The sequence below is a fragment of the Cajanus cajan genome, chromosome 9 (genome assembly GCF_000230855.2).
Source record: "Cajanus cajan strain Asha chromosome 9, NIPB_CcT2T_4, whole genome shotgun sequence".
Lineage (NCBI taxonomy): Eukaryota > Viridiplantae > Streptophyta > Magnoliopsida > Fabales > Fabaceae > Cajanus > Cajanus cajan.
Window position 1 is genome coordinate 3,530,179 of NC_138525.1, and position 144,179 is coordinate 3,674,357.

The 144,179-nt window shown below is 31.3% G+C and overlaps 10 protein-coding genes and 2 non-coding genes across 26 annotated transcripts; 7 read left to right on the forward strand and 5 right to left on the reverse strand.

Annotated features, from left to right (window-relative positions):
• Nucleotides 1–14,150: 14,150 nt before the first annotated feature.
• On the forward strand, nt 14,151–20,342 carry LOC109790519 (uncharacterized). The gene is made up of 2 exons (XM_020349700.3): nt 14,151–18,487; nt 19,575–20,342. Exons 1-2 carry the CDS (start codon nt 15,841–15,843, stop codon nt 19,910–19,912), a joined length of 2,985 nt encoding a protein of 994 aa, XP_020205289.1. The 5' UTR covers nt 14,151–15,840; the 3' UTR covers nt 19,913–20,342.
• Nucleotides 20,343–32,319: 11,977 nt separating this feature from the next.
• LOC109816228 (protein CHROMATIN REMODELING 5) lies at nt 32,320–52,461 on the forward strand. Its single transcript, XM_020381151.3, has 31 exons — nt 32,320–32,736; nt 33,643–34,510; nt 34,649–34,707; nt 34,897–35,337; nt 36,953–37,177; nt 37,364–37,447; nt 38,079–38,138; nt 38,227–38,330; nt 38,600–38,651; nt 39,929–39,992; nt 41,092–41,185; nt 41,264–41,351; nt 41,436–41,570; nt 42,937–43,128; nt 43,221–43,288; nt 43,801–43,894; nt 44,000–44,124; nt 44,222–44,285; nt 44,800–45,012; nt 45,584–45,826; nt 45,901–46,011; nt 46,458–46,547; nt 46,770–46,952; nt 47,112–47,192; nt 47,328–47,564; nt 48,601–48,756; nt 48,853–49,030; nt 49,114–49,295; nt 50,652–50,996; nt 51,074–51,167; nt 51,328–52,461. The coding sequence occupies exons 2-31, from the start codon at nt 33,772–33,774 to the stop codon at nt 51,798–51,800; spliced, it is 5,274 nt and encodes a 1,757-aa protein (XP_020236740.1). The 5' UTR covers nt 32,320–32,736; nt 33,643–33,771; the 3' UTR covers nt 51,801–52,461.
• A 3,953-nt stretch (nt 52,462–56,414) lies between these two features.
• LOC109816084 (putative magnesium transporter NIPA6) lies at nt 56,415–61,247 on the forward strand. Of its 2 annotated transcripts, none has more exons than XM_020380957.3 (9): nt 56,415–56,679; nt 56,773–56,829; nt 57,269–57,359; nt 57,439–57,599; nt 57,676–57,803; nt 58,169–58,306; nt 60,125–60,217; nt 60,313–60,433; nt 60,538–61,247. In XM_020380957.3, the coding sequence occupies exons 1-9, from the start codon at nt 56,550–56,552 to the stop codon at nt 60,669–60,671; spliced, it is 1,053 nt and encodes a 350-aa protein (XP_020236546.1). In that variant the 5' UTR covers nt 56,415–56,549; the 3' UTR covers nt 60,672–61,247. The 2 variants fall into 2 exon arrangements, with proteins under 2 accessions (XP_020236546.1, XP_029131024.1); XM_029275191.2 differs by having other exon boundaries at nt 56,616–56,679; nt 57,240–57,359.
• Nucleotides 61,248–62,888: 1,641 nt separating this feature from the next.
• LOC109788267 (mitochondrial fission 1 protein A) lies at nt 62,889–64,923 on the forward strand. The gene is made up of 5 exons (XM_020346957.3): nt 62,889–63,102; nt 63,199–63,337; nt 63,450–63,571; nt 64,398–64,461; nt 64,593–64,923. Exons 1-5 carry the CDS (start codon nt 63,001–63,003, stop codon nt 64,676–64,678), a joined length of 513 nt encoding a protein of 170 aa, XP_020202546.1. The 5' UTR covers nt 62,889–63,000; the 3' UTR covers nt 64,679–64,923.
• Nucleotides 64,924–66,878: 1,955 nt separating this feature from the next.
• LOC109813785 (protein PATRONUS 2) lies at nt 66,879–69,239 on the reverse strand. The gene is made up of 5 exons (XM_020378043.3): nt 69,098–69,239; nt 68,387–68,500; nt 67,948–68,199; nt 67,459–67,487; nt 66,879–67,150 (listed from the first exon to the last, which is right to left on the reverse strand). The coding sequence occupies exons 2-5, from the start codon at nt 68,451–68,453 to the stop codon at nt 66,956–66,958; spliced, it is 543 nt and encodes a 180-aa protein (XP_020233632.1). The 5' UTR covers nt 68,454–68,500; nt 69,098–69,239; the 3' UTR covers nt 66,879–66,955.
• Nucleotides 69,240–69,315: 76 nt separating this feature from the next.
• LOC109813774 (GTP-binding protein, HflX) lies at nt 69,316–73,337 on the forward strand. 2 transcript variants are annotated; one of them, XM_083063443.1, is made up of 12 exons: nt 69,316–69,651; nt 69,719–69,781; nt 69,855–69,944; nt 70,067–70,179; nt 70,386–70,454; nt 70,995–71,139; nt 71,218–71,273; nt 71,386–71,436; nt 71,561–71,615; nt 71,744–71,800; nt 72,264–72,383; nt 72,476–73,337. In XM_083063443.1, exons 1-12 carry the CDS (start codon nt 69,316–69,318, stop codon nt 72,941–72,943), a joined length of 1,623 nt encoding a protein of 540 aa, XP_082919569.1. In that variant the 3' UTR covers nt 72,944–73,337. The 2 variants fall into 2 exon arrangements, with proteins under 2 accessions (XP_082919569.1, XP_020233622.1); XM_020378033.3 differs by having other exon boundaries at nt 69,316–69,648.
• A 2,531-nt stretch (nt 73,338–75,868) lies between these two features.
• Nucleotides 75,869–75,940, reverse strand: TRNAE-UUC (transfer RNA glutamic acid (anticodon UUC)). Its single transcript has one exon. It is a non-coding gene; the product is annotated as a tRNA-Glu (tRNA).
• Nucleotides 75,941–76,671: 731 nt separating this feature from the next.
• LOC114915762 (U1 spliceosomal RNA) lies at nt 76,672–76,832 on the reverse strand. The gene has a single exon (XR_003803847.2). It is a non-coding gene; the product is annotated as a U1 spliceosomal RNA (small nuclear RNA).
• Nucleotides 76,672–89,500, reverse strand: LOC109813756 (PH, RCC1 and FYVE domains-containing protein 1). Of its 3 annotated transcripts, none has more exons than XM_020378012.3 (10): nt 89,391–89,500; nt 85,089–85,611; nt 84,105–84,191; nt 83,076–83,165; nt 82,561–82,641; nt 82,216–82,410; nt 79,985–82,117; nt 79,438–79,584; nt 78,673–79,058; nt 76,672–78,477 (listed from the first exon to the last, which is right to left on the reverse strand). In XM_020378012.3, the coding sequence occupies exons 2-10, from the start codon at nt 85,155–85,157 to the stop codon at nt 78,345–78,347; spliced, it is 3,321 nt and encodes a 1,106-aa protein (XP_020233601.1). In that variant the 5' UTR covers nt 85,158–85,611; nt 89,391–89,500; the 3' UTR covers nt 76,672–78,344. The 3 variants fall into 3 exon arrangements, with proteins under 3 accessions (XP_020233601.1, XP_020233612.1, XP_082919568.1); XM_020378023.3 differs by lacking the exon at nt 89,391–89,500 and having other exon boundaries at nt 85,089–85,140; nt 85,271–85,772; XM_083063442.1 differs by lacking the exon at nt 89,391–89,500 and having other exon boundaries at nt 85,089–85,772.
• Nucleotides 89,501–95,765: 6,265 nt separating this feature from the next.
• Nucleotides 95,766–102,740, reverse strand: LOC109818245 (Homeodomain-like superfamily protein). 3 transcript variants are annotated; one of them, XM_020383697.3, is made up of 8 exons: nt 102,437–102,739; nt 100,539–100,646; nt 99,786–100,445; nt 98,797–98,876; nt 97,781–98,176; nt 97,593–97,676; nt 97,387–97,475; nt 95,766–96,152 (listed from the first exon to the last, which is right to left on the reverse strand). In XM_020383697.3, the coding sequence occupies exons 1-8, from the start codon at nt 102,441–102,443 to the stop codon at nt 96,080–96,082; spliced, it is 1,497 nt and encodes a 498-aa protein (XP_020239286.1). In that variant the 5' UTR covers nt 102,444–102,739; the 3' UTR covers nt 95,766–96,079. The 3 variants fall into 3 exon arrangements, with proteins under 3 accessions (XP_020239286.1, XP_020239272.1, XP_020239279.1); XM_020383683.3 differs by having other exon boundaries at nt 97,781–98,266; XM_020383690.3 differs by lacking the exon at nt 95,766–96,152 and adding an exon at nt 96,161–97,021 and having other exon boundaries at nt 97,781–98,266; nt 102,437–102,740.
• Nucleotides 102,741–114,091: 11,351 nt separating this feature from the next.
• On the forward strand, nt 114,092–118,846 carry LOC109814227 (Tetratricopeptide repeat (TPR)-like superfamily protein). 6 transcript variants are annotated; one of them, XR_014429494.1, is made up of 4 exons: nt 114,092–116,092; nt 116,205–116,320; nt 116,385–116,436; nt 116,578–118,846. XR_014429494.1 is itself a non-coding variant. In XM_020378596.3 (2 exons), exon 1 carries the CDS (start codon nt 114,123–114,125, stop codon nt 116,067–116,069), a length of 1,947 nt encoding a protein of 648 aa, XP_020234185.1. In that variant the 5' UTR covers nt 114,092–114,122; the 3' UTR covers nt 116,070–116,092; nt 116,205–118,846. The 6 variants fall into 6 exon arrangements, 2 of the variants coding, with proteins under 2 accessions (XP_020234185.1, XP_020234195.1); XR_002241060.3 differs by having other exon boundaries at nt 116,205–116,436; XR_014429493.1 differs by having other exon boundaries at nt 116,385–118,846.
• Nucleotides 118,847–137,995: 19,149 nt separating this feature from the next.
• On the forward strand, nt 137,996–140,998 carry LOC109804912 (uncharacterized). Of its 4 annotated transcripts, none has more exons than XR_003804720.2 (3): nt 137,996–138,683; nt 139,374–139,516; nt 140,551–140,998. XR_003804720.2 is itself a non-coding variant. In XM_083063781.1 (2 exons), exons 1-2 carry the CDS (start codon nt 138,037–138,039, stop codon nt 140,657–140,659), a joined length of 756 nt encoding a protein of 251 aa, XP_082919907.1. In that variant the 5' UTR covers nt 137,996–138,036; the 3' UTR covers nt 140,660–140,998. The 4 variants fall into 4 exon arrangements, 2 of the variants coding, with proteins under 2 accessions (XP_082919907.1, XP_082919908.1); XR_014429693.1 differs by lacking the exon at nt 140,551–140,998 and adding an exon at nt 140,252–140,524; XM_083063781.1 differs by lacking the exon at nt 139,374–139,516.
• The last annotated feature ends 3,181 nt before the right edge of the window (nt 140,999–144,179 follow it).

Below are 144,179 nucleotides of genomic sequence, written 5' to 3' on the forward strand. Positions count from 1 at the left end.
GATCGAGAGGGTTGCAAATGGTAGCTTCAGAAATGGAACCCATAGCATGGTACACCATGACGGTGACATCTTGGTTATGAGTGGCATCGATGATGGCATTGACAATGTCCATGCCAGCGGGAACAGTCAAGAGCATGGGTTGGTGACGGTTCATGGCTGGCTTGGGCTTATTTTTTGACCCAGGTGGCCTCCCTCTGGGCTTCCCAGCAGGTTGTGGTTGCATTTGCTCGTCTGGTTCATGGAAAAGCACATCTAGCTCACTAGGGGTAACAAGGGAAGGTGATGAAGGTGTTGGTGATGGTGATGTTGGTGGCAGTAACGCTGAAGGCTTATCACTGTTGTTGGTGTTAGGAAAGAAGCCAACAATAGGGGTAGAGCCATTGGAAAGGGTGGCAAAGCTAGTGATTTTGTCATCCTCAGAGTAGGGTGGTGAAAAGGGGGGTGAATGCATATTATGTGCCATTGAGGATGGTGGGAGGTATCACAGAGTAAAAGAGATATTTGAAAAACAAAGAAAAGGCCACAATATGTAGGATACAATGTCTTTGTGTCATTAGCTCAATTTATAGAACAAACTCAAAGGTTGGATGGCAGGTTCGTGGCAGACTTTCTCATGAGTGGAGTGGGTGACGGGCATGTCTCCCTCCCATTTTTTTTTCTTTTAAAAAGAATATATATATTTTTTATATACTATACTATAAATAATTTGAAATATATGTGTTTTGATCTACTACATTTAATATATCGTCTATTTTGATGTTAATTGGACTATTACGATTTTATTTTAAAAAAGGGTTTTAATAAATTAAAGGAATAGAATATTTATAAACTAAACTTGTTATAAGTTATTAGACATATATCAAAACAAGCCCCAATCAAAATTAAGAAGTAAAAGTGACTTAAATTTTTTTTTTCTAGTGTTAATATTCTGACTTAAAGTTTGTTAGTATTGTTAGAGTCTTAAGATATCGTCTACTTTTTTACTTGTTAAACTATTACAGTTTTAAAGTGCTTTTAGGATTTTTCTTGGACGAGAGAGTTTGTATAATTTTTTTTAACTTTTTTCTAATTTATTTTTATTTATCATAATTATCTATGAATAAAATATTTATATTTTAAACTAAATTACTAATAAATAAAAATAATTTTTTTATTACAATAAAAATTATTTATCATAAATTTAAAATATATTTTATATGTTTAAAAATATTTATGCATACTAACTTTAAATATAATTTATATATTTAAACGTAATACTTATATATATATATAACATTATAAATTTTAATTATATTATAAATAATAAAATATTTATGCTTTGTATAGACTAAAATATTAATTTATAATAAATTATATAAAAATAAAAATTTTATTTAAATATATAATTTACATTTAAATTTTGTATAAATAAATATTTTTAAACATATAAATTTTATTTTAAATTTATGATAAATAATTTTTATTGCAGCAAAATTATATTTTTATTTATTGCTAACTTATTTTGAAATATTAAAATTTAAAATTTAAATAATTATTATAAATAAAAAATCATATAAGATAAAAAAATTAAAAAAATTTATAAAAAATCTCTCGAAGAAAAATCTCTAAAAATACTTTCAGAAAAGATAAATGTTCATATTTAACTAACATGTACTATACATAAGTTAAATATTTATTTTATATAATAACTAAAATTTATAATATATTATGTATACGAATAAATATTATATTTAAATTTTATATGAGTAAATATTTTTAAACATATAAACTATATATTCTTTGATATAAATTATATTTTATTGTAGCATAATATAATTTTTATTTATTGATTGTTTATTTTAAAATATTTAAATTTAATTCATAAATAATTATGATAACTAAAAACTAAATTAAATAAGAAGTTAAAAAAATTATTAAAAAAATTTTCGTCGAATTTTTTTTCTAAAAATACTATTATGCAAAATAGATATTTTTATTTAATACACAATGATTAGTTTATATAGAGAGTTAAAAATTATTTTAAAATAATATTAACTCCAATTTTAAAATTGAAAATGATATATATATATATATTAAAAGATTATGAAAACAAAATCTTAAAAAATGTTCTCATCAGAGAAAAATAGTTAAGAAATTATGGTTGAAGAAAAATAGTTAAAAATATCATGATTTAAGATAATGGAACTTTGAGAAATTAAATATTTTTATTTTAAAATAGAGAGACTAAAATTGTATATTAAAAAATAATTGAAGACAAAAAGTGTAACTTAATGAAATAATTATATTTTATTATTATTATTAAACTATTAAATATAGGTAACTGAGTTTATATTAATTTTTTATTTTTCTAATAACGTAAAAATCGAATCATTCCATCGGTTTCCTTATCTCTTCCGCCATTTCGTACTTATTTTATTCTATCTAATTAATGCAAAACATTAAATGTAACGTAATAGTAAATGAGTAATAAATGAAAAACTTAAATTGTATTTTTTTTAGTTAATCACCTCTACATTGCCAGTGTAAAGTTTTTTTAAGATGTGATTGGTTGTTAGTGTAAAAAACTTTAGAGCATGTCCAATGGGAGTTGCTTATAAGCAATCTCTATGCCACATCACTGCCAAATCAGTTCTGCTAAAATTTAAGCAACCCATAAAGTGAGTCAGAGCTAATTTGGCAGTGATGTGGCACACCCATTGCAGATGTTCTTACATTGACAGTGTATGAATGATTCTTTTTTTTTACTCTTTCAAATTTTGTATGATATTAAAATGAAAAAAATAACTTTTAGTGAATATGAGATTTAAAATTAGGAATTTCACATTTAGTGAAAATATGAGTGAATCTGCATGTCATAATGAGTTTTTGTTTTTTTCAAATTGGTAAAGATAATGAAAGAGTTCCAATACATGAATATCGTTACTCGATATTTTTAAAATATTTTGTTTGAATAAGTCAATTTAAATTTCTCAAATTTTAAATTGTTAGGTTGGATATAATAATTTGATTTCATCATGATAAAATTGATTTAAAAAATATATTTATATGTTGATATTTTTAAATTAAATTTTATAAAAATAAATATTAGCTAATTTTTAAATATTTAATAATTTTAAAAATTAATATTAGATAATATTTTAAAATTTTAAATATATTTTTGAATATTCAATAATTAAAAACATGAAGAGATAAGAAATAAGATAAAATATATAAGTGAAATAAGAAAAAAAAAATGAGGAATTTCAAATTCTTACTTTTTTGGAAGAATTTAAAATTCTATTATTTTAAGGAATTTCACAAATGCTTGAATTTCAAATTCCATATAAATTCTTCATCCAAACAAGGTATTTCACCTCAAAGAATTTGAAATTCTTCAAATAAATGAATTACTCCATTTACCTACAAGTCTACAACAACAACTTTCACTCGAGGATTGGCATGACATCTTTTGAGGCTTTATATGGCAGGAGATGTAGGACTCTATTGTGTTGGTTTCAAGAGGGTGAGTTAGTAGTGGTTGGTCCAAACTGAGATGGTGAGGCAGATTCAGGAGAGGTTGAGAGCTACCTAGAGTTGTCATAAGATCTATGTCGATAGGAGGAGAAGACCTCTAGAGTTTGAGGAGGGAGAACACGTGTTTCTCAGGGTGACACCCACTACTGTAGTGGGAAAGGCTGTAAGGGCCAAGAAGCTTACACCGAGATTCATTGGTCCTTACCAGATCCTTCATCGTATAGGTCCAGTGGCTTATCAGTTGGCATTACCTCCGGTTCTGTCTAACCTACACGATGTGTTTCATGTTTCACAGTTGAGGAATTACATTAGAGACCCGATCACGTGATGGAGATGGATGAGGTTCAAGTCAGAGAGAACTTGACCTTGAGAAGAGACCGGTAGCTGTGATTGATCACAAGTTGAAGGAGCTTAGGGGCAAGTCCATCAGCTTGGTGAAAGTTCTTTGGGATACTATTACTGGTGAGGCGACCTGGAAGGTGGAGAGTCAGTTTAAGGAACGATATGCATTCCTCTTTACAGGTAAGCTTATTTGCGGGGACGAAAATTCTGTTTGTTGGGGGGTATTGTAATGTAGTGAGTAGATTTCAGAGTTTAGTTGACTCTAGGGAGAAGAATATATAAGGGTTTCTCTGAGAAGGGAACTTCATAAGTTCATTCTCAAAGAAACTTATAAAGAAGTTTTAGAGATAAGGACTTTAAGTTTGTGAGCTCCTTTCTCTCCCAAATTTATTTGTATGATTCTTCTTTTCCTCTAGATCACTAATGTCTTCTGTCTTCTCTTGAATTTCAAACTAGAAAGCTTGTTTTTGGAGGATTGAAGTCCAGGAGTCGAACTTTGGAGGATACTTATTCTTCTTCTCAATTCTTGGCTATTCTGAGCCAATTTTCAGGTGAAGGAAGCTAGAATGTATGTTGTTTGGTTGCATGTGAGTTTAGGAACTCAATTGATGCATGAAATTAGAGAATCATGGTTGGATCAGAGGAAATTCTCATTTTTCGGGGTTCGGGAAAAATGGAGTTTTTGGTGATTTTGATGCATCGGGTGGGTGCATGTTGAATCTAAGGTTATTTTTGAGTTGTATGGAGTCTATACATTGTGTTTCTTGGCTTGCATGTGGTTGGATTTGCTGTTTTTCAAGTTTTGGACAAAATTTTCAAAGTTTTGGGGCTGCTGTATGAATTTGCGCTGGGCTCATATTATTTGCGCCGGGCTTGTATTCATAAGAAGCAGTTTCGAGATGAATTTACACCGGGCGCGAGCTGTATGCGCCAGGCTTGAGTGTGCTTTCAGAATTTGATTTTATGGTCTTCATGAAAGTTGTAGCCTTGAATCTTAGCTTTCCAATGGCGTTGGAATCACATAAAAAAGATGTCTAGAACTCTAGATATGATTGTTTTAGTGAACAGGGGCCAAGTTATTTGCATTAGTCATAGCTGTTGCGGTTTTTGTAAGTTTTGACAAAGTAAATGATGGAATTAGAACTCGTTGTCTTAATAAGAGTTGTAGGAAATCCCCTTATCTTTATTTTGAGATAGGTTTAGACTTATTTGGATGAGTATAACTCTTTGGATGTTTTCTTTGACAGTTGTCAAAGGGAAATACATGTTGTTTTGATGTGTTAAGTTGTTATCATGTCGATTAAAAAGTTGTTTGATACTATAATGTATAGTTGGTTCATATATGTATGATATATAACGTATGGTGGTGAATGGTTCATATGTATGCTTGGTAATATGTATGAATGTTTGAATATGATATGACATGTGTATATGTTTATATGAGGATGATATTGATCATGATGGTGGATAAAACATGTATGATGTTTGATGTATTATTGCATGTGATGCCTTATGGCATGTGTCTAGCCTAGGACTTGAGGAGAGGAAAAATGCTTTCAAACTAGAAGAACTCACATAGAGTCTCTTGAGAGTGGTGCTTGGATAAGCCACTGATTATGAGAGTGGTGCTCAGGTAGGCCACTGATTTTGGGTGAGAGTGGTGCTTGGATAGGTCACTGATTATGAGAGTGGTGCTCAGGTAGGCCACTAATTTTGGGTGAGAGTGGTGCTCAGGTGGGTCACTGGTTTGGGTGAGTCTCCCCTAAGTCCTTAGCTAGTATTGGAGCGGAGTATGAGGTCTATTCCCTTAACCAAGTATTGGGGAAGGTGCGTGGTTCCTTGCGGATAGTCGGTGGGCGAACTCACAAGTGACTTAGTAATGCATGTCAAGGTTGTGGTAAGCCTGTACCCAGCTATGTTATACCTGACGGTAGAACCGGACTTCCAATTGTGTAAGTGACATCATCCGAGTAAACCCAAGTGAGGATTTATATCATATTTAGCTGTGATCAAGCGGGCGCATTGGGCGTGAAAACGGTTGGGTGATTTCGGTAGGATTGGAATGTCACTTATATTGTTCTGCTATTAGGGAGATCTCCTAGGTGTATGCGTGATGACGCATTTAGATGATTGATATACATTGATATCTTTCATGAGTTGAATGTATTGCATGACTGCTATGATGATGAAGTGTATGATGTTTGACTTCATGTTTGATGAATTGATGATTGATTGAGATGGAAGTTCCTTTGGGACTTGATTTGGATGCATATGTAGTATAGATTTTATTTTGCACTTGTATGATTGCTCTTTGAACTCTACCTTTTGTTTCCATGTGGATGGACTGCGATGATCATACCTTGTATGAGAGCAGGTCAGGGCTAGCTTGGAATTGAGGTGATCGTTGCGAGAGGAGAAGTTTTGTCCTAGTGTTAGAGTTACCTTCTTGGGTAACTGTTGTGTGTGCTTGACTGACACTAGGAGGTTATGATTTTGGGATGACTGTATATATATGGTGCTATATTTTGTACATAGAAACATAGTTATTATATTTATATTTACATACCTATATGTATGAGTCATTCAATTCTATATTCTCTTAGTTCATTATTAGTAGTACGATTTCACTAAATGTAGGGACCATGTGATGGGAGGTGGCTTCGTTCCATGCACGCCCTTGATCTTGGTTCAACAAGGAGACTCCAAAGAAGATGGAAAGATGGTGGTGATGTTGGTGGAAGCACAAAGTGAGGATGGTTTGCTCAAGGTTGTTTCATCCAAGTGTAGGATGAAACCTATTTAGGGTTTTGCTCTCTTAGGGTGGAGATGGGAGGAGGTTAGCCAAAGGCAACCTAGAAACTAAGGGAGAGTTGGTGTTTAGGGTGGTGGTGGTCACGCTCAAAGGGGAGGAAGGTGTTTGGTGGGGTGTTGCTCCTTTTGGCTAGCTCACTTCACTAAGGTAGGTGAAGGCCAACCAAGGAAGGCCAAGCTCAACTCACTCATGGTGGTTTAGGGAGGAGGAGAAGGGAGGGGCCGTGGAGTACCTAGAGACTATGGAAGAGAAGTTGAGGCAAAAAAAATGCACACTCAAATTCAATATATCCAAAGTATGTACAAGGTGATAGGCTAGGGTATAAATAGGAGTGCTAGCATCTAGGGTTTCATTTGGTGTTGCATTGGCCGAAATTCATCAAGCCAAATGCATACTAAATGAGATGCAAATTAACCCTAGATGCTACTTGGTGGCCAAGTTTGGCATCTAAGGGTTTAGGTTGGCTACTGATCGAGGCCGTACCCGGTCAAATAAAAAAAACAATTAATGTAGTACTAGGAAGTGACTCCTAGGTCGTCTCCCAAGGACCAATTGTCTCAGTCAAAGGTTCCAACACACAGTGGGGGGGGTTGGTTCAGATTATCGAGTTAAATAAAACGAGCAGAAGTATGGATTACTTGCAGTAATTAAAATAGGTCAGACCCCTGAACATAATGCACCTCTGATTTCCTTGGTTCACAACAAATAATCTGTCCAACATAATCCTGTTCAGTCCATGATTAATCAACTAAGCGAAGACTAACATGAGACCTCACTACACGAATTAAGCAAACGTGAACCTTGCAAGACCTCCTTCCCCAGGATTAAGCAACCTGAGATACTGAACGTGAACAACCCAGAGTCATTAAGCATGGCTCAGATGTTGAACGCCTCAGAACAGAGATCCCACAAGGGAGGATCAAGCGGAGCAGAAATGCAACGCATAGAGAACCTCTTTCAGAGGATTGCATTCTGTCCAAGGGCCCAAACCCTGGGATTTAGCCCTCCATTAAAACAGCAACAGAAACGAAAATAGAAGAAAACATGAAAGTGGCAACAGCGATGCAAGCAAAACGTAACAGAGAAGAGGAAGAAGAAAACGAAAATGGAAGCAGGAACAGAATACAAAATGTGAATAATAATAGCAAAACGTGAATGTTCAGATACAAGAGGAAGATCAACCAGAAAACAACCAGAAAACGTGAAGAACAAAGAGCCACCAGCAGAAAACGAAAAAAAACAAAGTTCCCAGAGAGACAGCAACGTGGTCACATCAAGTCTGCATGTGGGTGCTGCTCTTTTCCCTAGAAAAACCCTAATAGAGTGTAAAAATGGGCCCCCAACTGGTCTGACCCGAAAATACAATAAAAATAAACGAAAAATAAAATAAAATGTTGATATGGCATAAGTGGTGCAATGGTGACATGGCATGTGATGTGGCAGATGACGTGGCAGCTCTTCTTGAAGTCCAAAAATTTATTCCAAGCCCAAATAATTATTAAATTGCCCTGAAAATAAAAATTGGGATAATAAGATCTAGAAAATTCAATTTAGTTAAAATATGAATTACCGGTCCAATTAAAGCCCAAATAGAAAACAGTGCAGAATATAAACAATTAAGCACAAATCAGAGATTAAGATAAGCACAGAAAGGTAAGAAAATAAGGGAAAATAATGACTCATCAGCTACAACAAGGTGCATGATAAGTCTATGCACCTTGGCCCTCCAATTGGGCCTAAGCCTACCTAACACCAAAAATGTCCAAACAATTCCACTAAGTGTGCGTCACCCTCCTAATGGACACGCCTAGCCCAAATTGAAATTAACCTAAGCATCTAAACACCCCAAAATACAAGGGCAAAATGGGAAATACAAAGAAATAAACCCTAGGACTAAAATACCCCAAAATACAAGGGTAAAATTGGAATAAACCAAATAAATCCTACACTACTCAAAATTAGTCATAGCATTGGACCATGTGATGGGTTTCACATGAAGTACCATGGATGGTCCTCCATCATACCCTCCTTCTTGAGAAGGATTTGACCACAAATCTTCAAGTTCTTCCATTCCATTGATCCTTCAAAAGAAGTGAAACCACAATTAGGGGAGTAAAATATTAAAACTTAACTATGCAATCCTTAAGTACATAATTTGTTGAATGAAGGTGCTTAGGGCAAAAGGGAAGAGCCAAAGAGGCATCACCATTTAAAATTTATTGACCCATGCAATTCATTCACCAAATCATCTAACTTAGGATTGGGTGCCTTTTATTCAATGATGGCTTTTTAAAAAGGTGCTCATCCTCCATTGCCATCTTTCTTTGGCACCAAAGAAAAGAGGATGGCACAAGGGTTAAGGTTCACTTGAACCTAGCCCTTTTTCTTCAAAGGAAAAATTCTTTTTATCTTTTCTTTTCTTTTTGTTTTTGTTTTTGCTTTTCTCTTCATCATCTTTCTTAGCCTTTAGTTTGAGTTGGTCCTCATTCACTTGAGAGGGTGATAGAGGACACCACACAAACTTCTTACCTAAGTGTTGGAAACTTATTTTATTGGTGAGGCCATCATGGATTATGTGCTTGTCAAATTGCCATGGCCTCCCAAGCAAGACATGACTAACCTCTAATGGCACTATGTCACACAAAACATTTTCTTTATAGTTGCCAATAGAGATTGGGATGCTTGCTTGTTGGTTAACTACAACACCTTTATCCTCATTGATCCATTGCATTTTGTAAGGTTTAGGATGAGGTTTTGTAGTCAAGGCTAACTTATCAACCAATCTAGTACTACAACAATTTGAAGTAGACCCACTATCGACAATGAGAGAACAAGTACTTTCTAAGACATTGCATTTTGTTTGAAACAAGTTCTCTCTTTGTGATTGGTCAATTTCACTAGATTGATTGTTAAGGAGCCTTCTAACCAACAATAGGTCTCCTTCACAAGGTAAGATTTCTTCCTCGGAATCTATGGCTTCTCCTTCACTACTAGAGGAAGAAGAAGTAGCTTCATCAAGGCTACTATAGTGGTCTTGGGCTTTTAAAACCATAGTTTTCTTTGTAGGACATTGGGAAGCAATATGTCCTCTTCCAAGACACTTGAAGCACTTGATTTCACTTGACTTAGACTCTTTGGAAGGTGCTTTAAAAGATGATTTTTCTTTTTCTTTTTCTTCCACATGAAGTACCATGGATGGTCCTCCATCACCATGGCAGGTCATTACAAGATACATATTTGAAAGAAGTGAAAATTAAATCTTATTGGGTTCGTGTAACAATAACCAAATGTCCTTGCCAAGAAGTGCAACATTGACTTTCCTAGCTATATGAATGGATAAACCTCCTATATTTCTTGGTCTCACAATGGTATTCCAATTGACCTAGTGCCTCAAGGATAAGCCCAAAAAAAAAAAGATCTTGTAACTCTATCAATCTCCTTGCACACGCCAGTATAGGAAACACAAATTTTGCATTGGGTAGATAGGGATGAAATTAAGAACTGACTTAACCAAAGTAATCCTCCCTACATGACTGAGAATTTTAGATTTCTAGCCAGCAAGTAGACTATTGATGCGTTCCACCACAAAGGCAAAATCATTTTTCTTAACTCTTATTGTGAGGAGTGGAAAACCTAGATATTTGTCCAAATTCACATGGTGAGAAAAGCCAATGATGCTCATGAAATTATCTACTTTAACCCTTGAAATATTATTAGAAATCAAAAACTTGGATTTTTGAATATTCATATTGAGACCAAAGACTTTACAAAAATCACCGAGAACTTGTTGCACCAAATGAACTTGAGAAGTTTTTACACCAGTGAAAAGCAAACAATCATACGCAAAGAATAAATGTGATACTTGTGGCCTTTGCCTGAAAAATCTTAATAGGCTACCAAGTATTATCATTCACCTTTTGTTGAATCATCAAAACCAATTTTTTCATACAAAGGATGAACAAATATGACAAAAAGGATCTTTCTGTCGTAACCCTCTATTTGGATGAAAGCTCTAAAGAATTTCATTATTCCACATGATGGACAAAGTAGATGATGTAAGTTTCATGATAATTTTAATAATTGGTAGAGAAAACCCAAACTCATACAAAGTAAGCTCTAGAAATTCCCAACTAACACAATCATATGCTTTTTCAAAATCATCTTTAAACAAAATATGACCCGATTTTCCTATTTTTTCATTATATATATATATATATATATAACATAAATTGATTAGTTTACATCCATCTTTAATATGTTATAGGTCATTTTTTTTGTCAACTCAATATTTTTTTGTAGATAAATAAATTTTTATGTGAATATGTTGATGCAAAGGAGCATTTAAATCTTCAGTAATAAGGATTTAGTGTTGCAAGAAACAATTAAAGAAGACTATAAATTTATTTTTGTTTGACTTTTATGAATTAAACACTTTCACAAAGTGATTGTTAAGCAACAAACTCATATGTTAAGTCAATGATTTTACATAATGGAAAGATTTACATAAATTTTATGACGTGCAACAATTTTTTTAATGTTAAACTTTCAAAATTGGTTGATTATATTTTTGTAAATTTGACAATCGAATTCATAAATTATCCATGCCTTAAAAACTCATTTTCCAACAAACTTAACTAAATCTTAATAGGTATTTGGGACATATAATTCATAAGATCAATTGAATATAAACATTTTTACACCATTTTACTCTTTAGTAATTCATAATGAAAATATTTAATTAAACAAAAAAACAACAATAAACATAACTTAAATTTTTTTTTTTTCATTTTTATATTATATATATATAAATTTAATTTCTAACATAATAATAAGTTTTTACCATGCATCACATGGGTCAAAATCTAGTTAAATATAAAGATAAAAGTGTGATATATAATTAATTAATTAATTTTTTTTCTTAATGCAAACTTTCATAAGTGTTAATGTAAAATTATAAATAGAGATTATTTTTATTTTTTTCCCCCTTATCTCAAACTTATTTAATTATCTTTTTCATTTTTTAAATTTGAAATAAAATCATTAACTTTTCCTTCTCTATTGCAACTCTACAAGTTTGTTTGTGATGTGTTAGTATTATTGACCTATCTTTAAATAGTGCTATTCAGGAATAACTCATATTTTCATAACACTATACTATATGTTTAGTCATTTTCTTTTAGCAATTATATGTTTAATTAATTGTGTATTTTATACTTTTTAGATCTAAGAATCAAGACATAAGTGATATTTAAATAATTATAACCACATTATTTTTTCGCTTTGTATAAAGCATAAAAAAAAAATTCAAACCAGTATTTTACCATCTATTTTACAGTATTATCCCTGACTTAGTGAGTAGTGACTACTTTCCAAACTATTGTATATTAATTATCCGTATTATTGTATCTCATGCAGTCATTCATCCATCATAAGATTTATTTCTCCCTACAATATTTAATTTAACTTGTTATCTTGTTAGTTATTTATTGCACGATACTTACATTGTGTTTTCGTAGAAAGTGAAATGACATGGAAAAAATGAGTCAAAGAGATGAAATACGTGTTTCTATGTACAGGTACTGATTTATCTTTTGTATGTGTTTTCTTTGCATTAAAAGAAACACTAAATTTTAAGCTGATACATCTCTATATATAATATATCATATCATATCTATATAAAGAAGGCTCGTATAAACGAGGAATCTTGGAAGGGACAAATATGATTTCTCTGCATATCTATATCACTGCTATTATTTAGCTTCTGCTGCCATAGTGGACAGTGCCACGATCCCTTTGCTCAGTGGATGATATCAGATAAGCATGAGGCGTATGAAAGGAAGCTTTATATTATGATTTTTCAATTTAGACCTGTACCCAGTGCTGTTTTTGGCACTTTTATATATATATGTACACTGGAATATATCAAATTTTTTAAGTAAAATTTTGTGTTTGAGTTTCTGAAATAAAAGAATTTAGTCAATCAAATTTATTGTAAATATCGATGGTTAACAAAATTGATAAATATTTAAGATAATTATATATATTATCTGATTGCACACTTTGGAAAGATTAGGACATCCATGTTCGAAATCTAGAAGTGAAGCAGAAAAGTAGTTGGCTTAATGGTAGAAATGGGTCCTAAGTAGTGAGTCCACTACCCAAAACAAAGGAAGGAATTCCCAGAAATGGGACCACCATGTCTTCCAATTCTACCATAGACCCTGCCAATATTAGCTTCCTGCCATCCACCAATTTCGATTGGTCACAAAATACAATTTTAGGTAAATATAAAAAAGATTCAAACTGGTCCACATTTGGAGAGAGAGACATCGAAGAGATCAATATGATGGATCCCAACATAACATGGTCTCAAAAGAAGAATCCATGGCTTTGCCTTTTCCTTTTCACGTTACGGTGTAAAGTGATACTAAGGGTTAAAAGAAGCACTGAGGTCAGATGAGCCTCCTTGTAGAACACTGTGCCTTTTTTAAAGTTTAATAAACATGTATAGTATAGCTAAAATCAAATTAAAAAAAAATAGTATGATTTTCAGGATACATATAAGTTATCCACATACAGAAAGTTTTTAATTTTTTGAAAATCAGACGCTGGAAATATTAATTTCCATGTTTAATTTATTTTTTTTAAACTGAGAAATAATGTTTTGTCCTTCATAATAATTTTTATATAGATTTTCACGAAACTATTTTCATTGATGGAAAAGCTAACATTTTCAAATTATAAATATTTATCACAAATCAAACATATTTTCTATTATTATTATTATGAATTATGATTCTTAAATATGAAAGAATTTATGATATAATAAATGTTGCTTATAGTAAATATATTAAGAGCAACTTTAATGGAAGTTTTTTGTCATTGGAAGGTTCTGACGTGGCAATATGAGTTGTTTGAAGAAGAGAGAGAGTTGCTTCCTGAAGCAACCGTTCCTTATTAGATTTTGGGAACGTTTCTGAAATAATAATGATGAAAATTAATTTCATATAACATTTATGTATTTACTATTACTTTATTTTATTTTTAATATCTATTTATTGTATATTTTTTCTCGTAATTTATTATCTTTCATTATAGTGCAATTATCCTTTTTAATAATAATTTAAATTTGGTTTATAAATGATTAGGAAAAAATTTTTAAAAATTTAATTTATTAAAGTTTCTTACCATTGAAGTAAATTTGTGTTTAAGTTACTTAATACTAACATGACACACTAGAGACCACTTTTTCTATTTTTCAACGTGTGAAGCAACTCAATGAGTTGCTTTAATAAGATGCCCTAAAAATATGATAATAATAATTTTATTAATTAATAGTGTAAAACTATCTTACACTCACTATTTATAATCATTAAACCCAAAAAATTTATACTATGATTTGTAGATGATAATATAGTATTGTACTTTTATTTTTATGAAATGAAGCTAACTAGAAAGAAAGAAAGAAAGGGGTCCAGGGGACCAATGGTATCCACCTAAAAAGAAATTAAACTGTTGGAGTTTATGAGCTGACCTAGGTTACTTTCCTTCATCCTCATTATTCGATCATGAAGATTGTCTCGTTCATTACATCTATGCATAGTCTGAGTTGGCTGCCACTCAATTCATATATTGTATATTATTTTTCTTTCTTCGAATTTTCATTTTCATTTTCATTTTTATTTTTGGGAAGACGGGCTGACTAGGATTGGGAACTAAGATTTACTTTCTCAAAACCCCAGAAAAGGAAAATTGAACATATGTTTCTTAGATTTACTTTCTCAATTCAGCTTGTTGGGATCTAGATGTATTGATTGGGCTGGTGATGACCTGATGGGTACAACATCATCTAACCATGTTCTTTAAAATTTAGAGTTCAATACTTTTAATTTCATCCCCTTTTCCTTTTTCATCTATATGCATTTTTTTAAAATCATTCGTGACGTAATTTGCGGAGAAGGACGTTAATCGATCTAAAAGATGATTCCTAGCTTCATCTTCTGATTGAGAGTATCAAACTTGAAAACAACTTTTTTCTTTATGATTCCTTGATTTAAATGAATGATGCGCTCAACTTTAGGACATGCCAAAGTGAACTACTTTAATGTGTTTTGATCACTAGCATGAATTGATAATAGTTTTCTCTTTTCATCGCGTGAACCGAGTTATCAAACATCAAAGGTTCGAATTGTCTGAATGATATGAACAGGGTATCAAAAGTAGACCTCTTTCAAGTTGCTCAGAAGTTTCTTTCTCCATAATTATGCATAAAGTTATTCATATCTGATATTCATATCTGATATTCATACATGCGTTGTTACACAATAATGTTTTCACCCCATCAACTATTTTATCACACCATTCTCTTCATTGCAACACAAACATTATATAAATAAAATTTCTGTTAGACTCTTGGAGATATGCCTTTTTTCTACAAAATCATTCAGGTGTCCTTATTCAATAATTTTAGCCTATGTAATAAATGGCTTATGACATAGTACGGGAGCTTCTATGACATATATATACAGAGAGTTTAATATTCTTTTATTATTTGTTATATTTTAAAATATAAATTAAGTTTCAGTGATGACACCCCACCACATTCTCTTTTTCAAAAACCAGAAATAAAAAAATAAAGGTACACTCAGCATGCACATTGTATCAATTTATTCTTGCCCATGATTGGTATCTATAATATGGTCTAAGATTATATCCTTTCATCCAAATCTGATTCATCAGCTTCCCTGGTGGACTCGGTTTGTTAATAAACAAAAAAAAAACAAAGGAAAAGCTAAAGGCAGTGGTGCTACTAGGCTCAAAAACCGACAGAACACAAATAAAAGAAAATTTAACTGGGTTATGAAACGGTCCATGGTTAAACATTTCTATCCAAACACTGCTTTTGCTTTTGCTTTTTAAAAGCTAAAGATGACACCAAAGTAGTGTGTATGTGTGTGTGTTTGTGTGGGAGAAAAGAAGAGAGGGAAAAGAGAAGAGGACATAGGATGCTGCAACACTGTTACCTCTGAGCTCCTTAACATTACATACACTCACACAACACTCTCTCTCTATCTCACTATCGCCTACTTCATATTCATATTCACTTATTCCGTAGAATAACTCTATGATATTCCATCTGCACAACCTTAACCTCTAAGCTAGTTATCCCACAAATGGGAACTCCAACTCCAACTCCAACAACAACAACAACTCTTAGCCTTGTACTTATTCTCCTCCTTTTGTGCTTAGTATGGCCTTGTTCTTCTGCTTCTTCTCTTCCCATGTCTCTTAGAAGGCAAGCCTCTATCTTGGTTTCCCTTAAGCAAGATTTTGAGGCCAACACTGAATCCTTGAGCACATGGGACATGTCTAACTACATGTCCGTTTGCACTTGGAAGGGCATTGAGTGTGACCAAAAGAACAGGTCAGTGGTGTCATTGGACATATCCAACCTCAACCTTTCTGGCACACTTTCACCAGCCATCACAGGACTCAGGAGCCTTGTGAGTCTTTCACTTGAAGGGAATGGCTTCTCGGGAGGGTTTCCTAGTGATGTTCACAGGCTAGAAGGGTTGAGATTCCTCAACATATCTGTCAACATGTTCAGTGGGGGCATGAGTTGGGAATTCTCTCATTTGAGAGAGCTTGAGGTGCTTGATGCTTATGACAATGAGTTCAATTGCTCACTCCCTCTTGGTGTGATTGAGCTACCTAAGCTTAATTCCTTGAATTTTGGCGGGAATTATTTTTATGGTGAAATCCCTCCAAGTTATGGAGACATGGTGCAGCTCAACTTTCTGTCTCTTGCAGGGAATGATTTGAGGGGGGTCATACCAGCTGAGCTTGGAAACCTCACTAACCTGACACAGCTTTTCTTGGGATACTATAATCAGTTTGATGGTGGAATCCCTCCTCAGTTTGGTAAGTTGGTTAATTTGGTTCATCTTGACCTTGCAAACTGTGGCTTGACAGGTACAATTCCACCTGAGTTGGGAAACCTCAAGAAATTGGACACTCTCTTTTTGCAAACTAACCAGCTCAGTGGCTCAATCCCTCCCCAAATTGGCAACATGAGTGGCCTCAAGTGTCTTGATCTATCAAACAATGAGCTAACAGGAGACATTCCAAATGAGTTCTCAGGCCTTCATGAGCTCACCCTCTTAAACCTGTTCATCAACAGGTTGCATGGTGAAATTCCACCTTTCATTGCTGAGCTACCGAAGTTGGAAGTGTTGAAGCTTTGGCAGAACAACTTCACAGGTACAATTCCTTCTAAGCTTGGCCAGAATGGTAAGTTGGCTGAGCTTGACCTGTCAACAAACAAGCTCACTGGATTAGTGCCTAAATCTCTATGCCTTGGAAGGAGACTGAGGATTTTGATCCTTCTCAACAATTTTCTCTTTGGATCTTTACCTGCTGATCTTGGCCAATGCTACTCCCTCCAAAGAGTTCGTTTGGGGCAGAACTACTTGACAGGACCAATACCAAATGGTTTCCTCTACTTGCCTGAACTGTCCCTTTTGGAATTACAGAACAATTACCTCAGTGGTTGGCTTCCACAAGAAACAAGCACTACACCCTCCAAACTTGGACAGTTGAATCTATCAAACAACCGCTTATCAGGGTCTCTACCAGCCTCCATTGGAAACTTCCCCAACATGCAAATTCTGCTGCTTCATGGAAACAGAATCTCAGGAGAAATCCCTCCAGATATAGGGAGGTTGAAAAATATACTCAAATTGGATATGAGTGTCAACAACTTTTCAGGCAGCATTCCTCCTGAGATAGGTAACTGTTTGTTGCTCACGTATTTAGATTTGAGCCAAAACCAACTATCAGGCCCTATTCCGGTTCAGGTTTCCCAAATTCACATTCTAAACTATCTCAATGTCTCATGGAACCACCTAAACCAAAGTCTCCCCAAGGAACTTGGGGCCATCAAGGGCTTGACTTCAGCAGATTTTTCTCACAATGACTTCTCTGGCTCAATACCAGAGGAGGGGCAATTCTCAGTGTTTAACTATACATCCTTCATGGGAAATCCTCAGCTCTGTGGATATGAGTTGAATCCATGTAACCATTCTTCAAATGCAGTGTTGGAGTCTCAAGACAGTGGCAGTGCAAAACCTGGAGTTCCAGGTAAGTACAAGCTTCTCTTTGCAGTGGCACTTTTGGCTTGTTCATTGGCATTTGCAACCTTGGCCTTTATCAAGAGCAGAAAGCAAAGGAGGCACTCCAATTCATGGAAGCTCACAGCATTTCAGAATCTGGAGTATGGAAGTGAAGACATCATAGGGTGCATAAAGGAAAGCAATGTCATAGGAAGGGGAGGGGCTGGTGTTGTATACCATGGAACCATGCCTAATGGAGAGCAAGTAGCTGTGAAGAAGCTTTTGGGAATCAACAAAGGGTGTTCTCATGATAATGGCCTCTCTGCAGAAATAAGGACGCTGGGAAGGATCAGGCACAGGTACATTGTGAGGTTGCTGGCATTTTGCTCAAATAGAGAGACCAATTTACTTGTTTATGAGTACATGACAAATGGAAGCTTGGGAGAGGTTTTGCATGGGAAAAGGGGAGAGTTTCTCAAGTGGGATACTAGGCTGAAAATAGCAATAGAAGCTGCAAAAGGGCTTTGCTATCTGCATCATGATTGCTCCCCTCTCATAATCCACAGAGATGTTAAGTCAAACAACATATTGTTGAACTCTGAATTTGAGGCTCATGTTGCTGATTTTGGACTTGCCAAGTTCTTGCAAGATACTGGGACATCAGAGTGTATGTCTTCCATTGCTGGTTCTTATGGTTACATAGCTCCAGGTACTTAATTTTAATATTTAAGTATATAAGTCAGTTAGTCTACAAAATCATAACTACTTCAAGTAGATTTTCATTGACTACACTACACACTAAATTCAAGTAGATTTTATGTTCATGGGATATCATTGTCTAGATCATTGTTTTGACCAAGTGAAATGATTCGGGAGAAGGTTTTTCTTTTCTTTTTTTTTTTGGATAATGACATCACTGAGATTTGAACTTAAAATTTTGTATTAATTACTCAAACTCCTCGCTACTAGATTGACTCTAATATATTTTTAAGGTAAAGGATATAAACAGAGATGATTACCTCAGGCCCATTTAACAATCAAACATTCTAGCAAGAAAGTCAATGGGAATTGAATTAACATGCTTTTCTGTTTGCTTGTTTGTTTGTTTTTAGCAGAAAAAAAAAAGTATTTTCTCTCTTTTACGTTTTTGCCACTGTAGCATTCACTTGCTATTTTCTGGGACCACCATGTCCCTCATGTACGTGAATTTCTAGATTGGGTGAAGGCTCCACTAACACAAAGGAAAATTCTTTCAATCTTTAATACTTTGCTTTTCCTCACCTTAACTGGGCTTGTGCTTTTGCATGCCTTGAAACCATAAACCCGTAGTATTCAAACCAAAACAAAATCACAAATAATCCTTTTTTGACCGACACCAACCCACTATCATATCTATAACAGCCACCAAATGCACATTAACCGAAAGCATATGCTTCTTCCAATTGAGGTCTAAGATTTGCTTTCTCAAAACCCCAGAAAAAGAAAATTGAAACAATTTAGAGGCACAATGCACCACTAGCTTATCTTTTTCCAAATTCAATTTGTTTACTTGAAAATTAAAAATAAAGTTTTTCCCTTGTATGTCTATAAAACTATTAATGAGTCAGTCTTTTCATCATCATCACCATCATCATAATCATCATTAGTACTATTATTATATACTCATACACTTTCCCCATCTATGACATCTATTGTACTGTCATAGCCACAAAGACATACACAACAACTTTAACTTTTGAGCTAAAATGTGAAAGCTAACTATTATTGTGTACTGATTTTGATTTATATGATGACAGAATATGCATACACATTAAAAGTTGATGAGAAAAGTGATGTGTATAGCTTTGGAGTGGTGCTGCTAGAACTATTGACTGGAAGAAGACCAGTAGGGAATTTTGGTGAAGAGGGACTAGACATAGTTCAATGGACCAAGTTGCAAACAAATTGGAGCAAAGACAGAGTGGTTAAGATTCTTGATGAGAGGCTATGTCACATTCCCTTAGATGAAGCAAAGCAGGTATACTTTGTGGCCATGCTGTGTGTTCAGGAACAAAGCGTGGAAAGACCAACCATGAGGGAAGTGGTGGAAATGCTTGCACAAGCAAAGCAACCAAACGCATTTCAAAAGCAGTGATCTACTACCAAAGAACCAAAGGAAAAGTTAAAGAACAAATAAAGAAAAAAAGCTGAGTCTACACATGTGCCTTGCATGTGTTGATGTTGTCGGTTGGTAAAGATGTCAATTTTCCTAACTAGTTTGTCATTTGAGTTTTAAAGGGGGTTTTGTTTTTGTTGTTTTTTTTTCTTTTCCCTTTGTTAATTAACACTTAGATGTGGGAACAAGTGACATGCATATGTTGTAGGCATAGTGGGGAATTTACTATAGTTGGAGAATGATGGTAAAGGTGAAAGGAATTAATGTTGATAGTACCTGAGAAGTCTTTGTACAATACATGGGGATTGGAGTTAGATTCCTTGGCTTTCGTTTACTACTTGCTTGTAATATTTCAGGAATTATTTGATATTTATCACCTACATAATCAAATCTATAACATGTCAGATCAGAGTACAATTTTCTTTTTACCTCTGCTTTACCATAATTCAAGTGTTCTTGTGGGGTATGCTAAAATTTTTGAAAATAGATTTTGCATTTTGACATAATTTAATAGCATGTATTCTCACACAGTTTAATTGAGCAATGTCTTGAAGATTTATCTTATTTGAATCCACATTTATAATTTCGATGCATCACCATACAGTAAAAAAAAATATACAGAAAAGAGACAGAGAGAGAGAGAGAAACTCAAAAAAGTGTTTCATACATGAGACAGAATTGGCCAATTGAACCGAATAAATCCGAAATCAGTTGATCCATTTAAATTAGTTTTTTGCTGGGTTGTTCATGGAATCAAATATGTTCATGTACAAAATTTTTAAGACTGTCGTATCTTTTAATTTTTCCTTTGGCAGAATGATTTTATCTTTTTAATAACACTTCTCTTTCGTTATTTTTATTTAACTTTTTTTTTCTGCTTATAGTATTTTATAAGAACAGTTCGGTTAAGGTTTATTTTTTCTTTCTAAAATTGGTTTTTATTGTCTTAAAATAGATAGGTTATTCGCTTTATATTTCTCTAATATATTACTAGCGAAAAAAATATTTTGTGCCTTGTTAATGTTTTGGAATGAAGAAGTTATGTTAATATTTTGGGATGAGGAAGTTAAAAAAATAATGAATTTCATTTAAGTTAATAAAATAAAATTATTGAATTGTTTTCTACTTAAAAAAAATTGAATCAAACCATAATAAATAAAAGATAAAAATATCTTAAAAATTATGTATGTAAAAAGGATGAAATGTTTTTATATATGGTTATAAATTCAATTTTATTAAAATTAGTAATATATTGTAGTCATATATTGATAAGTGTCTATTGTACTTAAAATGTTTGATCATTTTAACACTTATCTAACTTGAATTAAAATGTTTCTTTTTATTTAATCCCTGTAAATTTAGGAAGAATCAAAAAGTTGTACAAGTTAATACTTTGTAAACAGTTGATGAAGTGTTATTTATAAAAGTTTTGGGTGTATATCTTGCAGGTATCAAAAAAGATCAAAAGTTTCAAAACATATTCAAAATCACTTAGTCATTTGTAAAGGATTGAACCGTTTAGAAGTAAAGAGAAAGAATTGGAGAAAACTCAAAACCATTCAATCGTTTGGAAAAGGTTGAGCGATTTGGATCCAAAGAGGATTTAAAAACTGACTCTCAGACGCTCAGTGAATTCAAAGTGGCTCAACCCTTGAAGTTGTTTCATCTTGAAAAGTTCTTTAAACTACTCAGTCGTTTAGAAAAGATTGAGCGATTTACTCTCTCTCCTTCATACTCTATTTTATTTTGCTACACATACATAAAGACAATAGATACAAAATAGAGGAGATAGAGAGAACAGATGAGGGTAAAAATAACAAAGCTTATGAGAAGTCTACGAACCAACTGGGAGTAGGGGTTCTAAGGATTTTATTTTCTTCTTCTACTATTTCTCCATGTATTCTGGATTGGTTTTCACTACCATGAGTGACTAATCCTTTTATTTTATTAGGATTAAATGTATATCATCAAACTCTTATGTACTCCTTTTAATTTATATATATGATATTATATTATTCAGTGTTAATGATTTGGATTATGTTCTTACTATTAAGGTGAGTTGATCACTCATCTTTGATCTTTGACTTGAATTTTGGTTGGGGAAACATTTTCTAAATCTAGTTTTGAATCAAATCACCTAACTACTATAATGACTAGGAATAGATTTAGAATTGTTGGTTGAATAAGTTTTTAAACTTGGTGCAAGGTTTCTACGTTGATAAATAGAGGAATCATTTATTGAGTTTGAATCTTTAGAATTTTTAAATCCAAGAAATTGATTTGGAATGATATTAAAGAACTCAATAACATTGGATGATAAAAATTGTACATAGATGTCTTAAGAGCACATAAAGATGAGATCAATGAAATTTAATCTCAACAACTTTACCAGTTGTTATCTTCTTATGTTACTACCATTTTGTTTAAAGCTTTTTATAATTCCATTGTTGAAATCTAAACAAGTCATGTTTATAATATCTGTGAATTTTTTCTATTTTAAGCTTTTACTAGGACATCATAAATTGTAAGTATCTTTCAAGTCCCTAAGGTTCAACAACCTGTATTTAATTCTTATACTTTAGTGGCTTTGTGCATTTACCATAAAATCTCATCATATATTTTTAAAAATAAGTTGGTAGTTTCTATTTTAAAAATGTAGTTATTATTTTGTATATGCATTTTTTCCTATTTTATCCTTAGATATATTGACAAAAAAAATTAAATACAAATATAGAAATATAATTGTCTTTGAAAAGTGAACATCAATAACCCTTTTATATATTGTTATAGATATAAAATCAAAATGTAATGACCCGGAAGGTCCTACACTTACTATAGTGCAGTTACAATACATTGGAAATATTAAACAACATATAATTAACCTAAAGTTATAATGTCAACATTTATCAGGTCAATTATATAATATACACATCTATATGACATTAAGTAAAACAACTGAAAACATATATTCCGTCTTAGGGTTGTACATCTACCATATTCATGTGTATCATTCACAAAATTACACAATCATAACAAATCTTGCTAATTTTATGGGGCTTCTATACTTATACCAAGTACGACCATTGCAGTTCCAATCATAAGGAAAAAGAAAAGGTAAACTTGTGAAAAGAAACAACATACACCAACAACAATGGGTAGTAATTTAAAGTAGTTTAAACAAGAAGGTCCATCAACCATGCATCTTCAACTTGTCATCAAGTACAACACAAACAACTTACAACAAATATAACTTATCAAATTCAGCTGAATAATATATTCAACATAAGCAAACTATAAACAACTATTGTATCATCATGCGTATCAACTATGGAGATCTTATACAACAGAGGTGAACAATTTAAGTGATCGGACTTTACCTAACCACAATGTTTGACTTATCACAACCAGGTAAGGTATAAACAACTTCAGACCTCTCAGAGAACCTATTTAACAATTTAATTTGATTTATCAAGTTTTGTTACTTAAACTATAAAGCATAGTACAATTGTGAGGGCAAAATAGTTTGGGTATGAGCCTACTGTGACATTAGCTTGCAATACTAAGTCTCCTAGGGGATTAACCCATTGACTACCCTCTAAATACCATGTCTTTCCAATACTCAATTAGGGATTAAAATCTTGACCTTATACTTTATTCGATTGATCACTTTATACATGTATGTCTCGACCTTACTCACAAGCAGATTCCACATGCAAACTATAAAAGACAACTTAAAAATAATTACATATTCAAAAGTCAACTTACTTACTAAAGGGTTTTAAGTGGACTTTCAAAGCATCACAACTTATATTCATATAATGAGATATTTTAATTTTTAAAACATCATTTACTCCCCTATAATTTTTTATATATCACAATAAAGACATATACATTTTTTACCACAACTTACTTAGCATCATGTTTTAAATCAAGCAACTCGCGGCTAACGTCATCCTTTAGGCGCCCAACATCATTGAGGCAAGAGACTTCCTGTCTCACCACGTTTGGTGTCAAACTACCTATGCCTAATGTCAAACTACTTATGTCGGGTGTGGCTGAGTTAGAGAGCCTCCCACTCTCTCGTGCATAGCATGACAAAACCCACGCTTGACCCCAAATAAAGTAAAGGGTCTTGACTTGATCCACGCCCGACACCACTCCTTTGACACTTGACGTGATTTCAACCCAAGACGATTCTCTCTTCTCACACCTAATGCCACTAATTATGCGCTCGACACAAGCAAGACAAAACCCACTTGTTGAAGTCGCGTTCGACCTGTTATTAGTTTTGCACTGTATAGAAACTAAATTATTGCCCAATCTACCTGAAACTCGGTCAAAAATCACATGCAACAAAGTATACAACATATAGACAACATGAGAAACACAATTCCATCATCAATTACAACATGCACTCATTATAAGCTAAGAATCATCAAATTCTTCTCACTCATAACTTCAAGAACTTCAACGTCTTTTCTACCCATCACATGAGTTCAATCAATATCAATTGCATTCTAAATGATTAAACAACAACAATTAGCATGCATCTAGAATTTTTCTAAACACACAACTTCCCTTACCTTCGGTAGCTCTGAAGAGAAGGGAAGAAGAAGAAAAACAAGAAAATCCCCATTTGACTCACAACTCGAATTCTCGACTTCCAAACTTTGAATTCAACGATCTATAATCATTGTCTGACAGAGGGAATAAACTATAAGAGATTAGCTAGAGAATAAAAAGAAGGAAGTTCCTCAATTTCCTAGAGCTTATCTCACTAACCTCGCACTAGCTTTCCAGAAAACATAAATTTCTAAGTTTCACATATTAACAAAAACCTTATATATCATTCCTTAAGTTAGACCCACTCGACTATGCCTAAGACATCCTAAATCTTAGAGTTCTAAAACAACATTTTCATAACAATACAATAATGTTTAATCACCTAGTCAAATTAAAACATTTAAACTCACAGTAATTCATAAATTGCTTCATAAAAGTGGTTTAGTTAATTGAACAAATTTTTTAAAATGATCCCATCTAATTTTTCTCAAAATATTCAATTTCTATAATTTGATTAAATTCAATTTTAGATGGTTCGATTTTTCCAACACTTCTAGTTATTTATATAATTGATACAATAATTATTGAATCAATCTAGAATCAAGCAAATAAGAAAAAATAGATATATATTTTTTTTTTCGTTTCTAGACATAGTTGCTATAATATATATATATATATATATATATATATATATATATATAATTGTCTGTTATTGAACTTAAAACATTATTACATTTGATTTAGTTTAATATTTAATTTTAAATATTATATGTTATACCAACAAGCTATTAATTCAGTGAATTTAAATTCGATTCTTTTGAAAAAAATATCGGATTCGAATTTTGTATAAAAAAAAAATCATTAGAAAACACCTAATTAAAAGTAATTCTTAAAGTTTATCTTTTAAAAAATTATATGGTTATCCATATATATATATATATATGTATGATGATGATGAGTTAACTAATGGCATGGATAAATTTATCTTTTAACATTATGAAATCAAGAATTTTTTTTATTTTTTTTATTTAATATTTATGTTTTTTTATATTATTGATTCAATTATGGTTGAACCAAGTCAAATCATGAAACTTTGAAGTATTGTACTCATCAATTCAATCACCAATTTGATTTTAAGGATATTGATTAAACTATTTAATGAGACAATAACTTGTATGGTCAAGTAAGATAAAGGGGGACTCCTCACTGGACGACAAGTGAGCAATCTAATCCATCACAAAATATTTGTATCAAAAGTCCAACGGCAATTATTTATTATTGTAATCAAAATAATATAATAGTATTTCTATATTCAATTTTTAAATGATCCAATAATAATAATACACAACCAATTAAGAAAATTCCAACAAAGTATATTAGCTGGTATAAATTTTTTGACCACCTGCTGAGGTAAGTTATTTTGTATTACACTGATTATTTCCTTTTTGTAATTCCTTTCCTGCGATGTTGCCGATTAAATTGTTGTCATCACATTACAGAACTTAAAAATTGTGTGAACAAGAAACTTTGAAAAATAAAATAAGGAGTTATAATTATAATATTATAATAATAATAATAAATAATTTTGAAATAATTACATTTTTAATTAATTATAGATGCATGTCTATTTAATCACTATTTTTGTAATAATTTTTCATTTTCTCTTTAAAGTTTCTTCTCCTTTTTTCTTTTTTTTATAATTTGAAAGAGCTAAATTCGGCCCATAGGAAATCAATTACATATCTTACTAGTTACATGACGGCCATGAAGCCCACCAAGAGTTGGATTGGGCTTACTCAACATTTTCAATCAAATGACCCAACTTGACACATTCAACCAATATCTTAGGCAAAATGTTTCACAGATAAGAGTAAAATGGTATTTATATTCCAACTCAATTTCATCTCTATGTTCTATCATATTCTTTTAGATTAAGACACGATGAATTTGACTGGAGAAGAGTTCGAGATGTCAGATATTTTTAATATGTCAGTTTATGTATAATATTAAATTATGTACATATTTATAACATTTTGTTCGTATTAGAATTTATAACATTTTTATTAATTGGTATAGACTGTATATATTGTGCAGAGTCCATAATTTTTATTATCTTCATTGATAAAATATAAATGAAATTATATAATAGTTTAACTCTGAATAAATGATAATAACATGGGATGTAGTTGAAATTGGAGGTCATCTGCATTCATTTTTATTTTTATTTTTATTTTTTTGAGATAAACCACGTTCAGAAATTGAAAAGCTAAAATGGCAATAAAAAAAATGTCATTATAATATCATGTGGATTCAGATTTTATCGAAGGCATAAAAATAAGGTATGTAATATGCATCTTTGTTGATTATTTTAAAGTAATTTGATTATAGGCACATGTTGATTGAGATCGAATCATTCGATCATCAGATAAAAAAATGAGAAAAATAAAGAAGACCAGAATTTGTTAAAAAAAAACACACAAAAAAGGTTGAATAATCTCAAAATATCTAATTACAGAATTGCATAACATAAAAATTACTGAATTACAATTATATAACACAAAATTCTAAAATTACCCTATATAAAATTTTATTTGTTTTAAAACAGCATAGGTTAGTTTGGATCATACATACCTAAATTCAATTGTAATTGATGTCATTAGATTTATGATTTTAAATTTTAAACTAAATTGATAATTTGACTAATTCAATTTATCAAATCCTATATATTAAATACGAGTTTTTATATTATATAAAAATATTTTTATAAATTTTTTTAATAAGAAAATATTTATAATTTTTTAACTTCTTATTTAACTAGCATTTTAGTATATATAATACACATGTTAAATGTTCATTAAATATAATTAAAATTTATAATAAATTATATATAAAAATATTATATTTAATATATAAAATATATTTAAATTTCGTATACATAAATATTTTTTAATATATAAATTATATTTTAAATTTATGATACATAATTTTTATTGAAAAAAAGTTATTTTTATTTATTGATAATTAATTAAAAATATTAATATTTAATTCATAAATAATTATCATAAATGAAAATCGAATTAGATAAATAATTAGAAGATTCTCTACAGATTTTTTTATCTTAAAAATACTCTAACGTAAGATAAAAATTTATATTTAACATATAGAAATTAATTTAATTTTTATTTATCTTAATTATTTTAAAATTAATTTTTAATATTTTCATAATAAATTATCAATAAATAAAAAATATTATGTTATAATATAAAATATTTATTATAAATATAAAATATAATTTATATGTTTAATAATATCTATTTATATAAATTTTTAAATATGATTGATGTATTCAAATATAATATTTATTTATATATAATTTATTATAAAATTTAATTATATATAATAAATATTATACAAACTAAAGTACTATTTTTTTAAATCAGTTTAGCTTAGAACAAATAGGTCACCAAATCAACATAATCCCATTTCCTAATGACTTTTTTTAATACAATATTCCAACAAAAATCATTCGTATAACCATGAGAAATTTAGTTAATGTTTTTAAATTATTTTTCTAAATCATTAAAATCGATTTAATGATAAAAATTAAAATATTATATATAAATTTTTAATTTAAATTCTACTGGAATCATTGTAATATTTATATATAATTAAAATATCAGTTTTCCAACACATTAAACTCGTAATATGAAGTATAATATCTTGACAATATCTTATACGATAGTTTCTTTTACATATGTTAAAATAATAATAATTTGAACTGCTAATTTACTGTTTTTCATCAATTTTTTTGTATTTTTTTTATTAGTTTTTGTTTTTTCGTGAAAATTACTTCGGTTTTGAGCACCTCTACTATGACCATATGAAAGTGAACTAACACTTAGAAAGTAACTGTTTTAATTAAGTAACTTATTTTAATTATAAAATTACTAATCATTTAATTGAGAAATTCCTTATTTATTTTATCATCGCGAGAGTACAAAAATTATGATAATAAAATTAAATTGTTGTATTCATAAAAGGTTGGTGCTCACTGCTTATGCTCCCCGGTAGTCTTGGATTGCCATATTTTATTTACCATTTTTTTATAATAAAAAATAAAAATAAAAAAATAAAAAAAAAAACGAATTGACACTTATTTTTCTAGACATCGCAATGTGACTTTGGTGTAAGACAAGATATTTTTGTTACAATACAGATAAATAACAAGAAAAAAGTAAATGAATTAACTTTATTACTTTTACTCTCTCAAAATATTTTTTTCTTTATTTATTTATCTCTATCTATATATATATATATATTCTTAATCTTTTATTACTTTAATTTTTTAACCTATTAATATATTTTTAAAAGAAACTTATTTATTACAAGTTTTAATTGTGTAAAATAAACATGTATTCTGTGTATTAAAATTGTTAAAATTTTGGTAAATTTCTTATTATAAATTTAAAATAATATTTTTAAGTAACAATATTTATTCTAGTTATAAATTAAACTTAAGTTAAAATATTTTTTTAATTTTTATAATTTTACTTACTTTGTCTTTTGATCCATTCAGTTTTAAACAAACATTTTTCTCTATGTATTTTTTTTATTCTTTTTAGTTTTTATAATTTAATATGTGTCTTTTTAGTCCCTATAATTATTTATTTAACGTTGTTTGTTTAATGTTAAGGTGAGAGAAGTATTAATTCAATTTTGTATATGATATCAAAATTATGTTGTTGAAATTACTTTAAATCATGTATCTTGATATTTTGTGTCTCTATTGTACCGTCACATGTGACACTTTGTGTCTTTCATGTTAATATAAAAAAGACAACATTATGTTACAAAAAAAAATAAAAATTAACACCAGAGACTAAAAAAATAAAAAATCTACAAGTATAGAGGAAAAATATTTATTTTAAACTATAAGGACTAAAAATGTAATGACACATCATAACGACTACACTAAACAAAAATATGTCACACACACACACACACACACATATATATATATATATATATATTATTTGTGTGTGAATATAAAAGTATAACATTTGTAATAATATAGGCAAGTTATATACGTGTATACAATAATCTTAAAATTATTTTATGTCTGAGAGGTGATCAAGCATGACTAAACAAGCTACATTTGGTAGCACCAACACCAACAAAAAATCATACCACCTGCCAGCAATCGCTCCTCAAGTTTAACTCTAACTTATTTTCATACAACGTATGATCATTATAGTCCAAATCACAATGGAAAACAACAAAGGTAAGTTAGAGTTCAAAAACATGTAAGTGTAGAAAACAATTATATATCGTACATTATACTGTGTATATATATGTGTGTGTGTCTGTGAAAGCCAAACACTTCAATGTTAACGTATATTTCATCCAAATCATATCACATAAGACATCTAATAATGCACATGATCACACCACTACATACATCATGTGCATACACTTCAATAATACGTCGTCACACATTCACCTACAAAGATCTCTTACCAACACGAGCAGTCTAAGTGACTCCAACCTATTAGACCAACCCAATCATTTTTGCACCAAAAGTATTAATCGATCACAACAAAATGGGATAGCAATCCCTCATTTGGTTTCTTAATTTTTGTCACTTATACTATAAAAGTTTAGTGTTATCGTCGAGAATGGTATAACTGAATATAGGTATATCACGACCTTGACATGCATTACCAAGTTACTTGTGGAGTCAACCCATTGACCATCCTTGAGGGACCATGCAACCTTTCCAATTACTTTGTTAAGGGTTGTAATCCTGGACCTCCCACCTTACTTAACCATTAACTAAAGACCTGAAGGAAACATCAACACACCTTAAAACCCATTTGGGAAATATATCTATTGAATGAGAGTTTTCCAACAGTGGCCTACCTGAGCGTCACTTCAATAGTCCTTATGTGGGATCTTTAATTTTCAAAAATGACTTATTCTCCTTGATTCATAAGTCAGTCAACATGTCTTAATGTCATATTGCATTCTCAACATCCACACCTCATGCAACCATCATCTATATACATCACATCCAGTTAATGCGTATAGAGATTAATAACATTGTATACACATACAACATACACATGCTAATCACCATACAAACATTTAAATATGTCATATCCAATGAACATTCATATAACTACAATTTCTATGCTTCATATAACATGCAATAGACTTAAGTATTCTATTTATGTTTAACATACAACATTTAATCACTAACAAGTAAATCATCATTATACATTATCCCATATCAATGTACAATCAACATATAAGGTATTAAATTAACCTTTGTCCTTACTTCGTATAACATCCATCTTACAAAACAAAAAAGGATCTCGATGCTTCAAGTGCCCAAGTTATTGTCTTGAGTAACACAATTTCGCTTTGAGTTCCAAAAAACTCCCCTGGAGCGAGCTTAGACAAAAAACATCCCTTTAGGTTTCACTCTGGTATCTTCAAGTGACATCACCATCACTTTGAGCAACCAAATTCACTCAAAGTGTCCCTTAATTCATTTTAAGTGAGCAAAGTTAGGGACTACCCCTGAACTTCCACCTTTACATACTATGAGTGAGTTAATTCTCGATATGAGCCATTGAAATTCACTTTAAGCTATCAACAATTCAATTTAAAGGAGCCAAGTTAAAGATCACCCTTAACCTAATCACACCTACTCGCTTAGAGTGACCCCATCGACATTGTGAGCAAAAAAGTATAGGAACCTACACATTTGAAGTTCAAGATCAACAACCACTTTAAAAATAAAAAAAATCACCCAGCCCATGCATCAGTTCACACATGCAATTTAATCATTTATACATATATCTTCTTAACAATTCATTTTGCCCCAAAATCACCACATGCAACAACAATGTCTTTCAAAATCATCTCAGCCACCCCAAGAACAACGAAAATCCTTCGCTTCACCATGAATTTTCAAATATTTCAACCATTCCCTCATGCATTATCAAAATCAACAACAAAACAATGAACCCTCTCATTTACGATCAATCCTAACTTTCCTTACTTCGATTCTAAGCTTTTCGAAAGAGAAGAGAAAAACTATTTTGAGTTTTGAAAAAAAGAACTCCAAACTACTATCTCTAAAGCCTCACTCTAAAATATGAAGAAATGAGTTTATTAAACTAAATTATTAACATAAATCATATATACTATCTTCCTTAAAGGCCAACTGAATCCCTAATAAGAGATTCTTATAACTCAAATAACTCAACTTATATATAGTATTATAGAAAAATTAAATATAAAGACTATTATGTTTATTTTAAACTATAGGTACTAAAAAGTAAAACAAGTAAATCTATAAGAATTAAAAAAATATGTTAATCTTAAGTTTATATATTTATTTATTTATTTATTATTTAAAATTTAATTTGATAAAAAATATTTATTTTATAAATTGTAGATTTTTTCTATTTATCACTAAAGAATATTTTTCATTAACATGAGATTAAAATTTTGATAAGTATGGAATAAATAGTTATGTCCTTTCTACTCGAGTTTTTATATGTTTGTAAAATAAAATGCATAAGATAAAGTGTGTTATGAAGAAAATAAAAAGATTCATAGAGTGCTGATTTACCTCAACCGTTCCATTCAATCACCACGCAACGTCATGGCCATGTGGACCTATCTCTTTGGTCACACACAAGCGAATGTCATGAGGTTCCGGAAATAAAAATAAAAAATAATAAAATAAAAGAGTGCAAATAAAAACCCTTCACCAAATGAAAAAAACAAAAAAATATTTCCTCACATTATTAATATATCCTTTTCTCCGTGTGTCTCTCTTGAAGGAAAAAAAAAGGGCAAACAAAAAGACTCTCTCTCCCCCTTTCATCTGCGCATCATCGTCGTTTAATCCCAATCGCTTCGTCGTTTTACTCTCTTAATCGGAAGTTACCACCCGCCGCCGACGCCACACGCGACGAATCTCTCCGCCGCCGCGTCATCATTCGAATCTCGCTCCACCGCGATTCCTCCAACCGATTCTCGCGTCCTTTCTTTTTTCTCTCTTTCTCTGTTCTTCTGATATTCGCAGCCGGCGATTCTGTTCCCGGCGAGTCCTTGTCGGAAGAGGAGTGCGCACGATTATTAACCTGCGCACCGTCGCTCGTACGCGGTTCCTTCCGTTTGAACCAAATTGCCGGAACTCTGTTCCGTTCTCCGCGGCTGGAAAGGTGAGAGTCGCTTGCTCTTGCATCATCGTCGCATGGATTCGCTCATTGAGTAGTGTTTCGGTTTCGGAATTAGGGTTCCGATTTCGGATTTAGGTCGGTTTTTTGTATGCGAGGTCGCGTCCTCCGAGCCTTAAGGGTTTTAGTGACGAGCTTCGTCGAGTTTGCTTCTCGATCCGTTGCTTCCTCCCTTTCGATTCGGTTTCAAGTTGCTCTTCGGAGATTAACTTGTTTTTGATTCAGTATTGATGATTTTGTGCACTGCACGGTGTTGAAATTCGATTTTGGCGAGATACGAGTCTTAACGGAATTCAGTTTTGACCGTTAAACTTGACACTTATTTCAAGCAGTGCTTACACTCCTTGATCAATGTGGTTTGTTCATGAACTTAGTATAATGCATATAGGATTGTTTTTAACCTAGAATTTGTAGCTAAAATCGAATTTGCCTTAGCTGGTAACAAGTTCCACTTGAATTCAACCTGAAGCATGGTTTTCTTATTTCATTTCAACTTGCCCATTACTTGGTTGCTAGAAAATATGTGGAACTATATAGCAAGCGAATTTCAACTCACTTATTAATCAGTGGTTTGTAAAGGAATTGCAACTATATGGAGTCACTGATGGTTGAACTTGAACCCGTTAATTTGACTGCTTAGTGCTAAGCATGGTTGGTGGTTTTGCAAGTATGTATCTGTAAAAGTATTGCGGATGATGTAAATTGGTTCTATGCTTTTCCTGTATATCCTTTTTAACTTGCTGGATGGTTGCAATACGGGTTTTCTATATTGTTTTTTTAATTTAACTTGCATTCTTCTGTAGTATATTTACACTATCATTGTGTGATCAGTGACTTGAGCTGAGCGTCGATCAGGATCCAGCTAACCATATATCACTCACTGCTGTTCAGGTTTTGTGGAGACAGAAGATAATTGAAGCAGGAAGTGATATTTGCCACCTTTTTTGTTATTATGATTAATCACATCTACAGTGAGGAGATTGAAGTAAAGATAATTGTAAGCTAGTCATATGTTACAGGATGGCTTTCTTTAGGAACTATTCAAATGATACAGTCTCACATGGTGTCATGGAAGATAAAAGCCAAGAACAGAATGCTAATAGAGTTCATAGATCAGTAGGTAATGCATGTACTGATGCAACTTCTAGTGAGAAAGAATTTGATATGAACATGGAGGCACAGTATGAGAGTGAAGGTGAACCGGATGGTTCCAGTAGACTGCAAACTGAGACAACAGTCGATGATGGAGATGCTGTAAAAGAGTCAAACCTGCAGACTGGTGGAGGGTGGGGTTCAACATTCTGGAAGGACTGTGGGCAAATGGGCACTCAAAATGGTTCTGAATCTGGGCAGGAATCAAAAAGTGGATCAGATTATAGAAATGCAGATGGATCTGAAGATAATTCATTGGATGGAAGAGCGGGAAGATTAGACTCAGATGATGATGATGGACAAAAGGAGGCAGTAAAAGGTCCCAGAAGTCATGCTGATGTTCCTGCTGAAGAGATGTTGTCTGATGAGTATTATGAGCAGGATGGAGAAGAGCAAAGTGACTCATTGCATTATGGTGGAATCAAAAAGCCCACTGGATCAAATTCATGGCCTCAAAGAATGTCGACTACGGTGAATAGAACTTTGCATAGGAATTTGAGGTTTTCAGATGATGCTGAAGATAATGATGGTGAAGATGATGATGATGACGATGATGGTGATAATGATGGTGACGATGCTGATTATGATGAAGAAGATGAAGCAGATGGTATGTTAAGCATTGTTTAAATAAATATTGTTTCTTACATATGGAATGCTTCTTTTAATTTGGCTAGTATATCACCCTTGTTACCTAGTTCTGGTTAGTGTTGAACTCCTGTGATATTTTTAATATAATATCTTGCAGAAGATGATCCTGATGATGCAGACTTTGAGCCTGCCGCAAGTGGTCATGCTGGAAACAAGGTTGTTTAATTGTTGTTATTGTAGCTGTTGAATTCTATTTCATTTATAGCAACGGTCTTTTATCTAGTAAGGGGTTGTATCTGTTCATTAGAGGTCAAATTTTGCTTTACTGTTAGTTTTTGAGGTTTAATATGTTTTGGTCTTTTGGTGGATTTTTCTAATTATCAAAGGGTGTAACTGTTGTTACAGGATAAGGATTGGGAAGGTGAAGGCTCGGATGAAGATGATGATAGTGATGAAAATATAGCTGTCTCAGATGATGATGATGAATCTTTCTATGCTAAAAGACCTAAAGGAAGGCAGCGTGGTAAGGTTGGACAAAACATAAAACCTACCAGAGATCGCAAAGTGTATGCTGCATCTGGTCGACAAAGAAGAGTCAAATCATCTTTTGAGGAGAATGAGTCAACAACGGAGGATTCTGACAGTGATAGTGATGAGGATTTCAAAAGTACAAAAAAGCGGAGTGTTCATGTCCGCAAGAATAATGGCCGATCTTCTGCATCCACAGGTTTATCTACGCGCAATAGTGAGGTTCGCACTTCTAGTAGGTCAGTTAGGAAGGTATCATATGTTGAAAGTGAAGAAAGTGAAGAAGCTGATGAAGGGAAAAAGAAAAAGTCCCAAAAGGTATAGCCTTCATTATATGCATATGAGCATGGTTTCTACCTCCTATCTCTTTGGGTGTATGTACTTTGGTGTAAATGTGTTGGGGTTTGTTTATCTACTAAAGTTCTGTAAATGTTAAAAGTTGATTCTCACATATGTAAGACTGGAATCATGTCACTTTGGATAACATGGGTTTTTGTTTTCTCTTGCATAGCAAATGACTACTGATTAGGCATTTTTTCTTCTTATTTTGTGACAAAAAACCATGCTTGTATATTATGAGGAATTTATTTGTTTATTTAACAAGGATAAGTTTTACATATATTTGATGACAAATATTTATTAGAGAGGAGAGAGAAGACACAACTCCATTGGAATGACCATTGGTAGATCTGAGTAGACTACAGAGGATCCAAAAACATAATCCTACATGAAATTAAGTTGCGGATTAGAGAGACACCCCCAAAGTTGCAAGTGTACCGCTCCCACCAAATACATGAATGGGTTGCATAAACTGTGCAGTGCCCAGAAAATTTCACCTACTTTTACCATTGCCTTTTTAAACCTAACCAGCTAAAAACTGTTCCAAATTAGGATACATCTATGACTACAAAAAAGTTGCCCCAGTAATTTTTGTATTTGTATCCAGTATCTTCTGCCCACTCACTTGGCCCATCTAAGGATGTGCGTTTACTCTATTATTGGGGGTGAGTGAATGTGGGATTGCATGATTTAGACTTCAGATTAATGTTTTGTTGGCAGTGGAAGGTCTGCTTGAGTGCACTTGAAATTTGAAAATAGTGTATTATCTATTTCTGTTTCAGTTTAATGTCATAGGAACAAAAATTAGAAAATGGAATTACATTGTGATGAAATGTTGATTATTGAGTTATCTACTATTTTGGTGTTTCATTTAATTTTCATTACTTTTAGATGAATGGCTATATTTAGTATGAAATATTGTTTACAAGAGTAGATAGGATCACTGAATCTATAGTGTTTTACTACTGAGCATCGGGACAATCTACTAAAAATTGGCATACAGAAGATTGAGAATTTTTAAGGATATCAGAAGTCATGTCTCTTATCCTGTGTGTATTGTCTTTGAGTGAGAGATCAGAGAATGAATACTGCTTGAAGAAAGTTTATGAACTTGAATGTTTTGTTTTAAGAGAGTGGTATGCGGACACTTACTTGGTGGAAGGCCATTAGCTAATGTTTGTAATATGTGCCAGCTATTTTATTCTTTATTTTTGGTGTGGTGGTGATGAGATCTTGGTCATGACTGAGGTTTGTTGATTGCTTGACAGAGCTTATGTTAATGAGGCAAGAGGGTAATTTCAGTAGCATTGGTTTTGATGTTTGAGATCTGGAAGGATAATAGAATTGTTAGTGTACTGAGTGGATGTATGGCATCTTTTTTATAGGCATCTTTAATCTAGTTTATTATATCTTGTCAAAAGAATCTGTGCACTCTAATTTAGCAATGATGATTTTGTAAGCTATTAATTTTGTTATCCATATGGGAAAGGCTTGCTGGTGGGAGTATGAGATGTTACTATAATACACCTCCTATTTGCTTTATGTATACTATAAATTTATCTCTACTGATGTGATTATTTTAAGCATTGTTCAGGAAGAAGTTGAGGAGGATGATGGTGACTCCATTGAGAAAGTGCTTTGGCATCAGCCAAAGGGTATGGCTGAAGATGCTCAAAGGAATAATAGATCAACAGAGCCTGTATTAATGAGTCACTTGTTTGATTTGGAATTTGATTGGAATGAGATGGAATTTTTGATAAAATGGAAAGGGCAGTCTCATTTGCACTGTCAGTGGAAGTCTTTTGCTGAGCTGCAAAATGTATGATATTTTTTCTCATTGTTTATTATGAATCAGAGTCGTGCTGTTACTATTGTTTTTCTGTCTGTTGTTTTTTATTTTTATTATAATCGGCCTTCTTTTATTGGTTGGTTATCTTAATCTCTTACATTTTGGTTTTTTTTTTTTGGCTGAAATGTAATACATTCTGTCTATGTGAGATTGCAGCTCAGTGGTTTTAAGAAGGTTTTGAATTATACAAAGAAAATAATGGATGACATCAGGTACAGGAGGACAATCTCAAGAGAGGAGGTAATTATTTGAGTTCAGCCAATTGATTTAGATGCTCTGCTTCATTTAATAGGTCTGGAGGAGATAGTTTATCACTTTGTTCCACTTGTTAGAAGTTTGGTTTATAAAAAGCAAATTGCCTAACCTACTTTGGTTTTTATGATACCATTGCTTTCATGTTATCCATTGGAATTTTGGTTATAAGTAGCAAATTGTTTAACCTGGCTTTGGTTTTTATAATGCCATTATTTGTCTCTTATCAGTTTTAGTTTAATCACTTTAAGAGAAAGCTGTAATTAATACGTCTACACATTGTGCGGGTGGCCCACTGGTTGGTCATCCTCACCTTCTGTGGCATTTCCTTCCTCTTCATTGATTTTTTTACTTTTTATTTATTTATTTATTTATCTTTCTTCACCTATTACTTTCAGCCAAGTCATGAAAGAAAACCATGATATTTTTCTCTTGTTGAATATTATACATATTCTTTCTTCTTTGTAACTTTACAACCATTATTCCCTGATAAGGTGGTTGTGCATCACTCTTGTACTATGGTAATTTACATTTAAATAGGAGTTATTTTTTCACAATATCTTGATATTATTTCTGTTTTTTTTAAAATCATTTCTTATTTGGTTTTTCCTGTATGCAGATTGAGGTAAATGATGTTAGTAAGGAGATGGATTTGGATATTATCAAACAGAACAGTCAGGTTTGCTTTCCTGAATTCCAGAGTTTTCATTACTTTGGTCCTGGTGACTCTGATGTATTGCTAATTTGATTGTTGTTTGCATTTTCAGGTTGAAAGAATAATTTCAGATAGGATCAGCAAAGATAATTCTGACAATGTTATTCCAGAATACTTGGTTAAGTGGCAAGGACTATCTTATGCTGAAGCTACTTGGTACACTACCTTAAAAATTTAGTAGTGATATGTGTGTATATATATATATATATATATATATTATTTATTTATTTTTTTTCCTTTTCATTTTCTGTGCATCAAGTATCTTCATGTTAGAAAGGTGGATGGGTTGATCTCTATGCACCATCACACACGGTGTTTTAAACTTTTAGGTCCTTATTTAGCAAGTACAATGTTACTTTTCACTGTTATTAAACATTTATTCTGTTTTATTGATACTTTGTAAATTGTCACTCTTAATGTATTAGGGAAAAGGACATTGATATTGCTTTTGCACAACATGCTATTGACGAGTATAAGGTAAGTCTCTTTCACTCTATTCTCATTATAATATTGGTTTTGAGAAGTTCATTATTCCGCTGGATTGGATACTATAGTCTTTCTTCTTATGGGTGTTATCATTCAACTATCTGGCTTGTATCTGAGCTTGTGCAAATTAAGATGGCATGGATAAAGGAGGGAGGTTTGTTGTTAAATGTAGGAAGCACAATTATGTTTCTGAATGTGGGTACAACTGTGTGAGTACATTACAGCGTGCATATGAGCTCATGATTGATTTAAAAAAAAATAAGGAAATTATATGGCAGGGATACAACTAACTGAATAATCAGATGCTCTTAGAGTCATATCCTATGACTGAAGATTGAGTTTCATGTAGTTTTTCATGCGTTGGATTTCAGATATGATTGTTTGCTTTTCTATTTTTTTTGTTTGTTTAGTCTTTACCTTTACTGTGCTGAGTTAAACTGTATCTTAGCCTTGCTGTGTGCAAAATAATAAACTTCAGAAATACATTAAAGATTCACAGGACATATTCTTGACAACAATGCAACTAGATGCAACATTTGTATGTCAGATACTATCTGCTTGAGTGTCCATGCTTCCTTTTATTGAACACTTAATTGGCACATCCTTTGAACTGATAAACAGTACTGGAGTATACTTTTACTCTTTCCTTTTCTAAATATACAGAAGTAGTATAGCTTTTGTATATTTCTGTTTCTTGTTATTTTTGGTAACTTTTCTGTTTTAACTAATATGTAGTTATATTTTCCTGAAGCTTCTGTTAAAAGCAATCTCTGTAGCTAACAGCTTCTGTTAGAAGCTGTTGTTACAGCCCTTAGTGCTATGGCAGGTAGTTTGCTTAAAACATAGGATACAGTAGTGAAACTTTGAAATTATATCTGATTAATTGGGATTTGGATCAGTACAGATGTTCCCTTGATTGAAACTTTCCTTTTTTCCTTCTTTGCCTTGTTATTACAGGATCTTTATGTTCTCTTATGTTGGACTTTCCTTGTTCCTGGCCAATGTTTTTTCTCTCCTGTATTTCTGCCTTCAATTGAAATAAACTTCTGGTGGTGTGAATGCTTTGGTGAGAGTAGTGTTAGGAATGGCTACCTCCTAGGTGGTCTTGGGAGTTTCACATCTGAACCCACTAGGACTAGGCTTGGTTGTTGTATTTTTGTTCATTAGTGGCGTGCAGTGCTGTCACATAAGTGAGATTTATATTTGATAATTTGAACATTATCTCTTTATCATTCAGTGAACTTTTTTGTGCTGTCATATTTGTACAGGCTCGTGAGGCTGCTATGTCAGTTCAAGGAAAGACGGTAGATTCTCAGCGTAAGAAGAGCAAAGGTTGGTAGTTTCCCAAGCTTGTGTATAGACAGTGTTCTTTTGTTTTTAAACCATGAACATTTCCACAGATTCTATGTATGTACTTGACATGGTTACTGGTGTGGTAAATTTATGTTATTGTCATTTATCTACGGTGTATTTCCTAAGTTCTTTCTGTTAAATTACAAAACAAAAGGCCTTCAATGGTTGGTGCACATTTACCAATTGTGTTGTATAAATCCACTACAATTTTGCTCACATCATGAGGGATTTTGTAGTTTTGATTTACGTAATTCTTTTTCAAATTAGGGTTGTTATAGATTTTTAGTAGCATGTCATATCTATTAAACATAGGAGAAGTGTGAGGCAATTTTTTTTTTAAATATGAATTTCATATTTCTTTGGAAAACCATTACATTGTAGGTGCACCTTTTTCCGAGTTTTATATTTTGAAATCTTGTAGGAGAATTTGTCATCCATCGCCTTTGTCTGTTCTCTTTTATTTTGTAATAAAATTGCTTTATCAAGGAAAATTTATATTGTATACTCTTCTACTTGGTTATGTACATAATTTTGAATTTGCAAAACCATAACTTTTAATTGATTACATTAAGATAAACTGTGTAGTTGAGAAAACCTTATAAATATAGATCCAGGTTTTTTTTTATTGATTCATGTGCTACCAATTTATTCTACATATTCTTAGGATGTAATTTTAACATTGTATTGGGTTTTCTTAGAGTATATTTTTTTTCTTCTTATTTTTTCTGATTCTCTGACAAAACTCATGTAACTAGTTTTTGTTATAAAAAAAATCAGATTATGAACAGTTAATTTTGACCTGTCCATTCTATGATTGCACTTTAATAGAATTGAATGAAAAGTTTATCAGTTTTTAAGCATAAATTTGAGAAAGTTGATTAATCTGGGAGGGTGGGATGAGAATTATTTGATAATTTTCTATTATTTGTACTTCCTGCCTTCTGAAGCCTATTTTCTTTTACTAGTTTGGGTTGTCTTTAATACCATATAAAGAACATCACGCGGTTCATCATTTCATGTACAGAATATGATATTTCCTATGTAAATTCTGATTTTAATTTGTGGTTGTGATTTTTAGTAAGTTTGCGGAAGCTTGAGGAACAACCTGAATGGTTGAAGGGAGGAAAGCTTCGTGATTATCAACTTGAGGGTCTTAATTTTCTTGTTAACAGGTATGCATGCTTGTATTAATTTGTCAAGGTATGTTTTATTTTTTTGGTGTTCTAAACTTTGCGTATTGCATTTTGCAGTTGGAGGAATGATACAAATGTCATTTTAGCAGATGAAATGGGCCTTGGAAAAACTGTTCAGTCAGTATCAATGCTTGGTTTTTTACAGGTATAGTATTAATTCTCTATTCTCTATTTGGTTATGATTGCTCTTCTGATGTAATAAAGGCATGCATTTTTGTTCCTTGCACAGAATGCCCAGCAAATCCATGGACCTTTCCTTGTAGTTGTTCCTTTGTCCACTTTATCAAACTGGGCCAAAGAATTCAGGAAGTGGCTTCCTGATATGAATATTATCATATATGTTGGTACTCGTGCAAGTCGGGAGGTGAGACATTTCTGAGTTTTTGGTTCATGTGCAAATGAAATTATAAAAGCTGTCAGATATCTAACATATTTCAGCAACTTTTATTTGTACTAAACTACAAATATGTGAGTGAAGTTATAAAATCAGTCTTATATGCACAGTATATTTTAGCAGCTTGTGTTTTATTAGATTGCAGATATATGGTGAATGAGATAAGTGCAGGATAACATGTATTATTAGACAATAAAAAATTGGTGTACAAATGAATTTGAAAACGTGGAGGGGTAAGTTTAGCATGGGCTTATACCATAGAAAACTCTTACTGAATTGTACTGGTTCTATGTTTTCGACTTGTTTTGTCTTTTTAGTCATTTTATTATGGTAGAGGTCCCAGAGGATGTGGGCAATATTGATTTGGAATAATGGATTTTATTTCACCCCTTGTCTTCATCTTTGTTATTGTGATCATTATGAGTTTCCATTAAGTGAGGTCATGACTTTGTATTTCTTTGTTTTTCATTCGTGTACCTATTAACTCACCTTTGCTCATGATGGTGCTAAACGATCTTCACTCTTTTTGGATCGAGAAGTTTTTGTTAGCCTTTTTTAATATTTCAACAAGCTCAGTTTTTAGGTGTATGCTTAAGGTTAATTTTGATCAGTAAAATGGTATTTTTTAATTCTTGTTTGGCACATTTTATTCTGTGACTTGCATGTATAAAATAACTTGTTTTGTTGCACAAATTTTTGATAAATAGGGATCTTTTAATCTAGTCTTGAGCAATGACTTGGGTGTGAATTTTCTAAATCTGTCAAAGTTTTGAATTGCTGTTTTAATGCTTAATTATATGTGTGAGACACTATGCATCCATCTTTTAGGACCATTTTTAAATCTCAAGTTTAATCATCATCATACACTGATTTATCTGTGGAAAACAGGGTAGAGCTATATTTATGATTTATGAAAATCTTCCAAGGTTCAGTTTTTTCTTCCTAGCATTTAATCACCTTTATATTTTATTTGATGTGTTTGTCTAAACTACTTTTTAAGAAAAAAAAATTTCCACTTTTTTGAAGAAGCAACTTCTATTTGTAATTATAAACAAACTGGCTCACTGTCATTGATGTTAACTTGTCTTTGTTATGCTTGGTTATTTCTTGCTACCGGAAAAGAAGTTTAAGGCGTGCTCAGCCAAGCGTATGTGGATGTGATTTTGATACTTTTCTTTCAATTAAAATTATCTGTTTCAACAATCCTAGACTTCAACAGTTCTCCATGTTAAGCTACCTTGCTAAAAGCTTAACTTGTAACTTGTTATCTGTTTTATAATTGCAAGCTTTTTATTGTATTTATTTCTTTTACATATGATTTTATGCCTTGTGGCAGGTTTGTCAACAATATGAATTTTATAATGATAAAAGGCCTGGAAAGCCAATAAAATTCAATGCACTGTTGACTACATATGAAGTAGTTTTGAAGGATAAGGCTGTTCTCTCCAAGATCAAATGGACTTATCTGATGGTGGATGAAGCTCATAGGCTAAAAAATAGTGAGGCACAGTTGTATACAACACTTTCTGTATGTAACATTTCTCTCGATTTATTTTTGTGCAATTATTTATAATACCGAGTTTAATTATTTTATGGTATGTTTTTGTCCTAATCTTTTAGGAATTTAGCACCAAGAACAAGTTGCTTATCACTGGTACTCCTCTGCAGAACAGTGTGGAAGAGCTATGGTATCATTCCTTTCGTATTGCACTTGTCAAAATAGAAGCTTACATCTTTTGTGGATATGTTAGATGTTAGATAAGTGTTGATAATTGTTATTACACAAGATTCTAATTGTCTATTGGTGAAGGTGCACAAAAAAATGCATATAATGATATAATTAACTGCTTGATGCATGGCCTAGTAAATTAGAGTTATTTGTATATCATTTATGTTTACATTAACCATTTAAAGCCAGCTTACAACATGACATTCCTCCAGTCCTATGCCAGAAGGGGTGCTTCTTTTCCTGTTATTTCCCTGTTTATTACTGTATAAATAGTATGTATATTTATGCATGCTCACAAATGCATAGTTTGTTTTTTGAGAGGCTTCCTTGGTTGATGGTTTCTTATTATATGTTCGCTATGTTGATTTCTATTTAGGTTTTGTGTATGTTGTCTGTTATTTTGTTCTCTTTGATTTTCCTGGTTTGTTTGACAATTCTCGTCCCTTCTCTCTTCCCTGTTTTGTTTTCTAGGGCTTTGCTTCATTTCCTTGATCCTGACAAGTTCAGAAGCAAGGATGAATTTGTTCAAAACTATAAGAATCTGAGTTCTTTTAACGAGAATGAGGTATAAGTTGTAGTCAATGCCCTGTACTTTTCCCCCATACTTGATTTTGTGTGGACTAAACTTTGCCCCATTGTAACTTGATTTGGATAAATTATTTTATGTTAGCTCGCAAATCTTCATATGGAATTGAGACCTCACATACTTCGAAGAGTTATCAAAGATGTGGAGAAATCATTACCACCCAAAATTGAGCGTATCCTAAGGGTTGAAATGTCTCCTCTTCAGAAACAGTAAGGGCAATTTTAAGTTGTTTTTTTTTTCTTTTGGAAAAGTGCTATTCTCATTTGTTCACTTTCTCAATTCCTGTTGATGTATTCCTCTGTGTAGGTATTATAAGTGGATTTTAGAACGTAATTTTCACAATTTGAACAAAGGAGTTCGCGGGAATCAGGTTACAACTCCATCCCGTTTTGTAACAATCATTTGTTCATTACTTACATGGGTCATATGTGCTTTCTTCATGATGATGATTAGTTAAATAGTAAATACCAATACTTGTCCTTTAATGTATATTCATTATTTTTTTGCACGTGTCTTGCTTATATTGTATACTTTTTCTTATAATGCCAGTACTTGGCTTTGATGCATGGTTTCTTTCCACCAAGTAAACTTCATTGACTGTGAACAATAGGAAGCTAGAGTTTGTGTGATTTATTGGTGTTATTGAAGGGTTTCTTATTTTTATTTAAGTGAAAAAATAAATTATAAGGTAGATTTACATGCATGTTTTTTTAATTATTAAATTTTTGTAATATTCAATTAGAGGGAGGAGCAATTAACAGGAAACGTTGCATCTATTTATTATTGATACTGTCAAAAATTTGGAGAAGTTGGATTTCATAATGTATTTTTCTATACATTTTCTCTTAAAAGATCTTCACCAATCTCTTTCTGCTAAATTTCAGGTTTCTCTTCTAAATATTGTGGTGGAATTGAAGAAGTGCTGCAACCATCCCTTTTTGTTTGAAAGCGCTGACCATGGCTATGGCGGGGACTTGGGAAGTAGTGACAACAGTAAACTAGAGAGGATTGTCTTTAGCAGTGGCAAGCTTGTCATACTTGATAAGCTGCTTGTTAGATTGCACGAAACCAAGCATCGTGTTCTGATTTTCTCTCAGGTTTGTTGTTTAAAATTAAAACTGTTTTACTGGAATCATATCTTGATAATTATTTAATTGGAAGCTTTTACCTCAACAATGTTTCACCATACTTTTTGTTGAGTAGTTTAGTTTCTTGTTTTGACTCAATGTTGCACATGTTTCTATTCCAGGTTAACTTTGTTCTTTAAACTATCAATTCAGTTGTAATAAATGCAAAATGTTTGCTGGTCTTTCTAAAGTCTACTTTTAGTTCATTTGATCAACATGGCTCTTTAAATGAAGAATCTATAAATTGTAACTGAAAAACATTAACTTGACCAGGATAAACCTACTGATTGCTGATGAACAAAGATGATTGCTGGTCTTTCTTAAGTCTTAAATCTTGCAGTATTATTTAGGATTTGCTTCTTGTACAAAGTTCATGAACAGGTGGATGTGAAGATCATTAATAGCTTCTACGTCTAACTATTGATGTTGCCTGTCTAAGCATCTTAGTCTGTTTTAATTTTTGAAAAAAAATACTTTACTATGTTGTAAGAGTTAGTTTATGATGAATTGATGACATTAACTTATCAAAGGTTAAATGCAGATGGTTAGGATGTTGGATATACTGGGAGAGTATATGTCACTACGAGGGTTTCAATTTCAGAGACTTGATGGAAGTACAAAAGCTGAGCTGCGGCAGCAGGCAATGGATCATTTCAATGCACCTGGTAGTGATGACTTTTGCTTCCTTCTTTCAACGCGAGCAGGAGGTCTTGGTATCAACCTTGCTACAGCAGACACTGTCATAATATTTGATTCTGATTGGAATCCTCAAAATGACCTGCAGGTATTCAGTGAATATAATTTTATTATTAATCAACAAAATATGTAGTACTTACTGTTACTTGTATGTCTTTTTAGGCAATGAGTAGAGCTCATAGAATTGGGCAACAAGAAGTTGTTAACATATATAGATTTGTGACAAGCAAAAGTGTTGAGGAAGATATTCTGGAACGTGCTAAGAAGAAGATGGTATGTTAAAAATACTGGGTATTCAGTGGCTGTTTTTGCTTCATTTCTTCCACTCCAAATTTGCTATCCTATATTTTTATGTGTATGTTTAATATATATGGGTCCTGTTTGAATAAACTTCTACATAAAAACTTGTAAGAGAGAAAATAAGAAAGTAAAATGAATAGTTTTTTGCAGAACTGCATAAGCTAAAATCAACTTATGCACCAAACTTTTATAAAAGCTCTTATGTATCTTTTTCTAAAAGCTGAGGTTCACAAGTTGATTTTAGCTCATAGAGAAGCTTAATACTTTTTATATTTATATTATCTTCAATTCTTCTACAAGTGTCTTTTAGAATAAATTATCCAAAAGGGGTCATATTTTTCTGAAAAATATTCAGTTGCTTATCTACATGCCTTGAAGTCAATAATTTTATGTCATTTTCATGTGAATGTGTTTGATAGGTGCTGGACCACTTGGTTATTCAAAAACTAAATGCAGAGGGTAGACTGGAGAAGAAAGAGGCCAAAAAAGGAGGAAGTTATTTTGATAAAGTAAGGACATTCGTGTAACCTGTATATACTCATTAGCTTGCTTTCATCATAATATATGATGTCTTTGTAGAGACTAAAAAAAACTACTAAGGTGATATTGTATTCTATTTATATTTTATGGACTGTGCTGAATTGTTTTAGTTTACACAGATTTTACTTTTAAATTTTTTTATTATTTACTAATGCTATTATATTATCAATCTTTTGCTTCTGAAATGGCAGAATGAGCTTTCTGCAATCTTACGATTTGGAGCAGAGGAGCTATTTAAGGAAGAAAGAAATGATGAAGAAAGCAAGAAACGACTCTTAAGTATGGATATAGATGAGATTCTTGAAAGAGCAGAGAAGGTTGAAGAGAAGGAAGCTGGTGCAGAAGAAGGACATGAGTTATTAAGTGCGTTTAAGGCAAGTTATGCAGACAATACTGTGAATTTTGTTGTTTCTTTTTCAAAATTATGAATGTGTTTCGATAATGTCATTTTTATTTCTGGCGTTGGGGAAAAGAAATATTTGGATATGACGAGGAATTGCTAATTGGTTTCTTTTTTATATTTTAAAATGCAGGTTGCAAATTTTTGCAATGATGAAGATGATGGAAGTTTCTGGAGCCGTTGGATAAAGCCTGATGCTGTATTCCAAGCAGAGGTTTGATCCTGTTCTTTATAAATATATTCTTTAGAAATCTCTAGCATTTTTGAGTTTCTAATAATTATGTGTATGCAATGTTTCTTTAATGCTTAAAATGTCTTTATTTTGCCTTATCTTTTTTGGTTCTTGTAGGAAGCTCTTGCTCCTCGATCTGCTAGAAATATTAAAAGCTATGCAGAGGTTGATCCATCTGAAAGAAGTAATAAAAGAAAAAAGAAGGAGCCTGAACCACCTGAACGAGTTCAGAAACGGCGGAAAGCAGAGTATTCTGCTCCTGCAGTACCAATGATTGAGGGGGCATCTGTCCAAGTGAGAAGTTGGTCATATGGGAATTTATCAAAAAGAGATGCACTCCGTTTTTCTCGTTCAGTAAGATTCTATTACTTCTGACAAATTTTAGCGTTATCTATCTGTAAACAAAACTATTGCTTTTGTTATCTTTCCCCATTTTAGAGACCTTCTAACTTTCTAAGCGCTCATATCTTTATCCCAAACATTCAAATGCACTCTGTTTTTCTTGTTCAGTAAGATTCTATTACTTCTGACAAATTTTAGCGGTATCTATCTGTAAACAAAACTATTGCTTTTTTTATCTTTTCCCATTTTAGAGACCTTCTAAGCGCTCATATCTTTATCCCAAACATTGTCGTGCTCTTTCCCCTCTTCCATTATGAAAAAACAGCTTCCTAGGTTCTGTAAGTTCTGCATTTGAATTTTAGAAGTTTGTATTGCAAGTATTATGCCTGAGATAGGACCAAAAAGTTGTAGTTGAGCAGAATAAAACTGAATATTCAAATCATCATATTCTACTTAGCTTGTAAGATGGAAATGAGCTTAAATTTTGACTTATGTATAAATGGGTTATTGAAGCTATGAACTAAGATGGATTGTGGTGGCACTGAATTTCAAAAGTTAGAGTTTGTTAAGTTACTACTTTACAATTTAATATAAAATTATAAATTGTTTTCAAGATTTGTATAAAACTCATGGACGTGTGCTTTCATGAGAGTCTCTGGCTAAGCTTGACTATCAATTAAATCAAGTTCAACACAGAGTTCATGGTGCTCCTTTTTATGGTCGCATTTACTTGTTCTTTAATTTCTGTTTAAGTAGGGTGTGTTTTCACCTTGTCAGCGTCTATGATCTCTCCCTTGCTCCTTTTGTTGAAAGAGTTAATTATTGTACTTCACTGTAGGTCGTTGGTTATGTTGATATTACATTTACATCTCTTTAGAATTCATGAATTTGTTTTTTTTTTTTATTGTTCTTTTTCCTTTTCTATTGTTCTTTTGGCTTTTCCAGTATTATTCCTTATCAGCTTTTGTTTTCTGTTTCTTTTTGTGTCATATATATGCTTCATTTTATTTTTTTTTCCTGTTTTGTTCGTCTGCGATTAACTTGCCAGGTTATGAAATATGGGAATGAGAGCCAAATTGACTTAATTGCTGCTGAGGTTGGTGGAGGTGTTGGGGCAGCTCCACCTGGTGCACAGATTGAACTTTTCAATGCTCTAATTGATGGTTGTACAGAAGCTGTGGAACTTGGAAATCTAGATATAAAGGTTTCTATAATGATAATTTCCCTTGAATATAGGTTGAAATGGTTATTTTATTCTTATTCTCTTAAAAACTAACATAACATGTAATATTGCATTCAGGGGCCTTTGCTGGATTTTTTTGGTGTCCCTGTGAAGGCAAATGATCTACTTACCCGTGTTCAGCAACTTCAACTTCTGGCAAAGCGCATTGGTCGATATGAAGATCCTATTGCACAATTTCGTGTTCTGTCATATCTCAAACCATCAAATTGGTCCAAAGGTTGTGGATGGAATCAAAGTAGGTCTATTCTCTTATATATTTGTGCTGTATATTCTTCTGGCTAATTGCTGCTTTGCTAATTCTATTTCACTTGTTTACAGTTGATGATGCTAGATTGCTTCTTGGGATACATTACCATGGGTTTGGTAATTGGGAAAATATTAGATTAGATGAAAGACTTGGCCTTTTGAAAAAAATTGCACCCGTAGAACTTCAACACCATGAAACTTTCTTGCCACGTGCTCCAAATTTGAAGGACCGTGCTAATGCACTTTTGGAGCAAGTATGTAATTGAATTTTAATTTCAGCATCAATTCCTTTGCTTCTTCAGTATTTTGAATTTCAATTTACAATTCTGCTAAGGGATCGTTAATTCCTTTTTTTATTTATATTTTTTTTAATGATTCTAATGCATTTACAATTTTACATGCTTCCTTCTTCTAGACTTCATTAATTACCCTTCACAACATTGTTTGGTATTTAATGTTTCACATGTATTATATCCCCAATCATTGTGGTATGTATGTACTGGAAAGAAGAGAATAAAAGGAGAAGCTACACATGTCAGCAGGGAGGTTACAATGTGAATTGAGGGTAATATACATGTTATTAGTCTGACAGAATAGCAAGTTGACAAAAAGTCGTGGGAGGAGAAGGATTTTGTTGAATGTTGAGTAAATGAATATTGAATGTGTGTAATCTCAGACTGATATCAGTTTCAAAATCCGGAATATTATACAAATACTTGTAATGTAAAGAGTAGATATTTCTAGCCGTGTTTTTCTATCATCTTAGCTATATGATTTACACGCATGATTGTTTATTTTTGTTTGATCTTCTAAATCAAGTCTTGTTGTATTTTAAATCCTTACTAATCACCAAGAGTAATGATGCATGTACAACAAAATTATGTAATAACTTGTACATCACTTTTTGTTTATTGCTTTCTATCATTTTGGTTATTACATTTATTAATGATGGAGAGAGATAGACACAAGGTGTGCTATTGTACAATTTTATTGTACATGTATAATTAATCACCGAGGGGGTATAACTCAATTGGTTGAACAGTGTATGATTTCTTGTAATCCTTTGCTACTGAGTTCAATTTCTAAAAATAATGTTAAAATAAAATTCCGTGCTAATCTCTTTGATTGCTTTGATTTTTGTTTGACTTGGAGTCTATTTAAATACAAACTTACAAGAGTCTTTTAGAGTTTCTCTACTAAAAATAAAGAGCTTTTTTCTGTAGAAATGTTCCGAATAGTTTTTCTAAGCTTTATCCAAACAAAAACTTACATTCATTGTGTTAATTTCTGTGACAATGTTCCAGGATGTATCTTTTACCAATTTATTGCCTATTGGTTTTATTTTTAGTCTACCAAATGGAATGCAAATGTTGGCATTTTTAAATTTTGATTGTGTATTCCACTAATTAAAGATGATTTGAAGTAATGCCCCAATTGTTTTCACGTGCACGTTAAAATCCCCCTCCCTCCAATTTATGATCAGCCTCCAATTTATGATCAGCTTCCTACTAAGCTTTTTTAGTTCTTCCTGTGACCATTTGTTGTGTTAGATGCTATATTCTTTATTGCTTGTCACTTACCATGATGTCTTCAATTTTATTGTTTTATAGGAACTTGCGGTTCTTGGTGTGAAAAATGCCAATAGCAGAGTTGGACGGAAGCCTACCAAGAAAGAGAGAGAAAATATGATTAACATCTCACTGCGTGGGCAGGAGAAAAAGAAAAAATCGGGCTCTGTTAATGTCCAAATGAGAAAAGATAGATTTCAGAAACCCCAGAAGGTTGAATCTATAGTAAAGGAAGAGGGTGAAATGTCTGACAATGAGGAAGTATATGAGCAATTCAAGGAGGTAAAATGGATGGAATGGTGCCAAGATATGATGGTTGAAGAAATGAAAACTTTGAAACGTCTTCACAGGTTGCAGCAAACTAGTGCCAATCTTCCAAAGGAAAAGGTACTCCTTTTGGCTTCTTTGCTTGTAATATGGCTGTTTTCAAATTTGTTACACTATTTACTTTCCCTCTTGTTTAGGTGCTTTTGAAAATACGCAACTATTTACAACTTCTTGGGCGAAGGATAGATCAAATTGTGTTGGACCATGAAGAGGAACCCTATAAGCAAGATAGTAAGTTTTCATTGCTCTTGGAAAGGTTTCTGCGTTGTTCATGTGTATGGAATCCTTTTTTGGTTTTTGGTCTCTTATTTCCTATCAAGAGGATAGGTTAATGGTTTTTAGTATTCTCTACTACATGCTTAATTTTTTTTATTTTTTTTTTTACGTGCAGGAATGACTGTGCGACTGTGGAAATATGTCTCCACTTTTTCCCATCTTTCAGGGGAGAGGCTTCATCAAATATATTCCAAACTTAGACAGGAGCAAGAAGAGGCGGGGATTGGCCCTTCTCACGCCAATGGGTCTGTTTCATTTAGCAGAAATGGAAACCCATTCCGTCGCCATATGGAGAGGCAAAGAGGATTAAAGAATATGACTACATATCAAATGCCAGAACAAGTTAATAATAGTGGGAAATCTGAGGCATGGAAACGACGAAGAAGAGCAGAAAGTGATAGTCATTTCCAGGGTCAGCCGCCACCTCAAAGGAGCATGAGCAATGGAATCCGGATTACTGATCCTAACTCACTCGGGATCCTAGGTGCTGGACCATCGGACAAACGCTTTGCTAGTGAGAAACCTTATAGGACACAACCTGGTGGGTTTCCTCCACGACAAGGCTTTTCTTCAGGAGGTATAAAGTAGCCAGCCAGCTTGGTGGGATTAGAGTGGCTGATTACAAGAGTGTTGGCGACCGGCTTTCACTCTGCATTTATACAGCTTCAGCTATTGTACATTCTGTGGAATTTTTTTCTTCCATCCATGGGAATAAGATCTTGCGGATCCCTTTTTGCTGTCTTGTGACGGATATGAAAAATATCCCTACACTGGGATTCACTTCCATGAAAAAGATGGCTGAAGCCGAAAAGATCTAATGCAAGAAAGAAAATTAGTCTTGCCAATTGTTTCTTTTTCCCTTTTGATTTCTACCCCTTCTTTGAAGATGACCAAGCAAAGTGACATGGCGAAAATCTTGAAAAGCGAAGAGTTATACTTAGGAAAGTGTACATTGTCGATTCTGCAATTTTATTGGATTTTACTGCTCACTCCATAAAGTATGTTAGCTGGTGTAGACAAAATGTATTTGATTTTGGTGGTAATTATAGCTATAATTTCCAAGATTTTGTAGCTCTTTCAAGTGAGGTTTCATTAGTGAATAGTGAATGAAAAGTGATTTCTCGGCTTTCTGCCCAAATTTTCTTTCATTTGGTTATAGTTTGTAGCACTTTACTTTATATTTTGAATTTAAACATTAATCATTTACAATCATAACTAGTAATATAGTTGATTCTTGGATCTTGATTTATTTTTGTACAACCATCTCAGGAAATTGAGATTCTAATGATTCATGCATGCCTTTTGTTCGGCCCCGCTAGCTTGGAGTTATTGAAGCTGTAAATAGTTGGACACGTATTCTTTTTTAAGTTATTTAAATATACTGTTGGATAGATCTTAGATAATCTTGTTTTTTGAACAGTGTAACTTATTTTAGGATAGTAATTATATTTTCTAACAACTCAAGGTAATTGTAATAAAATTAAATTATTGTTTCTTAATTTTTTTTAAGCCATGCTTCTATATGAATGTTATTATGCCATCACTAATGCCCGTATATCTCCATTTTCCCCTTATTTTTCTGGAAAATGCAATTGATGGTTACCTCCTTCCCATACCCAAATTTTCTGACTCGATTCTTATATCTACTATCAGGGCGAGGTCTTTATTTTACCTTTTTTAAGCACAGTTGTTCAATACTTAAATAATGGAGCATCAACATGTACTTGTAAAAGCTCCTTTCAAAAAAGTAAGTTCTTAAAAATTGTGGGGCTATATACATTTATAACGAGAGAAAAAAAATACAACGTAAGGATGTGAAGTTATTTGTGAGATCTATTTAGTGAAACTATTGCAGTTCCTCAATTAGAGATGTGAGTTGTTAAAATTATAAAAAGTAAATATGAGTGAGTGAAGTGTAACCATGAGATCCATTTAGGAATTCAAAAAAAAAAAATGGGGTGTTGGGATGTAGATGATCTTAAGGCTCCTTACGGATTAGATTTTGTTTTTAAGATTTTCAATTTTTTTTAAATAGAAACTAGTTTTAGTTTCTCGATTTATCTTTTCTGGTTTCTAATTTTAAAAACTTCATTTTATATTTTTCTTTAAAAAAACCACTTACAAGATGTAAGATTTTCACAAAGTTGTGAAGAGAGAACATGAAGGGTGGGTTTAACAAAATAGAAAATAATAAATGTATATATCTTTGGTCAAGCCTAGATCAAATCACAATTGAATTAGGCTAAAAAAGACTAGTTTAATTTATGCTTGAAATATAAAACTCAATTTACATGTGAGTTTAAGTCAAGTTGGTTGTGGGCTTGACATAGGTAATGGGTGATAGTGAGTTGAACAAAAAACTCGGTTCATTTTGGACTTCTAAAATGAGATCCAAACTTAAATTGTGCAGCCTTTTGTAGGATAGGCAAAAATTATGTCGAGCAAAAACTCTGGACTTCTAAAATAAGGCCTAAATCATATGAAAGTCTAGTTTGTATGGATGGGTAAACACTAATAAGGTTAAAAAGATCTCGAATTTTTTCATGTTCAAATTTTAAAATTCAAGTTAATATTTCACAAGCAAGTTTAGGTTAGGTCAATAATTGCTATAATGAGTTGGTTAAACAAATTTATTTCGGCTTCTTCAAATCCAATTTGTATGCACTTTTTGCATGTTAAAAATAAATTGGCACACAATAAATTAGGATAAAAAGACCTAAATTAAAATATTTTTCACAATTTAAAGTCTAAATCCTTTATTTCATGAGTGAGATTGAGTTGGATTGGTCATGAACTTAATGTAAGTTATAAGTTATAATAGGCTGGACAAAACAAAAATTATATTTAATTTGAACTTCTAGAATAAGGTTTGAACTCAATAAAAATTTAGTTTGTACAAATTTTTTTGATCTAAAAAAAAAATTAGGGTAGGATCAAATCGGTCTAAAAATATTCAAATATAATATATGTCTATAATTTTAAATTATATGTCCTACCTTTGTTTTTGGACAATATTGACATATTTGCCACATCAAATTTTGTTACCAATAATAAAATACCTAATAAGATGCATAGAATAGTAGAGAAAATTATTGAAAAGAAGAATACAATTTCTAAAAATTTAAGAATATATATGTATATATTGTTTTGTCTCTAAAATTTACATAAAAATGATTCTGAAATTTATTTAAAAACCATTTTCACATCATTTTATCTAGGCAAATTTTGTTTACAATTTTAAGTTTGAATTAAAAACCTTTTAAAACAAACCTAATACATACTAACAAAGCAAATAATTTAGTCTTGGTTTAAGGAGCATTTTGAAATTGTTTCATATTTCGTTGCCGACATTGGGCTATGATGGGTCACGTTATAGGCCCACATGTATGTACGACCAACGCAATTCCATCCATATCCTCGCAGAAGAAATCCTCAGCAACCACTCAAAACGAAACACGTGTCCATAGGATGTAAAATGTTGAGCCCACGTTACATTTGGCTACCGTAGAATCATCCCATAATGCTTCTTCAACCTTTTCTATTTGCCACCTCACAAAACCAACACGTGTACCCTCTCTCCAATTCCCTGCACCGCTCCGCATGGTAGCTTAATGTGTGCATGCACTACTCCTGTTGAAGTCAACACGTCCCGTAACATTAATTTTTCCGACACCATAACCAGAAATCGCCACGCGGTACTCTTTTCAACTTTATTATTCTTTTTTTTTATTAATAAATGACAAAAGTTGTATTTTGGGCACCTTTAGTATTTTCTTCTATTCAAATTACACTTTATTATTTTGAAAGTTTAATTAATTTATTTTATAAGCAATGAAAAATCCTGCGCAAAACTAAAAGAAGAATCTTAATTAATGTTTAAGGAAATAAAGATAAAAATTATTAACAAATTATATTTCAAATTTAAAAATACAAAAATAAAATTTAAGCGTTAAATAAGAAAGATTATATGTATTTAAAAGATTTCCCTTTAGACTAAACTGAAATAATAATAATTAATTAAAAAACTAATTATAGATATTGTAATTAATTTTAGATTTTATTATATATATATATATATATATATATATATAATTTTATTACAATTTTCAATCTTTCATTTTTAAATTAATAAATTGTAAAAGTATTTTATCTTTTAAATTATACTCGTTTATTTTAAAAAAGCTAAATTTATATTTAAAGTATCATTTGTTTTATTACATCTCAAGTCTATTTTAGTACTTTATTTATCCTATAATAAGTATTTTTTAAGGTTATTTCACACATACAATAAAATAATAAATACATAAAAAATAATATTGATTTTATAAAATTAGTTTTTATGATTAATCTTTATAAAATTACTTTCAAAAAAATATTATTAGGCACATAAATAAAAAATAGATAACTAATGTTAACACGATACTTATTTTATCTTAAAATACAATACTTAAATGAGATGGATAAATAATTATTTTATTTATTTATATAAAAATAAATGAAAGTATTATTTTGATATAGTTACAAGAAATATAAAATTATTTTTAAATATATTGATAATATCAATTTATATCCTTAATTTTAATTTATTCACATGTCATTTATTCATTTTTCATAAAAATAAATATATGTATTGAGAATCTATTAATATAAGTTATGCTCACTCATTACAAAATTATTTCTTGATTTATAAATAATATTATCGATACTTATTATAAAGAGAATATATTTTGATAACTATTCTTTTAGTTTTTATTTTTATATTAAATATTATTCTTCTTAAATTTAACAATTATTTTCTTTTAAGTTTTTTTTTAAATTAAATATATAGAAACACAAAATATTTATTTTTATACTAGTTAATTATAACTACGGTTAATACGTTTAATTTTGTTGAATTATTTTTAAAAAATAATTGTGACATTATTAATTAAAATTAATGTTGCATATATAATAAAAAAATGTATAACATTATTTTTGTATTCATCATTTTTTTATTAAAAATATTTTTATTTATAATAAATAAAGTGATTAAAAGAGATGACGATAAAAAGATAAAATTGTACAAATAATTGTATAAATTTTTAATATTACTCTTAATTTAGTTATTTTTATTGACTTTTGATGAATAAGGTAACGAAGGTTGTAATATCTATTTTTACAGATGGTCTACAATAATAAGGTTGTGGTCGTACGCACTGTATCTTTTCCTTCTTTCCATGCCACAATCATGAAACAGCGAAATGATGATGATCTGAGGAACCGTGTTTGTCTCGTGGCTCATCGATGAAGAAGAAGAAGAAAAGATCCGAAATCAGAAGAAAGTAACGATTTTTCGAGATGGGTCTGTCGAAGGAGAATCTGAAAGGTCTCATACTTGCTTTGGTGTCAAGTGGGTTCATTGGGGCAAGTTTCATCATTAAGAAGCAAGGCCTCAGAAGAGCTGCAGCAGTTTCTGGTGTCAGGGCTGGTCAGAGAATTTCTCATCATTTTTCTATTTCAATTTCAATTTGGAACTTGATTTTTGGTCATGCATGGTTTTGTTTTTCTTATCATTTTGTAGGTGTTGGTGGGTATTATTATCTCTTGGAGCCACTCTGGTGGGTGGGAATGATCACAAGTAAGCTTTAAATGCAGTTTTAATTTTGCTTCAATGCTTAGTATTGTCAAATCTTGTTTTCTTTTTGAAGGGGGAGGGGTTTGTAGAATCTAGATTTTCTTGTACCTTTTTGGGTTTTGTCTTGTCTTAATAATTGGCTTGGATTTTATCCATTCATTGTATGAAATCAATGGGATTTTATATTCTCAATAGAATTTTTGACTCCCGTAAGTTAGGTTGAATTAATTTATCTCGTTTTGCATTGTTTTGGTGGAATCTGGATTTGGGATTGATGTTTCAGATGCTTTATTAGTTTGTTTTATTTATTATACACGCATATGGTAGATCAGTTGTAGTAATGTTGAAGGTTAATTATAATCTTCAAATTTTAGTTTATCATGGTCATTTTTCCTTTATCTGATTTCTTGCAGAATCTGTTTCTGTATGGTTTATTGTACAGTGATTGTAGGAGAGGTTGCAAATTTTGTTGCATATGCATTTGCTCCAGCAGTGCTAGTTACCCCTCTGGGCGCACTAAGTATTATTGTGAGGTATTTCCCTTGCTTTTTCTTGTTAATTGAGAGTTGAGGCAATATTATCTTCTAACATTGGCAACATGGTATCCTCTAGTGCTGTTTTGGCTGACATTATTCTGAAAGAGAAGCTACACAATCTTGGGATATTGGGATGTATAATGTGCATTGCTGGTTCTGTCATTATTGTTATTCATGCTCCTAAGGAACAACCTATTAATTCTGTTCTGGAAATAATGCATATGGCTACTCAACCAGGTTAGAATGCACTGCCTTTTCTCTAATGCAATTCATTGTAGTTCCTTGATAACAAAAGTATTGTCCCTGCATGCAGCATTTCTGGCATACGTGGGCTCAGTAATAGTGTTGGTTTTCATTCTGGTCTTCCATTTTGCACCAAGATGTGGCCATACAAACGTGCTAGTTTTCACTGGAATTTGTTCATTGATGGGTTCCCTCTCTGTAAGCAAATCAACTGTTGTCTCTCCTGCTTAGTCTTCTGTTTTATAATTAATCTAAACTTCTCAGTTTTCTTTACTAAGTTATTTAGTTAATTAGTTTAAAGCATATATAAACTAGGAACATGGTTTCATATTGAAAGTAGTTTGTCTTCAATTACTACTGTGCTCTAATAACAAATTTCATAAATAAAGTTTCAGCTTTCGATTAATTTTATATATGCTTTACTTGTATGGTTAAATGAGATTACTACTATGATTTAAATTTTTACTTGGATAAGCATTTCCATCATAGTAACCAATGATATTTTCTGAAAAGTGTTTGCTTTGTATAAATCTGCAATAATATGGAATTACTGTAATTTGCAGGTGATGAGTGTTAAAGCCCTTGGAACATCTTTGAAATTAACTTTTGAAGGGAAAAATCAATTAATCTACCCAGAGACATGGTTTTTTATGTTGGTCGTGGCTATATGTGTTATCATGCAAATGAATTATCTTAATAAGGTTTGTTACCTGATGTCTCTTAAAATTAGCATGTTGAACTCATCGTACATATATTTTTGTCAATGACCTATTTGTGGTATATAGCTTCTTGGTGTAATTTGTTAATATATATGTTGCATCTGTTCTATATTGATCCATATATTCCATAGAAAGGTTTTGTTAGAGAGAGATGGAGAAAAAAAAGACTAGGGAAGTTAAGGCATAGAAACCCTTTGAAAAGTATTATGCATGCTTTGTTCAATTTTGGTGTTTTTTTTTTGGTTCTTTTTCTTCTAAATTCTTGAAGGTTTAGTTGTACTTGATGAGGTTGATGAATAATGTAGTATTGGTGTGTACTTTCTTTGCCAAGAGGTTCTTTTGCTATGTATGCATGCTAGATGTTATATATATTTTCATGCATTAGATTAAAGGTACAATTCAGTTTAGTTTAAGAGAGTTTTCTTTTTTCTTTTTTCTTTTTTCTTTTATTTTTATTTAATTTCTTTTTTTTAATGACCTAGGCCTAGTTTTTAATTTAAACATCCCTTTAATATGTCACCAATGGGTTTAGGGAATAAGAAGTTTTTTCAGAATTTGTAGACATCAATTGTTTAACAGTTTTGCACTGTCTACAGACTGCATGTTACAACTCTCATCTTTTATTTGGGCTTCTGGGATCAGCTTTGTAAAGTTTAGGCAAAATCATGGCATAGGCTAAGTTGTGGAGAGAAGCTTTGGAATCAGAGGGTTTTCAGGTAAATTAGGAGTAGTTGAGTAAGACAAAGTGTATGGATTACATCTTCATTAAGATGGGAGTTACCAATGTTTAGCTGAGAATTGGGAATTACACACTCCACCCATTTCATGCAACAGGTTTCACAATTTTGGTATCATCTTACAAAGTGGTCGAGAGATTGATGGGTATGTCACACGTGACTCCTATTAAGTGGATGATAAAATGGAAAAATGCTTGAGGCACAATTTAGGATCACTTGTTGCCTATCAAACTCAGAGGAAAGTTTTGATAGAGACCAACAATGTTCTATATTAGTGAATGTTAGGCAGTGAAGTGTCAACAAGACTACAAGAGTAGGGGAAAAACAATATGGTAGAGATGAGTGCCTATACAAGAAAAATTAGATTAGAAATTAATGTGTTTGGGAGAAAGTTAGATTGTTGGAGTAATAACTACAACAACCAAAAGCTGCCATAGCATTCTATGGTAAATCACGATTCATATCCATGGATGAATCATTGACCTGACCTCTAAATCATTCCTAATGGTTTCACTTGTAGTAGTATAGTTTTCTTGGTTTCCTTTGTCTCAAGCAATAAAGGATAATGTTGGAGTAATAAAATAACTATTAAGGATACTATGGAAGAAACTTACCTAAGTTGGTTTGGTCTTGTGAGAAGACTAATAAAAGATCCAAAGTGAAAAGTGTATCAAGTGGAAGATGGTCTTAGGGCCATAAAATACCAAATAATACTTCAGTAAGAAACAGTAAGAAAAACATTCTTCTAAAATATTGTACTGAAAATTTAGTTTTTGATACTGATAGAGCTTAATGGTAGTGTTTGATTCATGTAACTGACCTTACTGAATAAGTCTCGGCTGTTGTTGGTTGTGGCCTTGAGGGCATGATTCCATGGAAGACATAGTGATTTATTATATTCAGTGATGTTTATTTTTTGTTCAAAATGATGTCCAATTTATATTCAATGGAAAAAGAAAGCAATTCTATGGAATTCAGATTTGGTCTGTGCATCATGTACAAAGTTCTTATATGTGAAAATTTGAATCAGTTATGATTCTCTGACGTGATTGTGATGTTTCAGGCTCTTGACACCTTCAACACAGCAATTGTATCTCCTATATACTATGTCATGTTCACAACACTTACAATACTAGCCAGTGTAATAATGTTCAAGGTATAATTCAGGCATTAAATGTTGGATGCATAATATGTTTCTGTTGTCTATGAATTGTACAAGAACCTATTTACATTTTAAAATAATGCTTACAGGATTGGGATGGCCAAAGTGGTGGAACTATTGTGTCAGAAATATGTGGCTTTATCGTTGTGCTCTCTGGAACAATAATGTTGCATGCGACCAAGGACCTTGAAAGAAGCTCTTCTTTTAGAGGTGTGGTAACTTTGATCATACCCCTTGATTCTTCTCCCACTGACTTGCCAGATGACCCAAAATTTATATTCTTTCACATTGCATGTATATTGAAACGATTGCAGGTAGTGGACCTTCATCACCTTCGCTATCTGCCCGGCTTTATACTGGAAACGGGGACATGTTACTTAAGCAAGATGAGGAAAATGTATCTCCTTCTGAGAGTAATATGTGCTCTAGAAGGCAAGAATTGTATTAGATGGTTTTACCTGACACAAAGATATTAGTTCATTTAATCATATGGGGAAGGAGAAGCCTTCCCTTGAGAATCTGAATGAGATGCCCATCAGATTGTACCGTGCAGCTGCAGGTACCATAATAGAATGATGGGTGATTTGTGAAGCCATTCTTCTCTTTTGAGCTTCTCAGGAATTTATCCTCATACATTTTAGTTTGGACTTTGCAAGATGGTTCTAGAACCAATACCTTGCAGGGTACTTAGTGTACACTTAATGTACAGCGTGTCTATAGTTATTTTGTTGTGTCATGAATTGTTTGTTCACTTGTCATAGTAGTAGTGAATATGCTGTGAGTAGTCATTAGATTGAGTTTAGTTGTATGTGTGAGGCTCTCCTTACAACCAAGTAGAGGTTAGTTTGTGAAAAACATGGTGATTTTGCTTTGTGTATTAATTTCATTTATTTGTTTTCTTTGTCAATTTGGCTCAACATACAGGATTCATTTGTGGTTTGTAAGTAATGAAATGTACAGGGAGCTAAGGAATTTGTGTCAGAATTGTAGTTTGCTTTGAATAAATATGTTCCCATTCTTAACATAGTAGTATGTTTTTTAAGCTCTCTACTACCTTGTATGATTAATCATGCGTTATGTGCACGTATACATTGTGGGGTGGGCCCTTCAATGCTTCAAGTTCTTTGAAGAAGCCAAGAAGGAAACCTCGCCTCAAAGGATTGCTCTTACCAAGGCACCTCGCAATTTCCCTAGCTGTCTGTTTTGTCCTTGTCTCAATTTGTCTAGAAAAATCAAATACAACGGGATGAAATGCGGGTAAAGACTATGATAATAAATATTTAAGAAATGTCAGGAACAAATTGTTAGGCTTATCCGGTTATCAAGTGGTATTTGATGGGATATATTTATTAAGAGTAAGGTTATATTTTGTTGTTTAATTGATTATTCACAAATTTTTATAATAATAAAATATTGTTTATTTTGAATTTATATTATCATAATTTTATTTTTGTTTATCATTTAAAAATTTTCTTATCAATGAAATATGTGTGTATTTTATAAGATCTTACTTTTAATTTTATTCTAATAATGAGATTTTGATTATATCTTAACACATTTTATTTTATTTTACATTCTTTTGAACACTCATTATCAGTTAAAATTATGAAAATTAAAAATTTGATAGATTTTATATCTTATTTAATGAATATGCTTTATGATTTTATAATTTTTAAAATTAATTTTAATCAATAAGAGAGAAAATGTTAAGAATGTGATACTAAGACTCTTTGATACTTAATAGATTGAATATTAATTCATTTAAGGTTAAAATCTGATCAGTAAGGAGAATTTTATTTTTGAATTTTGATAAAAATTAGTGAAAATAAAAAGTAAATTATATTAATATCATTGAAATTTTACAAAATTACACTAACATCTACTTATTTTAAGGTTTATAGTAACCTCTTTTACGCCTTAAAGAAAAACCTCTTTCATAGGTATTATAAGATAATATTTTTAAAATAATTAAAGAAAATTAAAGTAATGAATAAAAAGTATTAGTATAATATTTCTCAAATAATTAAAAGAAGTTATTGTAGAAATAAAAAAGAATGAGAAGTATTTGTATAATTTAACAAAACATCATTATATGTGAATGTAATTCACTCTAAAATATAAGTTCAGATACTATTTGTAATCGTGTGGATAATAAATAGGAGGTTGGCATTTGGTTTATTATAGATATATTAACAAGCGGAATTTTATTCTAAGAAAACGTTATCTCCTGGTTCGTAAAAGCAACTTTTCAATGTGAGGTTTATTTATTTATTTATTTAATAATAATAATAATATTATTATTATTATATGTATATCAAATAACATTTGGCTAGTGAAAATTAACTTTTAATTATTAATTTTGAGATAAAATCATGTTTATATAAAAAAAATTAACATGTGAAGTTGTGAAGGTGAATTTACACGCCATTGAGTTTATGAAATACGACAATTTAGTGAATAAAATATGTTGAATATATGACGAAAACATGTAAATGCACCGAACCTTGAAGAAGTGTCAATTTTTGCAAGAGGATTGTTTTATGGCCCCTCACACCTTTCTTCATAATTAAGTTTTCAAAACGCGACACTAGAAAATGTAATATACAACTTTATATCCATAAATGGGCTTTATTTAAATAAAAAAAAATGTATTATATTTATGGGACTAAGGAAGCGGTGTCCGCGTGATAACGTAAGCAACAAGTCTGGTCTGAATTTATCCGAAGAGAGCGAGTTGGTGAAGTGAAGTCAACTCAGTTGAACTCAGTGGGTGTCGAATGGCGAAACTTGAAGCGAAGCTAGGGATGATCGTGGATTCGGTGGGTCAATTCTTCTCCGGCAAAGACCATCTTCCCTATTGCGACTCCGACATCGTCGCTGTATGTATTCTTTCTTTTAGGGTTCCCAATTTCCCAATTCTTTAATTCAATGAATTAAATGTATTGTAAGTGTTTGCAATAATGATTGCGTGGCAGGGGTGTGAAAGAGAGGTTTTGGAGGCGGAAAAGAAATCTTCTGATGAGTCCATGCAAGAATGTCTCTTGCGTTTGTCATGGGCTCTTGTTCACTCCAAACACCCTCAAGATGTGCAGCGTGGGATAGCCATGCTTGAAGGTCTCTCTCTCTCTCTCTCTCTCTTACTCTTTCATCATGCAGTGCAATTATGTATATCATGTTTGTTAAATTGTTAATTGATTGTTAAATGACATGGCAATGGCAATGGCAGGATCTTTGCCCGGTACAGAGGACCCATTGCAGCAAAGGGAGAAGCTTTATCTTTTGGCTGTTGGATACTTCAGAAATGCTGATTATTCAAGGAGTAGGGATCTTGTCGACAGGTGTCTCGCGGTATGCATCTATGCCTTTAACCCCTTCAATTGTTTAGCATCTATGTCACATTTGGTGTACGCATTTTGCTTTGGGGCAATTTTACCCTTATAACTACCTTTTACAAATTACAATTTTTTCTTCTTCTGTAAATTTCACTGGATAAGTGTCTTTATTTTTAATGATAATGATTTTACCTCTTTTTTTGTGGAGAACAAAATATTACAACCGTGTTGTTGATTTCCTTCCCTAATCTCGTGCCTGTGTTGATTTTTTAATACTTTCAAAGTTGAGTTTCTATGTGTAACTGGTTGCCATCTGTATCATGTTTTGGAGAAGATTATGTCTTCTGTTTATGCATTCTCTTAAGTCTGTGCGTGTTTTACTTGCAATTTGTTCACAGAAAGGAATACTAAATGATTTGAGTAGACTTTATGTCTGTTGGGACTTCTCTTATACTCTTACCTGATGTCTCCACGTGATTTACAATTGAGTTAACCACCTTGAGCACTTACACTGGTTCTTGAGTTTTGACAGTTGACACTGATTCAAACACTCTGAAACAGGGTGGCTTGCCACAATAATTATGTGTATCTTTGTTACTCCATTTTTCCTTTTCATATACTTGAAGTATTATGCGTTGTTATAGAGGATAAAAAAGTTACCGATTCAATATCTGTATGTTTTTGGTGTTTTTTATGTGATATCTCTCTCCAAAACCAACAATAATTTCCAAGCAGAGGCAAAGCACACCATTTTTTTTTATATATATTTGAACTCGTTGCATATACACCAATGCAGCAACTATATAGTCTAATGTGATATCATGACAATGTTTTCTTCTTAGATTGCTCCCGACTGGAGGCAGGCAGTGACACTCAAAAAGGCAATCGAGGATAAGATCACAAAAGGTTCCAATCAATTCTTGATGTTCTCCAAAACATTTTTTTTTCTGCTTCTTTTTCTTGCTAAGAGCAAGAGGAAAGTTGGTTGATATTGGCTCTAATAAAAAGCACTAACTGTTTCTTTTCTTCCATTGTAGATGGTGTCATTGGCCTAGGCATTGCTGCAACTGCTGTAGGACTTATAGCAGGTGGGATTGCTGCAGCTGTGTCTCGAAAAAAATGATAGAATCCTTCTTATCAAAACATACATGAATCTGATATGTAAGAGGCAAACATATATGATACTGTGAATTTGCTGCATCTTACTGCTTTTATGAAAAGAAGGGTATGGACAATATAATGTGTACAAAACGGTGGAGATCCTGTCTAAGTACTAGATGAGAGATGTATTGCTTGTGTTCATGTTGAAAAAATATATTTCTGTATTTGTCATTTTTATAATTTACTTTCCCTTTTTTTTTTTTATAATGTTTTTGTCTCTGTCAATCCCCCTCCTCCTTTTCTATTTCTTCTTATGCAAATCCAATTACTTATATTGAATATCTAAGATTTGTTATTTAATCCGGCATACTGCACAGCCTCTAGACTCCTTGAATGATAATGTATCAATAATTTCAAGTTTGGTCTTGTTCCGGTATAGATCCTAGCATAGTGTTATCCAGAGCATAAAAATGAGATTATCAGTAAAAACCTAATTATCCTCATCTAGCTTCACCCTTATATAGTAATTTCACATTATCTCTTATTCTTGTTAATTCGAAAAAGTTTTTATCTCTTAAATTGTTTATCTATTTATAGATTATTTTTTATCACCATATGAATTATCGTTAATTATATTTTTAGGGTTTAGAGTTTTTGCTCGGATTAATGTTTGATTATAAATGGATTGGTATTGGGCCGGTTGACGTCCAAGAGTTCGGCCTAATTAGGCTCATCCTGGTCCCAGAAAGTCCATAGCCCTTCAACTTCTAGTGCCTAGGTTTGTAGAGGTTAAGAGTTAATAAGTCTCGATTGTTCATGAGCCAAGGAGGGTCGAGGTCTAATCATTGATGAGGATTTCACTCATTCAGCAAGATAAAGAATTAACTAGGAATGAAATTAAGACATAAATGTGAGGCTTGAAATATTAAGTATTTAGATTAGAATGGAATCTTCAAGTGAACTGGATTGAATCAAATTTGAGACTTGGAAGACATGTACAACAATTTGGAATCTCCTAAGAACAAGTACAAGGTTGTTTCAACTTTCGAGGCACAAAGAGAAATGTGATTCCGTGGTTTGGGCCGGAGTACCCCTATGACCAAAGTAGGCCATCACCCAAGAAGGCACTTTTAGGAAATCCCTTGATGCTTCCTTACCCACAAGATTCATCATTCAAAGGAAATTTCCGTGCAACTACCTCTTACTCTTAGTACTTAGTACACGATCACGACAAACAACAGAAAACAATTATTTTTGTTTTTCTCTACGCATCGATAACTTAAGGTAAGGTGATGATGCAATTACTCGAGAATTTGAAGAATGAGACATTCATCGAGAGTCTTTCCATCAAAGGTGATGATAATGTATCGCCCTTTTTAATTCTACTCTTATTTGCTCGTAAAAAATAAGACTACGTACATTTTTCCTTTCAGAACACCGGTGAGAGAGTCTCTCGCACTGAGTTGTCCTATTTTACTAATTGTTTAGTTTTCCGTCTGCTGGTTTGGAAGCTGTCATACAGCATCGGACATTTAATGTCTCGTGTAATTTTGTTAGGCCACAACATTCTTGATTTTCAATTAAGCTCCCAAAAAATGAAAAAAAGAATAATGTGATAACTTTTTCTTTTTTGTGGAGAATCTAAAATATTCTTTAGTCACGAACAAGAAACTAATTGAAATACCAAAATCTAAATCTATTTAAAAAATGACCTTTTCCAACAATTTCTTTTTATAGACACGAAAATCAATCCCCTGTCTATGGTTAGGTTAGAGAACATTACTAAGTTAAGGGGCATGGGACCATTAGAACATATGACAGTTTATCTTTATATAATTAGAGATTGTATTATTAAGCTAAGTGATACACTTGACCCTTGTTTTCCTTCTCATTTCCAAAACATTTTTTAACTACTTTTCCTTTCCTCCCGTAAGTGTTCTATTCTTGGCGATCCTCCCCAATAATATCTTTGGTAGCATTCTAATCTAGTTATGCCATATTGGACAGGTTACAATTGAAATTGCAGCTATATTGTGGTCTTGGATGCTGGAAGTTTAACATATGAGAATAATAGAGTTTATAAACACATTACTGCTAGATAACAAAACTCAGTAATCACCACATTACCTATTCCACATTGTTCAGTACATTAGATCTTATGTTTAATTGTGAAAATGAATATAAAATCATTCAACTTAAGGAATTGTGAGACGGAAGAGAAAGAAACCAAAAAATGAGGCATGTTGATTTCATTAGGTAGAATCCACCAGTTCTATTTATTACATACCAGAAGAAATAGTTACACTTGGACATCAATTTCTTCCTTCAGAACAAATTCAAATGCTTCATTTTGCCATGCAAGGGGAGATGGTGGAGAGTCCCATGGTAATGGAGAAGGAGGAGAGCTCCACTGCAATGAATAGTCTAACCAATCAGAAAATTCTGACATTGGCAATTCTACTGGATCCGGATAGCATCGAGGGGATTGTGGAAACTAAAGCCAAAAGAAACAGGAAAACGGAATATAAGGCAAATATTAACAATGGGAAAGCAAACAGTAAAGTGTCTAATTCTAATCAAGCAAATGCCTATATTTATACCAACTTATAGTGGATTTATTATTCAATGCTTCAACCAAGATTTAAATCAACATACTCGAGCTGTGTCAAGCACAGCTGTTTTTTATTAAATAAAACGAAATACCGCATATTCAATGGTTGTTCTCAAAGCATACCTCAGCTTATACATGTAATCAAAACAAACCTAAAAATAAAAAAAAAGGCATCAGAAAGATAACGTTACCTTTATCTGCTCTAGAATAGATATGGAATCTGCAGAGATAAAATGGGGTCAGAAATTTTATCAATCTAATAATAAGAACCATCAAGGTAACATGATAGACAGGGACATCCAAATTTATGTGATATATTGTCATGAAAAGATTGAATAGGATTATATTCAGATATATTTTAAATCAATTCATTTCACAAGAAACTATTTTTGTCAAAAGTTTCAAATGCCAACTTCAATGGCAAGTCTCTGTTCATTTTATTATAATACAAAGAATACTGAAAATATTTTTCTTCACTTAAAAACTTACTCACATGCCATTATATGACATACACAATCTCATCATAAGATCACATTTTACTTGTAACTTTAATGTTAAAACTATGACATTAATTTAGTTGGTGTCTTAGGAGGTAACCTAAATAAAAATAAAAATCTGAATTGCATAACACAACATACATTCATTCATCAAATACTGAAGTAAAAGCCAGGTAGGATTACCATCTCGTGGAAGAACTGCCTCAAGATTGAAATTTCCCATTGCAGCTCTTTTGGCCTCAATGCATTTCTTGTGATCATGCAAGAACATTTCCTCCTTTACATTAATATTTTCCTTGGGTAAATTTGTTTTCTTAAGTGAGGCTTCTGGGAGAAGTGATGTTTTGTTTGTTATATCGTTTAGAGCTTTTCGACCTGCAATCCCTGAACCACCTTTCTTTCCATCTGCCTTGGACTTGTTTGACTTGATAGTTTCTATACCAAGTAAACCAAAAGGACAAACAAAACCAATGTAGTAAGAGAAGAGTGCAGTAATTAGTAAATAATAGATGGTCCAATAATAATGTTACAGAATGCAAAGAACAGGTCAATTCTTCGAAAACGTTTTCATTACTAGTTGTTGGAAATTGGTGTTATAAGCAACATAACATAAACGACTCACTTTTGGGATGAAGATCGAAGTTTTCATCTTTGATAATCAGGTGGCTAGGAGCAACAAACTTGGCCATTATCCTATTTCCCTTTTTTCAGAGAGCAAAGACTTTGATACTCTACTCTGCAACACATTAAAAAACTTATGTGAATAACCATAGACAAAAAATAAGGGTTTTATGAACATCATCAAGAAAGAGCAAAATGCAATATCGCACATAAGTAAAGAATATACAATAGGAATGTAAAAGGAATAAGTTGTGAAAATCTTCCCGAATTGAATAGGGTATGAGAATCTTTTGACCCATACACCAACTAGTCAAACTGTTGTCACCTAAATCTAATTTGAAGAATGTTTTTCTATCAAATATTAGTAGTAGTAGACATTTGCATAAGGTAGGATATTGCAACCATGGTTACGAACTGACTTAGAAGCGAATATCAAATTCAAATAAAATGAAGGGTTTCTTTGGTGAAATGAGAACCAAACAAAAACTTGGAACAAGTGCTGTCTAAAACATTAAAGAAATTAAATTCAGAAATACACAATGCGAGCAGAAGCAACAGAACAAACAAACACCACGGAAATCAAAAGCATAACGTTCGTTGCTTTTGATGCAATGTTACAAAAGCGAAAAACGCAGTAACGAAAACGTCGTAAATGAAAAAAGAATAATAATAATAATAAGCGGGCATTGTAGGACGAGAGAGTAAACCGCACCTGAGAGAATGGAAACGCAGAGCAGAAGAAGAGGAAGACTGAAACGTCGCCGTTGGGTTTGAATTTTTGGTCGAAGCCCGTTATTGCATTTCATCTATATATATATATGAGAACTTTTGGACAAAACAACCCTCGATGATATTTCAAAATTACCATATTGCCTTCCTTAACCTTAACCCTCTATGCGGTGCTGATTGCTAAACCCCAAAGGCATTAAAATGTTGAAAAAGGTATTCTCTGCGGCGTCATTGCTGACAAGTTGCAGAAGCTCACTCCTTTGGAAGAGGCTGTATTCTTCGAGTCTTCCGAAGCTTCTAGTGGTTCAGCCGCGCGTTCGGTCCCAGAAGCTGTTGCAGGCAAAGCTCAACGAAGCTCTCTGTCTCGCTAACTCACTCGAAGACCAGCGCGATGGCTATTTCCACACCGATTTCTTCGACAAGCCGCTCCCCCCTCACCTCCTCGTCCAGTGCCGCACCCCGCGCGCCGACACCTACTTCGGCCAAGGGACCGTCGACAACGTCAAGTGCCACATCGCTGCCGCCGAATCCAAGGTGGTTGTTTTGTCTTTTTCATTACATGCGGAGATTAGGATTGGGTGAGTGAGCGTGTTAAGTGTGACAGGGTGACGTGGATGCGGTTTTTGTGAATGCCATACTGTCTGGGATTCAGCAACGGAACCTCGAGGTATGTCGTACCGGTTTTGTCTTTGGAATGGTGAAATGAGGGTTGTTTTGGCAATGCTTTATGTACTTGGCAGAGGGCTTGGGGGAAACCTGTGCTGGACCGTGTGGGACTTATAATTGAGATCTTCAATGCTCATGCCTTCACCAAGGAAGCAAAACTCCAGGTATGAACACTCTTATGTATGGGAGAAGAAAATATATATATAAAAAAAAGGTTACATGAAATTTGGCTTCTTGAATTGAATGTTGTGATTGTTTTTTTGAATATTCTTTGGCATCTGTGCAGGCTGAGCTCGCAGCTCTATCCTACAAGAAGACTAGACTTGTTCGGGTTCGAGGCCCTGGTGGTCGCTATACATTTGGGGCTTCTGGAGAAGCTGAAGTTGTTAGTGCCCGAGGGTTTGTTGATTTCCTAATTTTCTGCTCTTTCATATGCTTTCTTTCAATTTGAACTCTAATTTTGTTTAATCTTTTTATCACTGTTCCTCACTCTTGCTCTTTTAGGCACATATATCTGCATGCATTTATGCTCTGGCCTAGTCTAGTGTATTAGTAAACTGTTAATTAGAGTAGCAGTATCTAAACTCGATGCTTGTCAATTTCAGGAGAGGAAGTGGGGGGCAAGGTTTTATGAGTGGTGCTGGAGAAACTGAACTTCAGCTTCAGCGACGAAGGTATAACTGGTATTGAATTTTCAAGATGCATATGTTTGTTCTCAAGTGATATATTTTTGCCTTTCCCAGCATATCTCATGGTTTACTTATAAATTTGTGTGATTTTCGAAGCTGAATTTTGACTTTCTCATTGTGTCTAGTCATTACAAATGTTCTCTGTAATTGTGCTTGATGCAAATAATAATATTTTGAAGGGGGGAAATGTTGAGAAAATTTTTATGCTTTAGGTCTTGTAACTTCAATCTGTGGTGAGTTAAAGGTTAATCCCATTGAGCACAGGTCCTCACTGAGTGCTATTAGATATCATATATCTGTGCCAGACTTGTATTCGTACATGTTATGTGGTGCCTTGAAGCTACAATGCATGGAGTCTTTTTTGTGATTAAACTATTGTTGGCAGTTATAATATATTCTTGCTGGGTATTTTTGCCCAATACTCTAGTCTATGAAATTTGATCTGTTTGTTGATGTGCAATCCAACAGTTTTTATGATGATTTTATTACACATAATTGGATCACTGAAGTGTGAAATACCCTTAGAATCCTAGAGAGGAGAAATTATCTATTATCTCAAATTGAAGAGGTTCGCCGCACCCGGGCTTTGCAACGTGCTGGTCGCAAGAGGCGTGGAGGTTCATCCGGACAGGGCTTAGCCACTGTTGCTATTGTTGGGTACACAAATGCTGTAAGTAGTCTAAATATGTGTTTGCTATTTATTGTAATTAGAAGCATTACTAATTTGCTTTCTACGTGTTTTTATTAGGGAAAATCTACATTAGTTAGTAGGCTATCGGACAGTGATCTGTATAGCGATTGTCGGTAAAACCACCTCACTTTTATCTATACTATCCATTTCTATTCTCTAATTCTAATATAATTTTTAACTTTACCTTTTCACTTTGAATACTTGATGGTATTACATGTATTGCAGACTGTTTGCAACAGTTGATCCTAGAGTAAGAAGTGCTGTTCTTCCTTCAGGGTAATTTGACCAACAAATTATCATTTCAATCTAATCTTAGTTGCTGTACTCTCTATTTTGTGCACTGGTTGATAGTGTTGAATATATATGCTTCCCTATACTAAATTCTTAATTATATTTTTAGGAAGAAAGTGCTTTTAAGCGACACAGTGGGATTCATATCTGACTTGCCTATACAGGTATGTTAAAGCATGAGCAAATTGTTATGTCGGTATGATTGTTTATTGATTATTTTTGTCAGTATTATTCTTCAACTTTCTATTTTTGACAATAACCCTATCTACCTTTTCTCTTTTAATATTTGTAGTTGGTGGAAGCATTTCATGCAACTCTAGAAGAAGTGGTGGAAGCAGACCTCCTTGTGGTATGATTTTGCATTTCCTTTTAGTTGCTGGAGAACATAAATAATTTATAGTATTATTTTATGTCTTGTCTGATTTTAATTTTTATACTAGTTTCAAAATCTTACAAATATCTTCTTTTAGCCCTAATTAACCAAAAACAAAAGAGAAAAAAAAAGGAAGCATAAAAAATAAATGATGATAAAAAGATAATTGTTGATTTGCGCTAAAAGTTTCTATTATTAGTACTTTCTTTTGCTACTATAATCCTTTATGTTTGTAATACCTGTATTGACCTTCTTACATATGGTTTCTCTTAATTGTACATAGGCCGTTACTTCTTTTACAGTATAAATTACCGAGCACATTAGACTCATTTTTGGTCTTCATAGTAACTTTTGTTCTAAATCTTACTAAATTTCATCTATTATTAGTCTTTTACGTGTGTTGATAGACAAATCAACTAACAAATCTTTTTCCTTGAAGCATGTGGTGGATTCAACTGCTCCCAATCTGAATGAGCATCGCTCAACAGTGTTGCAAGTTCTTAAACAAATAGGGGTGTCAGAAGAGAAGCTTCAGAATATGATTGAAGTTTGGAATAAGGTAATACAAGTGTATAACTCATCTGCCGTTCAACCAAAATGCAAGAAAAATTGTTGACTATATCTCTTTCCACAATCTCTTGGAATGTTTAGATTGATATGGAAGAAGAATGCATGGACAATGATGAATATCTTGAGGATGAAGATGGAGATGATGCTGGCAGTATTTCTGGCCTAGAAAATGAAGGCATCAAGGAGATTGACAATCACAATGACAGTGGGGTCATGCAAGAAAAAGAAGACTATTCTGATGGTTGGTTATACATGGATGATACTGTTGATGAAGGTGAGTTTTGTTCACCTTCAATTGTGACTGGCCAAAAAAAAGAGGCTTTTAAAAAGGACAATGATGTGGAAAAAGATGGTATGATTGGACAATCTGGTCCACATTTGAAAGCATCTGCTATCACAGGAGTTGGGTTGCAAGAGTTAATGAAATTGATAGATGAGAAACTTAGTGTTCAGAATAAGAAGGGTGCACAAGTGGTTGAAAGAAGTTCCTTTGATCGAAAATGGAGGCCCTCTCACAATCAAGAGTCTGGCATAGTAGTTGAGCAGTAGATGAGAATGACACAGTTTCTTTACTTGTTTTCTTCTATGTGAAAGTTTGATTACAATAAAAAATTAGCTGGACCAGAGATGCTTGTTGTTAAGCTTTTCCCACACTTTGATGGAGCAATTATGTGCTGATGGGGACAAAACATGGCCTCTATAGCCAGATGAAGTGTTTCAAAGCTGCTCAAGTTCTGTCTAAACTTTAGGGCTTTGTTTAGTTTATGAAAGATAAAGGAAAGAAAAGAGAAGGGAAAGTTAGTTGAAAATGAGATCATCTGTTGTTTGATAAAAGGTAAGAGAAGAAAAAAAAAAATGAGAGAAAATAAGGCTAAAAACCTATTTTGATCCCTTATAATCTTTTTTTGTTTCAATTTAGACACTTATTAATTTTTTGTCTCAATTTGGTCCCAAACTAATTAATTAGTTTCAATTTAGTCCCAAATTAATTAATTAGTTTCAATGTGGGACTTCCGTCCAAATTATTTAAACGGAGTTAACTTTTGGCCACGTGGATGCCACGTAGATGCATACGTTGCATCCACGTGGATGAGAATTTTTTTGAAAACGCCTGGACCGGAACGGCCCGTTCTGAAATCGGAACGGGCCGTTCTGGTTGTAAAATTAAAACACCACCAGTGAAGCAGAATGAGTCGTTCTGAAAACAGAACTGCCCGTTCTGCTTTCAGAACTGCCCGTTCTGCTTTCAGAACGGCCCGTTCTGCTTCCAGAACGATCCGTTCTGGATTCAGAACGGCCCATTCCAAAACTGTGAATAAAATATTCTTTACTTAATTGTGTTTTTGATATTATAATTATGCAATTTTGATCTGTAAGGTTTTAATTGAGTAATTTCAGTCCTTAAAAGATTATAGTGTAATTTTAGTCTCACAATTTTTAATTGAACAATTTTAATCTCTCAAATATCATAATTGTGCAATTTTAGTCTTTCTCATTAAAAATTTTATAATTTTAAAATTTTAATATATATATATATATAATATTTTAAAATTATATAATTGTTTGTTTATTTAAATTAACGTATATTATTATTTTTTTAATGTATCAAATGATATATATTTATTATTACTAAATAAATAAAATTTATATATTATTAGTATTTTAATATTACTGATAAATTAATATCAATAATATTTTTACTATATTTATAAATAAACTAATAATTTGATAAATATAACAATATATATTAATATACTTTTACAAAAATATAAATATAAAAAATGAAGGACCAAAATCGCGCAATTATAATTCTTTAAGGACTAAAATTATGCAATTAAAATCTTGGAGATCACAAAACTGCACAATTGTAATACTTGAGAGATAAAAAATGTAATTAAACAAATATTCTTGATTAATTTTATTAAAAAATAAAATAATTTTAAAAAATATTTTTTTATGGTAAAAATTTTAAAATTACTTATTTTTATAAAATATAATTGTCTTATAAATAGAGTAATAATTTTTTCTTTTCTCTTTTTCTTTAAAGAAATATTTAAATATCACTTATAATTTTTTGCAACTTATTTAAGATTAAAAGAATAAAATGATAAAAATTAATAAGATAAACATAATAAAATAAAATATAAAAAAATATTAATATATTTATTTTATTAGATATAATAACATAATTAAAATATAATTAATAATATATATTTTATAAAATTATTAATATTTTATATATAAAAAAAAAACCGGAACGGCCCGTTCTGAAACCGGGACGGGACGTTCTGGTTACATTTTCAGTGTGTTAATTTTGCACCTGGAACGGACCGTTCCGGTTTCAGAACGGACTGTTCTGGGTCCAGGTGTTTTCAGAAAAATCCTCATCCACGTGGCATCCACGTATGCATCTACGTGGCGTCCACGTGGCCAAAAGTTAACACCGTTAAAGAAATTTGGACGGAAAGTCCCACATTGAAACTAATTAATTAATTTGGGACTAAATTGAAACTAATTAATTAGTTTGAGACCAAATTGAGACCAAAAATTAATGAGAGACTAAATTAAAACAAAAAAAGATTATAAAGGACCAAAATAGGTTTTTAGCCAAAAAATAAAGTATATTTTTAGAAGACATAAATGACCTTGATAAAAAATGATATGATAATTTTATCTGTATGATTTAATTACGAAGAATATAATAGTAATTATATTTTTCTCATTTTATTAATAACTTTCTCTCCATATTGGAGATTAATTATAGGATCTGTCTAAATGAATTTCTTCAAAATCTTTTTTAGCAGAAAAAATATTTAGAAATGAAAGAAGTTCCTTCATATTAATTTCTTTAAAATTGCTTTTTAATTTAGATATAAGTTAATATTAACTTAAATATATATATATATATATATATATATATATATATTTATTTATTTATTTATTTATTTTTGGTCTTAAAAATATTTGTAGAAAAGCTTATTCGGGATTAAAAAGCTTTTTCTTTTCCTCATTTTCACATGTACCAAATGAAAATTTGTTTTGAAAAATGTGTTCTCCCCTCTCCCTCCCATTCTCATTCCAAACAATGTATTTTATGAACTTTCCTTGGAACATAATTGTAGCGAGTCACATAGGTTTTATGCTTCCTGCCAAAAGATGTGTCCATCAGTGCATAATTGAAGTAATAATTGCAAAATAGTGATATATTGAAAACTACAAGATTCCATTTTTTCTTTCAGGATAGAAGATTTATTTTGTGCTCGGTTAATTATATTGTGACAATTTGTATTTGTATATCAATACAATCGCTAATCTAAATTTCAAGTTACTATATCTTACCTTTCTAAAAGGTGTTACATAAAACAAGTATTTCATAGAAGGTTTTTTTAATAAGGATTTTTAGACTGCACATGTTAAAATGAGTACTTATCACTTATTACGTTAATATAGAAAATTGAATAAGAAGACAAAAATTTCCATTGCCGGGAATCGAACCCGGGTCTCCTGGGTGAAAGCCAGATATCCTAACCGCTGGACGACAATGGAACTATTGGTAATACTTTGCGTATGTTCATAATACTATTTAGTTACATATTACAACCTGAGATATCTTCATCCAACTTGATTATACATATATTATTTAATGTCATATAAACCTCAACTAACAACGAAGGAAAAGAATAAACAGTGATCAAAATTATTCAAATAATAAATAATAAATATTTAAAAGATTAATTAGACTAGTTTGATTTTATGATCAAATACAAAAAAAAAAAAGTGAAACCCATTTGAGATGTGCACAAGAACCACAGGAGAAAATTACAATCACAAGGAAAATTTAAAATCGAAGTCATAACGGAAACAACATATAACAAGCCAACAATGCAGCAAACAAGGAATCACTGCTCTAGATTTCTTTTATCATTCCCTAACTTTATCATTTTCATCAGATCATTAATTTTACAATCTCTCTGAGTCTAACATTTAATCTTTAATAATCAAATTGATACTTTAGATCATATAAACATACAGACAACCACAAAACAGAAGCAAATAAAGCTAAACACAATTCAGCTTAATAAATATAAGGCTTATATAGTAATTCAATGACAAGAAATAAAAAATAAGAACATACTTTAAGGCCACACACATTAATCGGCCCAACGTATGAAGCATTAGGAAAACAGGCCCTTTAAATTAAACATTTACCCACAGCTCCAAGAACCAATTTAAAATCAACTCTGCACAAGGACGATAAAAAAATTTAAACTTAGATGAAAGGGGCTGCGCGAACGCAGGCCCCCACTACCACAAATTATGACGTAGGCTCTGTCTCTTGGACAGACCTTAGGCTAGCACCCCTCCCAAGTGCAATGGAGGTCACCAGCCTAGGCCATGGGCCTTGTTGATCACCCATTGACCCCGTCCAGGTAAGTATGTTGCTCTTTCCTACTTGCCTTTATTTTATAGTCTATCCCACCCACTACTTCAGATAATCTCATCGGTGTGGGACTTATATACACTACTATGCGGAAGGGATCTACAATACAGCTAGAAGGAAAAACCTCTTACGTCCTTGTGAGTCAACTTTTGTCATAGTCATAAGAACATCCCATTTCATTGCAGGGAACATCAACGACAATGAGATTCAAATTGTTGTCCTTCACAAAGTGTCAACACCATAACCTCTACTTCACCGTGCAGTGAGGAAATCTGAGACTCTGCTGAATCCAAATTAGATGTTGTGTTTATCACGAGTTACGTGTCTTAGACACCAGAAAACACGAGCCCAGCATTACTCTCAGTTCCAATTAGTTATCTAAAGAAATTAGAAGAAAACAATAGGTTTTCGAGTTTATAATCCCTAAAGTCTCTCTCTTAGGAAGATTAACTTGACGTTCAAATGAAATGGATTCGAATCAATTTGAGAGTTGAAAGGCTGAATATATATACCTTTTACGATTAAAGCATTATGCTAGGCAGGTTGCATGCATCCACATTTGGCATAGAGCAGAAATCAATCTAAGCAATTCCGAGGTGGAGTTCGTATTCTAACCCGTGTTGCTTCTTCAACGGCAGCACACGCGCTGATAACACTATATCTAACCTCACCGATATGGGACTCGTGTGAATTAACAAACTGAGTATGATATTTCGTGTCATTGATGAATTATCAAATATGTTAATTGTATAAATACTAACTATATTAACTATTAACTATAGCCAATAATTAGTATTTTGTAACTATTAACTATAATCTGTTTAAATTTCACACATTCCCAAGCACCAAATGAAGAAGTAACTATTTATAACATTACTGTTCAACTGAATTTTTTTGAAGTTACAGAATAATCCAAACACGCAGACGATTGTTGAAAAATCTTATAAAATTTCATATAATTTAAAGACTAATTTATGTTTTATCACATTATTTCCCTTGAATATAATATATAGTCACACAAATATAACGATGTTAAAATGAATGAATAGTGTGGTGCAAAGGTCTACTCGTTAGACATGTGCCCAACTCCAACTGCAAGAGGAGGAAAAATTTAAAAGAACGCAATTGCCCAGGGCCATGTATATTTAACTACTTAGTGCCGTTCTTCCCATGGCTGAAGGAATTTATATCCCGTGTAGACGAAAAATTAGCAAATGCATTCGCTTATGGAATTTACACTGCAGCTCCATTCAACCAGAGCCTGCAACCTACTAAGAATTTACATTTCTCACCCTCAACCCCCACACAAGATACATATAGGGAAAAAATGGAAAGTGGAATCAAAGTGGAAAAAGAAGAAAACGAAGAGGAATTACAAAATCACAATCAATCCCTATTCTCTCCTACTATGCCAATCCCCAGCTTCCCTCGTTTTATATTAGATGGAAGCCAAATGTAATTGATCAGTGCGATCCCTGTGGAAAAACACCTCATTTACAGGTTGTCATGTCAATGAGCCAGGTCTTCACTCCCAACACCAACAGAAGACTTGTCTATCATGCGCACATTGTACCGTTCATATACTCTTGCACGATTTTCAGCCCACCATTGCTCTGCTTGCTTCTCACTGAACCGTTTCCGACTGCATTCACCAATCTTAAGGTTAAAACTCAGGTTATAAAATTTCTAATCGCGAAATACTGTGTAGTTATTATCTGAATTGTCCCACCAGTTACGAAACTATAAACATTACAGTGGGATATTACTTTCTATTTTCAAATAGAGAAAATATGCAATTAAATTGACAGAAACACAATGTCCACAGAGCATTGCATACCTAAAGCGAACTCTCTTAAGATCTATTACACCTCCTGGAAGGGAGGTGAGTGTAATATATACACCAGGCTCATCTTGCTCAACCCGTTCGGATTCATTACGGGATTCGCTGTCCTTAGTTCTGCTCCCATTTCTATTAATTGAATCTGATTGGCTCTGTTTATTGTGACCTGTGCTACGGCTACTGACTGTGCTTGATCCATTTGAAAGTAACTGGTTATTTGATCCAGTTAAATCTGCCTCTGGGCTTGTTGCTTGAATATTTAATCGATCAATGGAAGCATAGCTAACATCATTGGAACTAGGATTGGAACCGAAAGAAGCAAGAGACGGTGATTTGACATTCCTAGCAGCTCCAACAGGTAGCCTTTCAGCCATGTCCTTCAACTACTCAACACAAGAAACAAATAAAGTTGGATCAGTTAGCCTAGTTTTGATACATCTAGAACAAACCTACACAAGCTTAAAGATATATTTAAAAAAAAAATCCATTATTTGGGCTTAAAATTGTTATCAGGCTTCACTGAACCATTTCAGGGCGTTACAATTTATTTTAGGGTCAATTAATGTTACTTTAGACAATCTTAAATATATAGCTTTAGCTAAGAAAATTTTTCTAGGAGATAACAGTTGATTTGTTTCAAAAAGAAAAGGCTCCCACCCATTAAATGTAAAGGTTTTTGCTCCTATTGTTTTCTTCATGAATAGGAGATTTTGGTTGTAATACTCTAATTCGTTAAATTAGCTTAGGGATTAAAGTTTCTACCTGGGCATTAAGTGACTTTATTACTTCCTTTGCTGCTTTACATTTGGCAGTTTCTTCCCCGGCAATTGCTATTGCATCTTTTAGCTGTTTAGTTGTTCTTTCCAACTCATCTTCTTGAAGTTGGGCCTTCCGAGTCAGGTTTTCCACCTACAAGGGGAAAAAATTATTAGGCTTGCTACAAATAGACAACCAAGTGAGTTAAACATTCTTGTAAGAAAAATAAAGATGTGAAAAGAAGGAGAAAAAAATAATTTCCAGCCTATGAAAGTATACTTAAGATAAGGCATCCTCTATATGGAACAGTCAACTGCTTATGAAAAAAATAAATTGTCAACAGATGATGAACTAGCATAATAACTCCCTTCTTCAGTGTCTAGCTCATTTCACCAGACATAATTCACATAAATTAATGTCATAAAAAATGATTATTTATAATACAAAAAAAATATGGTGCCAAACGACTGTATGAGTCCATTTTGTTAAAATTCTATTCAAACTACTACAGCAAAAAAGGGGATACTGACAGTGAATGCTTAAAGCAAGATACCTGTGATCTTAATTTAATAACCTCCTGACTGAGGCTATCGTTAGTCCTCTTGGCATCATCCACAACTATCTTCGGGGATGTGAGACCTCCCAGTGTTGGGGTTGGTGTAGTTGAACGAGGTGGACTAGGCCGTCTAGATATTGGGGATGTTGCTCGGGAAACAATTCTAGATCCAGGAACAGAAGCTGAGAAAAATTTCTTCGATGATCCAAAGACAGGATTAAAAGATTTAGTAATATTCAATGCTCCCCATTGTGAACCCCCATTTGGAACAGGCGAGACACGGCTGCTGTTGAATTCCAATTTCTTATTTTTCTTTGAAGATCTGCTTTCAACTTGTTTCAAGGATTCCATTGAAGAAAATCTGGCAAGTTGATTACGGGATCTGGAATCCAATTTATCATCCTTATCAATCAACTCCAAAGACCCCTGATTAACACTTCCTCTTCTGCTCACAGAAGAATGAGATGAAGAATCAGTTTCTACGGTTTTCCTAATTTTATTAAAACAATTATCACAGACACGATAAGGTTTGTTGGGATTTGGTGCCATTGAAGCCTTCAGAGACTTCTTACTGCTACATGAATGACAAAAAACAAGTCCACAATTATAACAATTGTGGCGTTTTCTTTTGAAATTAAATGGCATTCGACAGCCAGAACACATAGACTGGTCAACACCAGATACCCACTTATGCAGACATATAGCTGCAGTGAAATTAGTTCCACAAGCAATACTTTTGACATCTTTGTCTTTCAGAGCTTCGACTAATGTTGGAGTATTTCTATCATCTGTATCGCCATGGCCTAAACGGCCATTTGCACCCTTCCCCCAAGTGTAAACTTCAGTCCTTGAAGTTAAAACTGCAACATGATATGCACCACAAGCTATCTCCTCCACAAAACTCTTTGACAATTTCCCTTCAACACGGGTTGGCAACTTCCCATCACCTTGAGGATTTCCTAACTGGCCATAGACAGGACTACCCATTGTATAGACATGGCCAGAAGTGGTAAGTGCTACAGTGAGACTATGTCCACAAGCAACTTGACAAAAATTGGGTTCAATGAGGGCAACACAGGTTGGAACAAGTTTTGCTTCCTTATCACCATGCCCAAGTCGACCTTTGTCTCCATCACCCCAAGTAAACAGCTTCCCCGAAGAACAGTTACTGGAACTTGAATTTCCAACCATGACTTCCACAACTGCAGCAGTATGCCAAACACCACATGCAGCACGCACAGTACGAAGACCCTTGAGGGATTCTACTTCCCTTGGTAATGAAACGCTTTTTCGGTCTCCATGACCCAAAGCACCAAATGTACCATCACCAAAAGTAAATAATTGACCAGCAGATGTTACAACAGCAGTGTGCCATGGTCCACAAGAAATATATGAAACATGTATGCCTTCTAAGGGGCCATTTACTCTTTTTGGTACCCAGTGGCTCACTTGATTTCCATGTCCTAGAAGGCCATAATTGTATGTGCCATTACCCCATGTATAAAGATCACCAGAAAGTGTCACAGCACAAGTATGATATTCCCCGCAAGCTACAAGTTCAATATTTGTATTACTTAAAGCTTCTATAAGCTTTGGATGGAGAACATCAGAGTCAACACCGTGCCCTAGTCTTCCACCTGATTCCTCCCCCCAGGAGAAAATTTCACCTTGTTTAGTCACTATGGCCGCATGTCGTCCACCACAAGCAATATTCTGTACATCAAGAACTACAGCAGATTCCAAGGCTTTGGGAAATAGAGAATCCATTTTTGCACCCAAACAATTCCCAACTCGGTATTTCCCACCACCCAGAATACCATCACCTGTGCCTTCTCCCCAAATGAAAACATCCCCTAGAGCATCACCATCATCATGACCAGAACCTTGGCTGGATGTGCTAACAGCACTAGATAGACTAACTCTAAAAGCATCCATACCCATTGTCTTCATATGACCATGCATACTGTCTGATCCTCCAGATGACACAGAATGTACTGAAGCACTGGCAGAATCTGGAGGGAAGAAACCCTTTTGGGGGACAGCATACAAAACCACATCTAATGCTTTATCCAAACCATTCTTAGGGGGGCTCTCATATGGGCTATGAAGGCGAAGGTGATCCCCACTATCCTGAATAGCACAAACAAATATTCTCTTAGGATACATCTTTAACTGAAATGGAGAGAAAGATGGAGAAAATAGAAGGGACATAAGCAATATCTTAATACCTTTTGCAGGCTTTCATTACTGCCAAAGGGAGAATTTAAGGGAGAACTCCTTCTAGTGTATGTTCGAGGACTATTAGCCTCAGATGGAATACTATCACTTCTTGACTCTGTTCTCCACTTCCGGTGATGGCTACGAGAAATTAATGCTTTTAAACCACTGAACCAAACTTCAGCTTCATCTTTATCCTTGCATATCTAGCAGAAAAGAATCAGATCACCAGATTGTGTTAAACTTCTGCATACAAAATTTATTGATACAGTTCAAAATATCTACATCTGTACAAGCCAAGCAACAGACAAACTGCAGCTAAAAAATCAAAAGAGGGGAGGAATGAAGATTCATACCAAGTCCAGAGACCTATCATTGTAGATAAGAGAAAATGACTGGTATTCTTTCTCAGGTCGTGGATATCTCTGAAAGATAGGCTGAAAAAAATAGAGGCCATGTTTTATCAATCATAACAGAGAACCTTATCACTTGAAATGAATTCACTGTAGATGCTGAAAGTCAAGAAGGCATGAGTAATGTCTTTTTGGATAAATGTTAACTTATTCGAATAGGACACTGAAACAGCACAAAACATCATCATGTTCCTCAAAGCAAAACACAATCTAATAGTTACCACAAACAAGCATATTGTAAACTATTCATAATACTATAGAAACAAAGCATTTTACTGTAGATAGATAATGAAACATATGATATTTACTTATGTTGACTTCCAGCACATGGTAGTCACACTAACATATCAAGTGCATATAGAGATAGATGACACAAACTGTATTAGTCATACAAACATCAAATTGAACAGAACTATCTTATAAATAATCATCACATTTTTCACTTTCTAAAAACTTACTGTCCGTTGTCCAGATATAATTCTAGAGACATGACTCAGTTTAAGGTGCTTCTCTTCTTTCCCTGAGAACCATATCAAAACAGATTCGTCCTGAAAAAATTATAAAAAATCAAATCTTAATTTTTGGCAACTGGAAAACACATTAAGACAAACTTTAATGTAATGAAAACAAATAAATTATGAAAATAATATAAATAAACCACAAGCAAGATCATACGAACAACAAAATAATCATATAGCTTTCAAACCATAAAATGGCATGAAAGTTTTTCCATAATAGCATGCATAACCACCAAATACAACAGTTTGATGTGGAATCAGGTGGTGGTCAATTAGGTAACATGCATGCTTACCTTCAAATTTAAATTTACATTCTAGATATGTGGATTATAGTACTTGCCTTAACAATATCTGACAAGTTTTTTAAAAGCAAGCTTCCCATTTTTTTTAATATTGGCACAAAGGTTGTCTTAAACAGAACAAATCACTCTCATGCACGAGAGAAGTTGTATCCAACCCACACTAAAACTTTTTCCCAGTGAACTAGTCAGGGTTGCTCAACTCCAATGAAGAAAAATTAATTGTGATATAATAAAATTTTCATGTTGCTGCAAACACTTTGGGAAACCTAATCTTAAGCTAAGGTAACCTAATCTCTGCTAAGCCATTGATTTTTCTACAATATTTGTAATTTTTGCTTGTAAAGCATGAAACTTTAGATCTCCTAATTTTCAGTTTAATTTGTTTGATGCAATGACGCATACTTTGCATTTCTTCTACTCTTCTTCACAGATTATTCACAGTCTTTGTCATTCAACTTCAAGGTCCCCTACCATCTCTTAGTCATTCAAAGAAATATTTTCACCTTATTTAAGAATAAATAAATACAAAATAAAACGTCATTGGTTTGAGCTTAGTTTTGAAAATATACAAGGATAAAGTTATTAATATCAAATATAATTCTTTGAAAAAATTAAACAACTTAAAATGGATTAATTTGAATCTACAGAAAAAGAGTGTAAGGCTCACATTGGAAAGACGGAAGGGGCAAAACTTGGGCTTTCCCCTTCTTCCATACTTGAGCAAGCAGGCCCCTTTCTTTAAAGCAGTAATGGCCTGTAAATAAGATCAATAAAGGACTTCATCCATCATATACAGCACATCTGAAGATAGAAGAACACTTATAACAGAGGAATCACTGAATAAGCACAGCGCACAGATAACATTTGACTGACAAGAATCAACAGCAGCCTGCTAAAATATCACATACCACAGCAATTTAATACAATGCTATCATGTAATTTACTACAATGACATCATATATAAAAGAGCATATCCAACTCTTGTCAATTAGTCAATATAATGATAACAGTACATTGCATTTCCTTGTATTCCTGTGGCAGAACATGGTATCTAACACCTAAATGATCCATAAAAGAAAGCGCTATTAAATAGAAAGATTCATAAATGATCAAATTAGTGAAACATAAATTTTATGAAAAGGAAGTTAATTTAACACTCAGCCAAAAATCTATAATATTCAGTCCACTAAAGAAGCTGCCTAATCTTTGAACAACACTCTGAACTCTAAAGTCATAACACACACTAAAGTTCATACAACACACTCATCAAGTAAATTTGAATTTCACTAAGCAAGAGCTCAAAATCACCAAGATTTTCACTGCCAACCATAAAACCATTAGTTATGTAAACTAGCTTGACCAAATGACACAATCCTAGCTGGCAGTCAAATTAACAAACAAAATTTATTGCAACTAGACATCCATTCCTAGCGAAATTAACCCAATTACCTATTCCTTCCCTAATCACAACCTCATAATAGTGCCCCCAACAACAGCAAATAAGAACATTGGCACCACTGTACAGCGCACACCACACGGATACGCAAAATCTAAAAGCAAACAGTACTCTTAACATAAAAATCAAAGCACAACGCTGCACAGAACATAAGATAAAAGCTTCCAAAGAAATGGACAAAACAAAGATATACACCTGCTCAATGTCTCTTTCCACAGGACCGGTTCTGCTAAGATCCGAAGCCATTCTACCAGTCCGCGACATCACGCGAAACACAAAAAAAAAAACAAAAAACAAAAAAAAAACACACTAATTAGAAACTTTCACTTTCTCCTCAAATCTAAACACTAATCTTTCGCATTCACCCGTTCTCGTACCCGAACCCTTCCATTCATCAATTCAGCGAAGAATCCACTCAAACCCTCGCTCCACCAGCTCCGAGCCTTCTCCGGCGCGCGAATCCACCATAATTACAGCTCCATCGCGCACTCACCGTGCCGGAGCATTGCTCCGCAGCTTCGCGCGTGCTCCGAAGTGAGCTATCGGCAGCGTCGCTTGTCGCTAGGTCGCGGCGGAACGAAGCGATCGAGGAACCGAGGGGACGGTCCGCAGATTCCGGTGATCGAGAGGTCGCCGAGCTCGGCGCGGCGCGGCGGAGGAGAAAATCGCGGCTAGAAAGTGCGGGAAAACCGAATGGGAGAATCTAGGGAACTATGATCTGGAAAATCAGTTGCAGAGGAGAGAGAGGGAGAGGGATGTAGAGTGAGAAAGTGAGGTTCTAGAGAGAGAAAGCAGAATGGAATTATAAAAAGCATAAAAAAGAAACACACTCTCGTCTATGGCTCAGGAGTCAGGAGTCAGGAGTGTGTGTAGTGTGTAGTGTGAGAGCTCATAACACATGCAAGCTAAATTAACTAAATTTTTTTTTTAAATTATTAAAATAAAATTTAAAAAAAAAAAAAAAAAAAAAAAAAAAAAAAAGTGAAACCCGTGGAGAAATTACCCTAAACATCGTGAAAATTTTTCGATTTTGCCACTTTGCCACTACGCTACGCTTGCGTTTTGATTAATTTAAACTATTTTGAAACTGTACAAGAGATTAATAATAATAAAAAAATGGTTTATTAGAATATAAAATAAAAAAGAAAGGGACAGATTTGAGTAATAAATAAATATTAAACAAGATGTGATAGAAAAGGGTTGAGTCAATACTGTGAGTATTATTAGAAACTAAAAACAAAGCAATATTATTTAAAAAAAGAGAATTTAAGAAAAGAATAAAAGGTAGCGTTTGGATGGTGATTTTATACATGTGAATATAATTGCGTTGCCGAAAATGCCGGAATCGCTTTGTCCTCGTTGGGTGGCGGTGACTAAACATGAGATTATTTCATCGTTAATCTTTCACGATTATTTTTTCATCATTTAAACCAGAATGTAATAATAAGATTATTTTTTTATTTTTTTATTTTCAATTTTATATTTAAATTTACGTGAGATACCAATGATACTTTTTTTAAAAAATGAAATACAAATTAGAAAATATTTAAATTATAAAAGATATAATAATTAGTGCATGAGATCGCAATCCACAAAGTTATGCTCTAATTTTGGAAAGAAGAAGAAAAAGATGAGATATTGTGGTTTGGAACCCTAATAACCGAGCTTCTAGAGATGTGATATTTTGGAAAAGCAAAGTGAATTTGGAGCCACTAAACCTTGCAACTAATGAGTAGGATTGTGAAGTGATGTAAAGTGAAGTGTGTGCGTACGTTATTACATTTTTATTTTTTTTTCCCAATGTTTCTCGCTTCTTTATTTATTTACACTATTTTTTATCGTAACTAAATACAGTCTTGTATTACCGATTTATTGTAATTAAATTCATATGTAATTTTATTTTTTTTATTTGAGATTTAAAAATCCTATACGATGTACAAGACAATTAATTTAAAAGTGATCACATGATACATAAAAATAAAAATAAAAATAAAAAAAGATATTAGTTCTAATTATAAATAAATAATTATTTGTTACTATTCATGTCACTGGCATTCATTTGCCCTTTATCATCTTGTGGAGACATTTTTTCCTCTCAAAACCTGCGAAGCATGTACAATGAACCGGTAACACATTAACCTTAACTTGATACATCATCATCTATCAACTAGAGATGCAACTATCAATTCGAAAATTCATGTCTCACTTTTGGTGTCACTCATGAAAATTACTTAAATTAGTGAATTTAAAATATTAAATAAAAGGTAAAGATGCTGTATTTTTTAATTAATATTTTTCATCCTTATCGTGATAATGCTCTAAAATTTCTGTTGTTGTTTAAATAGGTACAACCAATTTGTCCTCTTCCCAGGGGATCATACGAAGATTAAAACTAGAATACAAAAAATACATAGATTAAAAGTAAAAGATCATCATTTTTTATGCAAAATTAAAAAAGAAAAAAAAAAAGAAGGAAATGTTATAAAATTTAAAATATTAACTTTCTTTTCATTTGTCTTTAATTTAGTACTTTCTTTGTGAGCCGTATAAGACCCAATTCAAGTTTTTTCGTTCACAATTCTAAATAATAATAATAATAATAATAATAATAATAATAATAATAATAATAAAGTGCTTTTACTAAGGTTATTTACTAATGGTTAAAATAACCTTTGACTAACATAGAGGAGATCGAGGTCTAATTTTGTCATATTGATATGTGGGAAACAACCCACAATATTGACGTTAATGCACTCATTATTAGTTTATTATTTTTTTATTATTATATAAAATATTATAAATATGCAAGATTAAATTTAGGTTCTCTCACTTTTATTTCAATTTTTTTCTTAATTATTATGCGAATTATAGTGATCTCATTGGTTTATTCTTTTATAAATGCATGTATTACACATGAAATAACGTGAATAATTCTTTGCAGTCACTGTGATTTTAGTATAAAGAAATAAAACTAAAATTAATAAAACACACAAGGAAAAAAGAATTTTAAGAAGGATTAAATGAATTAATGTTGTCATCGATTGGCAATCAGCCGTTAAATGAAATTGATTCTCTAATAAGTAATTTTGCATTTCAAAAATTGTGAAATTCAATAAAATTATAATTTATTTTAAAAAAAATCCATCTTAAAAATAGTTTTAGGTGTAGATAGATAAATGTGAGACCGACGTTAATATATTAATACATCCTCTCTTTTTATTTTTATTGAACCATCTATGTAAAACGAGAGAGGAATATCAGGAACCTTTTTTTTCTTTTTCTTTTTTTCACCAAGAATATTTTTAGTTAGAGCTTAATTTCTTTTCAAATTTTGATATCACACAAATAAATTGTCTCTCTCAATAAAGTATTTTACTTATACATATAGATAATATTAATAGTTTTCCAACTGTTATAGGAATATTTTATTGAACATTTTTTATTGATTAAAATTTATTAAAAAATATAATTTTGATGAGTCACATCTAATTTAATAAAATCTCTCATAATTTTATTATTTTTAATGAATTTTAACATGAGAGAGAAAGAGAGAGAATGTTAAAGATAATTTATTAAGTGATCTTGGACAATATAGTCACTATAACTAGTCTTTATTACATGATACATTAAAAAAATGTTATTAATTATTTTTTAAAAATTGAAAAACTTAAATAAATGTTATGTAAAGATTGACTATTAGACTATATTAAGAGATTACCTGATTAATAATTTATTAAAAAAAACTTAAATAGTTGATATTATCTTTTGATCATAAATAAAGTTTCACCTTGATAATTTGTATAATTAGTGATTCAATTAAATGTAAATGTTAATTACTAAAATAAAATTACAATTCTAATTAACGAACAATACCTTCCTAAATTTTGTCCATAATTCCTCTATGTTAAGAAGGAAAAATTATTAAATATTGTCATGAATTATATGATTCTTAATCAATCTCTATATAACATAATTTTTTTCGTAAATTAAAAAGGCTCAAATATATCATAAAGAAAATTGATTTGAGTCATGCTCATTTAATAATCATGGATAACTTCATAATTTTTTGTTAAGGCAAATGTTCTTAATAATGAAGATATACATAAAGTGTAATGGGGTTATGAAGTAAATATAAATATTAAATTCGCGATACTCTAACAACATATTTAAAGGATAATGTTAGCTCTTTAAGGGTAACACAACTAATTAAATCTCTTTACTCTCATCGGTTAGTACTCAAGATTGAATTTAATTTTTCTGATGTTTTATATCATTTTATGCCAATTTGTATTAGAAATGGAATAAATAATCTATAATATCATTGAAAATCCTCAAAGATATAGGTTAATAATTAACTCTAACTCTATTATATGAGAACATATGTTATCTTAATTTAAATTTTATATTATTCAAAAGTAAAAAAAGATAATTAATGTTATCTGTGATTGCGAATTATATGATAGCATGTTAGAAATGGTAAGGATGTAGGAAACTCACCGGAGCAAAGTGCGGTTAGCCAGCAATAATTAGGCAGTGAAAGCGCATGCAATGAGCAGGTTCTTATGATAAGCATAAGCCTCACCCAGGTTGTATTATTTTTATGAATTAATCAGCTTTGGGTTGCTATCACGTACCTATGTTTGATGAGGTTGATGAGGTTGATGAAGTTATAAGACTCCACACACATGGAAGCAAATAAAGTGCAATAAGTAATAAGCATTGGTTGAGTGCTGTGAAAAACTAAGATGAAAATGCATGCATGTGCAGAGTGGGTTGGAGTTCACAAACACCCATGATACCATTGGCAATGGTGTTAGTGATTGAGACCAACACTAGTGTGGTACACTTTTTGGAAAAGTTGGCCTTAGCCACAAGCTCAGAGGTCCCCAAGTGGTCCTAATTTTTCATTGCATGCCCTACATTCACAGAACTTATACTGTACCCTCATGGACCTCATATCCGATCCAACACATCTTTACCACATTCATAATAGTTACGTTACTTTCACATCATGTGGGAAAAGGATATCATATTCCATTTCCAATGTTTTCCAAAAAAGTCTATGATGATCAACTCCAATAATTTAATAATTAATTTACAAATTTATCTTTGTTTGCTGCTGTCTTCAATATATATTAGCTGGAGGAGATATATAGATATGGTTTTTTTTTTTAATTAAGGGTTACAATGATGAGAACAAAGATTAAATTTAATATTCTGTGTATATTACTTTAATCTTCAAGTCAATCTCAATTATTCAAATTGTGTGTTGGTAGGAGTTGGGAAGGAAAAAAAATAAGTAAGAAATAAGGTGAGTAAAAATAGAGAAGAGAAAAATAAAATAGATATAAATAAATAGGAAATAGAGTAAAAATAAGAGTGTTTAATTTAAAAAGAATAAGAGAGAAAATAAATAAATAAAAATATTATTTTTACCCTTATATTGTTCATTGATTTCCATACAATCTCTTACCAATTTGGTTTTTTTTTTTTTTTAAGTAAGAGCTACTACTTTTTAATTTCTCCTCTCATCAATTCATCTCAATCAAACATATCTAATTTTTAAATCTTTCATTTATTTTCACTGTTTCCTATTAATTCCTTGTTTGTTTCACCTCTATTAAACAAAGTAGAAGTTAACACATGAACATGTAAATTCACACAAAAATAATTTACTTCCAATAGTTACTTTTCAAATACAAGTCGTTTGTAAAATCATATCCTTGAATCACAGCCTGTGTTATTAAATTTGATCTGTTTATTGATTTGAATTCGTTAGAATATTCACACGTGTTAGGTCACTTTCACTAATTAGTATATTGCATATAATAATAGCTCTACTCCAACTTATATGAATCAGTTATGAGAACTTTATAATGATGAGTTGAAATTTGCGTGTCAAAATTAAAATTTAACTAGAATATTTTAGCCTCACGCGGAAAGATTAATAGTTGATATGGTGATTTTAAATTTAATTCTCTGTGTTGAAATAATGTTTAATCATAAAAGTAAATTAGTTCTTAGTTATCAACTTTAAGATATTATGTAAATCAACTTTATATAAAATAAAAAAAAATTAATAATGACACAAAATCTTTTATGTTTTAAATGAATCATTAGAATGATAATGTAATTCAATTCAAGCCACACATTTATGATTCACCCACACCCAAAATCTACAAATACCATGCCCTCAATTGAACTATACTCTCTTTTATGTATTATAAAAAAATAAAAATTTTATGCATATTAATAAAATTAATTATCTACATTAAATTTCACTAATGAGGTCATTGTAATAAATGTATAAAAAAAAAGTAGTACAACATAAAAGTCATACATTAAATGGATAATATTTTTAAAAAAAATATTATTAAATGAGATCAAAGTAGTTAATTTATTTATATTTAAATATAAAAAATGTGTGTAATTTTTTTCTTATAATAAAGAACACAAGAAGTACTTTCTTGCTTTACTCTAGAAAAAAAATATGTAAGAGTGCTTATTATAATTATTCACCCATACTTTGTCTCTTGAAATTGTCAAAAGTAGAGTAATACTATTCTTTGTAAGGGAATATTATTGAAGGGATTTGGAATGATTAATAAGTTAACATATAATTGTTATACATGAAATGGTTAATGTAATATAAGTTAATTATCATGTTACTATTAGTTTAAACCTTAATCATATATAGAACATTGCACAATATATTTTACAAAATGGATTCAAGCATATTAACCTAGTACTAATTCAACCTAGCTGATTTAGATCGGATCGCCTTGTTTCAATTGTATAACCAATCTAATAATTCATTATCTAACTAATTTACCAAATTAGTTGTTGAATCAATTGGTCCGATCGAGCTGATTTTGATAACATACTCACTACTTATTTTCCTGTACATTTGCTCCTCATAGCATGGAGGATATTTTGAATGCTTAAATGAAGTTTATTTATTGAGATTTATAGTATATAAAAAAAAACTCAATTAATATTCAACATTTTTGTAAACTGAGGTTAATTAAATTTTAGATAAAAGCAAAAATTGTCACATGATGGTGATACAATTAGTTACCTTCATTCACTTTTATTAATTATCTCACTAAAAAAATCTTAAAGAGATTAATAATTAATTTTGCACATTAATTTACCTTTGAATAGAATCGTGCTTTATCTTAATTTAAATTTTATATATATATATATAAGCAAAAGTTAAAGATGATTAAACTATAATAAAAACCATTAGCATATAGTTATACAATATTAAGCTCTATTTTTTTGCATAATAACATGGTGCTATAACCTAAGATGGACATTAATTTATATATAATTTGAAATATGAGGTGATATATATATAAAGATATTCTTCAAATCTAAGTAACTATATAGTTCACAATTATTTAGTGAAGTCGACCAAACCTTTAAAAAGGTTATTTGTCAATTTTGACCAAGATGAAAGAGAGAACCCAACGTGTTGCATTAGTGGTCTTCTTTTAAGGATGACTATTGTGAGGGGTTACCCTTTCACTCCTTCTGCGTGGTGGTCCTTGCACTTCAATTATTAAAGGGAAACTATCTTTTGGAGTAACTTCATCTTCTGAATTCAGATTCATAGTATGTATGGTGTTATAGATAATTCCCACGATTTATTTAATAGTTTAAATAAGAGAATATTAAGATTAATGTTTAAATAAGTGTTTTACTAATACTTCTTCCCTAAATATTGTATATATATTATATATCATAGAAATTAATAATGTATGATTTAACAATTTGCATTCACACGTAGACTATATATAAATCATAAAAATTTCTTCAAATGCTTCACTTAAAAATCAATCTGACACAATATTTTAAGTACCCTCCTTCCATTTCGAAAGCAATCTTGTCTTTTGACACATTTAAATAATCTAAACATTGAAGAGGGTCTAGCATATACTTTATGAACTGAATTTAAGAGTGTCACAAATTAGATCCAAAAAGTTAAATAGCCTACACGAAACTTTTTGATATGCAAAAACATTATAAAAAAAAACTTATTTGTGAAGATTGATGAAAACCGTCCTCACATCACATGTATCTTAATTTACGTATCCAATAATGCGTGTATTAATTAATTAGATCATGCTATTATTAATTTGATGGGTAAAATAAAGAAGAGGCAGGCACACGTACTACTTAAGACTTGCATCATTAAACTGTGTTCCTAGTGAGGTACCCATTGTGCATGAATTTGGTGGTTGATAAAGAAATTCCAAAAGGTAAGAACCAATTCCCACTAAACAACCTACACATTTGAACATTTTACATAATCAGTTTGGCCTAAGAGTTTTGTAAAGGATAAATTTTTCTAAAAATGTTTATTAGAGGAAAAAACACTAAAGAAAATAAAAATAGCTTTTTTAGAAATTAAAATTATCTTATATGTAAGTTAAATTGTAAAAAAAAAAAAAAATTATGTTAGTTCCTTCAAATTTTTTTATTTTATATATAAATTAATTTTAATTTATAGAGAAGTTAATTTTATTTTTTCTTTAAATATTTTCTATAAATATTGCTAGAGAAATTTATTCAAATAAATATTGATTCAATGTGCAAATTAATTGAGTTTCAAGATTGGTTGCACCACCTACACCCGCATCACCTAAAGCATTTTGATTCATGATATATACACCTTTTTTATTTTTATAAGTACATTACTTTTTAAAAAAAAATCTAAAATATCCTAACTCATTTTTTTATTCTTTAATTTTTTTAATTTTATATCTTCAACTTTCAATTTAACTTCTTCTTCTTCTTTTTCACATACCTCATTTCCTATTCTTTTCAATTTCCACATGCATCTCTTATCTTTTTTCACTCTCCACCTATTTCAGTAGGTAATTTTAATTCTTTCGATTTCGACATTACTCTCTTCCCCTTCATATCTTTCAATTTTCAGGACCGTAGAACTAGTGTGCGATGATATTATAGGCAAGTGTAATTTTCTCGACAATTTCGAAAGTGTTGAATCAAATGCGCGTTTTTAACACATCATTCCCTTTTATACTTCTAAAAATTACAACATTAGATTTAGTGTTTCAAAAAATACATTCCGAAATATTAATTTCAATATTTCAAAAAATATTTTTTAGAACACTAAAATTATTTGGAACACTAAATTTAATTGTGTTCTCTAAACATGTAAATGAGCGGAAGTGTTTGAAGAAAAAATGCACATTTGACTTAGCACCTTCGATATTGTCAAGAAAGCCACACACACCTATAAAGTTGTTGAACACCAACTCTACGTCCCGAATATGTGTAAAAACTAAAAGAGGGGGAAAGAGAGAGTAAAAGTATGAAAACTGAAAGAGAGAAGAGAATAGAGTAATGTAAAAAATTGAAAGAATTAAAAGAGAGCACGTATGAAAATTGGAAAGAAGAGGGAAAGAGGTGGGTGAAAAAAAAGAAAGATAAAATGTTAAATTGAATATTGAAAGTGTAAAATTTAAAAAATTAAAGATATTTTAAGAAAACATTTTTGTTTGGGCCCAACAAAAGGTTTATAGGTCTTCCCGATTTGAGATCTTAATATCATGATGGACCAAAAACACAACCAAATTCACAAATGAAAGGCCCAAAATCGAAAACACCCTACCCTAACAAAAGCCTGTCCCAAATTGAGATTGTTTGTATTCAGTATTTAAGAATCACGTGTAAGACTTTCATTTTTTTAATCATGGGAAAATGAGGAAGGTAGGAGAAAATGATAGAATATTTTGAAGACATTCCTGATTTAATTGATGAAGGTACTCACAGTTTCAGTTTCAGTTTTTTTTTTTGGTTCACTGTGTTACAGTTTTAGTTTAAGTGTTATTAAACCAGAATTGATTCAATATAAATTAAATAAATATTTATAATATATTCTATAATTAAATGATAAACTAATGCATAATTTATAATTATAAAAATAAAAATTTAAATTATAATAGAAAGATTATATAACACGTCTTGCAAGATTTAAATCATAATAAATAGTTATATACTGATGACAATTCACATATAGATCTCATATATAAACCTTTATTTATTTAAATAACATTTGAGAATAATTTAAAATAAAATAAAAAAGAGTTCAAGTCGATTCTTACCTAATTTTGAATGGTTTTAGTTGGTTTTTACTGAATTTTTACTTGGTTTCCTTTGATGTCCAGATTAAAAATTAGACTAGTTTATGAGACTTAGACTGGATTTGTAAAAATAAAAAATTGCATGAAAATATTTATTATTATTACTTTTGCACATTATAAACATATTCTTTGAAAATAACGATTGTCCATATTTGACAAACTTGACAGAAAGATGCGCAAAAAGTTACGTTTAACAAGGGAAAAAAAAACACTATTATTATACTCGTTACGTGAATTTATTCTAGCTAATTGTGAAATAATACCCAATAAAATGAGCTAAACTCTCCCAAGAAAAGACGATTGCTTACTTTAGGATCAGAGACAAGAAATAGTTTTTCCATCACGAAACTTTTATTATTGTTAAGCTAAAAAGATTTCGCACTTAAATTAGGTCCTCTGTAATTAAAATTAACAATAAATAGTTATAAAATAAAATAATAAAAAAATAAAATTATAATAAACTAATTTAACTTTCAAAAAAAAAAACTTAATTGATTTTACCTTATTTTATTTTGGGACAAGTACTTTTTAAAAATGACCCTAGCTACCAAGTTAAAATCCCACCTACTAATCAATAATAGCCTCGTTAGATAGACATGAATGTGGGGTAAGCGACACAAGACTAATAAAACGAATTATTAAAGCATAAAGTAGCAGCAACTAACTCCCAAGCAAAGATGAAAATGGAGCAAATAAGGATGCCAATTGCCAAAAGCAGCACTGCCATAATTAAACCAATACAAGACAAATGACAAGTATATAAGCTGCATTAAACCTACCACAAGCAGCTTCAGGAAATGAGATTTTACATCAAAAATATAACCAGAATGCATATTCTTCATTTTTTTACAATGGCAAATAGGCTAGCACAAAAAACAGCAAATAGACTGAGTCACTGCTATTGTTGCCAGGAACAGTGGTTCCCCCATGTTACAGGGAAAATGCATGACTGTACATACTCAATGGCTTAAAGAAACCCCTTACACATGTTACCATCTCTACCAACAGCACCTAATAATCCAGTGAGGAACTGGTTTCAGCAGTTTCATCCTCGCTAAAGCTAGACGGCATCTCTGCACCAGATCTGCATGATCATACATTATGTTACGAGAAAAAACAAAAAGTCTCTATCCCATAACAATTTGGATGCAAAAATTTCTAAGGAGAAATAGGAAACTGTTAATTGGGCAAGACCATGATGTTTGGCACCAATCCCTTCAAATTGACCACAAGGTGGTTCTAGTGGAATTTAAATATTTAATGCTTGCCCTGAAAGTGAAGTCCTGTCCACGCACATGGAGCTCAATTAACCAACCAAGCCACACCTGGTGTTTAGAGACCCTCGTTTACTCGAAAAAGCTTTTTAGCAGCAGATGCTTACTAGAGTTTTGATTAAAAACTTTTTAAAAGCAAAATAAGCACACGACAATGAAACCATTGGGACAACACTGCATGTTTGATCTTCATCGCCAATAAAATATCATAATGGATTTTCAACAACCATTACTTTCTAGTGCCTTGATAAGGACTTGGGTATTATGAGGTGTTTAAGTCTCATATTAAGTAGTATGGGATGCTTGGTGGAGTACTTAAGTGGCTTGGATCCCCCCCCTTGACAGCTAACTTTTAAGGAAGAATACCCCCGAGTGCGCAGATGCTTATTAATTGGTATCACAACTTGTTGCCGGTGTCTCAGAGAACGCTACCAACAAAGGGGGTGACCAAAAAGGTTGAGGAAGTGAAGCATATAGAGTGCAGCCACCGAGACATTAACTCCCACAGGCAGTGCTATGTTAGGGACTTGGGTATTATGGAGTGGTTAAGTCTCGCATCGAGTAGTATATGATGCTTGATGGAATACTTAAGTGCTTGATTCTCCCCCGTTGACCCCTACCCTAGCTTTTAAGGGAGGGCTCCCCAACTGCCTGATTGCTCATCATGCCTTTCAAAAATCTAAATCATAAAAATAAATATTACTAATATAGTATTTGACCCAACTTTTTGAGGCTTCTTTTCTTCTTAAAAGTAAAACCTCTTCCAATTAGCTTCTATCTATTATATAAACTCTTGTTTTGGGGGTTTGTTCATAAAAAAGAAGAAAACCACTTTTTTGTTTAAAAGCTTTTTTTATTTATTTTTTATTATAAATTATGTTTGGCCTATCTTCTCCCTTTTAAGGAGAAGAGACACCCCCCTCCCCCAAAAATGTCAAGTCAACCGCTACCTAAATAAACATGCATATGATTCAAAAAAATTACATTGACAACCCAAGTGATCATATGGTCAAGAGAGGCAAAAACAAACATATAAATACACACCTCTGAATTTTCCTTGGTTCCATCTCAGCAAGAGGTGTTTGTTTCACATGGTATTGTTGAAGCGGGTCAACTTTAGCTCGTTTTGCAACCTATACACATAATAAAACAAACCACCATTATACACATGCACGGAAGGAGAGGAGTGAGCTCAATAGGAAATCAAATACTCACACTCCAGAAAGACAGTTTAAACATCTAAAACTAACCATGATTTCATTTGAAAGCATCCCTGCTCCATCTCCATCACGGTATGCATTTTTTGCTTTCCTGTCCCCCTTAATCATATCTTCCTGCACATTTGATACAAAATATAGGCCTTTTTAAACCATCTGTAAGCAGAATAAATTGATCAATATAAATATAACACAGAGATAGGGCAAATATATTAATTAACCTTTGCCATCCTAGCAGATAACCCCCTTTCTTCAGTATCCACAGGAACACGGGATTTACGCATTGAACCAGAAGGTTTAGATTTTACATGTTCGCTCCTTTGTATATTCTTTGGATTGATGTTATCATAACCATGCAGCATCAATTCTTTATGCTTAACTGCAACCTTCTTCTCTTCATAGTGATCACTATGGTTAGAAGCAGAATCAGATCTCATCCCCTCAACACCTTGCTTAGTGCTCATTCTATGATTCTTAGTGCTATTATAACCAGATGCTTCTCCAGTAGAGTCTTCATACAAATCTGAGAAAGAGTTCCTTCCAGGAAAATGATTGGTATAACCGTAGAAAGCTTGCCTTTGTTTTATATTCTGGCGGGCTTTCTTATCTTGTTTATCCTGGAAATCAGATTCATGCAAGGAGCCAAAGTCAGCTCCTTCCATATGTGAATCTTGGGAACTAAATTTAGTATAATATGAATCATATCTCTGCAAATACACGTGTAAAAGAGAGTGAGAAAGCAGGGATGTTTGTATCACAGAACCGCTGTTGTTATGTTTATAAACAGGGAGAGTTTAAAAGTGCTCAACAGCAATAAAAAGATTTTACATTGAGCAAGCACAAGTATAAAATTAATGTAAGTACTTATAAAGCAAATCACAGCTTCAAATCCATTTAAAAGTTTACCTTGAAGTCAAAATAACTTTAAATGATGAAAAAGTCTCGCCTTACATTTTATTTTTTCTTTCCTCTTAAGGGGTGACAGGATCTTATGTTAGACTTATAGCACTATCGAAGGTCAGTTACAGGTAGGAAAACACTTGAAAACAATTTTTTCAGAGAGAAATAGTACAAAAGAATGTCATAGATTTTGAGAGTCAACATATTCAGAGCTAGTAGCGAGTAAATTATTTTTCTCATCATAATTTTGTAACATAAATAATCAGGTCACTGTCCAATCTTTCAAACATGCATAATATAATTTAAACACAAAAAGTGCATTACAAAGGTCACTTACAGAGCTATGACTGGGTTGTCTTTTTGCAGCAGAGATTTCTGGAGAATTCGGAAGTGGAGGATTTGCAACACAGTATGGTTCTGCCATAGAATCCATCAGATTATAAATGCAGGAATCTCAATCTATTCTTAAAATGACTGGATGCAGTTAGAAAAATGATATAGAGTTAATGAAAGAGAATAAAACTCTCACACCTTAGCTACGATGAAATATTTATAGTAAAGCATCCAAAGAGAAAAAAATAAGCTATCTTGACCTAAAGGTCCGAAACATATAAAATAGCACACTGCACACAGATTAACATAAAAAGCCCCAGTGCTATGAACCTTAAAATGCAGCATCGATCTTTATGAGTAAGTTCTCCATTTAAGGGTAACAAAATTGCAATTTCCTCCATGGTTGTGTGTTGGGCAAATACATATCAAGCAAATAAAAAAGTGAGACAGCAGGTAAAGGTAAAAAAGATAAATGACTTACATATAGGAACTAAACTTTGTAGCTTTTGTAAACTTCTTAAGGTAACTTGGTTCTGATGCTAAAATTTCATATCAAAAGCCTCATAACATATAAACACTGGCTTAAGGGTAGGGACTAACTTTTGACAAGTACTCTTAATATATATACCTTATAAATAACATCATGAGATTGTCATTGACCTTATTGGTATCAGTACTGAGGAGACATCTGCTTGAATTCCCTAAAAAGCATCTAAATCATCCCAATGCATAGCATACAAACATGATGCAGGTTAGGTGGAAAACACTTATTTACTGTTCTTGAAACAACCCATCCCCTATCACACCCAGTTCTATCTTTAATACTTGCATATAATTTTTTTTTCACAACTTAATGAGCAACAACACATTACTTTAACCCAAAATGGCAAATTATATTGTTTCATTTTCAACACTAAACATTTCAGTCTTACCAAACTAATTGAATGAGACATTTAAAAAAAAAATGGAAAAATAGAATGTGGTGCAACCTACCATTAGCTGGATCTGCAGTTTGGCACTCAAATGCCCCTGGAGGAAGTGTGTCAAACTCTATACCAAGTACTGGACCATCTTCCAGATAATGCCTTCCTAATTGCTTCTTAACAGCAGTTATAGCAGCATGTTCTATCTCTCCCTTCACTTTTAAATATCCTGATGGTTTATATCCCATGTTAAGGGCACCTTTGGGATTTAGAGGTGGAAGAGCTCCATTAGGTGTAAGATGTCTAGAATGCTCCATATCATATGGATCCTGACCTTGAGAAAACAACCTTTCTTGCAAATATGAGCTGCTCTCAGATGATGTCTCATCCACTCCGCTAACATTTTCAGGATAACGGCTCCTACGTCCATGAGTCATATCTGCAACTGAAAATTCGTGATTGTAGAGGCCATGGCTCTCAACCTCCTTAGGATCCAAGTACCTGTAATCAGCATGTTTACTGCTTCCACATGAATCTTGCCCAAGTCCACTGCCACGATCCTGGATGACACCGCTTGAACGATCTTGCCGTCCATTAGCAACGGCTTCATCTTTCATCATTCTTTTATCTTTTAACCTTCTGTGGCAGAACCATCCAGATATTTGCTTTTCTGTCAATCCTAACTCATCAGCAAGTTCTGATTTCATTTCCTCTGTGGGATACTTTTTCTCTGGAGACAAAGGTAAAAATAAAAAATAAAAATCCTCAAAAATTACTATTTTTGCATTGACACCCATATATATGACAAAAAAAGTATTCTTACCATTATAAAATTTCTCCAAGGCCAAAAGTTGGGCCGGTGTTTTCAGTTTTCTTTTCTTATTTTTCTCATTGGAGACTTTATTTTCTTCTGATTGCAATTCACTTGATTCTAAACACCAACAGAAAAAACAGGAAGTTTACTACATGTGTTAGTATGGGAAAAAAAATAATTATAATAATGTATGCAAGAAGACAAAACAATCAAGAAACATCATATGTTATATTAACAGCTCAAATTGATCCACAAATGTTATGGAATCAAAAGATACAAATATATGCTGAAGTGTTGAACAGTGATCACAACATGGAAAAGGATGCATGCACTAGCAATTGAAGTCAAGTTACACATGTGAATGTTGACAAGAACCTGAAAGTCTCTTTCCTAAAATATTGAATCAATAAGCGAGATGATTTGATCAAATAATTGTAAGAGAATGATTTTGCAATTAAAAAAAAAAGTTTTAAGGAGAATGCATAATTTGGGAGCTGTCAGGATATTATAGATCCTTCAATAACAATTTCACATAGGTAACGAATTTCATGATCCTATCTTAGTAAGTCCCTGAGCTCTTAGTAAATGCAATGATGCAAGACCTGCTAACATCAAATTGCTGAATTGCAATTTGTGAGTGTATTGAAACTACTGTCCAGTCCCATTTTAACATAATTTATCATTTATCATAAGTCAACAATCAGCATAGTAGCAGTGACATGGAGCCAGAAGGTAGACTGTATCTTTTACATAAAGCAGAATAATGATAGAGCTCACGGATTATTCACATGTGTAGCTTAAACTGTATGATTTGGTTAACATATCAAGGTGATGGGGTATGAGGAAGATAAAAGAAATCATAGAGTACTTCCTTCAGATACTGAGTATTCCTCCAACTCAACTCAGATACTCTCTAAAAGAAATTGCTACTATTCAATTGCAAAAACCTGCAAAAGGTCTACTATGGGGTCTATATATAGACCAACTAAATAAAATAATCTTAAATATAAGATAATGATAATCAAATCTAAAAGATAACACAAACTAATTACCCTAAGTATGAAATCAAAATTAATATCCTAAATAACATCTGTTTAGATGTAATTCAATCCCCATCATAAAGCAGAAGGGAGCTGCAACTCCAAGAGTGAGTATTGTGCAGTTAAAATGATCAGGGAAGAGGACAACCAAATAAATCAAATTTTGGAGAGGGGGAAGAGAAATCTGTTCATCATAAGTATTGATGCCTATTCTAAGATATCAATGTATTCTATACACTAGCATCGATATCATTTGTCATATGATAAAACTTCGATACAACCAACTCATTACTTGCAACCGATCAGTTACCTGTTCCTTATTTCTATAAAGTTTTAATGTCAACTAAGCAATTTTTTTTTTTTTAAAAAGTTTATAATCTTACAGTCTTTGACGAAGAACCCGTGATTTGTGCTAATCAACACCAAGTGCAAATGAAAGAAGAAGATCAACAATAGAAACAAAGGGCCAATTCAACACATTCCACATCGAAAGTAGATCCAAACTTAGACACCGGATAATGGCCATTGACAGAGCAAACAAAAACTCCTCCAATCCATAGAAAAAACAAAAGGAGGAAGACAATAATGTATGAAGACATGAAATACTAAATTTCAATTAAGATCAAAATCAATCAAACCCCATTTGAACCCTTCAGTTTGACTCACTTTTCGAGACCCCAAATACCCCAAATTGAAGACCTTGGAGCCATACCCACCATCACAACACCCTAATGCAAACAATCCATATTATGGGTTCCAACCATCAATTTCAAAGCACGAAAATTGAAGTAATCTGAGAAAAATCAAGCACTAAATCAAATACCCAAATCCGTGATGAGGCCAAAGTTGAAGAAGAAAAGACAATACCTTCCATGGGGGTGAGGAATTGCGGCGAAAAACGGTGTTTCTGTTAAAGTTTTGTGGGCAAAGGTGCGAGGATTTTCAGTGGCTTGTGAGAAAAGCGAGAGGGAAAAGGAAGAGAGAATGCAACATTAAGTCGGAATTGAATGCGGTTTCAATTTGACCCCTTAACTCGGCTTAGGAACAGAGAAAGGAGCTTCTGGTGAAGACGGAAAGACAAAGGGAGAAGAAGAAGAAGAAGAATAAGAAACAAATTCAATTCGTCGTATGTCGTATTTTGCTTGCTTGTTCCAATCAATCTCTGCATTCCTCCTAAATAAATAAATCAGATTTGCTTCCACTAAATAAAGTAAAATGCATTTTAAAACTTATAACTATATTTTAATCGCATTTTTTTTCCTGGAATTTAACTATTGAAACTGCCAATCTTAATCAAGATAACAATAATAATATTTTTTTTTTATTAAATCGCTTTGAGAAAAAAATCCAATCAATCAAATTAATTTTATAAAGTAGTTCTATTTGGTTTAATTTAATTTGTTAGAAAGCATTTTGTTTAATGATATTATTTTTTAATTTATAAAATATAAAAATTATCTACACTAAATTTAAAACTAAACTATGGCAGATGTTAAAAAAACTAAACTTAACTTATCCAAAAATAAATTCATCTAAGTTTTTTTTTTTTTATAAGCAAAATAAATTAAGAGGAGTACAAGGGGTACTCCAACCAATTACAAAATACAGAGTCACCTAAACAAAATCTGACATAATCCATACAAAAGGTAATAACCAGATTGTAATGTCTACCACCATTACAAAACTAGGACCTTAAAATGTCATCTAATAATCAAACAAGTTCAGTAATCAAAAAATCAGATACAAAACTAACACCATGGTGTGTACAGAATCAGAAATAATCATTATTCCAGAAGTTAAGGCAAACATCGGGGGAAGAAAACCACACTGAGAATGGGTAAAAAAATGACTTATCTTTGGTCTTAATCCAATTCCAGCTACGTAGTTTGATTAATTCCACTAAATCCGTAATTGTCACCACCTTGTCTTTAAAAATGACATCATTTATAGCAAGCCACAGAGACCAAATTGTGGCTAACCAAACCATAGACCACCTCATCCTATCTCTACCATTGCATCTAGGAACTCCAATAAAATGAGCAAATTTTTCATGACAGGAATTGTGTAAAACTGTTGAAACACCAAACCAATCAAAAATAGATAACCATACAGAATAGGCATAATAACATCCGAATAAAAGGTGAAAGGTATTCTCCAAATCTTCACCACACCAAGCACATCCACTAGCAGAAATATTAAGAACCTTCTGCTTAATTAAGTTACATTTACTTGGTATTCTATTCAGCAAGGCCTTCCAAGCAAAACCTGATACTTTAGACGGTACACAACTAGACCAGAGAAATTTATGAAGCGGAAAATCTGTGTAGATACCATCATTAATCACCATCTTGTATGCTGATTTCACATTATATATCTCATCATTAGAATCCTTCCAACACCACCTATCACAAAAATCATTCTTTAAGACAGTTGATCCTAAATCAGCAGCTAATTGTGATAATAAATCTAATTCCCATTGAAATAGACTCCTACGCCAAGACCAAATCCACTCAAAACCTCCATCCCTCCAAAGCACCATGTTTGCGACTGATACATCCTTGTCAGAAGCTATAGAGAACAATCTACTATATCGATTACAAAGAGATCCCTGACCACTCCAACCATCCTTCCAAAAAAAGGTATTTCGACCATCCCCCACCACCTTGGTACACCTAGAAGAGAACCAATCAAATGATGCGTATGGAGCAGAATCAATGGTCCACAGATCAACCCACCACTTTGAACTTTGTACTTTATCACCAGTCCCCTAAAAACAACCCTCCCCATAAATAGAAGTGACAACCCTATGCCAAAACCTACCCTTTTCAACTAACATTCGCTATCTCCACTTTTTAAGGAGAGCAAGGTTAAATGCTCTAAGGTCTAGAATTCCCAACCCACCATGTTCCTTTCCCCTACACACCTCTTGCCAAGCCACCCAAGCAATTTTCCTATGATTTTCATCCCCTCCCCAAAGAAAGAGTTTAAAAAGAGATTCAAGTTTAGAAATGATGCCTTGAGGAGCCTTGAAGAAAGAAAGATAGTAGATCGGAATGGAATTAAGGACTGATTTCAATAGGACACTACACCCACCAAAGGACAAAGTTAAAGACTTCCATTTTGATAACCTCTTCTTCACTTTAGAAATCACGGGCTCCCAAGTTTTGATACAACGTGGATTTGCCCCAAGAGGTAACCCCAAATAGCAAAAAGGTAAAGAACCAACCTTACAGTTTAGAAACTGAGCCATCAAGTTTAACACTTCAATATTAATATTGAACCCAAAGAGCTTACTTTTATGAAAATTAACTTTGAGACCCGCCACCAACTCAAAAATCTGTAAGATGGATTTTATCGCCCAAACATTATGTGAAGATGCTCCACCAATAATCAAAGTGTCATCTGCATATTGAAGGTGAGACACATTAACTGACTGGTGTCCAACTGAATAGCCACTAAGCACATGACGTTCCACAGCTTTGCTCATCAATGCATTAAGGCCCTCAGCAACTATAAGAAATAGAAATGGAGCAAGCGGATCTCCTTGTCTTAGTCCCTTGCCAACCCCAAACTCACCAGTGGGACTGCCATTTAATAGTACAAAAATTCTTGTAGTGCTCACACATTCAGCAATCCATTTCCTCCATTTTAACGGAAAATCCATCCTTTCCATCATGTACTGAAGGAACTCCCAATTAACTGAATCATATGCCTTTTCAAAATCAACTTTAAAAAGCAAGCATTTACTTTTCTTCCTTCTAATCTCCTCAATAATCTCATTGGCAACCAAAATTCCATCAAAAATAGATCTTCCTTGTATAAAGGCTGATTGACAATCTGAAATAACGTTACCTATTATTGCCCTCAATCTGTTAGCCAACAATTTTGCCACCACCTTATACATACAACCAATTAGGGAAATTGGTCTGTAGTCTTCAACTCTCTGAGAGCTCTCAATCTTTGGGATTAGAACGATAAAAGAGCTATTGGAACCCTTCACTAATTTTCCATTTGCATGAAACTCATTGATAAAAGCCAAAAAATCTACCTTGACAACCTCCCAAAAGTCTTTAATAAAATTAAAATTAAAACCGTTTGGGCCTGGACTTTTGGAACCATCACAATCCCATACAACTTCTTTCACTTCTTCCTCAGAGAAAGGCAATACCAAAGAAACCATATCTTATTCAGACAAAGTCTTGAAATTCACACCATCCAAAGATAGCCTTTGGCTTGACTTTTCCTTGAAGTGCATTTCAAAAAATCCCCGAAATGCCTCCTTGAGAGCTATAGGATCAGAATGACGCTCACTGTTCACCACTACAGATCGCACCATGTTCCGCATCCGCCGCTTGTTAATGCAAGCATGGTAGAAACTTGTATTAGCATCTCCTTCACGTAACCATCGCAATCTAGATTTCTGAAACAATAGACTTTCTTTTTGTGACAACAGATGAAAGGTTTTAGCACGCCACTCCCTTTTAAGCTGAATGTCCACATCACATAGAATTCCTTCTTCTGACTTAAGATCCAAATAGTGAGCGAGCCGACTAGCCTCCTCAATTTGTGTATCCAGTTGGTCGAATGATTGTTTATTCCAAACCCGCAAAATATTTTTCAATCCTTTTAACTTTTCCTTCAATACAAAAGCCACTCTCCCATCTACTTGTAGATTTTGCCATTGCTCCTTAACAAAATCACCAAACCCAGATTCGCATCTCCAACAGTCAAGGACTCTAAAAGGTTTCGGTCCCCAGTCAATAAATTCATCTAAGTTATAAAATTAAATTGTTTTGAAAAATAATCAAATCAACAAATTGTTTTGGCTTAATTGTGTTTTTGATCCCTCAAGTATTGCAATTGTGCAATTTTGATCCTCAATGTTTTAATTGAGTAATTTTAGTCCTTAAAATATTGTAATTGTGTAATTTTAGTCCCTTAATTTTTTATTGAACAGTTTTAGTCCCTCAACTATTATAATTATGCGATTTTAGTCTTTCTCATTAAAAATTTAGTAATTTTAGAATTTATATATATATACATATATATATATATATGATGTTTTAAAGTTATACAATTGTTTTCTTATTTAAGTTAATATATATTATAATTTTTTGTTAATATATCAAATGGTATATATTTATTATTACTAAATAAATAAAATTTATATATTATTAGTATTTTAATATTACTGATAAATTAATATCAATAATATTTTTAGTATATTTATAGATAAACTAATAATTTGATAAATATGACTTAGTATATATTAATATAATTTTACAAAAATATAAATATATAACAAAATACTAATAATATACTTATATTTTTGTAAAAGTATATTAATATATAATAAATTATATTTATCAAATTATTAGTTTATCTATAAATATACTAATAATGTTATTGATATTAATTTATCAGTAATATTATAAAAATAATAATATATAAATTTTATTTATTTATTAATAATAAATATATATCATTTGATGCATTGAAGAAAATTATAATATGCATCAAATGATATATATTTATTATTAATAAATAAAAACATTGTATATATATATATATATTAAAATTATTTAATTTTTAATGGGAGAGACTAAAATCGCACGATTATGATATTTGAGGAACTAAAATTGTTCAATTAAAGATTGAAAGACCAAAATCGCACAATTGCAATCTTTTAGGGACTAAAATTACCCAATTAAAACTTTGGGGATCAAAATTGCCCAATTACATTATTTGAGGGATCAAAAATTCAATTAAGCCAATTATTTTTATAAATAATTCTATTCAATTTAATTTGATTTATCAAAAAGTATTTCACTTAATGATATTATATTTTAATTCATAAAAATATAAAAATTATCTATACTGAATTTAAAACTAATATATATATATATATATATATATATATATATATATATATATACTCTAATTCATCTCATATTTTATAATCTCTTAAAGTTCTTGCATATTGAAGTAACAAATATTAAAATAATAAATTCTAAACATGTGGTTTAACGATAATGATTGATCCACGCTTAAACAAAATTAAGGATTCGAAAAAAAACAAAAATACTAAAATAATTAGATTATTGATAATTGCGACTTATGTATATTTTTCTTCTTTCCCTTCAACCATCTCTTGGATGCACTATTTTTTGTTTAATTATAGAAATGACTCTTCTGCAAAGTTCGTTAATAATAACCAAAATAAAAGAAAAATTATGTGTATGTTATTTTTTTTTTCTGTTATTATTTGCATCTTATTGTTCAATTTTTTATTTGATATTTATATTTCTTTATTTATTTATTATTTCTTATTTTCCTCTACGCCTTACATGTTCTATTATTTTTTAGTCATATTTTTCAGTATCTGATAAAGTTGAAACATTAAAATAATTTGATTATTCATGTTAATTAGGATATTTGTGATCAATATATACTATTCTTTTTTTTTTTTCTTTCAACTATTCGTTGGACACACTATTTTTATGTACTTTCTTTTTATTATAGACTCTACCGGAAAGTTCACAATTAATGACAAAATTATAAAATAAATTATTAGTAAATATTTTTTTCTTCTTATTAATTATTGTTTTTAACTCATAAACTCATTGTTCGTTTTATTGGTTTTTTATTTCTTTTTTTATATTTCTTCCTTCAATCACACTTTACATATGTTATTGTGCAATTACATATTCTCCTATTAATTTGATGTGATAATTATAAAATGGTGAAAACTAAATTATTTAGAAAACAAATATAAAATAAGTTGTTTTGTATAAATAAATAAATAAATAAGAATTTTACATAAATAAATATATTTTTAAAAATAATGATGTGTTTTTTATTTTAACCAAGCAATAATATCTATTATGTTATCCAAAATCTATTATAAATTATAAAATAAGATTTTGTCATGTAAATTTTATTATCTATTTCCATAATATTACGATTAAATCAATCTTTTAAATATTTTAATCCTACATAAATTTTAGTTTTATATTATAAAATAATAGTAATAAATTTATTATATTGAAAATATTAATTTTTATTATTGTAATAATCAAACTCTATATATTAAAATACTAATGATTCTTGTGTAATATTATGAGAGTTTAGGTTTAAAGTTGATAATATCATACCAATTGATAGACATGTGTATGGAAAATCTTTAGTGCTCGATAATAGAATTGATGGTCAATTAAGTGACCAATTTTGAGTTTCAGATGAGTATTTGACAATGAAAAATAGTGAATCTAAGCATGAGATCCCTTGTGTTTAAAGTTTTCGTGATGATGTAGGGGTCAAATCAAACACCATGTTTCATTGATGCGAGCTAACAAAAATGCAAATATCTAGAACTGGTAGGTGTGGTTAAACTCTAAAGGTCATCATTGAATACTCAAATGAAAAGAAAAAAAAATTGATAGGAGGTTTACAAAATACGCATAATTTTCATCGGTATAAAGTCTTTTAGAATATGACTAAAAATAAAATTATGAGGGCTTATGTCCAAAGTGATCAATATCATACTAATGTAAAGACATGTGTGTGGAGAACTCCAACACTCAACATTAAGAAACTAAAGTGAAATTTTTTTAAATTGATTAGACCAAAATGAAACTAAAAAAAAAACCAAAACCAAAACCAAAAGTATATTTTTTGTCTTAGTTTAATCAAATATTTAGTTTCCCTACATGATATGATTACCTCTATCGACAAACATTTTTAATTTAACAAGTAGTATTTATCTTTCCTCTTCTAGTAATCACCCAAATATTTTTTCAAGCAAAACCTTTTTAGACTACAGCCAAAAACTAAAAAAAAAAGTGGTTGAGAATAGATGTAACACTATAGGTTGTAATAATATTATATTAACCTTAATTACTTTATATTGTTAAGTTGAGTTGTCAATGTTGAGAGGTTTGAAATTCTGAAGATTCCTTTAGAGCTTCAATGGTGTCAAGAGGGGGTTCTTTAAGCAGAGATCTAATTTGACCTTGGAGGAAAAACTATATAAAGTTTTTGTTTTGAACATAGCCTCATAAACTCATTTCCCTCGACTTTCTATAAAGAGGATTTTAGAGAGAATGTATTTAGTTTGTGAGCTTTTTTTCTCTTAATCTTCTTTTATTTTTCTTTCAATCCTTTTTAAGTTGTGTTGTTGTGGTTCAGGTGATGGGAACCTTGAATCAAGCAGTTGATTTCATGTAGAGCCCCAATCTTCCTTTATCTTCTACCTCACATCCAAGCTACCTGAGGTGAGGGAAGTTAAAAAAAATTTGAGTTGGATGTATTAAGGATGGGTAGGGAAATTATGAGTTGTGTGTAGTGTCAAATCTAATTGGTGTGTGGTTGTGTTGATAAATTCGAAGTAAGGAGAAATTTAGAAATAAGGTTTTTGAGTTGTTGGCCAAAATCATTGATTATTTGCAAAATCTTGTTTGCATGTTGGATTTGAGTATATTATTGAGTTGATTGTGATGTATATACTTGCTATTTGATGTTGCATGTGTTGATTTTTGTTGTCGTGTTATCGAGTTGTGTTGACCACTTAAAACTAAAGGATATATTTTTCAAAAGTTGCATGTCTCATTGTGTGGATATTATGTTGAAGTGATTCGATAACCCAAATTTGTTGAAAACCCTTCTTGGAAAATTGACCATTTAAGTTAATGTTGTGTTGTTTCTCCTGTAGGACTTTGTTGGTATCGTGTGTAGATAAGGTCGAGACACACATGTATGAAGTGACCACAATATAGGGGTCAGGTCGAGTTATACTGATTACAAATGACCAATTAAGTAAAGTACGAAGTTGATAACTTAGTTCCTAACCGAGTATCGAAAGATTGTAGTATTTTGGGAGTAGTGAGTAGACTAATCCCATAAGAGTTTTGGTTAAGCTAAATAATGTCATGGTAGGCCCATACCTAACTGTTATACTCTGACATTAGTACTGCACTTCCTTGTTTAATCAGTGACATACGAGAAACTAAGTTGTTGTATTATGGATTTATATTCAATTTATTATTGATCTAGCAAGTCTAAAAAGATCACTCTATGTTGTTACTTCAATAGAATCAAACCACTTAAACTGTTCATCTTGTGCTGCAATATATTTTTCAGTTGAAATGTGTGACGATACATGTAGTTGTTGTGTTAAGCATATGGTGTGTTGAGTTGATTGTGTTATTCATATGTTGTGTTGAACTGTGATAAATTTTTTGTTGTGTTGAGTTAAAATTGTTGTTGTGATGTTATATGAGATGTATTGTGATGCTTTATTATTATGTTGCAAAATATGATTTGATGATGTGATGTCCTATATTTATGTTATTTCTTTTTACTTTAGCTTATCATTGCATGTTTCCACGGGTATGATTCATGATGATCATACGTGATATGGAAGAAGGATAAAGATAGGGTTGAAGTGTTGTTAAGAAGGCCACTTAGAGGTGCATGAGCTGGAGGACATTTTGTTGACTACCTGTGGTGGTAGATTTGTATACACAATTATAGTTGTTTGACCGATAACTTATGATGTATAATTTAAAATTTTTGGATTACTATATTTATATTGCATCTATTTATTCAATTGATTTCTTCTATATGTTCATAATATAATACATGCTCTAGTATTTGTATGTCTATAGTCTTGAGTGAGATTTTTTTGCTGCTAGTAATTGTGTCATACAATGTAAGGACAAAGCTAGGTCATTCCAATAGATCTCACTCACTTCAATCATGTCATAAGACGGGTTCAAAGCTCAAATATTAATCTTTAACACTTGGAAATATTATAGGATATTGAAGTTAGTTAGAGAACTTGGGAGGAAAACACTCCATAAGATTGTTAAGTCACAATAGTCTCTATATGTACAATGTATATTTGATATTTATAGGACAAGTTCAAAATAGTGACGTGACTAAAGTGGTTTCTTTCACTTCTAATCCATATGAGATATATAAAATATATTTTTGGGGCATTAGATATCTTTTACTAATTAATCACTTGGATAAGGTAAAATAATTTTTTTTTTCCATGTTGCAAATCTCATGGTATTGAACATGTCCTTCTTAAATCTTGATTAAAAAGTACATTTTTATTACTTTCTTAACAGGTAGTGTGCCCTCAATAACTTATAAAGTAAGTATGGAATGCATATATAAGCACATTTTGTATTGAAAAACCCAAATACACAATCTCCAAATCAACGCATATGAACCCTATCCCTAAAGAGACAAACACATTTAATAAGCATAAATCAACAAAATTTAGCAATGAGTTTAAGCAACAATTACACAACCATGTTTATCAACATTCGCTTATGAGTGTTAACAACCCCTAAAATCACTTATATATTATAACCCTTAGAGGTTTAAGGACAATTCCACCACTCACATCATTGGATAATCTTTACTCTCCTAATTTATTTTTACTTGAAAACATTCCCACAAAAAAAGACTTCTAACAAAGCTCCTCTACTTACCATTACCACCTTCTTCTTCTTTCTTTATCCTCTCTATTTTTTGTTTTGTTAACTTTAAATCTCATTTCTTTCAATTTTTTTTACAAGACTATAGTTAACCATTCACTTTCTATATTTTATTTCTTAATTCTTATTATTAATTTAACAATATTTTATTTTATTATAAAACTAATAATATATCATAATTAAGTTAATCAATAAAGGTGATAATCTAAATACTATTTATTACATATATAACTTATAAATTATAATAATCATCATGAATGAGTGTTTTTAAAAATTAATTTCAATGAAAATATTCAAAATATTTTTCAGTTCTTTTATGTATATTATTATATATATTTTTTAAATTAAGTTTGATATTTTTAAAAGGATTTATTATTAAATAAAAATGAATTGGTCGGATATGTTAATATATTATATCTTATGATATCAACATAATAAAATTAATGTTAATATAAATTTTAAAATAATATTTGAAATTAATAGTCTTTTTATGTCCAATAATTTATGATTATGAGTATTTGAGTAAAATTTTCATAATGTTAATAAAAAAAATAAAATAATTTTTTTAATAATTTTTTGAAAAACTGAATGAGAAATATTTTACAAATTAATTTAAATGCAAACTAATTTTATTTTATAAATAAATTATTTCATTTTTTTTTATTTTATCTTCTAAAAGTGTTAAAAAAATATATTCATAGAAATTTATATAATAAATAAAAAAATCATACTATTTTTTTCTTTTTTATTTTGAAATATCATTTATTTCAATAATGCCCTTTTGAACTAAATAACTTCTAGATTTGTATTTTTTTTTGGAGTAAAACTTGCAAATATCATTAAATTGTAAGCATTATCCATAACATCATCCTTAAGAGAAACTAGTGCAATTAGTTTGTAATTATTCAAAAATTATATTCAATGTAAATTTGAACACAAATTTTTTGCTTTTTTTCTTTTTCTTTTTGTGTCATTATATCTACTAAATACAAGATATCTTAAACAAATGATAAGTTAAAATTGTAGTTTGTATAATTGTCCATACCATCAAATTTTTCTTCAACCTTTAATATACCTTCAAAGTGTTTTTAGTATCTATGTTATCTTTCAAAGTCAAATTTTCTCTTTCCAATTCTTGACCATGAAGAGAAATAACACTCTTCACATTAAGGTTTCTCTCATGACCTATGTAAATCACTATATTACTAGAATGCCAAGTATCATTATAACGATTAGTTGTGATTTTAGGGTTTAGGATTTATAATTGGAATTATAGTAATATGATAAATCTTAAACCCTAAACCCTAAAATCATAACCAATCATTATGATAATGCTTGGAATTATAATAATATGATAGTTTACATAGGTCATGAAAGAAATCTTAATGTAGAGAGTAGTGTTTCTCTTCGTGATCAAGAGTTGGAAAGAAAAAAATTGGCTTTGAAAGATAACATAAATGCTAAAAGTAATTTGAAAGTATATCAAAGGTTGAAGAAAAATTTGTTTATATGAACAATTATACAAACTACAATTTTAACTTTACATTTATTCAAGATATCTTGTATTTAGTAGATACAATAACACGAGAAGGAAGAAAAAGTGAAAAACTTATATTCAAGTTTATTCTAAATAGAATTTTAGAACACTTTGAAACTAGTTACAATAATTATTCTAAAAGATGATGTAATAGAAAATTCTCACAATTCATAAAAATTTGTCAAGTTTTACATCAAGAAGACACAAACTAGAGATTATTCAGTTTAAAAGGACATTGTTCAAATAAATGATATTTCAAAGTAAAATAAAAAGATTGTATAAATTTTTTATATAAAGAAAATGAAAAAATATCTCTTTAATAAAATAAAATTAGTTTATATTTAAATTAATTTGTAAAATATTTATCATTTAGTTCCAAAAAGATTATGTTTAATTTATGGAAAAAAACAATTAAATTTAATTTTCTTATTAGTATTATGAAAAAATTATTGAAATCATCATCATAAATTAGTGGTCTCACCAGGTAGTGGTTCTTCTGTGTGCAACAATGGCCAAGGCACTGCAGACACAAAACCTTCTCAAAACACAAACTCTGAGACCTTTCTCTTCCTTCCTCAATCCATGTCATGCCAACTCCACTCACGCACATCCCAATCCCACCCTTCACGATCTCATCTGTGCCCGGAACCTTCCAGAAGCGCAGGCCCTCCTCCTTCGAACCATCCGCAAGCGCGGCGTCTCCCGCCCCCAAATAATCGATTCCCTCCTCCCTGCATCCCCCTCCGACGCCGCCACCGCCACCGCCACCGTCTGCGACTTGCTCATAAGAACCTACGTCCAGGCCCGGAAGCTTCGAGAAGGTTCCGAAGCCTTCCGCCTGCTAAGGCAGCGCGGCTTCCCCATCTCCATCAACGCCTCTAACGCGCTTCTCGCGGCGCTCGTCAAAGCGAGCTGGGTTGACCTGGCGTGGGCGGTCTTCGACGACGTCGTCTCAAGCGGCGCAAGGGTTAACGTGTTCACTCTCAACATCATGGTCAATGCATTGTGCAAAGACGGTAAGTTCCACAAAGTTAAGGCTTTTTTCTCCCAAATGGAAGCTAAAGGGGTTTTCCCCGATGTCGTCACCTACAACACGCTCATCAACGCGCATTCTCTTATGGGGAACGAGTCAGAGGCATTCGAGTTGCTGAACTCGATGCGGGGTCTAGGGTTGAAGCCTGGGGTTTATACTTACAATGCAATTATCAATGGGTTGTGTAAGAAGGGGATGTACGAGAGAGCGAGGGGTGTCTTGGATGAGATGTTGGGGGTGGGGTTGAGTCCTGATGCTGCCACGTTTAATCCCTTGTTGGTGGAGAGTTGTAGGAAGGATGATGTTCGTGAAGCTGAGAGGGTTTTTGATGAAATGTTGGGTTATGGTGTTGTTCCTGATTTGATTAGTTTTGGTTCTGTGATTGGGGTGTTCTCCAGGAATGGGTGCTTTGATAGGGCGTTGGAGTATTTTAGGAAGTTGAAGGGTGCTGGGTTGGTTGCTGATACTGTGATTTATACTATTCTCATTGATGGGTATTGCAGGAATGGCAATGTGGCTGAGGCGTTGAATGTGCGCAACGAGATGGTTGCGCGGGGTTGTGTGATGGACGTGGTTACTTATAACACTTTGTTGAATGGATTGTGCAAGGGGAAGATGCTTGGTGATGCTGATGAGTTGTTCAGGGAGATGGTGGAAAGGGGAGTTTTTCCTGATTACTACACTCTTACAACGCTTATTCGTGGATATTGTAAGGATGGGAACATGAATAGGGCTCTTGGTTTGTTTGAGAGCATGACACAAAGGAGCCTGAAGCCTGATGTTGTGACTTATAATACTTTGATGGATGGTTTTTGCAAGATTGGTGAAATGGAGAGAGCTAAGGAGTTGTGGGGTGATATGGTAAGCAGGGGAATATTGCCCAACTATGTATCGTTTAGCATTTTGATAAATGGGTTTTGCAGTTTAGGTCTTATGGGGGAGGCATTCAGGGTGTGGGATGATATGATGGAAAAAGGTGTTAGGCCTACTCTGGTTACATGCAACACTGTTATAAAGGGCTTTTTGCGTGCTGGCAATGTGTCGAAGGCAAGCGAGTTCTTGAACAAGATGATTATGGAAGGAGTTTCTCCTGATTGCATTTCGTATAATACACTTATTAATGGGTTTGTGAAGGAAGAGAATTTTGACAGGGCTTTTGTCTTGGTTAATAGCATGGAAGAACGAGGGCTAGTGCCTGATGTTGTCACATATAATGCAATTCTTGGTGGATATTGTAGGCAAGGGAGAATGCATGAGGCTGAGATGGTGTTACGCAAGATGATTGACAGTGGAATCAATCCTGATAGAGCAACATACACGGCAATGATAAACGGGCATGTCTCTCTAGACAACCTGAAAGAAGCATTCCGCTTCCATGATGAAATGCTGCAAAGGGGATTTGTGCCAGATGATAAATTCTAAGACATACGGTTTGTTATCTAAAGGTTGGACATTCTATAGTGTTTACTTAATTTGCCTCATTCTGTTGTAAGCATTAATTTTGTATTGCTGTGATGATTTTACTTATTCAGATGTATGTTCGTTATCTGTTATTAGGTCTAGTTGTGGACCATGTCTGTGTCTGGTTCTACATATCACATGAAGCACAACCATGATGGATGCTTGGAAATGAGATTCTATCTTGTGACTTTCAATTTGAGCAAAGGGATCTTGTATGTTTTGGATGCTTGGAAATGCAACCCATCCATGTTTCTAATTTCCAATCATTGTTTGCAGGAGCCAGGAGGTGTACTCTACCATCTTTCATGAACTTCATACTAATGTTTTTGTAAGTATATTTTACATGGAATTGGGATTACTTAACAGGGAGGAAATGCAATTGGGTAAACACTATTGTGGGTTGGGATTGCTATTGTAAGAGCTAAATTGCTTCATTGGTTATATTAACCTAACCTTTATTATTTGTCAGCACACCAAATGTGGACTCGGGCCCAATTTTGAGGCCCATAATTTGGAGGGTTTATTCCAGAAGAAACAAGAAAAGGAGTGAGTGTTGAGGTGGTAGAGAGAGTAGTAGGCTTTGGGTTGTGAAGGGAATTCTATAATAGTGTCCGAAAGGGAAGGGGGAGAGAGGATTGGAAAGGTTGAAGTTGGTTATGGGTAGAGAGCGTTTGTGTCTCTGAAGGAGGGTTGCTCTGGACAGTGGGAATTACTATTCCTCTGTATTCTCCTTTTATGCTTCATAATACAGTGATGAAGAGGAAGGAGAAGCTAATGTATTGACAACAGAAGGGGAGGAAGAAACAGAATTGGATGGTGGCGCCACTTGGGGAGAAGCTAATGTAGTGTGATACACTTGGGGAGCTTGATTCTAGATTTGAGTTGGAAACCACAGACCATGAAATTGAAGGGGTTTGTGAAAGGAGTACCAATTCACATATTAGTTGACAGTAGCGCCACACACAATTTTATATCTTCAAAGTTGGTAGCGGCTTTGGGGTTCTCAGTAGAAGAGACTCGTCCAAAGCGGATAAATATGGGTGATGGCTACAAGGCCATAGCCCAAGGCACTTGTAAAGGCTGAGGGTTGGAGTTGGGAGCTATCACACTTCCTGTGGATACATTCCCTTTCGAACTAGAAGGGATAGATCTGGTACTTGGAATTTCGTGGCTAGCCTCTCTTGGCAGCATGTGGGTTGATTGGAAGAAACAAAGCATGCAATTTCAGTTTCCTGATAAATGGGTTGAACTTAAAGGAGAAGACAACAGAGTTCCGGGTCAAGCGGGAGAGAGAGTAGTAGGTTTTCAGTTGTGAAGGGAATTCTGTTATAAGGTTCAGAAGGGAAGAGATAGGGGATTGGAAAGGTTGAAGTTGATTATGGGCAGAGAGCATTTGTGCCTCTGAAGGAGCATTGCTCTGGACAGTGGGAATTACTATTCCGCTATATTCTCCTTTTATGCTTCATAATACACTGATTTTCTTAGTAGTGATTGTTGTTCACTACTATTTTTCCTTAATTCTGTTTGTGGTTTCTAACATTATTGAACACAATATACATCACCTACATGGAATTCATACTTTCTGTTTTATTGAAGGGGAAGCCTTGAAGTCATTGTAATTGTGAAAAGTAGCATGGGAGTTGAAGCATTCCTTTTTCTTGCTCTAAAGTAGTATGAGCATGATCACCGGTCCCCCCCTAAGGTCTGGTTCAAGTTAATTTTAATGCAGAAATTCCATGACAATTGAAGTTTATTTGACAAATATGCAGAAATGATATGGAATTGGCAGTGGCTGGTTAGACCAATATAGTGTGTTTGGATTTCTGTTTCAACACACTAACGGCCAATGATTTCAATCTAACATGAGAGAACCTTTTCCATTTAGGTGCATTGAAATGTGTGAGAACTAGTATTCAAACACATGCATAATCATATATCCATTTCTGGGTATGTTTTTTGACAGTTAGAAAAGCAAGCAACAAATTGTAGAAACTTTTTTTTATTTTTGTTGATGATCCATATGAATTTGCTTTCCCAGTTTCAAACTCGTTCCTTATTGTTATTCTGTTGGTTGTCTACTGGTTAAGAGGGATGTAAATGTTATAGAGCATTAGCTGCATCTGCCTTGTGACCTGAAGGTCATAGATTTTATTGTGGATAAAATTTTAGATCCCGTGTCATATGTATTGTTGGTGGTGTTGTACAATCAAAATAAGAGTTTCACCTTAGTATGCATAATTTAAGATTTCATTAAATGTCACCGTGTATTGTCAAAATAAAATTTCAATTCTATTAGAAGAATATCAACAATACTTATGGTAATGTACGCAAGTGGGGGCCTAATGCATCGAGGGCGCATGTCATATATTTGCAATTGCAAAACTTACTCATAACATTTGACGTTACGGGAGATTGGGACAATATTTGAAATATGAAGAGCATTAGAAACACCAACCTTTACACAAGCAAATCAGTCGACACTTTAACACACATGCTTGCTTTTCACCAGGGAGCAGTAGATGGCATGTTGTCTTTGAGGCTCTTGACTCTTGAGTGTTGACATTGGTACAACAAAATCATGCTACTGTGTTCTAGTGAGCTACCATGAGTTGTCTTAGATTTAATTTCTCTAAAATATTGCTGCACAGTTTAGATGAGAAAGTGCAATGGATTAGATTATGATAAAATGCACTTTCTATGCAATAAAATTCTTTCAAACGTGTGTTCTTTTTATTTTATCACAGTACAACTCTTTTCCCTTTCTTGCACTAAAACCCATTTTGAAGGCTTGTTCTTGGTATAAATTATAAGATTCGTATTTTCTGTTAACAACTTGACCAAGAAAAATATTTTGGGGCTCATTAATTTCAATTGGTTGACATTCATTGGCCTCAATGTTTGTCCTACAAATGATTTAAATATGTTTAAATGATAAAAATATAATACATGTCACCTATTTCACAATTTTTGCGTACGAAACAAAAAAAAAGGCGAGGAAAAAAAAAGCAATATCTATCACATGAATTAATATACCATCCTGGAAAAAAATTGGCAAGAAGAGTTAAACAATATGAATGCCTATAAAATTAGATGAGAATTATACATGTCAAAGAAAATAGAATGTAGAAGGGAAATAATTTACTGCACTGTGGGAGATGAAAAATTCTTCTGCCTCAAACTTTGAGGGAAAAATTGAGATTTTATAATTCCTTTTAAAAGTTTATTTTTTGTGCTTTTCGAATTTTATGAAAAAATAGAGGGAAGTATCAAATTTTATCTTTTTTCTATTTTTTAAATGTTAGTAGTTTTATCCTTTTCTATTTTTAAATGTTATTTTTTATCCTTTTTTTCATTTTACACGATGACATTTATTTAATTTAATTTTATTAATTGTAAAAATCCTTTGTTGTCATTGACTTTTAGTGTCCATTGACATAAATTGTTGAAGTGCAAAGAATGAAATCATAGGGTGAATCCTCTTGTCATGAGATAAATTGAGATAATCATCGTGTTTTACAAGAACACAACAGAAAAAAGATAGTTACGTTGGTATTTTTTTTATCCTAATGTTTATGTTTGTTATTTAATTTTAAGTTTTTTATTTTAAATTCTAAAATTGAAAGTTTGTTTAGATATTGTGCGATGATTGGTTGGATTTTATTACTAAAGATCAATATTGTAACTGATTACTTCAAGATCTGTTAATGAAAATTAGAAATTGAAAACCAAAACTTCCAAGGTCCAAGTGATAAGTAGTTAATGAAAACTTAAAGTGCCTAACATGATTTAGTGGGAAATCAGTCCAAAACCATATTTTAAAATTTGTTTGGAAAATCAATATCATATTCGTATAAGATTTTTTCGAAAGTAAATTAATGTCACAAATCTTGATCTACATGTTCATTTAGAATCTGTCCCAAATTCATTTTGAAATTTTGTCAGACAAGACTAAGGATGGACTTTTTAATTTTTAATGAAAAATCAAAATTATATCAGTAAAATTTTGAATGAGATTTTTTCAGAAAACATATATTTCATTTGAAATTGGCTCAAATTAGCTTTTTGTCTTATGAAAAAATAGTTCAAAATTCATCCAACACCACTTATAACTTTAAAAATGACATTTTTCTAGAACTAGGATATAACGCCAATTTTTAATAGAATTTCAGTGTATATATATATATATATATATTACTTTAATTTTTTTATTTTTTATTTTTGGAATTCTCTCCATTTCAATTGATACTTAGTTTTATGCATGTCATAACTGTTGATGATTTTATTGCAGTTCTATATTAGAATCAAACTTAGTATTAGAGAGAAATTAATTTGGTATAGTTTAGTCATTTGAACTAGTTTTCATTGATAAAGTATGTTTTTATAAAGTTCTCTAAAAGCACATATAGCAGATAAAAAAAATGAAATAATAAAATAATTCTATAATAATAGTTTTTTTCAAAATATATTTTTTAACTTCATATAAATTAGTTTTTGTTTATAGAAAAAAAAAAAAATATATATATATATATATATATTTCTTTTTTTAGATATTTTTATACAGAAGTTTATCTAAATATGATTAAATTTAAAAAAATATATATAATAAAGGTGAATATATGGTGCTATATTTTGGCTTTCTTCTAAATTTTAATTCCTTTGATGCGTGTCTTCCATATTTTAATTTGAAGCGCAGGCTCAATGCACTTTTATGACTAAATCTTCCTTTTAAAGAATAGATCAATTCACTTTACCTTCAAGTTTAATTTTTTCTAAATAACAAATCACATTCCATCTTATACAACAAACACCCAACTTTCTATTATTAATCAAATTAGCAAAAGGATTATTATTGTTAGCCTTTCATCATTATGTCCCTTTGAATCATGAGATTTGTGCACAAATCCTGATCCACAATGTATATGGACCTGTAGATCGTTGAGTGGGATGTGATAATTGAAGTCTTCAAAATCAAAAGCCCTCAAATTAGAAGCAACCACTACAATGTATCCAAGAAAAAAAATAAACAAGCAACTACAAAAATGGGTTATGACCAGAATTGGGAGGATATGATCCATTCACCTTTAGCTTACTATTTGATGATATAAGCATTGCGATATTTGATGTTATTTTAATTTGTATTACTCAAAATATATAAGCACCTGAAAGTGCTTATTTCGTTTAAAATTTAAAATAAAGAGTATATTATTTATAATTTATTAAGTTCAATGAATTATTAAAATCTAACTAATATACATGTCATAACAACTAAGGTCAAGAATTACAATTTTGATAAGTTGTGGGGTTCACGTAAGAGGCTGAAGCTAATATAATATTTTGATAAGACTGTTTTTGTGGGTAGTAGCCCTAGATCATCTCTAGATATGTAGATTTAATACTTTGATCAAATTCATAAATTTAAATATTACAAGCATAATTATATTATAATGTTTTCAAGGTAAAAAACTGAAACTAAAGATGTGGACCAATATGTATATATATTGGTATATATACTCTAAAATCAATTATGTATATAAACAGTTATATTAACATATTATAAAAAAAAACTAAATTAAGATAAAGAATAATATACTATCAGAGCCCAAAAATATATGAAATCGATATATATTTTTTTTTTTAACACAAAGCTACCCCCAATGAACTCTATGGAAAAGTGGTTTATGGGATCAACAATTTGGCCACAGGAATTTCAATCTATTAATCTAACAACATCATTATTGCTTGTCTAAAGATGTCATGCTAAATTGTTTCTAATTGACTTGTATTAGACACAGGAAACACTGAATGGAGTCCTAATTAAGAAAGCTCCAACAAACTCAATCTCGGACAAATTCAAATTTGCCCTAGCAAGTTTAATGTTTAATTATAGCATTCAACCCACAAGGCATTTGTTTTTCCTTAATAAACATGTCATAAGAGAAAAAGAAACTGCGGCTGTATGATGTTTTATAACGGCTGAGAAAAATGATGAAATGGACAATGATGGTGACCATTTTCATATTGAGAAACTTTAAACTTTTCAATGAACAAAGAGGAAAATGTCAATAGTTTCATTGTCATTGCTGATGATGATGATGGAGATCAATGCACACATATATATAAATACTGTGCAAACGGATAAGTATGTGGTTATTAACTTATGATAATACTAATTAAGTATATGCTTATAAAATATATTATCTTTAATTTGTTCACTAATTTCCCTTTCTTTGACTCAACAATATCTATTCATCGAGTGCTTCATATAAAAACCACTAACAAAAACTTTGGCAAAAACAGTATGCGATATTACGATGGCAAGTTTTACCGTTATGAGTGAATAAAAATATAAAAATACATGTGCTACAATTATTGTGGCTTGGATTAGGACTTGTTTTGAATTTTGTACAGATTATGTTTTGACGATGGCATATAGTAAAGAGTTGTTAACTAAGAAAGTTGAAAACTGGCAACTGCTTCATATATTATTTGGTGACAAGAAAAATCTGATAGCATGAGAATTAACAAGTACTTCATTTTCGTTGTTGTTGTTGATAGTTAAGAATATGCAAGAACAATTAATATATGCATTAAATATGTAATCATTTAACATGAAAATTAGCTATCAGATACTTGATGTGAAATATGATAGTGTATGTATTTTATTCTATCAAAAAATAAACTATAATGTCGAACATATATGATCTAATTAAGATGTTTTTCTTAGATCTTTTTCTTCTATTTGACTAATGCTGATTAATTATCTCTGCCGGATCCTTCCAAAATGTAAATTTTAAATCCCACACTTCAACTTGATTTTGAATGCATAACTAAAACAAAGTATAGTAAACTTGAATGAAAAAGACTATATTTGATTAGATAATAAAATCTCTGCTATAGTAAGCACGCAATTATTTCAAATTTTAGTTCTAAAGAAAAAAAAATGACATAACATTAACATGTGTTAACTTTCAAGTGCATCATACCAATCGGGACAAACATATAATTAGAATATGTTGGGATGATTTTTCCATAAATATTTTTAGAAGAATCAAAAATGAAATATATTTTTCTATAAATTAAAGTTAACTTTTTCATATATCAAAAATAATTAGTTTTTATAGAACTCCAAGCGTGTGGTTCAGCGGTAGGAGTTAATCCACCTTTAAGTAAGGTCCGGGGTTCGAATCCTGCCTTGTGTATGCAGCCGCGTTAAATCTTGGGGCCATAAAAAAATTAGTCACGAACCATAAATAAATTAGTTTTTAGAGAACCAAATATGAAAATTTAATATAAAAATTTTCTTAAAAATTAGTTATGCATAAACTAATTTTAATTTTAAATGAAATTTATTTTTATTTATTTTATTTAAGTCTCTCTTTGCTCTTATATTAGCTAGGACTTTGGGATATAAAATCCAACTCCCCTTATACTTTATATTATTTCTTGCATGTATTAGAGATGAAGTAAATAATCTATAATCTTACTAGAAATTTTTTAAAATATTAGTGGTTGATTTTAACCTTGTTTAATCTAAACTTTTTGAGCTCTATATAAAAAAAAATTCTTTTTTGAAGTTTATAGAAAATTTTGTTAAACATATCATCAAGTTAACAGTTAATTTGAATAATTTTTCAAAAAGTACTTATAAGAGAAGAAAATAAGAAAAATAAATAAATATTTTTTACAAGTTAAAATTAAATTACATATAAATTAAAAATTAATTTTGAAGGTGTTAATATAAGAGTTTCATGAATTAATTTATACATAAGTTAATTTTAACATAAAAAAATAATTTTTATTTTTATTTTCTCTATTTTCTTCAAGTATAAATAATTTTAGAAAAACTTATCTAAATATACCTTTCTTATTAAATTTTGATCCCTAGTTTTTGTTTTTGTTTTTGTTTTTATTTTATTTTATCGGTAGGTAGACTAGTTCAGACTATTTTGTGCTGACTTCTTTGTGATGTTCCTTATGAGAGTGGCCACTCATGTCAGCTCAACTATTTTTTTGTTTGCATTTGTTTGGTAATTTTTTGTCTTTTGATGACAAATTAGATGCATATCGTATTTAGAAATACTTATGTTTAAAGTTATGTCATTGGACCGACCCATGGAGAAATCAACTATTTGGAGAGAAATCAACCACCCAAATTGCGCAAAGGCAAATTAGTAGATAGTTTTTTCAAGTCGATCATCTTTGTAACCCTTTTCGTTATGATCGTATATACGATTGCATTATATGACACTTTATATGATAATATTTTATTTAATAATTTGTTGATCAGAATTTTTGAACGATAAAAAATTTTCTTGGATAATTTCCTATAACATGTTCGACCACTTTTATAATTAATCATTATCTGTATAAATTAATACAAATTTTTTTAGTATATTTTATTTTTAGTCATATATTTTCAGTGAAATCTTCTTAAAAGTCACTCATCTTTTTAAAATTGTTCAAAAATAAACATGTTTAATTATAAAGTTTTAAGTGATAAATTACAACAAAAAAAAATATATGTATCTTTTCGATATATTTAATACTAATTAATTCTTTTAAGTTATCACACTATAAAAAAACATTGAAACATTTACGAAAAATAAGTGTCAGTCAATGGTTAATGCAAATATTGTCAATTAATATAAAGATGTAGCGTCGACTTTTTCTGCACTAAATTTAAATTGAGTTTGGAGTCGAAAAATTCGATGCTATTCTTTAAATATAATGTCAACTTTTCTGATACTAAATTTATATTAGCATCGGAAAAGTCGACGCTATTTTAAATAATAGTGTCAACTTTTCCGCTACTAAACTTAATTTAAGTTAGTGTCGAAAAAGACGATGCTATTTCTTTAAATATATCGTTGACTTTAAGTTAGTATCAGAAAAGTCAACACTATATTTAAAGAATAGTGTCGAGTTTTTCGACACTAAACTTAATTTAAATTTAGTATTAGAAAATTCGATGATATATCTAAAGAATAATGTCAGTTTTTTCGACACTATACATGTTTTTGAGAGAGATGAAGATAATTTTGTTCAATCTTATAGACGCATAATTTGTTGTAGTGCAGTTGGTTATCAAGTTAGTTTAACACATTAAGGGTCTAGAATCGAGTATCAACAATGTTAAGTTTAGGTGAATAAATGGTAAGCTAAAAAAATGCGAATGAATAAATAGTAAGCTAGAAAAAGAAGATTAGTAAAATTAAAATAAACAATATTATTAAGTTAGTGTCAGCTACATTGACAATAAACCGACTATAAAAAAATTATTTTTGACGACTTGGTCGACACAAAAAATTTGTGCTAACTTAATTAGAATTAGTTAAAAAATTGACGAATGATCGATGATAAATATAATTTTATATCAGTTTTATTACTTAAAATCGACTTTTGATTGAATCTAAAATAAAATATTCGTGTAGTGTCATCAACTGTATTGTAATGACCTGACAAGTCACTACACTTTACCACTAAATACTAAGTTAAAAAAACATAAATATAATTACATAAGATTATCATACAAATAGTTGTTCACTATTCATGCAACAATATATATATATATATATATATGAGTTAATCACTTATACACTGTCAGTGTAAAAAATTTTTACACCGGCAACTAATCAGATCTTTTAATAGTGTCATGTCATTTGCTTATTTAATCAAATTAAAATAAAAAAAAGGCACTATTAAAAGATCTGATTGGTTGCCAGTGTAAAAAAAACTTTACACTGATAATGTATAAGTGATTAACTATATATATATATATATATATAAAAAGAGAGAGAGAAAGGGGGGAATAACAACTAAAAACATAAATATAAGTCCTAATGTGAGATGTCATCAAATCCTGTACACATGTATATACATCTATCCAACGGTAAAGATAACTCCTAAATTGTCGATCAAGTAATTACTATATATACAACTATCTCAGAACAGTCAAGACAAAAACCTCTAACATGACCCTCAAAATTCAACTCACCCTTCAACCTAATCATGTCTTACTCCCATAATAATATGATCATTGTAGTCTAATAACAAAAAAATGCAAAGGTAAGCTTGTAATCAAAAGAAGCAACATGGTATATAAGAAATAACCTAACCATACAAATAACTCAATCATCTTCACACAACATCACCCCAAAAGCGAGGAAAGGGAAGGAAGAACGGAGGTTCTGTAGGTCATCATACGACAACTCAACCTCAAATTTCTCAACTTCCAAACTATGAATCTTCCAATCTGTCTACACTACTTAACTATAGGGAAGGTTTTGATCACTATTGCAAAGTCATAAGAAGAAATGCTTCCCTCTAACTCCAAAGAATCTCTCTCTTATTTCTCTTTAAGTTTCTTAAGAAAATAAACTTGTGAAGTTTAAATCTTAAGAAAATCTAATATAATTTTCCTTAAACTTAGTTAACTTTGCACTAGTGGAAAAAATACTTTTAAAATCGGTTATTTTTTACTTTTAAAATCGGTTCTCTGACCGATTTTCAAAGAGCCGATTTTGAAAAGTGGAACTTTTAACATCGGTCGCTAACCGATTTTAAAAGTCCCACTTTTAAAATCGGTCACTGTTGACCGATTTTAAAAGTCCTACTTTTAACATCGGTCATGGCATGACCGATTTTAAAAGTTGTTAATTTTTTTTTAAATATTTGACTTATTTTAGGAGGATCCCTAAACCAAACCTGCAAATTAATAAAATACCAGACAATTTATATATTTTTAATATACTAAATTACATACAAATAACAATAGTTGGTAAATGTCAACCATATATGTAATCAAAGTAACTTACAAATTATGTACATCTTAAACTACAAAATGAGTAAAACTATAATCATAACTCGTAGCTAGCCAATGTTTCAATGAAAAATGTAGCCCATTGCTCCCTAATGGTGATAACTTATTCTTTAGTTAAAAATTCTATATTCTGTTTAATTATGAGAATATTCATAACAAAGTTCTTCTTGTATGATATTATTTTAATGAAAAAATATAATTCCACAATCTCCCTTTTTCACACTATCTTTCTCCTGCAAACAACCTATCTCCTTCTCCCGCAAATCCTCTCTAACAATTCACTTTCATAACCAAAAACATGGAAGGTAAAAGAAAAGATAAAATGAAGAATTGAGGAGTTGAAGAAGATGATGGAGAAGGTAGGAGGAGTGAATGTAGTTATTCTCCGTAGCTTCTCCTAGGCACGGATCCTCTTCAAATGAGCTTGGAACCGAATGGAATGTAGGCTAGAATGGAGGAATTTCGGAGGAACAAAGGCCTAAGCCTTGGAGGGAAGTATCCAAGCTTAAGAAGCAATGGATTGCTCACTTCAAAAGGTAGGAAGAAGATGAACTATCCTAGGGTTTTGAGGTGAGAATTTCTCGGTGACTTTGAAGGGAAACTTGGCAAATATTGCTCTCAAGTTTCATTTAACTCAAAGTGTTTACAAATATGAAGTAAGGAGGCTTATATGCTTCACGGAACTAGGGTCATTGGCGCCAATGTGAAGGGTTCACATGTGGCGCCAAGTTTTGAAATTCAAATTTCAAAAATTTGAATTTCAAAACTTAAGTCACATGTCTCATCCGGTTCTCATTAGTGCTAATGCATTTAGGTTGGATTTAGTATGCATTTAGGGTTGCATTTTGAGTCACACATGTTCAGCCAAGGTGGCGCCAAACATGTGACCCAAAATTCAACTTAAATGCATCCTAAATTAAACCTAGTTTACCCTAATTCAAATAATATAGTAATCCTCCTTAAAACCTAATCTAATGATCTAAATACAATGGTCAAGAAAATACAATGAATAGGAAAAATTACAAGAAAGAAAATGAGCTCAATATTGGGTATCAAATGCCCAAAGCCCATGAAGCCCAATTACAAGCCCAAAGTTCACAAACCCTAATCTATGGTCAAAATACAAGACCAAGAACAAAGTAATTTCCTACTTTATGAATTTTGCAATAAAACATAAAAGAATGGTCATGTCAAGCAAGATAGGCCCATGTGAAGTTTGTCTTGGGCCTTTCAAGCCCATGAGGCCCATTGGGCCTTGACTGGCCCAATCCTCCATGTCTAGCCCACTCCTCTTGGATCTTTGAGTGTGTCACCTCTTGCATTCCAAAGTATGATTCCATCAGAAGAGGGAGAAACAATGTAAGGGAGAAATAGAGAGAATAAAAGCAAAGCATGAAATAATAAAAAGAATAAAAAAAAAAATAACTTACCTTTCAAAGTAGATTGCAAAGGGGAGAATACAAATGGCAGCAACCGTATGGCGATATGAAACGATAGCAAAGATGAAAGAGCCTTTAACTAGTATGGCCTTTGATAATAGCTGCATCCCACTAATAAAAACTTGCACTAATATCATGCTCCATAGAACCTTCGATGATGAGAGCCATTGTTTCAAAGTTCTCCTAGTCTTCATTTCTCTATGCGTTTCACTCATTTTTACCATCTACCATGCATCTAAGGAAAAGAAAGAAACAAGCGCATTATAACAAGGTGGAAGACACAAATATACTTAACAAAGATGTGTAGGTATATGTGAAGTTATAACACTAGTGAAACTCCAAAATTAAGTGCTAATGAAAACTTATAAGGTAAATGAAATATGGTGACACATGCGCGCATTAGGGCAAAACTATTATGTTAGGAAACTCTCAGTTTCAACTTGCCAATGGTTTCTCCCATGTTGCCACCGTATTATTTCGTTATTTCCGGGGTAACTTTGAGTGTCTGGAATGGCCCTGGAACGGCCCCAGAACGGCCTGTACTGTAGTACAGGTCGTTCTGGGGCCGTTCCAGACTCAAAGTTCGCCCAGAAATAACGAAATAATACGCATGAGACGAGAATGTTACCTCGATGTTGTATTCGTCCCAGAAAATGAGAAGCTGCACACTTCAGATGAGAGTCCGAGAGAGTAAGGAGAAGAATATATATGATATTGAAGCAAAATAGAAGAGAATGGAGCAATGGGAGCAGAGATAGTATAATTAACTTTATGATACTACTTTTAAAATCGGTTGTTCAATAACCGATTTTAAAAGTAATACTTTTAAAATCGGCTACTCAATAGCCAATTTTAAAAAGTAGACTTTTAAAATCGGCTGTTTGGAGCTGATTTTAAAAGTCTCACTTTTAAAATCGGTTGTTCAAGAGCCGATTTTAAAAGTCTCACTTTTAAAATCGGCTGTTCAAGAGCCGATTTTAAAAGTAGCGTCAGAGACTTTTAAAATCGGTCATAACGTAGCCAATTTTAAAAGTAATGCCATTATGTACAAAATTGTCACCGCATCACTTTTAAAATCGGCTACCTAATGACCGATTTTAAAAGCCATTTTTGTACTAGTATTGACATCAAATTAAAACAACTCCTAAACAACTAAATTCTTAAAAATTTCTTAATCCTTAAAGTTTTATAATAATTAAATAATCAATCACATAATAAGTAATTAATAAAAAAATATAAAATAAATCTTAAAACTCATAGTGTTACACATATAGTTTCTAGATCCTCTCGTTATAATGTGTTCGAGATGTTTAAATTTCGGAAGATTCAATATTTCAACAGACTTTGTTGGGGGTGGTGTTTTGCTTCAAATTTCGTTACCTATAATTCTCTGCCATCAATTTTTAAATGGTTATTAATATTTCCATTGGTTAATGCTAGCTAGAGGTACCAAGTTGAATTTTCTTTTTGACTACATTTTTCTTAATTGTGGCGAGATTAATAAAATAACTATTATATTGTATGAAGCAAAAACAATATTAGTAAATTACACTGACGTCATTTTCTTTCAAAAACAAACTTTTACTGCAACTAGTTGGGAAAATCAAGAAACAAAAGAAACTTTATAACAACCTGTAAGCTAACTTCAACAATGGTGCACCTATCATTGTCCAAGGTTTTAAGCCAGATAGTAATGCGCAAGTTTTGTAATTGTTGACCTAACAATTGATTTTGTTACAAACCACAATCACACACGGTTATAATTTTATGCAACTAATTAACACATACCAAATCTTCTTTTTCCTAAATTTGATTGGCGTTCTTTATATATATATATATATACACGAGGAATGAGGAATGTTAAAATAATATTAGTGTAACTTTTATGTTAACTATTACATTGTTCACTAACTTTTAATTAAATGTAACTTTTATCAATATAATCACTGAATTATAACTTTATATCACCTTGTATATATTTGTCAAAATTTGTTAAAATTAAATAATAATTTGAAAGTAATTAAAATGTTAATATTTTAATATATTTTAAAATGTATGTATTACACTAATTTTGTTGTATAAGAATAAAATATCAAATCATCTTAAATTAATATAAAATTTTATATATATAATATAAGAGTACGGAACTTTCAATCTAACAAAAAGTTTGATAAAATTTACATTTAATTAAAAGTTATTGAACAATATTATTAATAAAAATTATACCGATACCATTTGAACCTTTCTCAAATTGAATCATGTATTGAGTCCTACATTTTTTTTCTACGCCATATCTTATAATATATTTTTTACATTATCTTAATTTGTTCGTATATAACCTATATATCCTATTAGGAACAAAATTATAATCGTGATTAAAGCACCCCTATAACATTTTGGTATAAACTATTAACAGCAAGACTCCAGCCTGTTACATTATCAGAACTTTCAAAACTAAAATTTCATACAATTTGATTTTAAACAATTACGCAAATGAACTAGTCAAGATCTCACACTACAAGAAATGTTACATATATTGATATATAAAAAGTGTCACTATACATATAATATATATAGTTATATATCTATTTGACATATAGTTACACATAATTTTATTATTAATTTTGAATGAGATTTAACAACATATTTTATGTGTCATTATAGTCTATATATCCACACTTTTAATAATAAACTAACATATATTGTATTCATTATGTGGATAAAAGTAATTTTTAGTGATATATAGTGTCACATTTATTATAATTTTAAATATATACATTTGAATTATTAATGTTTAACGAAGAATATTAGTTATGGCTTAGATCCATATATTTAAAAACCAACGAAAATATCCATAGTAAAAATTTCAATTTATATTCTCTTTCTATAATCACTTTAATTTAAGGAGTCACTACATATATAATATTCTTGGGAAAACATATCACTAAGATCAGCCTAAACATTGAAGTACTTATATATATGATCTTAATTTGAATTTTTATTGCCTGTCATTGCCAAAAAAATATAGATACATTTGCACCTCACACTAGCCATTTATAAATATATTTTTTTAAAAAAATATTATATACAAGTATAATTAATTACGTACATAACTTAAGATAAGACTAATATTTTTTTAAAATTTAATATCAAATTTAGAAAATGGATAGCAGCAGGGACGGATCTACCTACAATTAAGTGGGGGCACTTGTCCCACTACCATTTTACACATACATGATTTTTTTTATTCAAAAAAATAATATATTTTAAAAATGAAAGTTATATTCTAATAATATATATATATATTTAAATCATCATATGTATAAAATATAAATTCGAAAGAACTGTTTATTTATTTGATATTTGTCAAACTTTCGAATGAGATTAGTTCTCATATATGATAAAATAAAATTTGTAGCATGCATGTTTACCTTTTGTACTTTCTGTTTATGGTATATGTTGATAAAAAAAAATAGAAATAGTAATAATTGTAAGATTGTATATGTTGATTTTAAAAAATCAAAATAGGAAAGATTGAAAGATTTATGTTCTATTTATAATTTTTATTATAATATGTTTTAAAATAAATTATCATCTAAAAATTAGATCATTTATTAAAAACATGTTTATATCATAAATAAATTAAACTTGATTTTATAAAATTTAACATATTTATTTTTATGTTTTTATTAATGTTAAATTATTATAAAGTGGTCTTTAAGATTGTAGTTTTAATCAAACATTTAAAAAATGTCTATGATAGATAAATATGTCATATTTAGTTCATGTATTTTTAAAGAAAGTTGGATTCAAACCTATTAAATTATAATATAACATAGTCTGACCTAGTTTATTTTCATCCTTAATCGTAATTGTAAATATAAAAACTTATAAAAAAATAATTATAATTAATATATTTATATTTTTAAAATTTATATGTAAAATTTTTAATATTATAAATATATATAAATAAGTATTGTCACTATTATCTAAAATTTCTGAATCTGTTGGATAGCAGGTGCCTAACATATGGGAATTTCGGGTGTTATAAGTCATGGGAATTTAACTTCTTTGTAGTGAGAAAGTCAAAACGTGTCATTAATTGTTAGTTTAAATATATGAATTTAATGTTTTTTTTTACCACGGTACCTTTTTTGGGAGTTGCGAAGTAATTTGTTCAAGCCATATAAGATTATTAAGGGTCGAGTACTTAAAAAAATATAATATATATATATATATATATATAATTTGAATTCGATATATTGATTTAATTAAATAAATCTAGTTTTTATTTTTTCATATATGATTTTTATTTAGCGGGATTGAAGTTTTATATTAATCTAAGATTGAAATTATTATTAATGTAGATAATTTAAGATAACACATATATATATATATATATATAATTTGATATTTAAACTTTATTATTATCTCTGCAATAAAATTTAAAATATAAATAATAATAATAATAATATAATATTTATGTGTTACTATTTTCATAATAAAACTCTCTTTTGATAATATATAAGTAACTGTATGTGTCTATTATATTAGATAAATAAATAAGAAGTTAACGTTTACTAAAAACTAGATATGTGTCATTTAAAAGGATATTAAAGGAAGTGAATGTAATTTTTTCTATAAAAAAATATAATCAAAAGGAAAAAATAAAGATATCAACAAAAAAAACAATGAAATATTTACTTTTGTAGAGCATGTAAAAGTTGAAACAATTAGTAGAGAGAGAACAAATATAAAAAATGATCAATAATGATGTTTCTCCAAAGAAGTGATGGTGGGCGGTTACTTAAAGAAAAATAAAAAATCAATAAGAATTTTCATGTAAATAGCCCTTAAAGAATATTTAAGGGTAAAGAAGTTCAAAAAAAAAAGTGGATACTAAATCAAAGTATCCCTTTATTAATACTAGTAGAAAAAAGAGACACTTGTTCCTCTTAAGTTTTAGGAATTATAAATAAAGTAAAAAAGAGATAAATTCAATGGATAGTTGTGTATGGTTATTTTTTTTAGGGGAGTTGTGTATGGTTATTTAACAAATATAAGTAATTATTTCATTTATTTTTTTTTAACAAATAAAGGGTATGATAGTCCACTAAAAGTGGAAATTAAAAATGGTTATTTATTATGTATTTTCTTTATGATAAGTATATAGATTAGTGAAAATGATGCATTTCGTGTCTCGTCATAAAAAAATAAAAAAATAAAATAAAAATGATGAAATAAGAAAGTATATAGTTAATTTCAAAATAATAAGTAATTAAACAAATTAATTAAAAGGTAAAAAAAAAGTAGTTAAACAAATTAAGTAAAGAGTAAAAGATTAAAAAAATTGTAAATACCAAAATAAGCTATCCTTTTTATTAATATTATAAATATTTTTTTTCAAATTATATAGTACAATTATATATATTAATTAATCTGAAATAAGCCTCCGAATATTTATCAAGTAACCGCATTTATCATGCAGTCTTATAATATTAAAATTGAAAATTTTCCATCTTATTCATCACATTACAACTTCGTACGACGAACAAATAAAAAACCTATATATAAACTAAACTTGCCGGGGAGTCAAGGAGCCAAATTATGTCCTAAAAAACGGTTTTGGACTTTCATGAAATATCCAATTATTTAAGAACAATGATTAAGTTCCCAAAATAGATAAATTTATCATGTGTCAAAATCATGATTTGAAAAATGAAAAAAATAAAATAAAAGTGCTTCTCATTTTTATAAGATAGCAAAAGGCCACCACTACTAGTCTTCACTCGTCATCTGTCTTAATAAAATAATAAAGTTTCCAACTTCCACATTGTTTATAGACACATGCCCTAATCTGCAAGAAATTAATTAAGACCAAACTATCATTGGACCTTTCCTAGTATTCAACATGTATCGATATACGTACACATTTACAAATTTGTATATTATTTGGTCTTTTCATATTATTTTTGATACATTTTCCACAATTACGTGTTACACTTTTTTCCTTTTTAATGATATTCGTAATAGTTGCAGAAAAATGTATACATCAAATGATGATGTAATTTTTTTTATATATTTTATTATCTTCCCTAAAGAACAACTTTTGGTTTATTTTCTTTATATTTAGTATTTGATCATTTTATCTTTTCTGTCTTCTTAAATTAATGTGGAGATTTTATGTTGTTTCCCCACGTTTCTACTAATTGAAAGAAGAAAGAACATGAACAATGTACGTATAAGAATTTTTCTTCTTTAAAACAACTTCATTTTCTGTTGTTCTATTCATTGACAATGTAAAAGTCAGCGGTTTAGTGCCTTGAGGAAATACAGGTTACACAGAAATGCATCACATGCAAATTTTGAATAGTTCTTGTTATACTGTTCCCATTTTAGTTATTTATTACTTCAAAATACACAATTATCTAAAAATTCATAATCACTTGCATATGATAATAATTTTCTATTTGCTTATCAATTAATAGCTAGCTATAAATTAATATTTGAATTTAATTAATTAGGTATTGTCTGAAACTTGACTAAGGCAAAAGGGTATACGTTAAGTTGCTAAGAAAATTTATCAAAAGAAAGGGAAAAAGGAAAGTTGAGATTATAAAATGGACATTTTTTTTAAATAACCAACAAAATAAAAATGAACTATAAATTGGTACAAGGATACTCACCATAGTGTAAGAAAGTCAAGGACACGTTATAGATCTTTCAAACAAAAAATTTCCTTCGTCCAAGTAGAACACGTTAAGTCTTTAAGGTAAACATAATTTTTTAAGATTACTTTTTTTATTTATAGGAATTATTACAAAGATATAAGGGAGTTTAAACATAAAATCATGCATATATTATCTTAAATTATCTAAAAGCATTATATTATTCTTTTTTACTTCATAAATTTTTATACTACCCTAAATTATCTAAAAGCATTAAGATCAAAAAAAATATCTAAAAGCATTCAATTATACTTTTTACTTCATAAATTTTTTAACTAACTTTAATTAATACACTTCTATCGAAGACCTAAACATTTAAAAAAAAAAAAAGGGTATGCAAATTATATAACCTGCCATTTTTATTTTGTATTTTTTGGTAAGGATAACCTGCCATTTGACTTTACATCTACATAAATAAAAAAAAATAAAAAATAAAAATAAAAATAAATAAATAAAAAGGGAAATTGACACGTGAAAGTCAGAAGGTAGCTTGGTCATAAACCGACAACGTGGATTGGATTAATATGAATGAGGCTATGACGAAGGGAACTTTGTGGGTTTGAGTGACTTACACAGTCTTTGTCTTTGGAACCAATTTTAGTTGGAAATAACCAAACGAGCACCTACTGATTTTGAAATATTAGTCATCCTTAATTATGAATATTAAATGAATTAGTAGGTAAATCGATTAAATCAACACATTTTTAATGCTTAAATCACGGATTAGTTAGATCGAGTCAACCAACTCAAACACATGCATGCCTCCGTGGATGATTTTAATTTGCTTGTTCATATTTTCAATGACGTTGGCATAAGTGATATATAGAGTAATATATTGTGGTTTATTTTATACCAAAAAATTAAGCTGACTCGAGCTAACTCAGTCGTTGGATAATCATTAAATTTCAATATCAAATTGAATGTTACATGTTACTTGAGTTTTAAGTAGTGATGAAAAACAAGTAGAGATTTTAGGTTTGATTTTTAATTTATACTGTTTTTCTAATATGTTATCGGTAAAAACTTGTAAGACTTAAACAGATCAAGATTTCGGTCCAATAAGGAAATTTGTGTTATCGTACATTTTTAATCAAGAACAAAATTATATGTTGATCAAGTGTGTATAGTAAATCACTTAACTTATAATTAAGTTTACTTTCACCAATCATATATAAACTAGTTTATTGATTAAATTAAGTCTGATTGATAAACAAGTATATTTTGGTAACTTCTTAAATAGCTTATGAAAATAAACTACCTTATAATTTTTTTTTTCATTTTTATCCTCACTAATTTATCAAAATATCTTCTATTTTAAATAACTAAGTATTTTTTTTAATGTCATGTTATATTTATTGGCTAATTTATTAGTAAATTTTTTAAAAAACTTTTAAATCAATATATAGGTTGGCTGGGAAAATTCCAACTTTCATGATATGTCCGGAGAATTGTAAAAATTAATTATTTGAATAATTAGTTATATCTATAATCAATTAGAATTAGAATAAATTATTATTTGGATAAGTTTTCTGAAAAAATAATTAAGTTATTTAATTTTATTTATATACAATTAAAAAAAACCAATTTTACGTACTAAATCATTTTTAGAGAAGAAAAAATCTATTAAGAAATAACCACAAACTTCATATTTTCATATGCATGAAAACAACTTATTTTTTGAAGAGAAAAAACTTTTTACGAATTTCAATTTGTTCCAAACACACAGCTTATATTGAAACAAATTTTGATGAAATGGTGAATCACTTCTCAATTAAAAAAAAAAAAAACATACTAACTTATAAGAACATCAATATTCAATGCTCTTCAAATAAATAACCCACTTTATATTTTTTAAATGGGCTCATTCATGCTAACTAAATTATAAACAACTCATTTAATTTTCTCTCTAATCCAAGTTCTTATCATCTTAACTCACAGTTTTTTTTTTCTTCAATATTTTATATTCTCTTTCTTACATTGACATACGCAAATATTAATTAACTCACAAGGGAGAGTTGCTTATATAAACAATTTTCTTTAATTTTAAGCAATCGAAATAAAATCACAAGGGTTTAAGAGTTGCTAGTTTGTATTATTTTGGTGACTTCATTATCTTGTCTTGAGCTTGAACTGTTATTGCTGAAGTTAGACTTAAATTGTTATATACTAGTGAACTAATTTCTACGACTGTATTTTTTATTGTGGTGTATTTCATATTTTGTAACTACACTGACCTTCTCTTTCTCTTTAATAAGCTTAAGTTGGTTTTTATGTTAGTTTTATCAAACACATACCAAAATACTTGGGACTTAAATTTTCTGAAGTCATTATTATTATTATTATTAAAACGGCGGCTTTTACTCAAAAGAAAATTTTCCAACACCTTTAATTTTGAAGATGCGAAAATTATTAGTCTTTAATTGTAGAAGTAGTGATTTGGCCTCCACGGTGGACAGTGTAAAGTGCAGAATATTCATACGCATTAATTAATCACGTAAAATAAGATGCTTAATTTTAATCTTTGTCCCTTAAAGAGTAAAACCCTATATTTTCCTTACATTAATGGGTGGAGAAAAAGGTAAGGAACTTTTAGGTTTGAATATAACAGTACAACAAGGTCAAGGGTTAAGCTTGTGATTCATGTTCATTCGCGTATGAGTTGTTTTTGCAAGAGTGTGTCCTTAAAGAGGCCACATCGATCATGATATCGAAAGTGAAACTTTCAAAGCCGGCATGGCTGACCAGACCACCGACCCCATCAAACTTTTTATTAATTCTGCCAAAAAAAAAAACACAAAAATAATTAAAATAAAAACAAATGGACCACATATTATTTTATCCAAAGTCAACATTATCTTTTTCTCCACCATCTCTATAATATATATACACAACCGTAATCAGTAATCTCTTCATCACTTCTCTCTCTCTCTCTTTCTATTGAAATGGGAAATGCAATCAGGACTCCATGCTTTCAATTACACAACACAAACTCATCATCATCATCATCAGTGAATCTCATCTTCTGGGAAGGCACAACAAGATCCCTGAAGGGAAAACACATAGCTGGTGAGATCATGTTTGAGTTCCCTGACAAGATCGTGTGCCATGCAGACTCTTTCTTCATTGGCCACCCCATCCCTGCTTTGTCCATAGATGATGAACTCATGCCAGGCCAAACCTACTTTGTTCTCCCCATTGACCTCTTTGCATGCCACACCCTCTCAGTGGCTTCCATTTCTGCCCTTGGATCTTGCCCTAACAAGTCCCCCATCAAGTTTGGGGCATGCCCTTTTGAGTACCTCAAGGGTTCCAATGGAAGGGTCCTCATCAAGGTCATGCCAGAGTTCATCACTAGGCTCATAAGTGGAGACAAAGAGAATAATATTGGACCCCCTGGTAGCCCCTCCAGTTTTCTGTGTAGCACTCCTGAGTTGCAAAAGCACTATGAACAGCTTGTCAAGTCTAAGGACCAGGTGTGGTCTCCTAAGCTTGAAACCATTTCGGAATACAAGATTAGGTTTTCGCCATGCAGATTCATAGGGTTAGAGTGGAAAGAAAAGGAAAAGTCAGAAGGAGAAATGTTTACTAGGTAGTTCATTTTTCTTGATTAGAAGTACTCGTACTCATAGTCATAACATATTAATTTGTACACTGTGATATAAATCATATATATATACATTAATTGTTTCTATGGCCATTCAGGATATATGATTAGCCACTCCTTTTGATTTCGCCTGTTTTTTTTATAATTTTGTGAAATTATGGAAATTATTTGTTTCAATCTTTTCAAGAGCTGTTGAGTATATCCTTCTTAATTGATGTACAAAGGAAGCCTGAATTTATAATCTTGCAATTGATCCCCAATTCTGATCGTGTGCACTTTGTATTATGTCTGTTGCAAGTGGAAGAAACTTTGCTGCAGATTGGTTAAAAAAAATTAGAGTCGTGATATTTACACGCAAATAAAGATCACAGACCTTTCATGACACATGCAGTTATCTAATATTTCTTCGTTTCTTTTGATCTCTCCCTCTCAATTGTGACATTCACGGTCCATTTTCTATTAAAGTTCTGTGATATATACATATAATTGGCTTCCGTGTAAATAACAACAGAAAAAATTATACTCTTAATAAGGAGAGAGTGAGACAGATTATTACAAATATTCTATTATATTAGACTGTTAGTTACTGCTTCTATACATGAATTTTGATGCAAGCATTTATAGAGAGCTACAAATTAAAGTCTCTTGTTGTTTGGTATTTGTTGTATTTTGTAGAGATAATTTTTGATGAGAAGTATGAGAATCGAACTCCTAAAGAAACTTAACTTCAGTGTACTCCGAGAAGTTGAGCATGGGAAAGCATAGTGTGTCAAGAGGAAATCCTAGGGTGCATTGCATCTCATCAAGTAAATATTTTGGTGAGGACGTTCTCCTAGGAAGGCTTCCCCCAATTGTTCTATAAATGCTGCAAAACCCATGTTATGCATATTATTAGATTGATAGCAGGAAATAGAATAACACAGTTGTTATTGTATGATTAAGTATTACATATACATACTTTATTTCACAATACTTTTTTCTCTTTATCTTACACTTTTCTTTTTATCTCTCTCCTTATCGGTAAAAGTTATGACAAGAATGTGAAATAGGAGTGACATTACTCTTCAAAATAGGATCCAATATAAACTAGCTAATAAAATGGATTTTATATCATCTATTCATTGTATAATAGCAAAGAATATAAGAAAAACTGCATTCCATTATATTTCCTATGTGCTAATTTTATTGCATTTTATTTTATCCCATTCTATGTGTATCTATATATATTAGATATCCAAACAAAATTACCATAAAAGATCAAAAGCTAGAGAATGTGTAAACTGTCAAGTGCTGGTAACTAACCGTGTGTGGAAGCAACAGCAGTACAAGGCACACACAACCTAACATAGGAAGCGATGGAGAAGTTAAAGTATCAAACATAGGAGAAAACCATCTTTGTAAAACTAAAGGCTTCAGTACCATCTAGCTTATAGTATACTATACAGCAGGTCCACCAAAAAAAAAAAGCTGAAAGGAAATTATGCTTTTCTTAGATTAGGAATTACTAATCTTTGTCAACATACAATGGATTAATTCCTAGTGCAACCCTGCAGGTACTGAACCAGTGAACCAAAAAGTGCCTCCTAGTTTGGTCCTCTGAGTCTTCCAAGCCTCACCCAGATAATGAACACTGTATATTGTATCATAAGGAAAACACATATGATGAGTTAAATTGGTTATACGTACTAGATATAAAATAACAAATGTGTGGAGTTTGTGTTGACATAATTAACTTGATTAGTTTTTAACAGATAATTGAGTTGAGTTATGCAATTTCCATGCTACTTACATATGTGCATGTACACAAGTATTTAAGTTTAATTATATTTTTTTTAATTTATTTTTTTATAAGCCAAAAATATATACAAAGGGTTCTCCAGCTCTTTACGATCCAAAGCAGTAGCGGAAGACGCATAGTGATCAGGTTTGCAAGTGCACTCCTTTTGAAAAAATTTACCTAGAAATGTTTGAATTTTTTATATTTTGTCCCTATTAATTTTATGTATTTGAACTCACACTTTAAATTTTAACTCATTAAATATTTTAAATTTTTATATTTTGTTCATCTATTTGAACTCACTATATTTGATGTTCCCACTAACTCAAGTCTTGGATATGTCATTTCCAAAGGTTTCATGCTACAAGTGATAATTAAGAGGAATATAATAAAGTGATTTCATGCTATTAGGGTTGATTTTGTGGTGACAGATAATGTAGTATACATGAAGTCATGAGTTCTAAGCTTTAAATATATATGACCATTCTTCAAAAAAAAAAAAAAAAAAAAAAAAAAGAGAATTGTATGACCATTGTCTTCGAAAAAGAAAAACTCCTCTTTAGATAAAAGAATGAGAGAATACAAGAAAAAACTATAAAAAAGAAAAAGAAAAAGAAAAAAGTATACAAACTTATTTATCATCATTCGACCCCTCATATTTATGTCTATGACAACATCTTAATAGAGTGTTATTATCTCAAATTGCATTATAATTTTCTAAAGAAACTTGAAAAACTTTTTTCGACCTTTATTATTTATTGTGGTAATATCTCTTCTATATGTTGAATGATTATTCTCATAAAAGAAAATTTTATATTTAATGACTTTGCATTCAAATATTATAAGAATAAACAAATTTCTAACTATAATATTTTCAAAATAAACAACACCCTAATGATCTTTTTACATTTAGAACATTTGAGATTTAAATTTGAAATTTTGAGCTATTATTATAACACGTTGTATACCAAAAATGAAAAATACTAAGATCCAATTTTAATGAAATTAACAAATGAATTCTTTTATTTTTAACCACAACATAATTATGAAATATTTATCACCAGATGTCGGGAATAATATTGATCAAAAACCCTATATACACATAAGATGAGTACTCTCTTCTCAACATAATGTTGTCCATGGATAATGAGAACATGAAAATGCATTATCTTAAAGACTTATCTGCAGATTCCCACTCAAGTCTCAAGATACAGAACTAGCAAGTTATTAACCTAGAAAAGTAAGAATAGAGAAGAGAATAATATTTCATCCTATGACTGTTACTAAATCTCAATATTTATAAAAGAGGATATTCACCGTTGTGACTATAATTAATCATGATAATTAAAATCAATTAATTTTGAAATGTTTAATCATTAAAATTAATTAGAACTAAAATGATAAAGTTATTATATCTCATTAAAACTAATATTAAATAAGTTTTAATACCATTAATTAATAAAATAATTATTTTAACTTTAAATTTAAAATAATTTCATGAGTTAATTAACCTTTTAAAATATTTCAAAATATACAACACAAAATCAATTCCATTTAACAATATGAATGATATTAGAAGAGTTATTTCTTTAAACTATCCGTAATGACCAAATGACCATGTAATCAAAATTTCAAGTTGAAATCTAAAATCATTCGATAAAATAACTATTAGGGACCTTAGTAGATAAGAGGAATGGATTGGGAGTAAAAACATGAAGAACCGGGTTCAATCTTTATTGTGTTCTTTATATATAAAAAATGACTTAAAATTTACTTTTGGTCTCTCAAATTTAAAAATTATTATTTTTAATCTATGTAATTTTTAAAAATATTATTTTAATTTTTTAAGTCATTAATAATATATTTGAAAGTGACATATTAAAACAATTATGTAGTATCAACTAAATTTAATGTGATAATTTCATTAACAAGGATACAAATAAATAAATTTTATGTGATAATATTTGACAATTTTTACAATAAAACTTAAATATAAGGAATAAAATAATATTTTATATATGAAATGATAAAGACTAAAAGATTAATTTTAAATTTGAAAAATTAAAAATAAATTTATTTTAAATTTGAAGAATTAAAACATATTTAAACCTTAAAAAAATCATATGATAAAATAAACTACGAAGCAACAAATTTATGAGCCAGATAAGTAAATGTTCATAGTCACAGACGCATTGAATATTGATTGAAGCTCTGTTTTTCTTAACATCTTATGTGACAACTTGGGCTATGTATAATAGCTAGTTGAACGGCCCAAATATCTCTTGTTAACAGAAGTAACCCAACTTAATCAAAGCCCCGCTTCAGTGTATCAGTCTCAAAAAAAAAAAAAAAAATAGTACAAGAACAAAATATGTAATATTTACAGCAGAAAATAAAGACATGAGATTTTGCAGGAGCAATCAACTGTTAGTGAGAACTGAGAAATGTACTACAAGTCAGTGCTGGATCCCCCATCACGAGCAGCTCCAAAACAACTCAAGTAGCTAAGTTGCACTATCAATTTTACCATCATGAACAGACATTACAATCATAATATAATTTGGACCTTACCATATAAACAAATTATTGTATATAAAAAGGAGTTTTTTTGTTTCTGCAGCTCAAATGAGACAGCTTTTTTGTCTCCTCTAATTTTAGAGAAATAGGTTTTAAATAAGTATATATAAGTTTAACAAAAGTAACTAATTAAATTAAGGGATAAAATTTCTGCAATATAATTTTCTAAATACTCCTGCTTATTAAATAAAAAATTGAATCTACTCATGTCTAAGATATTAAATGTTTGATTATGTGAATAAATAATTGATATTTAAAAAATGGTTAAAATGAATGGTTGGAATAGGGTTGTGGAATGATGGTGAGGTTACATAGTTACGAGGAGTGTAGGGGTATGTAGTGAGCCAAGCAAACAAGGCAAGCCTTTTTCTATGTACGTGAGGGATCACTCTACAATATAGGTTATTAATGCATTGCACGCATTAGCCTTTTATACTCATTCCCTTCGGGCCAACATTAACCCAACCACATGCCCTGCTTCCCCCAACAAAACAACATTATCTCAATTACTACTATAATGTACATGCAATGCAAATTCTTTCAATGTTTCCGTACAAATCCATGTTCCGCTGCATTCTTGTTTCATGCCAAGGTCATTTCGATAAGTTTTTGGGGGAAAAGGACAACTTCTTTTAGTCTTGTTTTTTCATTGCTTTAGATCTTAATATGTGGAGTTGTGTTTTTGTTGTTTAATGTATATACTTTCCGATGGACTTTTATTTGTCCTTTATCTTTTTTTTTTTTTTAAATAATAATATGCATTTCTTATATATGGTTAAGGAAATTAAATATATAAAATAGTTATAAACATTTAATATGTATCAAAATACACAAAATATTTAGATGTGTGGGAAAAAATAATTAAATTAGAACGATTTAACTTAGATCAATTAATAGATTATAAATAACTTTATATAAAATTAGTGGTTAAAGACATTTTGTGTGTAACATTATAAGTTTTCTTAAATTATTATGTTTTATCAACAATTATATAATTATATATGTACTACTGTGTTATGGTTGTGAATTTAGGGAATTAAGAAACTCTCGAAGAATTGTTAAGATATATACAAGATTTTTGTGGATAAATATTCAGTTTGATCATAATAAATACATGACTGTCATGT

Bases quoted from the DNA above. Each gene is read 5' to 3' on its own strand.
- LOC109790519 (XM_020349700.3), top strand. From the start codon at position 15,841: ATGGGAACTCCAACTCCAACTCCAACAACAACAACAACTCTTAGCCTT. The intron at 18,488-19,574 runs GTACTTAATTTT...ATATGATGACAG, and splicing joins TTATGGTTACATAGCTCCAG to AATATGCATACACATTAAAA.
- LOC109816228 (XM_020381151.3), top strand. From the start codon at position 33,772: ATGGCTTTCTTTAGGAACTATTCAAATGATACAGTCTCACATGGTGTC. The intron at 39,993-41,091 runs GTTGGTAGTTTC...TGTGATTTTTAG, and splicing joins TCAGCGTAAGAAGAGCAAAG to TAAGTTTGCGGAAGCTTGAG. The intron at 49,296-50,651 runs GTATGTAATTGA...ATTGTTTTATAG, and splicing joins CTAATGCACTTTTGGAGCAA to GAACTTGCGGTTCTTGGTGT.
- LOC109816084 (XM_020380957.3), top strand. From the start codon at position 56,550: ATGGGTCTGTCGAAGGAGAATCTGAAAGGTCTCATACTTGCTTTGGTG. The intron at 56,830-57,268 runs GTAAGCTTTAAA...TTTATTGTACAG, and splicing joins GTGGGTGGGAATGATCACAA to TGATTGTAGGAGAGGTTGCA. The intron at 57,600-57,675 runs GTTAGAATGCAC...CCCTGCATGCAG, and splicing joins GCATATGGCTACTCAACCAG to CATTTCTGGCATACGTGGGC.
- LOC109788267 (XM_020346957.3), top strand. From the start codon at position 63,001: ATGGCGAAACTTGAAGCGAAGCTAGGGATGATCGTGGATTCGGTGGGT. The intron at 63,572-64,397 runs GTATGCATCTAT...TTTTCTTCTTAG, and splicing joins TTGTCGACAGGTGTCTCGCG to ATTGCTCCCGACTGGAGGCA. The intron at 64,462-64,592 runs GTTCCAATCAAT...CTTCCATTGTAG, and splicing joins CGAGGATAAGATCACAAAAG to ATGGTGTCATTGGCCTAGGC.
- LOC109813785 (XM_020378043.3), bottom strand. From the start codon at position 68,453: ATGGCCAAGTTTGTTGCTCCTAGCCACCTGATTATCAAAGATGAAAAC. The intron at 68,200-68,386 runs GTGAGTCGTTTA...TACTTGGTATAG, and splicing joins CTTCGATCTTCATCCCAAAA to AAACTATCAAGTCAAACAAG. The intron at 67,488-67,947 runs GTAATCCTACCT...TTATCTCTGCAG, and splicing joins GGCAGTTCTTCCACGAGATG to ATTCCATATCTATTCTAGAG.
- LOC109813774 (XM_083063443.1), top strand. From the start codon at position 69,316: ATGTTGAAAAAGGTATTCTCTGCGGCGTCATTGCTGACAAGTTGCAGA. The intron at 69,782-69,854 runs GTATGTCGTACC...TGTACTTGGCAG, and splicing joins TTCAGCAACGGAACCTCGAG to AGGGCTTGGGGGAAACCTGT. The intron at 71,801-72,263 runs GTATGATTTTGC...TTTTCCTTGAAG, and splicing joins TGGAAGCAGACCTCCTTGTG to CATGTGGTGGATTCAACTGC.
- LOC109813756 (XM_020378012.3), bottom strand. From the start codon at position 85,157: ATGTCGCGGACTGGTAGAATGGCTTCGGATCTTAGCAGAACCGGTCCT. The intron at 84,192-85,088 runs GTGTATATCTTT...TCTTATTTACAG, and splicing joins TGGAAAGAGACATTGAGCAG to GCCATTACTGCTTTAAAGAA. The intron at 83,166-84,104 runs GTGAGCCTTACA...TAATTTTTTCAG, and splicing joins GCCCCTTCCGTCTTTCCAAT to GACGAATCTGTTTTGATATG.
- LOC109818245 (XM_020383683.3), bottom strand. The intron at 97,677-97,780 runs GTTAATTAATAT...TCAAATGTGCAG, and splicing joins TATCTGCTAGGATGGCAAAG to GAAGATATGATTAAGGGGGA. The intron at 96,153-97,386 runs GTGTGTATTTAT...ATGATCATGCAG, and splicing joins GAACCAAGGAAAATTCAGAG to ATCTGGTGCAGAGATGCCGT.
- LOC109814227 (XM_020378596.3), top strand. From the start codon at position 114,123: ATGGCCAAGGCACTGCAGACACAAAACCTTCTCAAAACACAAACTCTG.
- LOC109804912 (XM_083063781.1), top strand. From the start codon at position 138,037: ATGGGAAATGCAATCAGGACTCCATGCTTTCAATTACACAACACAAAC. The intron at 138,684-140,550 runs GTAGTTCATTTT...TTTTTTTATAAG, and splicing joins GAAGGAGAAATGTTTACTAG to CCAAAAATATATACAAAGGG.